This window comes from Nycticebus coucang, chromosome 19, assembly GCF_027406575.1.
Source record: "Nycticebus coucang isolate mNycCou1 chromosome 19, mNycCou1.pri, whole genome shotgun sequence".
In the NCBI taxonomy this organism is placed as follows: Eukaryota; Metazoa; Chordata; class Mammalia; order Primates; family Lorisidae; genus Nycticebus; species Nycticebus coucang.
Window position 1 is genome coordinate 41,931,601 of NC_069798.1, and position 121,896 is coordinate 42,053,496.

A 121,896-nucleotide genomic window follows, 5' to 3' on the forward strand; every position below is an offset into this window, starting at 1 on the left:
CCTATTTCATCTGTGAGTAGAATAGCAATGCTTGCTTTTTTCTGCTTTCTGTTTGCCTGGAGCATAGATGACCATCCCTTCACCTTGAGTCTATATTTGTCTTTTAATGTCAGGTGAGATTCTTGTATGCAGCAGATATCGGGCTTGAGTTTTTGTATCCAGTCAGTCAACCTGTGCCTCTTTAGAGGTCAGTTTAAACCATTCACATTAATTGAGAATATTGATAAGTCTTTCGAGGGTCCAGTGGACATTTTTAGTCCTTTTGTGACTGTGGAAGTTAGAATTTGATCAAAATTTCCTGGGTGGGTTTACTTTTGTGGTGGAGGATTATGCTGGTCTTTATGGAAGATAGGTCTGAGAATATCCTGGAGAGCTGATTTAGTTATGGCAAATTTCTTCAACATGTGAATGTCGTTAAAGTATTTAATTTTGCTGCCATAAATGGAACTCCGTTTAGCTGGATACAGGATCCTGTGTTGAAAGTTATTTGGTTTTAGGAGATTAAAAGTCGAGGATCATCCTCTTCTAGCTTGAAAGGTTTCAGCAGAGAGATCTGCAGTTATTCTAATATGCTTCCCCTTGTAGGTGATGGTTTTCTTATGTCTGGTTGCTTTCAGAATATTCTCCTTCATAATAACTTTAGTGAAATTGATTATGATATGTTTTGGGGATGTCTTATTTGGGTTGAGTCGTGCTGGAGTTTTGAAACTGTCTGCTATCTGAATTTCAGAATCTCTTGGTATGTCTGGAAAGTTCTCCATCATAATATCATGAAGAAGAGACTCTGTGCCTTGTGAAGCTACTTCGTCACTTTCAGGGATCCCTATCAGATGAATATGTGTTTTCTTCGAATTATCCCAGAGCTCTCTGAGAGAGTGTTCTCTTTTTGCCCTCCATTTGTCTTCCTCTTTGAGAGTTTGGGAGCATTCGAAAGCTTTGTCTTCAATGTCAGAAATCCTTTCTTCTGCTTGCTCCATTCTGTTACTGAGGGATTCTACTGTGTTTCTCAGATCTCTGAGGGCTGCAACTTCTTGTCTCAATGTTTCAAAATCTTTGGTCATTTGGTTTTTGAATTCATTGAATTCTGAGATATCTTTTGGGTTACTGCTTGGAATTCTAATTTGATCTTATTTGCTATCCAGATTCTGAATTTGATTTCTGACTTCTCAGCTATTTCTTTGTGCATGGGATCTTGTGCTGTGTCTGCCCCATTGATCCTTGGGGGAGTTGATCTACTCTGATTATTCATATTGCCAGAGTTTATCTGTTGATTTTGCCTCATGATCATTTTTTCATCATTGCCTCTAGCTGTCCTCAGAGTTGGGGAGGTGCCTCCAAGATTAGACCCCAGCAGTATCACTCTGTTGTTGCTGGATCTTTGTATGGAGTGACCCTGTTTAGCTCCTCTGGGGCTGCCCCAGCCAGGGAGTTCTGTTTGTGGGAGCAGCTCCAGAGTGTGACACACCCAGATCCAGCAACAGGGCAAGGGAGGAGGGGGTGCACACGGTTCTGGGAGTGCCTGTCAACCATTGACTTTGGCTCAGAGAGCCCAAGGCTCCAGCAGTCTCTGGCAAGGAGAAGGGCTCTGCACAGAGGCAGGAGGGCTCCGGAGGGCACGTGGCTATCAGAGTCCCTGGCCAGATGAGCAGGCCGGTGTGGTGGCAGGGAGGGTACAGGAGGGAGGCTGTGGGGTTGCACGGTTTGCGGAGTTCCTGGTCAGGGCGTGCATAGGTCCAGCTGGCTCAGCTCTTACCAGGGTCTGAGCAGGGGCAGATCATTGATCGTGGCACAGCTTTTATGGAGGTCTGGGCACCGATAGCTGATCGTGCGCAGCTCTTATGGAGGTCCGGGTGCCGATAGCTGATCGGGCGCAGCACTTACAGAGGTCCGGGCGCCTGAAGTGACCATCTTATCCTTCCTTACCTTTGTTGGTTTAAAGCCTATTGTATCTGCAAATAGCATTGCAACACCTGCTTTTTTCTGATTTCCATTTGCCTGAAATATGGACTACCATCCTTACACCCTGAGTCTATATTTATCTTTTAAGGTAAGATGAGATTCTTGTGTGTAGCAAATATCTTGCCTGAGTTTTTGTATCCAGTCAGCCAATCTGCACCTCTTTAGGGGACAGTTTAAGCCATTCACATCAATGGAGAACATTGATAAATCTAGTAAAATTTGGGGTATTGAGTTTTTCAAAAGTCCAGTGGACAGTTTTAATCCTTTCGCCACTGTGGAAGTTGGAGTTTGATCAAAAGTTTCTGAGTGAGTTTACTTTCGTGGTAGAAGATTGGGCTTGTCATTATGGAGGATAGGTCTGAGAATATCCTGAAGAGCTTGTTTGGTTATGACAAATTTCTTCAACATGTGAATGTCATTAAAGTATTTAATTTCTCCTTCATAAATGCAACTCAGTTTAGCTGGATACAGGATCTGGGGTTGAAAGTTATTTTGATTTAGGAGATTAAAAGTCGATGACCACCCTCTTCTGGCTTGAAAGGTTTCAGCAGAGAGATCTTCAGTCATTCTAATATTCTTCCCTTTGTAGGTTATAGTTTTCTTATGTTGGGCTGCTTTCAAAATTTTCTCCTTCATATTAACGTAAGTGAAGTTAATTATGATGTGCCTATTATTCAGGTTGAGTCATGCTGGGGTTCTGAAACTGTCTGCTATCTGAATTTGAGAATCTCTTGGCATGTCTGGAAAATTCTCTTTCATAATTTCACAAAGAAGAGCCTCTGTGCCTTGTGAAGCCACTTCAGTGCTTTCAGGGATTACAATGAGGTGGATGTTAGCCTTCTTCGAATTATCCCAGAGGTCTCTGAGAGAATCATCCCTTTTTGTTTTCCATTTCTCTTCCTCTTTGAGAGTTTTGGAGCGTTCAAAAGCTTTGTCTTCAATTTCAGAAATCCTTTCTTTTGCTTGCTCCACTCTGTTACTGAGGGATTCCACTGTACTTTTCAGATCTTTGAGGGCTGCAAATTTGTGCTTCAGTGCATCAAAATCTTTGGTGGTTTTGTCTTTAAATTCATTAAATTCTTGAGACAACTTTTGAATTGCTCCTCAAATTTCTAATTCTAACTTTTCTTTCATTCTATTAATCTTGTTTGTAATCTAAATTGTGAATTCGATTTTTGACATCTCGGCCACCTGTTTATGAATGGGATCTTCAGTTACATCTGTCATATCTTTCTGGCGGGTGGATTGATCTACTCTGGTTATTCATGTTACCAGAATTTTTCCACTGATTCTGCCCCAGGATTATTTTACACCATTTTACTAGATGAGTGGATAAAGAAAAGTTTGGTTTGGAGCTCCAGGGGCAACTAGCAAAGGGCTAGTGATTAACCAGCCCTTTGCCCAAAAGCTGGGACTGGTGTCTGTACCTTTTCCCCTGGAGCTTTGCTGAGGACCTGTACAGTACTACAGCCTGAGAAACTTGGGACCTGCTTGATGTGGAGGGGTTAAGCGGGTCTGTCTTGTTTTTACCCTGTCTCTGTCCGACCCTAGTGAAACAGTTACTCTGGGTTGAAGTATCAGCTGTGGAGAAATACCAGCAATTACGTCACCCCGCCCCCCATGGGCAACAATTGGAAAAGGAAAATCAAACCTTCCTACAGCAACACACCCCGGGCACCACTTGGATAGTCCTCGGGCAATTGGCTGAGTTCAAAAGGTCCAAATCAGTTGTCTCAGTCAGTACCTGTCTTAGGTTGGAGAGTTTAAAAGGTCTCTGGCAACTAGATCGCAGGGGTCTGCTGACAACTCAAATATGACTTGCTCCTGTGAGGTCAGGAGGAACCACCCAGCAAATAGATTAGTCTGGGAAGGTTGATGCCTCCTTCCTCACCTTGCACCTCTGTCACACCCAGTCACTGATAACCCCACAGGGCTGTGACCCAGTTGCCTCCAATGAGCAGATACTCTAGGGGGTTGCACCTGCCTGAATCACAAGGAAATCTACGTCTCCTCAGCCAGGCCACTGCTCTCTGACACTATCTGGCAGGGGGAGATGAGGCCTGACAACCTTGGGTGTTTATTGGAGGCTGGACTGTTCACTCAGTTCCAGCCCTGCCCCTGAGTGATGTTACTGACAGAACAGAACAACTTTGCGTAATTTGTTTCTGTCCCTGCTAAATTCCCCCATGGAAGAGAAGCTGTTTTGAGTTCACAGAACCTGTGCCCCAGGCCCTGTCTGTGCCGCTGTCCGGACTCAGCTGTAGTTGTATTCGCAGCACGGTTACCTGTCAGTTCCAGCCTCTGCCTGCCCTCCTTTGTTTAGGCTGATGATCCCCTGGGGGCCAGGTGTGTCTTAGGCTCAGTAAAGCAGTCCTCTGGGTCAGCCCTGCCCTGGGAATCAGCCAGCTCTGTGCATGCATTTTCTAGTCCCCATGGTCCACCCAGGCTGGTACCGCCTCAGGCAAACCCTTTACTCACAGGGCCTGCGTTTCTGTCCCAGATCTGTTCCACCAGTGGTTGTCATCTGAGAAGATGCCCAGCCTCCTCTGCTTGACCAGAGAGACAAGGGGTATGACTCTGGAATATCCAGGGATGAGCCCTATTATTGCCAAAAACGGCTGCTGCTCTGTGCCTCAGGGCACTGCCGCTCCTGTGTGTTTCCCTCTCAGCCAACTGTCTGCTCCTCACTTTCATGCCACAGAATCAGCACTGACCAGCAGCAGTCCAGGCCCTGTCCACACCTCTCGAGAAAACACCCAAGAATCTGGACTCCTGGGTGACAGGCCTCCAGACCTTAGAGTGAAAGTAGAGGGGAGTGCTGGGAGCTCAGAATTGCAGGTAGAGAATATATACATTTTTACACAGTTTTATACCTGGCAGGAGAGTGCCATGGCACCCTAGTAGGGGAAGTAGGTCCAGTTTTTAGAGGGTCTCTCCCATGGAGTATAATGGGAGGATTTTTGAACTCTCCTCATTTGTTTATGGGGTACTCTGAGCTGTTCTCATGGGAAAAGGGACTCCCGTCTGCTTGGTGATGGATTTTGTACCTTTTGTTTGTATCCTTGGGGTTGCAACTCATCTCAGCAGGGTTGATGTGCGTTCTTCAACCTTGTCCCTTAGCGCAGCTCTAATCTGCCAGGTTACTTGCTAAATTTCTGTCCTTTAACTCTACTTCTGGATGGAAGCCTCTGTGGAAAGCTGGCTTCAGTCAGCCATCTTGTCTCTGCCCCCCAATTCTTTTCTTGTTCTAATACTTTTCCAGTTGATTCTCTAGGTCACATGCAATAATGATAACCTTACTGCCTCCTTACCAATTTAAGTTCTGCTTAAATTCAGACAGTACTATCATGGAATGAATGAGAATCACAGAATACTCTGCACATAATAACTCTTTCTAAGGTCTGCACTAACAGACTACTAAACTACCATGACTTCTAGCAGCATAAACCCGTGACCTTGGGATGACCCTGCCCACCCATTGAAATGTCTGCCTAAGAAAATTCAGTGTTTTCAGGAGAATTGACTGCTTGTTTCAGCCAAAATCTCAAGCTGTCACCCTGGGTAGAGTACTGTGGCATCATAGCTCATGGCAACCTCCAACTCTTGGGCTCAAGTGATCCTTTTGCTTCAGTTTTTCTATTTTTAGTAGAGATAGGGTCTCACTCTTGCTCAGACTTGTCTTGAACTGGTGAGCTCAAGCAATCCACCCGCCTCGGCCTCCCATAGTGCTAGTATTAAAGGCATGAGCCACCATGCCCAGCTGGTCCTGACTGCTTTTTTAGAGCATTTATGAATACTTCGTTTGTCCCCTTGAGGAATATATGAGGTCAGAGAATTAAGTTCACAAACTTGCTACCCTTAACAGCACTATACAAACAGCTTAGTAAGGTTTTGTAATCTTGATATATCTGTCTCACAGCTGTGTTCCTGTCAACTTGTGGCAGTGTCTTGCTGAGTGGTTTTCATTGTTGTTGTTTGTTTTTGTGTGCCATCACAAAAATGTCAGAGCTTGAATTGTAACAATGAACAAACATTAAACTTCTTATTAAATATGGCAAGAGTGGGAATGAAATCAGGGATATGTTAGTTCAAGTTTATGGGTGATAATGCCATGAAGAAAACAACAGGGTACAAGTGGAATAAATGTTTTTCTCAAGGTAGAGAAAAGAGGTCAGGGTGACTAGTAACCAGTAGACCTGATGAAAACATTGCAAAAATTCGTCAAATTAAGCCTCAAAATCATCTGCTGACTGTGAGAAGCATAGCAGACCAAGTAACCATTTATAAGGAAACAGGAATTTTTTTTTTTTTTTTTTGTAGAGACAGAGTTTCACTTTATGGCCCTAGGTAGAGTGCCATGGCATCACACAGCTCACAGCAACCTCCAACTCCTGGGCTTAAGCGTTTCTCTTGCCTTAGCCTCCCGAGTAGCTGGGACTACAGGCACCCGCCACAACACCCGGCTATTTTTTTGTTGTTGCAGTTCGGCCAGGGTCAGGTTTGAACCTGCCACCCTCGGTATATGGGGCCAGCGCTTTACTGACTAAGCCTCAGGTGCTGCCCTGAAACAGGAAAATTTTAACTGAAAATTTTGGCATAAGAAAACTGTGGCTCTTGTGTCACAAAAAATGCACCAGCTCACCGGGCACCGTCTGTGAGAGAGTTTTTAGCCAGTAGACCAACAAAAGTATTGCAACACCCTCCCTATTCACCTCATCTGACCCTCAGTGACTTTTTTCTTTATCAGAAGATAAAGGAAATATTGAAAGGAAGACATTTTGAAGACATTCAGAACATCAAGGATAATACAACAACAGTGTTGGTGGTCATTCCAGTAAATTTTCCAGTAAATTTTTTTTTTTTTTTTTGAGACAGAGTCTCATGTCAGGACCACTAAGGCTCTGGTCTCAGTTGCCACAGGAAGGAACCAGGCGTGACATGGATTAGAAATACAAACTTGCAGGAGGCGGGCTAACCTTAAGTACAGGGTAGCCCAGAGCCCCCTCCGCTATAGCTATTTATTAAGTTTATACACAACAGGTGTGAAGTTAAGGTAATTACATATGAGGGCTGCATGCATAAGGATTGCCATGTGTTCTTTCCCCACAATCCTCATGAAGAAGTACTAAGCATCAATGTTTAACACATGCTTACTAGTGAGGGAACGATCTTATCTCATTCTGCCCCCAAGTCACAAAATGTCTCTAGGCTTGCGAGGAGACTATCCTGTTCTGAGCATTTCCTTTTAATGTGATAAGAATCAGTAGCTGCCCTTTGCAAGCATGGTGTCCATTCCTCTACATATCCCCCGTTTTAAGACATTTGGGGTTAGGATAAGGAAAAAAATAGCCATTGTTCCTTTCGATAGTTCTTCTCGTTGTGCAGCTCCTCTTCTTGCTAGGCAAAAGAACAAGAGGGCAAATATAATAATTAACAGAATTATACCAGTGGTGCCAGTGAGGGCCTTCACAGAAGAAAAAAAGAGAAATTAGTAACACTATTGGAAATGCTTTTTAATTTCAGTTCCTATGACAGATTGCAATTATTTAATAAAGGTTTCAGGTATATGTTGTTGTAAATCTATCCAAAAATGATGTTATGTTGTTCCAGACTGGCTACGCACAGGGGGAGACATGCCTCCTCCATGCCGAACAATAGGAGAATGGTTGGCTATGTTAGTTGTTCTTACAAAAACCAATGCATTTCTCCACCTACCTGTTTGTCTCAGGCAAACCGTGGGGTCTCCAATCAATGATGCTTCCATAGGAAGTGGAATTAACTAATGCCCGAGGTTTCTTGCCTCTGCCCATTATCCATTGCACCCATTATAAATGGGTAGCAACAGGCATAGTGTAGGTTGGAATGTTAGGTGGGGGAAGGGTAGTGTTATACCCTTTCCAAGTTGAAGTCTGGAGGAGCGGCATGGTTTTTATTTGTTTGTTTTTAACACTATTATGTATAAGAGAAAATCATGCAGTGGGAATGGGTTGAAGGTAACAACTATCAGGACTTAAATAGAAATGGTAGGATTAGGCTCAATAAAAATGAGAAAAAGTTGGCTCAGCGCCTGTGGCTAAGGTGCCAGCCACATACACCTGAGCTGGCAGGTTCAAATCCAGCCTGGTCCTGCCAAACAACAATGATGGCTGCAACCAAAAAAATAGCCAGGTGTTGTGGCAGGCGCCTGTAATCCTAGCTACTTGGGAGGTGGAGGCAGGAGAATCTCTTGAGCCCAGGAGTTGGAGGTTGCTGTGAGCTGTGATGCCACAGCACTCTACCCAGGGTGACAGCTTGAGGCTCTGTCTCAAAAAAAAAAAAAAAAGAAAAAGTATCAGGTGGTGTCCATGGCTCAAAGGAGTAGGGTGCCAGACCCTTATATCGGAGGTGGCGGGTTCAAACCCGGCCCCAGCCAAAAACTGCCAAAAAAAAAAAAAAGTATCTATGGAATGATGAACATATTTACCAAAGGATGGGATGATAGTCACATCCATTTGCCATATTTGGTTTGCCATTTCTTCTCTAGGGTCGGTACCTTCATGAAAGGAGGGAATATGTATTTTTTTTTATTAAATCATAGCTGTGTACATTGATATATTCATGGGGCATCATTCACTAGCTTCACAGACCGTTTACCAAGTTTCGGAATATGTATTTTTGAGCAAGAAGGGCAGCTAGAATGAATTTGCTGTGACTGAGTTTTTGTAAGATGAAATTTCTCACGAAGCATCTTTGCATTAGCATGTGTGTAGGAATGAAAAGTAGATGCTCCTTGAACAGTACCAACAAGGGCTTGATCTATCTGTGAATTTAGTGAAGTCATAGGACCAGGTAGAATGGTGTGTGCTCTAATATGAGTAATGTATATAGGATGAATACAGTGTCTAAGGAGTCTCTGGATAGATAAAAAAGAGAAGAAATTTCATCAGTGGAAGTAATAGTTGTTTCTAGGTGGTTGGTTAACAACAAAGCATGTATATTGAGAATCTGTTACCACATTCATAGGACAATGAAAGTCTTGGAGTAGAATAAGAATAGCAAACATTTCATTCTTTTGGACAGAATTATAAGGACTTTGAACAACTTTTGAGTTATTACCATCAGTGTATCCAGCCTTGCCATGCTTGTTGGCATCTGTGTAAAAAGTGATAGCACCTGCAATTGGTGAGTCTCTGACAATATGAGGAAGGATCCCGGAAGTAAGTTTTAGAAATCAAAATCTTTTATCATGAGGATATTCACTGGTAATTAAGCCTACATAAGATGCAAGAGCGATTTGCCAAGGCAAAGATAATTGAAAATTGAGTTGAATTTGCTTTTCTGTAAAAGGAACAATGATAGAACAAGAGTCATAGCCTATAAGTTGGCGAATTCTGTTTCTGCCTTTAGTAATTAACTCACAAATTTTGTCTAAATATTGTAATTTTTGTGCAGTTTTATTTTGGGAAGGAATAGCCACTCTAAAAGAGTGTTCTCTTGATAAATAACTCCAGTTGGCGAGTGAGAAGTGGGTATAATTATCAGTCGAATCAGTAATCTAATGTCAACTTGATCTAATTCTTTTGAGGCAAACTCTTTTTCAGTTACTTGCAGTTCCTTCTTTGCCTCTGGAGTAAGTGAACAAGGACTATATAAGTCCGAAGGTCCTTCCAGAATTTTAAAAAGATTAGTTAAGGTGGCCCGGTGTCTATGGCTCAAATGGCTAAGGCACCAGCCACATATACCTGAGCTGGCAGGTTCAAATCCAACCTGGGCCTGCCAAACAACAATGATGGCTGCAACCAAAAAAAAAAAAAATAGCCAGGCATTGTGGTGAGGGCCTGTAGTCCCAGCTACTTGGGAGGCAAAGGCAGAAGAATCACTTGAGCCCAGGAGTTGGAGGTTGCTGTCAGCTGTGATGCCACGGCACTCTACCCAGGGCCACAGCTTGAGGCTTTGTCTCAAAAAAAATAAGATTAGTTAAGGCGTAGGTTGGTATTCCTAAAGTTGAACATAACCAATATGACCTAACACTTTTTAGAAATCATTTAAGGTAGATAAGGAATCTAACCTAAGATTAACGTGTTGTGGGAGAATTTGCATTTGAGTCAATTTGTATCCCAAATAATTATAGGGAGATGTAGTTTGAATTTTTTTCTGGAGCAATTTGAAGACATAAGATTTTAGGGTAAGTACAGCTTATTTAAATATGTCATGCAGGATGGCACCTGCAGCTCACAGAGTAGTGCGCCAGCCCCATATTCCAGGGGTGGCGGGTTCAAACCCATCCCTGGCCAAAAACTGTAAATAATAATAATAATAATAAAATAAATAAATATGTCTTTTTTTTTTTCTTTTTGCAGTTTTTGGCTGGGCCTGGGATTGAACCTGCCTCCTCCGGCATATGGGGCCAGGGCCCTACTCCTTTGAGCCACAGGCGCCACCTAAATAGGTCTTGCAAAACAGCTAAACTTTGGTGTGCAAATAAAATATCCCCATATAATGAATGACATAGGCTGTGGGATGTTTTTTCCTAACGTGCTGTAATGACTGATCAACAAAATGCTGACACAATGTAGGACTATTTAACATACCTTGTGGCAGAACTTTCCACTGAAAACGCTGATAGGGTCTTTGTTGATTACAGGAAGATAAAGAAAAGGCAAAACGTGGTCGGTCTTCAGGATACAGGTATATACTGAAAAAACAATCTTTTAAGTCAATGACCAATTGGAAGGGATCATGGAGGGTAAATGAAGTCCTGGTTGCAGGTGATCCATAGGAAAAATTGTTTTCATTAACTTTGCAAAGATCAGTGAGCATTCTCCATTTGCCTGATTTCTTTTTTACAACAAAGACAGAATTCCAAGGGCTGATAGAGGGCCCAATATGTCCTTGCTCTAACTGTTCTGAAATAAAAATTGTAAGGCATACAGTTTTTCTTTAGTTAATGGACACTGTTCCACCCACACTATATTATTGCTCTTCCAAGATAGCTTAAGAGCATATTTTGGGGTAATGACCTCTATGCTAAATTTGACATTTGAAAGGAATTCGTGTGCGAGAAAGGTATAGTTATTGCAGTTTTCCATTACTGAAGTAAATCTTGACCCCACAAGTTAATAGCAATATCAGCTATGTATGGTTGAATTTGAGCATTTTGATTATCTGGTCCCAAACAAGGTAAAGATAATGTACTTTGAAAGACTGAATTTAAGGTGGCGCCTGTGGCTCAAGGAATAGAGCGCTGGTCCCATATGCCAGAGGTGGTGGGTTCAAACCCAGCCCCGGCCAAAAAAAAATAAGTAAAAATAAAAATAAAATGCTGAGATCTCATATAAATTTCTTTAAAAAAAAAAAAGAAAGACTGAATTTAAAGTTCCTCTGCCTGTAAAAGTAACATCGACTATCTGTTTCAGTCACTCCTTGGGCCACAAATTTAAAGCCATGACTGAAACATCTGCACCAGTATCTAACAGGCCAGTAAAGGATTTATCATTCAAAGTGAGTGTTAATTGAGGCCTATTCTTATCAATAGATGTTTGCCAAAATATGCTGTTTGTACTGCCTAGACCACCAGTGTGTTTTTTACCAGTACTTTGTAATTTAACGTGAGGCAGGAGCGAGCAATCTTTTGTCCGGCTAAAATTTGAGTTGGTTGGTTACCAAAATCATGATCTATTTTTCCCCTAAGAAGTCACGATCAATAACACTTGTGTGGACAAACACTCCATAAGATGTTAAGCTACTTTTTGCTAACAATAACCCAAAGTATCTGGGGCAATAGGACCACATATTTCTGTTTTTAATTTCTTTACTCCCATGTTGGAAAGCAAAAGAACATTATCACTTGCTAGGTCTCCAGACCCGTATTCTTTGCCTGCAGGCCCCATTGAGGGTACTCTGGACTAGAAGGGATATTAGTAACTGTGACTGGGAAAAGCCCTATAGTATCTTCAAAAGTAAAGTCACTGGTTTTTCACCCCTCTAATAAAGCCTTTGTAATAGAAGTCACAGGTGGATCATCTAAATAGGGAGGCACTGAGGGCAATGTTGAATGATCTATGTTAACATTTTTAACTATTTTTTTTTCTACTTTTTTGAGACAGAGCCTCTAGCTGTCACCCTGGGTAGAATGCCATGGAATCACAGCTCATAGCAACCTCCAACTCTGGGCTCAAGCGATTCTCCTGCCTCAGCCTCCCAAGTAGCTGGGACTATAGGTGCCTGCCACAAAGCCTGGCTATTTTTTGGTTGCAAACATCATTGTTGTTTGGCAGGCCCAGGCTGGATTCGAACCCGCCAGCTCAGGTGTATGTGGCTGGTGCCTTAGCCACTTGAGCCACAGGCGCCAAGCCTTTTTACTTATTTTTTATTTATTTTATTTTATTTTTTGGAGAATGGGGTGCATGCCACCCTGCTGAGGTTGGCACTCTCTGACCTGCCTGGATGGCCCCCGCTGCATCCGCAATAGCACCACCCCGGGACAAGGGGTGGCAGCAGACCCAGCCACTTGGTAGACGTTGCCACTGGCCTCCTGGCTGTGGCACAAGGAGGAAAAGGCGGGTCCTTAAGCTTGGGGAAGGCAGGTGGGGAGAGGGTGGCACCGCATGGCGTTACCCACCCTGTCCCGGGTTCACACTCCACCCCTGCCGCCCCACACCCGTGCTTCCTGCCGACTATGGGCGGGAGAGAGGAGGCTGGCCGAAGGTCAGTCGGACAGCTGAACCTGACCCAAGGTGCTCCAGGTGCCGGGCATGAGCCTGCCTGCGGCTGGAACAAACCCTTGTGTCATTTTTAACTGTGAGACTATTCAAATGATCTTCAAACTGTTTAATCTGAGCTGCCATAATGGACATTGGGGAATTTTCTTGCTTATTCGTGTCTGTATCACAATTTCCTACCCTGAGGAAGGGCTAGAAAAACCTTCATATGCTCCTGGTTCCCAATTCTCCTCAGGTCCAGGTTCCCACTGAAGCTCACTATTCTCCTCAGTTTCAAACTCTGCTTGAACATACTCTTCTTCCTCAGTTTCTAATTCTCGTGGCTCCCCAAACATTAAGTTACCCATTATTTTCTCTAAATATCTTTGCTTATTCTTTACCAAAGGCCCCACTTATTCCGAGTGGAGTTCCTTTGTTTCTAATATGGCCAAAAGTCCCACTTTCTCTGAGCGGAGTTTCCCTTTGGGACTTCCTTCTGCTGTCTACCAAAGGCTTCGCTTACTTCCAAGTGTCCTTTGTCCCCTTCAGTCCGCGTCTCTGGTGTCCTGTTGTATCCTGCAGTATCCTGTTGTCTGCGCCAGATGTCGCAACCCCTAAGGCCCTGGTCTCTGTTGCTGCAGGAAGGAACCAGGTGTGACATGGATTAGAAGTACAAGCTTGCGGAAGGCGGGCTAACCTTAAGTGCAGGGTAGTCCAGAGCCCCCTCTGCGAGGGCCATTTAGTAAGTTATACACAACAGGTGTGAAGAGTTAAGGTGATTACATATGAGGGCTGCATGTGTAAGGACTGCCACGTGCTCTTCCCCCACGTGCTCTTCCCCCACGTGTTCTTTCCCCACAGCCCTCATGAAGAAGTACTAAGCATCAACGTTTAGCACATGCTTACTAGTGGGTGACCCATCTTATCTTATTCTGGAACACTGGGTTACTTGGAGGATTGCCCCCAAGTCACAAAACGTCTCTAGGCTTGCCAGGAGACTGTCCTCTTCTCAGTGTTTCCTTTTAATGTGATAAGAATTGGCAACTGTCCTTTGCAAGCATGGTGTCCATTCCTATATAGTATCAAGCCGTTGCCCCGGACTCCAACTTTTGTGCTTAAGCGATTCTCTTGCCTCAGCCTCCCAAGTAGCTGGGACTACAGGAGCCCGCCACAATGCCCGGCTATTTTTCTATTGCAGTTGTCATTGTTGTTTAGCTCGCCTGGACTGGGTTTGAACCCGCCAGCCTCAGTGTATGTGGCTGGCACCATAACCACTGTGCTACAGGTGCTGAGCCTCCAAAATTGTTCTGAAGCACGGAGGAGGCACTGGAGTCCATGCATAAGCTTCCCCAGGGGAGTACTTCAAAGATGTCAGTACTGACAATCAGCAATGAGGTATGCACAGCTTTTTCTAGGATGAGTCCGTAAATTTAATTGTTTGTATCTCCTACAATTCAGAATTGTCTTTCTCAAGTACATGAGAGCCACGTAATCACCAGGAAGAACAGGGATCTGTCTCCCGGTTTCTATAGAAGGCATTCCTATATTATAGAATGCCTTTACCCTGGCCAACCCTTTGCCGCTTCTCACTTTCCTGATTTTACTGAGCCCTTCTCATTTTTGTCTCTTCCTCAAGCACCTAGTCACCTCCACATAAATCAGAATGGGGCTTTAGCTCACTGCCTGACTACCAGTAGTTACTGAATAAAGTCGTTTTCACCACTCTACTACTGTGCAGCTACGTTTATCTGTGACTGGCAACACCAGTGTGGTGATGGCGGAAATAGCAAATGTTTTAGTCACTGCTGCTGTGTGACGGACTATTCCAAAACTACCATAAAATGATCATGGATTCTGTGGTGAGAAATCTGGACAGGGTACAGTGGACATGGCTTATCTTTGCTCCTTATTTTCTGGGGCCTCACATGGGGAATATTTAAAGACTGGAGATGCTCCAGTAGCTAAGGGGTAGAGTCATCTGCAGATGTCTTCACTCACATACCTGAAAGTGTTTTCTGGTTATTGTCTGGGATCTCAATTGGGCTGTCAGCCTCTGGCTACAACACTTACACATGACCTCTCTGAGTGGCTTCTCTATGAGATTTCTTCCAACATAATGGCTGGATTTTAAGACAGAAGTTCTCAATAGAGCAAGGCAGAAATGTGTGGCATTAACCTGCCTGGAGAGTAACAAAGCACCACTCCCACCATTTGATATCAATTGAGGCAGTCATAAACGTTCAACCAGAATCAAGGGAAGGGGACAAATATCTTCCACCCAATGGGTGGATTGTTAGAATTACATCATAAGAAAAGCATGTGACTAGGTGGCTCCTGTAGCTCAAGGAGTAGGGCGCTGGCCCCATATACTGGGGGTGGTGGGTTCAAGCCTGGCCCTGGCTCAAAACTACAAAATAAATAAATAAGAAAGAAAGAAAAGAAAAGAAAAGTATATGACCACCTTTGGTTCAGACCTGTTTACTTTTTTCTTTTTAAGACAGAGTTTCATTATGTCACCCTTGGTAGAGTGCTGTGACATCACAGCTCACAGCAACTTCAAACTCTTGGGCTTAAATGATTCTCTTGCCTCAGCCTCCCAAGTAGCTGGGACTACAGGTGCCCGACACAATACCCGGCTATTTTTTTTGTAGTTGTCGTTGTTTGGCAGGCCCCAGTGGAGTTTGAACCTGCAGCTCTGGTGTATGTGGCCAGCGCTCTAGCCATTGAGATACAGGCACCAAGCCCAGATTTGCTTACTTTTTTAAGTTTCACTCTGTTGCCTGGGCTGGAGTGTGTGGCATCAGCCTAGCTCTAGACAACCTCAAACTCCTGGTTCAAGCAGTCCTCTTGCCTCAGCCTCCCAAGTAGCTGGGACTATAGTTGCCTGCCACAACACCAGACTGGTTTTTCTATTTTTGGTAGTGACGGGTCTCACTCTTGCTCAGGCTCCTGAGCTCAAGCAATCCTCCCACCTCGGCCTCCCAGAGTGCTAGGATTATAGGCATGAGGTACCTCACCCAGTCCAAAAGGTGAGCAAGTTCAGATTTCTCTATTTATCATGTTAAAGAAGTCCATCTATTCCAATTTTATTGGATATTTATTTATTTATTCTGATGAGATCTCACTATGTTGCCCAGGTTGGCCTTGACCTCCTGGCCTCAGGCAATTTTCCCACCTCTGCCTCCTGGGACTACAGGCACATGTCACCTTACCAGGCTTGGGTTTTCAAAAAATCAATAACGGGTGGTGAATTTTTTCAAATGCCTTTTTAGTGTCAATGAAGCATCTATGAAGAGGCAGGAAAATGAGGTAAAAATGAATGAGATTGTGTTTGCTCCCTTTGAGGAAGCAGTTCATTCATTCATTCATTCAACAAACATTTTGGTGCACACTTACTGTATGCCAGGCACTATGTCAGGCACCAGGATAAAACACTGGGCCAAGCAGAAGTAGTTCCCTGCCCTTGTGAAGTTCATAGAGGAAATTATCTAGATCCATTTAACTACCTGAAGTCACGTTTTTACACCAGCAAACACAGAGAGAAGTATTACCACCCATTCTCTTACCCCTGATCCCAAACAAACGCAGTAACCTAACCCACAGCTCTCTCGTTCCCTTGATGCTGGGTCATGTGTGAAGGGCGTGGGATATTAACATACGCGTACATAATTTTAGCCACCAGAGGGCAGTCATATCTTTAAGATACTTTCAAAGGAACAGGAAAAAAAGACCTTCCCACTCACTGATAAAGCTATTCCTGGGGCTCTGGAGCCAAAGTCAAATCCCATAGTAAGACTCATTCCCAAATGGACACAAGCTCAGCACCTAAACCACTCTCCTCTTTGAAGCCTGCGGATTACAACAGTTCATCACAAGGCTCTGGTCCCTTTGGTGCAGGAGGATGTTGTGAGATCTGATACAGACCATGATGAAATAGATCAGAGGGTTCCCTAACTAAAGGAAACACTTCAGAGGAAGTTAACTGCACAAGAACCCCAGGGAGAGGGGACCCAAGACCTGCCACCTTTCAAGTACTCACTGAAGAGTCTGTCAATGAAGACTTATTGAGCAATAAGTACTCTATTCATCAACCTCCATAGACTTGCTCTGGCACAAAGAAAACTCTAGCTTCCATATTATGAGAAAGCAAGAAGGACAGTCTGGAGCCTAGCAGTGTCAAGATAAGATGTCCCTCCCTCCATTCGAGGGGAAGCACTCAGAGAGGCACTGAGACTCCCCTTATTTGGACACAGTGTGTAGCCCTTACCCTTGGGGTCATGCAGCTTAGGAATGCTTCCAGAAGCCCCCAGCCCTTCTTTCTTCCTCTAGCCTGGTGTAGAGCATCCATTTCCAGTTTTTGATTTTTATTTATGTTTTGTTTTTGCTTGTCTGAAGTATTTTATCAAAGCCCTACATTTTTTCCTCAATCTGGGGCAGCTTTGGGCAAAAACCTAAGTAAGAGAGAGAGTTCAGGCCCTCCCCAATCTCTTTCCACCCACATTAATGAGTGCAGAGCCTGCTTAAACGAGAAGATGGGAAGGGGAGGAGATGTAAGGAGAAAAATGGTTAATATCTCAAAAATCTTATCCTTCAGCTTGGCACCTGTAGCTCAGGGGCTAGGGCGCCAGCCACATACACTGGAGCTGGTGGGTTTGAATCCAGCCCGGGCCTGCCAATCAACAATGACAACCACAACAAAAAAATAGCCGGGTGTTGTGGCAGGCACCTATAGTCCCAGCTACTTGAGAGGCTGACGCAAGAGAATCGCTTAAGCCTAGGAGTTGGAGGTTGCTGTGAGCTGTCATGTCATTGCACTCAACTGGAGGGCAACATAGTGAGACTCTGTCTCAAAAAAAAAAAAATCTTATCCTTCTACAGGACTGTGAAAATGTGTGTCTTTAGCACAAGTCTGGCACATGGTCAGAACTCAATGAGTTATTGTAGGTTCATAATCTCTTACTGGAATTTCCAAAGCCCCCAAAGCCCCCCCCCCGACCAAAAAAAAAACAACAAAGGTTTTTCATAATTCATTTGGTAAAATCTGATCTGACCTGGCATCATCTGGCAGCAATACCTCACCTGAACCACCGTTTTAGTCTACTACAGGAATCTAAAGCATGTGATTACTGGCTGCTGTCCAGACTCCACTGGGGCTATTGTGGGTATATAGTGTACACCCCTGATTACCTTTCTAAAATCCATAACATTTTGAAACATAACTGGTCCTGGGGACTTGTTTCTATATGAAATCTTGTCTCTGCAGTTTTCCAGCTATGTGACATTAGATGTGGTAAACAGACCCTAGGGTGGCCCTAAGATTCCAATCTCCTGCTGTTTATGCCCACTACAACCCCTTCTCTTTGGTAGGGGGGACCTGTGACTTGTGGGGGGGATCTGTGAATTACTTCTAACCAACAGAATAGAGCAAAGATGACAAGATTTGGAAGGTGTAATTAAGGTATCAAATCAGTTGATTTTCTTTAATCAAAAGGGAGATTATCTTGGGTGGGCCTGACTCAATCAGGTAAAGGCCTTTAAAAGAGGATCGGAGCCCTCATGAGGCCAGAGACTCTCTCTCATTTGTTGGCTTTGAAGAAGTTGCCCTGCTGTGAGAAGACCTATGGAGAGGGCCAATTGCCAAGGAACCATGCCTTTAGTTGTAAGTGCCTCTGGCTGACCACCAGCAAGAAAATGGGGTTTCCATGCTGTGTGTAGAAACGTGAAAAAAAAAATGAAAAAGAAAACAGGAACCTCAGAACTGCAAGACGATGAATTTTTCCAACTATCTGAGGGAGCCTTTTCCCCACTTGAAAAAAGCAAATCTTTGGCTGCGCCTGTGGCTCAGTGAGTAGGGTGCCGGCCCCATATGCTGAGGGTGGTGGGTTCAAACCCAGCCCCGGCCAAACTGCAACAAAAAAATAGCCAGGCATTGTGGCGGGTGCCTGTAGTCCCAGCTGCTCGGGAGGCTGAGGCAAGAGAATCGTGTAAACCCAAGAGTTGGGGGTTGCTATAAGCCGTGAGACACCACGGCACTCTACCCAAGGGTGGTACAGTGAGACTCTGTCTCTACAAAAAAAAAGAAAAAAGCAAATCTTTCCTCACTTGAGCCTCTGATGAGACTGCAGCCCCAGTTAACACGTTAATTTTGACCTGGTGAAATCCTACAGCAGAGGAGCCAGCTAAGCTGAGCTCAGACCCTGACCCATAGACCCAAGTTTATAAGTGTACAGTTTTAATCTTCGAGGCAGTGGAATGGTATGTAGCACAGAAAACTAGTATACTAAGGACATCCTTAACTTCTCTGGGTTGCTCATTTCAGTTGCTCATCTGTAATTAGGGAGATGCTTCTACCAGGTCATATCTAGGAGCCTTTTAGGCTCTGGCTTTTGGAGACTTTGTATGAGGCAGATGCTGAGTGCTGCAGAATTTTTTTATTATTATTAAATCATAGCTGTGTACATTAATGCCACCATGGGGCACCATACACTGGTTTTATAGACCATTTGAAATATTTTCATCACACTGGTTAACATAGCCTTCCTGGCATTTTCTTAGTTATTGTGTTAAGACATTTATATTCTACATTTACTAAGTTTCACATATACCCTTGTAAGATGCACCACAGGTGTAATCCCACCAATCACCCTCCCTCCGCCTATCCTCCCCCCTCCCTCCCCTCCCTCTCCCTCTTCCCCATATTCTTAGGTTATGACTGGGTTATAGCTTTCATATGAAAGCCATAAATTAGTTTTGTAGTAGGGCTGAGTACATTGGATACTTTTTCTTCCATTCTTTACTAAGAAGATATTCTTTACTAAGAGATACTTTACTAAGAAGAATATGTTCCAGCTCCATCCACGTAAACATGAAAGAGGTAAAGTCTCCATCTTTATGGCTGCATAATATTCCATGGTGTCATATACCACAATTTACTAATCCATTTGTGGATCGATGCGCACTTGGGCTTTTTCCATGACTTAGCAGTTATGGATTGGGCTGCAATAAACATTCTGGTACAAATATCTTTGTTATAATGTGATTTTTGGTCTTCTGGGTATATAGCTAGTAGAGGAATTATAGGATTGAATGGCATATCTATTTTTAGATCTCTAAGTGTTCTCCAAGTGCTGCACTATTTGGAGAGGAAAGAATGATCCCCTAACAGGGGCTGTGGGTGCCAAGGTGAGCTGTTGAGGTGGTTGGTGCACAGGCAGAGAAAAATGCAGACAGCTGAGGATTCACCTTGAGTCCCCAATGACCCATCTGCCAGGCTGGACACTGACCACAGTTGGCACCACTCCTGGCTGCAGAGACGATCAGTTTTCAAGAGCAGAAAAAACAAACATCTTTTCTGCTCTGTAAGAGAAGCTCCACCATACTGGGCAGTCATCCCCATCTCTGTTAGTATAGGAGGGGGCAAAGGGCCCACTCTTAGCAATCTTCATCTTGAGACACCTAAACCTCTTGGGCTTGTGACCTCTAGAACTTGACTTGGAGAACTAACAGGAAGCTGAGTCAGGGAAGGCATCAGGTTTCCTGCTAGCTCTCACCAAATTTCTAAAGTAGGTGAGCTTGTAAGTTATGTGTTCTCCCACCCAGCTGATCTGCCAACCTCCCTACTTCCCACAACCCCTGCTGCCTGTCCCAGGGGTCCTGGACCACCAAAAACCCCCAGAGTGGGAGCATTGACCCTCTGCCTTCCCTTCCTCCTACACAGCTGACACTCTCATCTGACTAGCTAAAGGGATTGTCCCTTATTAAATTCCTTGGAAGATGATCTCATTAAGCCTTGTTATGGGTCACGTCTATTTCAGGGAGAATAAATTTGTGACAATCTATGGACAGCTAGTTAATTGAAACCTGAGGAAGGAGGAGGGGGAGGATAGTGAGGTGACAGAAGGGATAGACTGTGGACTATCTGGCCCATGAGGTTGCTGGGCAATGGTTGGAAGGAGGCTGGGGGCACATATGAGGGGAGCTGATAAAAAGGAAGACACAGGCTGTGGAGGGGGAGGGGAGACATAGCCAAGTGTCAACTGCAGCCTGATCTACTGAGATAGCCTCCCCATTGCCTCCCAGGCCTGTGTTCAGCCCTGCCCTGACACATGAGTCCAGACCAGCGTGAAGTGATAAGGACCTAGGCCAGGATGTGGCAACAGAGATGGAAAAGAAGGAGATATGAGAGGACTTGGAAACAAATTTGATATAGGGATGAAGAAGAGGAAAGAGCCAGAGATGACCTTTAAAGATCCCTGAAGAGTGAGGAGAAATGCCAGAGCCCAAGCCCAGCAGAGGCTTCAGAGCAATGCCAAGTTCACTGCTCTGTTGTTTGAAGAATCCCTCTTCACCCATTTCTGAAAAAACTTGTTCTGTCTCCAGTCTTCTGGCTCTTCCACCATTTACTCAGGCCAGGCTGCACTCAGTCCCCAGAAACTGAGACCTGCTGTGGTCTCTCTTAATCGGACCCTCTGCTGAACACTAGCAATGCAAATACAAACACACATGTTTCTTAGGCCAAGCAACTTGAATCCTTCCAGAGCAGTTACCTGCTCTCGGAAGCTCTTTTATGTCAAGTCTCTCTTTTATCTTTATTTTTATTTTTATTTTTTATTTTTCTTTGAGGCAGACTTTCAAGCTGTCACCCTGGGTAGAATGTCATGGTGTCATAGCTCACAGCAACCTCCAACTCTTGGGTTCAAGCGATCTTCTTGCCTCAATTTTTCTATTTTTAGTAGAGACGGGGCCTTGATCTTGCTTAGGCTGGTCTCGAACTCATGAGCTCAAGCAATCTACCCACCTGGCCTTCCCAGTGTGCTGGGATTACAGGCGTGAGCCACCGGCCTGGCCAAGTCCCTCTTTTCAAACCCTTGTGCTGATTATCAGGAGAGCTGCTAAAGAGAAGAGAATGCAAAGATGGAGGAAAGTTTTGTGTTGGGGACCTAAAGTCAAAGGAACTTGTGACTTTCAGTAGTGCAGGGAGACAGGTGACCACTTACCTGTGACAGGTACTTGACAGGTGACAGGAACTTGTGTGGCCTTTGGCTGGTCATGTAATGCTTTAGGCCTGGGTTGTATCATCTATAAGGGGAAAGAGTAGGCTTAGGTGACTTCTGAAAACTCTTCAACTTTCTGTGTTCTATGGACCTGAAATTGCTTTGAAAAATTGGATTTCTAGGGCGGTGCCTGTGGCTCAGTGAGTAGGGCACTGGCCCTATATACCAACGGTGGTAAAGGGGCCGGTGGTTCAAACCCGGCCCCTGCCAAATTGCGACAAAAAATAGCCGGGTGTTGTGGCGGTGCCTGTGGTCCCATCTACTCAGGAGGCTGCGGCAAGAGAATTGCCTAAGCCCAGGAGTTGGAGGTTGCTGTGAGCTGTGACACTATGGTACTCTATCAAGGGTGACAAAGGGTCTCAAAAATTCAGAAAAATTGGATTTCTATGCAAACATAAGGTAATCCTTCATTTCAGAAAGCAATAGTATGTGAGTACTTACAGAATGGATGTGGGTCGTGACATGGAAACTTCATCCTCTGCTTTTTGTGTTTCTGTGTGTAGGGGCTCCATTTGAGCCATATTCCTGGAGTCTCTTTGGCCTCTCTTGATAAGAGTAGGCCAGGTGTGGTGGCTTGTTCCTATAATCCTAACACTCTTGGAGGCAAAGGGAGGAGGATCACTTGAGCTCAAGAGTGTGAGACCAGCCTGACCAAAGCAAAGTGCCAACTCTACTAAAAATAGAAAAATTAGCCTGGAGTGGAGGGTCATGCCTGTAGTCCCAGCTACCCAGGACTAAGGCATGAGGATTGCTTGAGCCCAAGAATTTGAGGTTGCTGTGAGCAAGGGTGAGGCTGTGGCACTCTAGCCCAGGCATCAGAGTGATACTCTGTCTCAAAAAACAAACACAAAGAACAAAAAAAGAAGACTGACATACCTGATTACCTGACTGGAAAGATTTAGGAAAGAAACTGAGCCCATACATGGGGCTCAATGTGCTGATTTTTATTTTATACAATCTTGAATGTATTCATGATCTATGTGTATTTGATTTAATAATAAAAAAACTTTAAGTGTTACGGTGTTGGGGATGAATAACTTAATTATCGATGAAATTGGACAATTTGTATAATGTCTGTGCACTATATATAATATTCTTAGATGACAATGAAATAATTCACAATTCAAAAAAAAAAGAAACTGAGCCCAATGCTTGGCTCAGCCTTGCTGGGTAGGACATACCTGATGCTCAACCACTACAGCAAACCTGGTTTGTTTGTTTGTTTCTTTTTTTAGAGACAGAGTCTTACTTTATTGTCCTCAGTAGAGCGCTATGACATCACAGCTCACAGCAACCTCCAATTCCTGGGCTTAGGCAATTCTCTTGCCTCAGCCTCTTGAGTAGCTGGGACCACAGACGCCTGCCACAACGCCCGGCTATATTTTTGTTGCAGTTTGGTTGGGGCCAGATTCGAACCCACCACCCTCGGTATATGGGGCTGGCGCCCTATTCACTGAGCCACAGGTGCCGTCCCAGCAAACCTGCTTTTGTGGGAAGGGCTGGGATTGTTTGGCACCCCCTGCAAGTGATGGAAGGTCCTCGACTTTAGTTGTGACAGATTAGGAGGTCCTGGGGGCTGCACATTTGTACTATGTCCTCCATTTAAGCTTTATCTTCCATAAAGTTGACATTTAAATGTTTGCCTGATTCCTGTGTCTTATTTCTCAATTGGTTCTCAGCTTCAATAGGATAAAAGATGGGTTATGTATTATACACACAACACCCCCCTTCAGCAAGAAGAAAAAAAATACAACTCACAGTTATGAATAAGTCTTCCTTATGGGTGTTGTTCTTTTTTTCTAAGCTCCTCTCTCACCACTGCTTTTACCACTCCCCAGTGCATACCTGCCTCCAGGCACACTCATTTCCAGAAAGACCTGGTTCATATTCCACAGTGACATCTTTGAGAATGCTTTTCCTCTTCTCTGTGCTACAAAATTCTCTTCATTCTTGGAGTCATGGCTCAGCATTCTTCAAGGTGGGCCCTCCCTAAGAAGGCCAGGCTCATTTCAACTTCCTGGTCTTGGTTCCTAGGATCCAGGTATGTATTTCTGTTACGTTGTCATATAGTCCTAATGTCAGGTGACCTAACGTCTGTTTTCACACTAGAGCAGACCAGGTTGAGGCTGGAGCTGGAAGCACTTCCCTGGGTGTATCTGTGTTCCCAGAGCCTAGCATGATGACTGACTCCAAAGCAGGTGCCCATGAAGTTCTGGTTGAATAAATGAATGGCAGCATGACATTTTGACATATTTTCATGTTGTTATAGTATTCTACCCTGCCCCTTCCATTTCAAATAGACTGACAGGTTGGTAATTCCTGTGTTAAGAATGTGTGCTTGATGTAAAGCAGAAGGAACTTGAGGCCAATGACTCTTTTGTCTCTTGAAAACAAAGGTCCAAACAGAGCTTCTTCAGTGTTTGTTGGGGGTAGGGGGAAATGAATGGAGAAGATGGCCTTAGACAGAGAAACAATCATGAGAGCCAGAAAGGGAGAGAGGTGTCAGTGTCCTCACCTTTATGGACTGGGGACTTTTGAGGAGCCCAGCCTTAGCAAAGATTTCTGTTTCCCACACATGAACAGAGAGCCCAGCTGCAGTACACCACTGGGCTTCAGCAGAGAAGGAGCCTGTGTGAATGGAAGAGCAGAGCCCTCCTAACCTTCTGGGTACTTGGACTCTGGGGTGACAGGACAGAGAAGGGAAATGAGGTTCAGCAATGACTGAGACCCACTCTCCTGCCAGCTGGGGGCCGTAGAGTGGAAATTAAATGGATTTGTAGAAAATCAAGAAAATGATGTTTTTGGCATACTGGACTGGAGGACTACTAGATCATCATTACACATGAATTCCAAATCCCTTTTTATTTCCTGAAATGTTGCTTTCTCTCCCTGTATTCTACCCTAGAAATTTTGCTGAGGCCTGAATGGATCCAGAATTTATTGTTTTTGTTTTGTTTTGTTTTTTAGACAGTCTCACTCTGTCACCCTGGGTAAAGTGCTGTGGCATCATAACTCACAGCATCCTAAAGCTCTTGGACTTGAACAATCCTCATGTCTCGGCCTCCTGAGTAGCTGGGACTATAGGCATGTGTCACTACACTTGGCTAATTTTTCTATTTTTAGTGGAGACAGTGTCCCACTCTTACTCAGGTTGGTCTCAAACTCCTGAGCTCAAGTGATCACTTATTTTGGCCTCCCAGAGTGCTGGGGTTGTAGGTATAAGCCACCTCACCAGGCCCTGATTGAGACTTTACTCTGTTATTCCTTCACCTCTTGCCTGGTATGGGTCAGTTTGGGAAGTGTTTTTCTTTCCTTTTTTTTTTTTTAATTATCTTTCCATTTTGCTTGGTGCATGTGGTACAATGGTTACAGCCCCAGCCACATACACTGAGGGTGTCGGATTTGAACACAGCCCAGGCCAGCTAAACAACAATGACAACTGCAACAAAAAAATAGCCAGGCCTTGTGGCAGACACCTGTAGTCCCAGCTACTTGGGAGGCTGAAACAAGAGAATTGCTTAAGTTGAAGAGTTTGAGGTTGCTGTGAGCTGTGATGCCTCGGTACTTGACAAAGGGTAACACAGTGAAACTCTGTCTCAAAAAAATTATCTTTCTTTTTTTTTGTAGAGACAGAGTCTCACTGTACCGCCCTCAGGTAGAGTGCCATGACGTCACACGGCTCACAGCAACCTCCAACTCCTGGGCTTACACGATTCTCTTGCCTCAGCCTCCCGAGCAGCTGGGACTACAGGCGCCCGCCACAATGCCCGGCTATTTTTTTGTTGCAGTTTGGCCAGGGCTGGGTTTGAACCCGCCACCTTCAGCATATGGGGCCGGTGCCCTACTCACTGAGCCACAGGGGTAGTGTTTGGTTTTTGTTTTGTTTTGTTTTGAGACAGAGTGCCACTTTGTAGCCCTCAGCATAGTTCCGTAGCGTCACACCTCAAACTCTTGGGCTCAAGTGATTCTCTTGCCTCAACCTTCCAAGTAGCTGGGACTACAGGTGCCTGCCACAACACCCGGCTAGTTTTTCTTAGAGACAAGGTCTCACTCTGGCTCAGGCTGGTCTTGAACTCATGTAAAGGGGTTGTATAAAAGGGTCATGATCTTGTCAAAATGAAAGCAAGCTTCCTGCAGTCCTTATGGCCATAGGCCCTCCAGTTTGGGTTATGGTTGCCCCAAAGTGCACAGGTGTTTGCTCTCTGGGGTTTCAGGGATGGGGCCAGCTTTGCAGTCTTCCTGCGGGACTTTGCTGGCATCCTGTGGGCCTGGCTTCACTCAGCAAGGCCTGCCTCCCTGTTACTCAGGGAGGGATTTGGGGATGCCTCCCTGAGGAGCTGGACTTCCAGCCTTCTGGGGACTTGAGGGACTAGTGAAAGAAACCACAGCAGTACTGTTAAGTCTAGAGCAGCTGTACTAAGCACTTTAGGAACACATTTCCCCCAAAAAGTGAAGTTAGGGAAAAAATACCATTATTTGGGGCCTTTGTGCCCACTTCTGCAAAATAAGACAGTGATCTTTAGGCCTGGTGCTTACTCCTGGTTACCAAACATGACAGCTACTTATTTTTATTTTTTCAAGACAGAGTCTCAAGCTGTAGCCCTGGGTAGTGTGCCTTTGTGTCACAGCCTGTAGCACCTCCAACTCTCGGGCTTAAGTGATTCTCTTGCCTCAGCATCCCAAGTAGCTGGGACTACAAGTGTCTGCCACAACGCCCGGCTATCTTGTTGTTGTAGTTGTCATTGTCGTTTGGCAGGCCCGGGCTGGATTCAAACCCGCCAGCTCCAGTGCATGTGGCTGGCGCCCTAGCCGCTGAGCTACAGGCGCCTAGCCGACAGCTACTTATGAATTGAGGAGGACTTAGGAAGCTGTCAGTATCCTGTGGTCTTGGGGGCTTGCTTGCCTGCCTGGCTAAAGGTCCCCCACGTTCTTATCTGGGGGACCCTGTCTGTCTCCCCAAGGCCTGATGAGTTTTCACTGACTCCCCAGGAGAAGAGTCACATGAGGTGCACTGCTTCATTTAATTTTAGGTTTTTGTTGTTGCTGTCAGTCTACTGAAGTACTTTAATGAATGCTTATATTGTTCTCATGCCCAGAGCCTTTTCAAATGATCAGCACATTATAAAACACAAAAATGAGCCTAATTCCCCACCCTCCAATACACACACACAATAGCATTGCTAATTCCCCCAAATAAGTACGGTTGTAAACAGGGTTTGGGATTTGGAGACAGCAAAACAGGGTTTGGTCCCAGTTCTCCATTTAGTGCCAGTGACCTTGGGCAAATCATTCATTCATTCAGTAAACATTTATTCAGAATCTCCTGTTGTCAGTTAGATAATCTCTGCACAATGGTAGCAATAACCACTCTAACTAGCTTTCTAGGCTATTTAGAGGCGCTAATGAAATCCTAGTTATGGGGTGGCATCTGTGGCTCAAGGAGTAGGGCACTGGTCCCATATGCTGGAGGTGGTGGGTTCAAACCCATCCCTGGCCAAAACAAAAAAAAAAAGAAATCCTAGTTATGAAGTTAAGCTTGTGTACTAAGATAATATTTTAGTTGACTGAATGGGCCCCCTTTTGGCCAATGGGCCCCCAGAAATACCCTAAAGCTGAGTTGTTGGCCTTAAGAAGGAAGATTGGACTGCCTCATCATGCTCCCTCCCTTCTTGGAGATACCCTTTATAACTCATTAACAGGCCAGGGTCAGTGCGGCGGCTCACGTCTGTAATCCTAGCATTCTGGGAGGCCAAGGTGGATGGGTTGCTGAAGGTCAGGAGTTCAAGACTAGCCTGAGCAAGGATGAGACCCTGTTGCTATTGAAAAACAGAAAAACTAGCCAGGAGTGATAGTGAGTAGGTTCCTGTAGTCTCAGATACTTAGGAGGCTGAGGCAGGAGGATCACTTGAGCCCAAGAGTTTAAGGTTGCTGTGAGCTATGATGATGCCTGGGCACTCTACCCAGAGCAACAGAGTGAGACTGTGTCTCAAAATAAATAAATAAATGAATAACTCAATAATAGGCCTAAGGCTATGCAAGAAAAAGCTTAAACCACACCTGCAGGTCCTCAATTTACCCAACAGATCTCAGGAGTCTATGATCTCTAATTTTTTTTTTTTGAGACAGAGCCTCAAGCTGTTGCCCTGGGTAGAGTGCTATGGCATCACAGCTCACAGCAACCTCCAACTCCTAGGCTCAAGCGAGTCTCCTGCCTCCGCCTCCCAAGTAGTTGGGACTACAGGTGAAGCCATAATGCCCAGCTATTTTTTGGTTGCAGCCGGCATTGTTGTTTGGCAGGCCCAGGCTGGATTCGAACCCACCAGCTCAGGCGTATGTGACTGGTGCCTTAGCCGCTTGAGCCAGAGGCGCCGAGCCTATGATCTCTGATTAACAGAGGTCCTTACTTGTTTTTTTTTTTTTTAGGCAGAGTCACACTGTGTTGCTCCGGGTAGAAAGCCCTGACATCATAGCTCACAGCAGCCTCAAACTCCTAGGCTCAAGCACTCTGGCTTGCCACAGCCTCCTCAGTAGCTAGAACTACAGGCCCCCACCACAACACCCAGACAGCTTTTCTATTTTTAGTGAAGATGGAATCTCACTCTTGCTTAGGCTGGTCTATGAACTCCTGAGCTCCAGAAATCCACCTGCCTCAGCCTCCCAGAGTGCTCAGATTACAGGCATGAGCAACTGGACCCAGCTACATAGAAGTGCTCTTTTTTTTTTCTTTTTTAAGACAGAGTCTTACTTTGTCAACCTCTGTAGAGTGCAGTGGCATCACAGCTCACAGCAACCTCCAGCTCTTGGGCTTAGGCAATTCTCTTGCCTCAGCCTCCCAAGTAGCTGATGACTACAGGCACCCGCCACAAAACCTGGCTATTTTTTTGTTGCTGTTTGGCCGGGGCCGGATTCAAACCCGCCACCCTTGGCATATGGGGCTGGCACCCTACTCTCTGAGCCACAAGTGCTACCCCGCAGAAGTATTCTTGAGGGAGATGACCATGTTCTTTTCCAGGAATTCTGACTTCACCTGGATGACCTTGTTCAGATGTATTGTTCCTCCTCTGTTAAACCCACCTACCCTTGCCAGTTGTGATGATTGCCTGCCAAAGGCCTGACTTTGCCTTGTGGTTAGTCTGGGGCTTCCAGTAAATATCTTTTGAATAAAACTGAACTTCATGCATCATTTGTTGGGCTCTCCTAACACACACATAAAGGAGGTGACTACTTAAGAATATATGTACATGTGGCCAGGCATGGTGGCTCATGCCTGTAATTCCAGCATTCTGGGAGACTGAGGTGGATGGACTGCCTGAGCTCACAGGTTCAAGACCAGCCTGAGCCAGAGCGAGACCCCATCTCTAAAAATAGTCGGGTGTTGTAGCAGGAGCCTATAGTCCCAGCAACTTGGGATGCTGAGGCAAGAGAATCACTTGAGCCCAAGAGTTTGAGCTTGCTCTGAGCTATGACACCCAAGCACTCTACCAAGGGCAACAAAGTGAGACTCTATCTCAAAAAAAGAAATAATAATATATGCACACGAGGAATGTTGGAGTGATCCCAACCCAGTAATATTTTCCCCACCCAGAATTTGGTACCTGAAAATGTCACCAGGAAAGAAAATTCCTGTGGATTTGTCCTCAGAAGCTCCCCTTTACATTTCAATACCAGAGCATAAAACCAATTCGCCTTTTGGTGTCTGGGTACTCATAGCTCTGACTGCCACATAAAAGGTGAACAGGGTCACATGGAAGGCAGTTGAGGTGTCCTGACCAGGGATTGGACCGTGGACTGGTCTTGTTTAATGTAATGTACTTAGTTTAAATCAAATATAACATTTATTTTAAGTCAAAGTTTAGAATTCCGTGTGATTTTTCTTGGCACAAGTTCTTCAAATCTCTAACATCAATTAAGTAATCAACAATTCTTTTTTTTTTTTTGAGTAATAGAGAGTCTTGCTAGAGTGCAGTGGCATCATCCAAGCTCACTGCAACCTCAAACTCTTGGGCTTAAGTGATCCAGCTGCCTCAGCTTCTAGAGTAGCTGTTCTCAACCTGTGGGTCGTGACCCCTTTGTAACAATGAAAATACATCCTACATATCAGATATTACATTACGATTCATAACAGTAGCAAAATTACAGTTATGAAGTAGCAACGAAAATAATTTTATGGTTGGGGGTCACTACAATATGAGGAACTGTATTAAATGGTGGCCACATTAGGAGGCATTAGGAAGGTTGAGAACCACTGTTTAGAGTATGCTGGGACTACAGGCATGTGCTGCCACTTCCAGCCAATTGTTTCTATTCTTGGTAGAGAGATGGGATCTTGCTCTTGTTTTTGTTTTTGAGATAGAGTCTTACTATGTAACCCAAGGTAGAGTTCTGCGGCATCGCAGCAACTTCAAACACTTGGGCTTAAGCGATTCTCTTGTCTCAGCCTCCCAATAGTTGAGACTACATGCACCTGCCACAATGCCTATTTATTTATGTATTTATTTATTGAGACAGAGCCCCAAGCTATCGCCCTGGGTAGAATGCTATGGCATCACAGTTCACAGCAACCTCAAACTCAAGGGCTCAAGCAATTCTCTTGCCTCAGCCTCCTGAGTAGCTGGGACTACAGGCACCCGCCACAACACCTGGCTATATTTTGGTTGTAGTTGTCATTGATTGGCAGGCCTGGGTTGGATTCGAACCTGCCAGCTCTGGTATATGTAGCTGGCACCTTAGCTGCTTGAGCTACAGGCGCCTCCTATTATTATTATTTTTTTTCATAGTTGTCATTGTTGTTTAGCAGGCCCCAGGCCAGATTCGAACCTGCCAGCCCTGGTGTATGTGTTCGGCGCCCTAACCACTGAGCTACAGGTGCCAAGGTTGGGATCTTGATCTTGTTCAGGCTGATCTCAAACTCCTGAACTCAAGGGATCTTCTCACCTTGGCTTCCTAGAGCACTAGCATTACAGGCCTGAGCCACTGTACCTGTCCAGAGTGTTCAACATTTCAATCTAGTTCTGACATTGACTACCCAGAGTTGTCTTGAGCCCCCCAGGATTCAGTTCCACAAGACTGCCCCCACTTCAGACACCAGCCCCAAGTAACGTCTCCCCAATCTGTCTGGCAGATCGTAAATTTAGGGGTTCCCATGACCACCCCTCTTAAATTTAATAATTTGCTAGAATGACTCACAGAACTCAGGAAAGTATTTTACTCACTATTATCAGTTTATTGGATACAACCCATGAACCTCTTTCATTTGGAGGAGACACATAAGGCTAGGAAGAGGGATGGAGGTTAGCTGGAAGCTTCCTGAAGAGCCCCCCTCTTCAGGTACACCACCCTCCCAATACCAACAGGAAGCTCCTTCAATACTGTAGTTTTGGAGATTTTATTGACGTTTCCTTACACAGATGTGGTTGACTAAACCATGAGGCTAGAAGTTGTAGGTGGGGGTGAAGGTTCAATCTCCCTAATCACTTGGTTGGTTCCAGTATCTAAGGGTCACCTTGTTAGCATAACCTCAGGTGTAGTGCTAAGGGGTCCATTTGAATAATAAAACACACTCCTATGTCTCAGGAAATTCCAAGGGTTTTAGAACCTCTGCTCCACGTACAGGGCAAAAACTAAATGCAATCATTTCTTGTTCTACTACAGATTCCTTGATATTGCTCTGACTTAAATACTATAGTTTTCAGAGCTATGGAGGGGTTCTTCATACAGCAAGTGTTTCAAGGGCTTTGAAGTTTTTTCAGGATCCTTTCTCCCAAAATAGTATCCTTAGGGCCATCCACATGGAAGGTTTCTAGGGCTGGAGGGTCTTCCCTCCCTTCCTAATGTCACTGGATGAAGAGGGTCTGGCTGCCTTCACTGTCAGCCAATGTGCAGACAGGGATAGATCCACCCAATTTTGTCAGAAGGCCAGTGATTCTGGAGAACAGAGAGAGTAGCCTCTCTGAGATTGTTCTGTTCTTCCATTTCCAAAACCACAGTTTTATTCATAAACGTTCAAATCTAAGACCACATTAACTCTTATTTTAAATAATAATCAGCACAACTCAGTGACCTGTTACTACATTTCTACTTCAAAACTTAATTTCCTAAATCAATCCTCCTAGATGGGCCCCCCAAGATGGTCCTCTCTAGGGTGTGAGCTAAATTAGAAACCAGTAAGTATGGGACACAGGTGGTAAAGGTCACTAGGACCTAAACAGACCAGCCCAGCTGTGCCATGTTTGGCCCTAGCCTGACTTACTCCATCTTATTTATTTATTTATTTATTTATTTATTTATTTTTGGAGACAGAGTCTAACTATGTTGCCCTCAGTAGAGTGCTGTGGCATCACAGCTCACAGCAACCTCAAACTCTTGGGCTTAAGTGATTCTCTTGTCTCAGCCTCCCACGTAACTGGTACTACAGGAGCCCGCCACAACGCCTGGCTAATTTTCTGTTGCAGTTGTCATTGTTGCTTAGCTGGTCCAGGCTGAGTTCGAACCTGTCAGCCTTTGTATATGTGGCTGGCGCTGCAACCACTATGCTATGGGCGCCAAGCCTACTCCATCTTATTTTCACCACATGTGCTCTTACTAATGTTTTTCCTTTCTCTTTCTGTACACCTTAGTTTTAGACTTTTCTTCTCCTAGAGTCCTACTGGCCTCCTGATGTGGTCAGCATGGAGTCTTCCTTCCCCTCCAAGTTGTCAGTGTGCCAGGACAGGAGAGGTCTAGGTGAGCACATCACACCCTGCTGCTTACCCATTGGTGCTGAAAAAATAAAGCCCAGAGACTTGCACTCCATTCAGGCCCCACCTTCCCTCCCAGCCTTTCCTACCCTCACTCTCCTGCTGTCCTGCCACAGGCAGCCTGGTCCCTGGGTTGCTGTCCTCCAAAAATACCAGGAGCTTTTCCACCTATTTCTCCTGCCCCAAATTCAGCTTCAGTGCACACTTGTGCCTTCAGGCACAAAGACTTATTGAATGTGTTCTGTTAGCCAGGCCCTGAGTAGGTACTCAGGGGGATTGGAGGGGGGAGGACCTTAGAGAGCTCTGCCTTCAAGTCACTTCCTTCCTCCCTTTTAACCCCTGTAGGAAGCTTCCAGACCCTCCCCAGGCCTTCCCCAGTGCCCTGAATCAGGCCACCCTCCCTTTTCTCAGCCTTTTACCCACTTGGCACCTGGCATCACTTCCTTATTTTGACATCCTTGCAGGTTTCTGAATCTCAGCTCTACTTCCTCCATTTACACTACACATGTGCTGATGTGTGTGAGGCACTGGCCCTGCCCCCTTGAGGCTCTACCCTCTGATGTGTCAGATGGATGAGAAAGGAAATGCATAGCAGGAATACACCAGGCAGATGTCACGAAGTAAACAGGCCGCTGGGCAGAAGTGGCTCACGCCTGTGATCCAGGCCTCCTGGAGGCCAAGGCTGGTGGATTGCTTGAGCTCAGGAGTTCAAGACCAGCCTGACCCCGTCTCTACTAAGATAGAAAAACCAGCCAGTGTTGTGGCAGGTGCTTGTGGTTCCAGCTACTCAGGAGGCTGAGGCAAGAGGATCCCTTGAACCCAGGAGTTTGAGGTTGCTGTGAGCTATGATGATGCCAAGGCACTCAACCTGAGGGTGATGGAGTAAGACTTTGTCTTAACACACACACTCTCAACATACACACACACACCAACCTGGGCTAGACGGAAAGGAAAAGGAAGAAAGAGTTAGCTGTGTATGGTAGTGCCCTCCTGTAATCCTAGTTATTCAGGAGGCTGGAATCATTTGAGCCCAGGAGTCTGAGAATGCAGTGAACTATGATAGTACCAGTGCACTCCAGCCTGTGTGATGCAGTTAGACCCTGTCACAAAATAAAATAAAATAAAATAAAATAAAATAAAATAAAATAAAATAAAATAAAGACCAGGTGAGGTAGCTCACACCTGTCTGTAATCCTAGCACACTGGAGGCCCAGGCAGGGATTGCTTGAGGCCAGGAGTTCAAAACCAACCAGGGCAACATAGCAAGAGCTCATCTAATTAAAACTATCTTTTGCCTTTGTTTCCACGTTATTTTAGAAGTTACAGACTTTACATATAAAGTATCAGGGGAATCATCTGATTGGAATGAGGAACTTGGAGGTGGGTCTCAGAGCACTTTATCCAAGGCAGAGGAGCCTCAATTAATCATCCAGCTCAGGGTACAGAGGGGCTGCTAAGGGAGATGCCACTCCCACCACCGTGGGCTCCACTTTCCTGACATCCTTCTACACTGTTCCAAAAATGAGTCCACTGAGATAGAAATGTCACTGTGTTTGACCACTGTGTGTGGCCTAGGAGGTGCTGCCTGGAGTGTTGTCCTAAGAGCTTCAGCCCCATTCTCAGCCAATCATGGGAGGCTTCAGAGCTCTGCATATGTGACTCATTTCATTCTCACCCTCATGACAGCCTGTGAGGGGAGGTTAGGGGTCACCCATATATGACAGGCAAGGACACTGAAGCCCAGTGAGGTTGCATGATTGCCTTAGGGTCACCATCTTGGAGCCCAAAGTCAGACCTATCAAACCCCAGAGCCCCTGGTCTCCACCTTCCACTTTTTGGAATGCTTCCAGATGGCCTTCCTCATAGAGGGTGGGTTTTGTTTGTTTTTTGGAGAGAGAGACTCACTCTGTGACCCTGGGCAGAGTACTGAGGCATCATAGCTCACACCAACCTGAAACTCTTTGGTTTGAGTGATCCTCCTGCCTCAGTCTCCTGAGTAGCTGGGCCTACAGGTGCCTGCCACAATGCCCAGCTAGTTTGTCTATTTGTAGTAAATATAGGGTCTCACTCTTGCTCAGGCTGGTTTTGTACTCCTGAGCTCAGGCAATCCACCTGCCTTGGCCTCCCAGAGTGCTAGAATTACAGGCGTGAGCCACCATCCCTAGTCATGGAGGGTGTGATTAAATACCACTGTAAAGCAGAGCACTGCTGCCAGAGAGACTTGTCGGAGGTTCCAGGGTCATCATAGTGCAGAGGGCAGGCATTTCCCCAGATATCATTGCCTTATGGTGGGTGCTGGTTATGCTGGGGGAGTTCATATTGCTCAGTTCTTACCAATCTGAGAAGGAAAGGAGAGGGTGGCCCAGAGTGCAGAGATGATGGTTCTCTCTTTTCCCTCTGGTATCCCCACACATCCATTATCTAAAGAGTAGTTTTAATAACAACCCATCTTACAGGGCAAATGGTGGGAGTAACCAGCTCAGTCAGGTGGTCTGATGCTACTATTTAGGTCATCATGCCTAGTAGGCACCTGCTGCAGGCCCAACTCCAATTCAGGCAACACATCAGGTACAAAAAATGATGCTGAAGTCCAGACTCAGTGGCTCATGCTTGTAATCCTAGCACTCTGGGAGGCTGAGGTGGTGGAGTTTGAGCTTGAGCTCAGGAGTTCAAGACCAGCTTGAGCAACAGTGAGACTCTCTCCTTACTAAAAATACAAAAAAAAAAACTAGCCAGGCATGGTGGCACACGCCTGTAGTCTCACCTCCTCAGGAGGCTGAGGCAAGAGATTGCTCAAGCCCAGGAGTTTGAAGTTGCTGTGAGCTATGACACTATGGCACTCTAGCCTGGGCACTATTCTCTAGTCTCTAGTGAGACTTGTCTCAAATAAATAAATAAATAAATAAAAAGGGCTCGGTGCCCATAGCTCAGTAAGTAGGGCACCAGCCACATACACTGAGATTGGCAGGTTCAAGCCCTGGCTGGGCCTGCTAAACAGCAATGACAACTGCAACAACAACAACAACAAAATAGCCAGGCATTGTGGTGGGCACCTGTAGTCCCAGCTACTTGGGACGCTGAGGCAAGAGAATTGCTTAAGCCCAAGAGTTGGACGTTGCTGTGAGCTGTGATGCCATGACACTCTACCCAGGGTGACATACTGAGACTCTGTCTCAAACAAACAAACAAAAAGTGTAATTCAGTGGTAATTAGGATATCAAATGCCCTAGCCTCTAAAACTACGTACAGGCCACTTGCTTGTAGGGAATTGACTTGTTAGCATTAAATAGGAGGCAAGATGGTATTTCAGTAGTCAGGGTCCTATTTCAGTATTTCTTTTTTTTTTTTTTGTAGAGACAGAGTCTCACTGTACCGCCCTCGGGTAGAGTGCCGTGGCGTCACACGGCTCACAGCAACCTCTAACTCTTGGGCTTATGAGATTCTCTTGCCTCAGCCTCCCAAGTAGCTGGGACTACAGGCACCTGCCACAACGCCCGGCAATTTTTTTGTTGCAGTTTGGCCAGGGCTGGGTTTGAACCTGCCACCCTCGGCATATGGGGCTGGTGCCCTACTCACTGAGCCACAGGCGCCTCCCCTATTTCAGTATTTCTGTAGCATTTACATGCTGAGATTATCAAGGATACCTTTTATAATAAAATAGAATGCATTAGTCCACATTCATTCACTTACTTCAAAACTGACAGCTCTGATTTTAGTTATTTTCTTTTTGGGCTGAAGAGAATCTTTTTTTTTTTTTTTTGAGACTGAGTCTCACTATGTTACCCCGGGTAGAGTGCTATGGTGTCACAGCTCACAGCAACTTCCAACTCTTGGACTTAAGTGATTCTCTTGCGTCAGCTTCCCCAGTAGCTGGGACTACAGGCGCCTGCCACAATGCCTGGCTATTTTTTGTTGCAGTTGTCATTGTTGTTTAGCTGGCGTGGGCAGGGTTCGAACCCATCACCCTTGGTGTATGTGGCTGATGCTGTAACCACTGTGCTACGTGGGCGCTGAGCCTGAAAAGAATCTTTTTTTTTTGGCTAGGGCTGGGTTTGAACCTGCCACCTCCGGCATATGGGGCCGGTGCCCTACCCCTTTGAGCCACAGGCGCCGCCCCTGAAGAGAATCTTTTATTGAACAAATTTATTCTGTAAAATTTGGATTCAGTCAAAATGCCACACATAAGGATCCAAAAGGCCACATGCAGCCCCAAGATCTCAGGTTCCCCCTCTTGTCAATACACCACAACCTCTTAAATTCTTTGAGGACTAAGGTAGCAGGAATTAAATGAATAAATGAACAAGTGAGTGAAACAACATATGTAGATAAAATAATTAGCAGGCACACAGTATGTTCTCTGTGAATCTCCAGGAGGCAGTTGGTGGCTGCGGTTCCGGTATTGGACTGTGTTGGAATCTAATACAGCCACTTATTGAAGTGTCAGCTTGGGCAGGTTACTCGGCCTGTTTCTCCCTTTGTAAACCGGGGCTAGTAATACCGTCTAACACATAGGATTGTTACTGAGGATTAAGTGAATGAAGCCATTTAAATGCATAGTGGCACTTAGTACGAATTCAGTAAGTCAACTACTGTTGTATTATTATATTATTATTATTGTAATTTTGAAGTAGAGTACACTCTCTTGCCCCAGGCTGGAGTGCAATGGCATCATCATAGTTCACAGAGGCCTTAAATTCCTCAGCTCAAGCGATACTCCTGCCTTGGCCACCCAGGTGTGAGTCACCGAGCTAGGCTACTATTATCTTATTGATTTATTCATTTAGTCAGGGATGGAGAACTACCCCGTCTGTAGGCAGTTAGCAAAAATGAATGAAGTTGAGAAACTGAAGACCTGGTCTAAAAGGGTGGCTGATGGTAAGGGGATTGTGTACCTAGTGCTGTCAGATTTTCAGAATTTCCTCTTGAGTTTCACCCAAGGTTCCAGCACAGCTCTTTAAAACGTAAACATTTTTCTCCTTAAGCCTACTTCCCTCCCCCCTTTTCTCCCCAAATCCTGCCCTGCCTTTAGGGAGTGTGGGCCCTTTGCCAGATCTTCTTTGTCCTCAGCATCTCCTCTTCCTCCTTGGTTATCCCTCTCCTTTCCAAGTGGCTTGTGCCCACCTTATCTGTCTCTAGGTCCCGCGTCCACCACGTTTTCCCCATCCCTCGAACTGATCTCGAGTAAGGGCCTCAGAAACTCGGAGCGCGCCAGTGCGTCACCCTTCCCAGAGCGAACCGCAAATCCGAGGAGTGACTCTGCAGACTGGGAATTCCGGGCGTTCGGAGGGCGCGCAGGGGCCCGGCAGGGTCTCCCCGGACCAACCCTCCCCCTCCATCTCTCTCCAGCAGGTGGCGATCTATTTGCAAGGCCTGCAAGGTGCCGGTCCAGAAACTTGAACAAGATTTTGGTGCCGCTGCACGAGAAGAGCGCAGCCGAACTGTTGGCATCTGGGAGGAAGTGGGGCCAGAAAGGAGAGGGGTCCTTGCTGGAGTGACTGACTCAAGGATTCTCACCCCGCGAGCTTCGTTTGGGAAGGCTTCTGGAGGGAGTACTGGGAAGCGCACGAAGGAGGGAGCTCCATCCTTTTCTTAAGGCATTGTCCGTGGCTTTTATTGACTGGCTTCCCCACTTTCTGGGAAAGACATTTCTGGAAGGGAAACAACCTGAACCAAAGGAGAGCGCAGGAAAGAAGCCAGGGAAGCCGGCGTCTGCACGCCCGGCGACCGAGCGCCTGTTCCTCTCCGCCAGGTGGCGGTGTTTGGTTTCCCCCACCCGGCCTCGGGATCGGGTCCCCAGAGGCCCCCGCCGCAGAGGCCGCTCTAGCCGACCAGCTCGGGCTCTGTGGTTCCGGGCGGAAGTGAGGCGCAGAGCAGAACGGCCTCTGGTGACATTTTCTTGGGGCGGCGCGGACGACTGAAGGGACTTGGTAGTGGAGGCTGCAGACGCGGCGAGGTTCACTTTAGTCCCGGCAAGTGCTGTGGCCACGACTCTCTGCTTGCCACTGGGGTTTGTGCCGAGGAGGAGAAGGCGGCAGTGGCCGCAGCGTCCCGAGTCACCGCGGCCGGGAGAGTCCCGGCCGTGGGGTCGGTGCGTGCCCCGTCGGGGCTCGCGGAGCGGGTGAGGTGCGGAGCCTCTGCGGAGCACAGGTGAGGCAGGAAGGGGCGCAGGGCCGCGGCCTGGCCACTGGTCGAGCTGCAGGCCCCGGTCTGTCTCCAGGGAGGGGTCCGGGCGAGTCGGAGGGGTGCGGGCCGCACGTGAAGGATCTGCGGCGTCTAGTCGCTGGGGTCCTAACCCGCCCGGCTGTTGGGCGCCGGGGGTTCGCATCCAGAGTTGGCAGGAGGCGCGGCCCTGGTGGGAGCTGACAGCTGAACAGCTCCGACCTCCTTTTCGCCCGCTGCCGCTGGTGACCCTCGCGTCCTCCCGGTCCAGCTGAGTTGGCGCCCCCCTTCACCCTCTAGTTGCTGGGCCTCCTCGAAACGAGTCTTTTTCTGCCGGGACTAAGCGGAGGCAGGGGGTGCCGCAGCTCCCGGGGCGCACGGAGAGCGGCTTCGTGATCCTGGAGTTATCTTCCAGGGACTTTACGGCACCCTCGTCCCGCGAGGGAAGCAGTGGCTGCAACTCTGGGAGCCGGGGTGGTGGTGGTGATGCTGGGGTCTGGCGCCTACACTTGCCCCCACGGCTGCTGCCTTGGCCTTGGAGGAGGTAGAACAGGCTTTCTTAGGCTTAGCGCCGGTTGCATCTAGACGCTTCCACCTTCGGTCCTCCAACGCCTCAGGTCAAGGGGAGCGATGTTGTCAGTCTCTGGAATTGACCTCTTTAGGAGAGTTTGTTAACTTTATTTAAAAACCGGCGAGTATGTGTATTGACGAGCCCTGGATTAAAGACTATTTCCTTCCCTGAATCTTCCCTGAGAGTTATATTTCCCAGGAGCACTTCGTACTTTTTTTTTTTGTAGCACGAACCTTAGTGTATCATGCTAGCAGCCCCTATCGGAACTGCTTGTCATTCACTTTTAAATTGTCCTGCTTTGTCACAAAAGAGATGCTCACTGGTTGAAGGAAAGAACGTCTGTACTAGTCCTCCCACAATCTGGATCCCAGATTCTTCACCGCTTGGGCAGTTTGTGCTTGGATGGGTTTTTCAGTTTCTTTCTTTCTTTCTTTCTTTTTTTTTTTTTTTTGCGGGAGCTCTTGCTTTCTGAATCCTTCCACCCAACAGAATGGAAATTCCACTGATGATGCTTTGTCCATGTAGGGCCTCTTAATTACAAATACATCTTGCAGTTTTGCTTAGATTATTATTATGTAGTATCATTGGCACATGCTAACAGTTTGAATCACTCCCTTTCTTCTCTTGGGATATTTTAAGAATGGAGGCTATTAACGTTCTAATGTGGTTTTGCTGACCCTGGCAATCCGGATTCCTTCAGTAATCAGAGCATTGCCTTTTGGTTTAACAAGCATTTTTAGAGGGCTGCAATTGATACATACTACCTGATATCCTGAGGAATCACGTCACTAACCATTTTTTAAATAGGAAGTAAAATATTTTTGTTTAATGATATGCTCAGTACAATGCCTAGTTGAGTGCTTTGGTGCAACTGTAGGTACCCAGTTAATATAAAATTATGAATTAAATTAAAAATCAGGAAACCAAAATGGAATTGATTGCAATGTTTGCTGCTTTAAAAATAACCATAATGGGTCCGGTGCCTGTGGAGTGGCTAAGGCGCCAGCCACATACACCTGAGCTGGCAGGTTCAAGTCCAGCCTGGGCTGCCAAACAACAATGAGGGCTGCAACCAAAAAATAGATGGGCATTGTGGCTGGTGACTGTAATCCCAGCTACTCGGGAGGCAGGCAGGAGAATTGCTTGAGCCCAGGAGTTGGAGGTTGCTGTGAGCTGTAATGCCATGGCACTCTACCTAGGGTGACAGCTTGAGGCTCTGTCTCAAAAAAAAAACAAACCAAACAAACCAACCTTTATGGAATTTTATGCACTTCCATTAAATGTGAAATAAAAATATTTCTTAGACACTTCTAAATTGATTTCCTTTAGAATGCTGTTGGGGCCAGGTGTGGTGGTTCACGCCTGGAATCCTAGCACTCTGTGAGGCTGAGGGTTGGTGGAGACAAAGAGCCCTGCGTTGTGGTGGGAGCCTGTAGTCCCAGCTACTGGGGAGGCTGAGCTAAGAGAATTGCTTGAGCCCAAGAGTTTGAGGTTGCTATGAGCTATGACACCATGGCACTCTACTAAGGGAGGCAAAGTGAAACTCTGTCTCAAAAAAAAGCGGTTCGGTTTTTTAAAAACATTTTTAAAACTTCAAACCACATCTTTTTCGTAATGTTTACATGTTACAGATTTAAACTTAAATATAATCTGAAAGGCAGGGAAAAATGTCAAGGTAAACACTTAAAGAACCAGCTAAATGAGATTTTTTTTTCCTTTTTTTTTTTTTTTTTTTGAGACAGAGTCTTAATATGTCATCCTCAGTAGAGTGCTGTAGCGTCACAGCTCACAGCAACCTCAAATTCTTGGGCTTAAACAATTCTCTTGCCTCAGCCTTCCAAGTAGCTGGGACTACAGGTGCCCGCCACAATGCCTGGCTATTTTTTTTTTTTTTTTTTAATAGAGTGGTCTGGCTCTAGAACCTACTCTCTTTTTTTTTTTTTTTTGTGGTTTTTGGCCGGGGCTGGGTTTGAACCCGCCACCTCCGGCATATGGGACCGGCGCCCTACTCCTTGAGCCACAGGCGCCGCCCATTGCCTGGCTATTTTTCTGTTGCAGTTGTCATTGTTGCTTAGCTGGACCAGGCTGGGTTCAAACCCACCATCCTTGGTGTATGTGGCTGGCGCAGTAACCACTGTGCTATGGGCACCTAGCCTAAATGAGATTTTTTTTTTCTTTTGCAGACAAGCCTCAAGCTTTTGCCGTAGATAGAGTGCAGTGGCATCACAGCTCACAGCAACCCCCAGCTTCTGGGCTTAAGCGATTCTCTTGCCTCAGCCTTCCAAGTAGCTGGGACTATAGGCACCCACCACAAGGCCTGGCTATTGTTTGGTTGTAGTTGTCATTGTTGTTTTGCAGGCCCCGGGCTGGATTTGAACCCGCCAGCTTTGGTGTATGTGGCTGGTGCCTTAGCCACTTGAACTACAGGTGCCGAGCCTAAATGAGATTTTTTTCTTAGGAAAAAAATTTTTTTCTGACACTTTTTTTAGTGGAAAATGAGGTGGACTGGATTTTGGACCTGGAAATTTTTCCCATTGTTAGCTGCTTGTTAAATTCACAGGATAGTTTTTACTAATTCAGTTTATTTTACTCTTACATGCATTTACGTGGGAATAGCTGTCATAATGCTCCTGTTTTATAGTCTTCATGATTAATTCAAAACTCAAATATTAAAGACAAATTCAGCTTTACGTTCTTTGCCCAATTCAGTCTTGGCTGCCAAAGTCAGAAAGCAGGAGGTTGCTTTTTTCTTGGGTCTGTAGCGGGATTTAGGTTCTAATTTAATTCAATTCTATTAGAACTGAATGCTCAATGTATATCCTGCAGAGGTTTCTTGCTCCTAATACTTACAGTAGCATTGGTATTTAAAATCTCTCTCTCTTTTTTTTTTTGGTTTTTGGCCGGGGCTAGGTTTGAACCCGCCACCTCTGGCATATGGGACCAGCGCCCTACTCCTTGAGCCACAGGTGCCGCCCAGTATTTAAAATCTCTTTACTGCTTGACTAGTGACTTCTGTGAGCTTGTATAGTTACTACTTGTGTAGTTGCTAGGATTCCCAGTCTTGTGGTTTTGTTTTGTTATGTGCACGAGTAGACTCGATATGTAGCCAATTTGAGTAATTTTTTCCCCATCTCTTTAAAGTTTGGAATTGGTATATGCTAGAGAACTAAACTTTACATTCCGTAGCTTTGGAAAATCATCTTAGATCTTTCTGATTTTCCTGCATGTAACCAAGGATATAAAAATTATGTAATCAAGGGCAGCGCCTGTGGCTCAGTGGGTAGGGCGCCAGCCCCATATACTGAGGGTGGTGGGTTCAAACTCAGACCCTGCCAAACCGCAACAAAAAAATAGCTGGGTGTTGTGGCGGGCGCCTGTAGTCCCAGCTACTTGGGAGGCTGAGGCAAGAGAATCACCTAAGCTCAGGAGTTGGAGGTTGCTGTGAGATGTGACTTTACGGCACTCTACTGAGGGTGACAAAGTGAGACTCTGTCTCTAAAAAAAAAAGAAGAAAATAATGTAGTCAAGTTTGCTGAATTGATAGTACTTGAGGAAACCTACAGAAGATGAAAAATGTTTTTTTTTTTTGCAGTTTTGGCCGGGGCAGGGCTTGAACCTGCCAACTCCGGTATATGGGGCTGGTGCCCTACTCCTTGAGCCGCAGGCGCCGCCTGAAAAATGTTTTTTCTTTTTTTCAAGCGTACTGATTTCACTATTTTATATTAGGAAAGAGTTTGGGAGCAAATAATTTCTTATGTAGCTGTAATTATGTAGGCAAAATGAAATGGACATATAATTTGAATAAAAAGTTGTGAGGGAAAAAAAGCTATTGAGAAAACTCAGATGACAAAATATTCATGTGGAGCCTCTTTATTCTCATAACACGATTTTACTATTTATTGTGTGCCAGCAGTGCTGAATAAGACCAAAAAGGTCTAGCCGGGCGTTGTGGCAGGCGCCTGTAGTCCCAGCTACTTGGGAGGCTGAGGCAAGAGAATCGCTTAAGCCCAGGAGTTGGAGGTTGCTGTGAGCTGTGTGAGGCCATGGCACTCTACCGAGGGCCATAAAGTGAGACTCTTGTCTCTACAAAAAAAAAAAAAAGACCAAAAAGGTCTCCTGGTGCTCCAGGAACTTAACATTTCAGGTTTGAGATGGATTTCCAGGTGAGCATTCACAGAGTTTTCACAGGGGTGGATAGGGTGGATGGAGGCAGGGCCAAATTGTGAGGGTACCTTAATCTGCTGATGGTTTATGAATTTTTCTTCTTTTGGGGAAGAAAAAAACTCAGGTAGATGTAAAGGTAGATATATAGATATGCATTCCTTGTTTCTTCTTTATCCATCCTTTTAAGTGAGCAGAAATTGTATTGGTTTTATTTATTTGGGTTTGGTTTATTTATTTTATTTCCTCGGTCATCAGATTAAATTCGATAGCCCTTTCCTTTTCCTTTTCTTTCCTTTAGAGTAAATTTGATAGTCCTTGTCCTTTTCCTTTTTTTTTTTTTTTTGAGACAGAGTCTCACTTCATTGCCCCAGGGTAGAGTGCTCCGGTCTTAGCTCACAGCAGCCTCAAAACTCCTAAATTCAGGTGATTCTTCTGCCTCAGCCTCCTGAGGGATTACAGGTGCCAGCCATGACACCCAGCTAATTTTTTTTTTTTTTTAGTAGAAACGGGGTCTTGCTCTTGATCAGGTTGGTCTGGAACTTCTTTTTTTTTTTTTTTTGTAGAGACAGAGTCTCACTTTATGGCCCTCGGTAGAGTGCCGTGGCCTCACACAGCTCACAGCAACCTCCAACTCCTGGGCTTAAGCGATTCTCTTGCCTCAGCCTCCCGAGTAGCTGAGACTACAGGTGCCCGCCACAGCACCCGGCTATTTTTTTGTTGCAGTTTTGCCGGGGCTGGGTTTGAACCCGCCACCCTCGGCATATGGGGCCAGAGCCCTACTCACTGAGCCACAGGGGCCGCCCATTGGTCTGGAATTTCTGAGCTTAAGTGGTCCATCCACCTGGGCCTCCCAGAGTGGTAGAATTACAGCCCCCTGGTGGGCTTCTTTTTCCTTTTCTTTCCTTTCCTGTCTCTGGCCTATGCGTGAATGCCATGGCAATCTCAGACTTGGGGGCTCCAGATCCTTCTGCCATAGCCTACAAGTAGCTAGGACTATAGGTGCCTGCCACAATGCTTGGCTAATTTTTTTTTTTTTTTTTTTAGTAGTGATGGAGTTTCACGCTTGCTCACTCAAACTTCTGAGCTCAATTCATCCTCCTGCCTTGGCCTCCAAAACTGCTAGGATTACAGATGTGAGCCGCTGCACCTGGAGGATAACTATTTTTCTTTAGTTGTCAAGTTATAGTCTTGAATTTAAATTCAACTGTTGTCACGAAACTTTTCTCTGAGTCCTTTTGGTCTTTATCTTTATTTGTACCTCCTCTCCTTACTCTTTCAGAATTTGTATGTGATTCAACTTAAGGGAAAGAAACATTGTTTTTGCTTCTGTGTGGGCAGCTTCTCAGCAGAACTGGGATTGATGTTCAGTCAGTCAGTTTTCACACTCAGCCTACAGGACCTTGTGGTAAGAAAGGAGCAGGGTGAAACTAAAAATTATTTTGCTTGTTTTTGTTCGCTTCTATATTTCTGAACTGCTGGGAGAGGAAGTGTGTGTTGTATATATTAGGCAAATTTGTCAGAACATAGTAGTAGCAGCTGATAATAGAAAATATTATTTAAAAATATATAAATATTATTTAAAAATAACCAATATGACTTAGATTTGATTATTTGTCTTTTTTTTTTTGAGACAAGCTGTTGCCCCAGGCTTTAGTGCCTTTGTCTTAGCTCACAGCAACCTCAAGTGATCCTGTCTCGCCCTCCCAAGTAGGTGAAACTATAGGCACCCACCACAATGCTCAGCTAATTTTTGTTTTCTTTTCCTTTCTTTTCTTTCTTTCCTTTTTTTAGTCTCACTTTGTTGCCCTTAGTAGAGTGCCATGGCGTCAACCTAGTGGGTTGAGGCCACTAGGCAAGAGGCTAAAGTATTCCTCTTGCCTCAGTCTCCCAAGTAACTGAGACTACAGGTGCTGGCCACAACACCCAGCTGTTTTTATTTTATTTTATTTATTTATTTTGAGACAGAGCCTCAAGCTGTCGCCCTGGGTAGAGTGCTATGGCATCACAGCTCACAGCTCCTGGGCTCAAACGATTCTCTTGCCTTTTGCCTCCCAAGTAGCTGGGACTACAGGCGCCTGCCACAACGCCTGGCTATTTTTTGGTGGCAGCCATCGTTGTTTGGAGGGCCTGGGCTGGATTCGAACCTGTCAGCTCAGCTGTATGTGGCTGGCGCCTTAGCCACTTGAGCCACAGGTGCTGAGCCACCCAGCTGTTTTTAGAGATGGGGTTTCACTCTTATGCATACTGGTCTCAAATTCCTGAGCTCAAGCAATCCACCCCCCTCAGCCTCTCAGACTGCTAGTGTTACAGGCCTGATCCTTGCACCCAGTCTCTTTTTTCCTTTGAGGCAGAGTCTCACTGTGTCGCCCTCCGTACAGTGCTGTGGTGTCACAGCTCACAGCAACCTCCAGCTGTCGGGCTTTAAGCGATTCTCTTGCCTCATCTTCCCAAGTAGTTGGGACTACAGGAGACCACCACACCACCAGCTGTTTTTTTTTTTTTTTTTTTTTAGAGACAGTGTCTCACTTTATGGCCCTCGGTAGAGTGCTATGGCCTCACCCAGCTCACAGCAACCTCCAACTCCTGGGCTTAAGCGATTCTCTTGCCTCAGCCTCCCGAGTAGCTGGGACTACAGGCGCCCGCCACAACACCTGGCTATTTTTTGGTTGCAGTTTGGCCGGGGCCGGGTTTGAACCCGCCACCCTCGGCATATGGGGCCGGTGCCCTACACCAGCTGTTTTTTTATTGCAGTTGTCACTGTTGATTTTAGCTGGCCCGGCCCGGGTTTGAGCCCATCAGCTGTGGTGTATGTGGCCGGCGCCCTACCCACTGAGATACCGGGTGCCGCTATCAGGCAGGTCTTGAACTCAAGAGATCCACCTGCCAGCTTCCCGAGTGCTAGGATTACAGGTATGAGCCACCATGCCCTGCCTGATTGGTTGTCTTATTCAGGATTTGTGGCTTTAATTATACAGTATTTATTTGAAGTTTCTTTTTTCTTTCATGTCTTTATTCAAAACAAGGTCTCTCATTTTTCTTGCTCAGACTCTGTCACTTAATAGGTAGAGGGGGTAAATCCTTAAGTTATTAACTTACCTGTAGTAAAACTTACTCAGATGAGTAATTTCTCGTTCTGTGAAGATTAATCAAAAATGGAAATCTGTCAGTAGACTGCGTGCATGTATATGGGTGGTATTTATACTTGGTTAAATTAAAAACCCATTCACTGAGCACTTATACTCAGATTGGTATGAGTACGTAGATAAAAGAAACTGTTTCTGTCCAAGGAACTCATCCTAATGAACCAGATGATTCCTAAGTTTCCTTCTTGCTCTAAAATGTGGAGAAGAGAAAGTAGGTTATAGAAAGGAAAAGTACTGTATAGCAAAACAACTGTAGTATGGAGCTAAGTCTTTTCCTGTATAAAATTGTATGTAAATAACTGGTTGGAAAACAGCATTTTCCATAAATGGGTCTCTAAGCTTAAAATGACTGGAGAATTGAATTTCCTTTTTGTACTGCCAGTTCGTTTGCAAAATACTTTTTTTCTCTGCTTGTAATTCCAGTCCATGTGTTAATTTCTGATTGTTCAAAAAGCAACAAAATTAAATCTGTTACAATGTATTCATACCAGCCATTTCTAAGTTTCTGTACAAACTAGGATTGTGTTTAGGTAGTGTAGGAATTAAGTTTTCATTAGCATAGTTAATATTAGGGAAATAAGATAGTGACCAAAGGAATCTGTGGAAGTTATTTTTTTTTACTGAGTTGTCTGGTTTAAAAAAATGCCTTTTATGATATTTGGAGTCAACATTTTGTTAGGTGCTTTATAATTAGAGAAAGGTATTGTTTGGGATAGGGAAGTTGGGTGTGGACTAAAAGTTTAGGAAAACAGGATTGTTTTCCTTTCTGTATTAAGAACAAAAACCTCATGTGGTTAAGATTTTAAGCAGTATCCTGTCTGCCTTAGCTTTAACCTATTATAGAAAGCATAATTTTTTCTTGAGTCAACAATTTATCATCAAGGGTTTCCCATTATTTTTCTCCTATTGAAATCAACTAAACAAACTTATCTGAGAGTATGTATAGCAGATAGATTTTTGGCAGTGTTTATCTTGAAGACCTCAGGATCCAGCATATGGTGATCCATGTTCCTGTGAGCTGTCTTCTGAGTGAAGTAGAAAATGGCCAGAGTAGAAATCTTATGGAAAATTTAGAACCTGTGTTTTAAATTATTCTTTTCTTTTCTTTTTTTTTTGAGACAGAGTCTAACTTTCTTGCTCCAGGTAGAGTGCTGTGGTGTCATAGCTCACAACAAACTCTTGGGCTCAAGTGATCCTCTTGCCTTAGCCTCCTGTGTAGCTGGGACTATAGGCGCCTGCCACAACTCCAGCAATTTTTTAGAGATAGGGTCTTGCTCCTGCTCAGGCTGGTCTGGAATTCATGAGCTCACACAGTCCACTGGCCTTGGCCTCCCAGAGTGCTGATATTACAGGCATGAGATAGTCTCACTTTGTTGTCCTGGGTAAGTGATGTGGTGTCATAGCTCATACCTCAAACTCTTGGGCTTGAGTGATCCCCTTGCCTCAGACTCCTAAGTAGCTGGGACTGCAAGTGCCTGCCACAAGGCCCAGCTAGTTTTTCTATTTTTAGTAAAGATGGGGTCTCACTTTTGCTCATGCTGGTCTTGAACTCCTGAGCTCACGCAATCCACCTGCCTCGGTGCAGAGTACTAGCGTTACAGGTGTGAGCTTTAAATTATTCTCGATTTACCTGTACTTTTGTCCTATTTATAAAGCTTGTATCAGTAGAGAAAAGGTTGTTTCATAATCAAGCAAAGCTGCTCCTTTCTCATGTTGCAGTCTTACAATTTATTTATTCTTTTCTGTTTTTGAGACAAAGTCTCACTTCGTTGCCCCTGGTTCTAGTGTTGTGGCATCATAGCTCACAGCAACCTCAAACTCCTGGTCTCAAGTGATCCTCTTATGTCAGCCTCCCAAGTAGCTGGGACTACAGGTGTGTGCCACCATGCCTGGCTAGTTTTTCTATTTTGAGTGGACATGGAGTCTCAACTCTTGCTCAAGCTGGTCGTGTACTCCTCTTGAGCTCAAGCAGTCCACCTGCCGTAGCCTTTGGGAGGGCTAGGATTACAAAGGTTAGCCACCATGCCCAGGTACAAAAATCACAATTTATATTTCAGTTCTAGGTAGGCCAAGTTCAGAACATTATGGATAAATCTATGCAGCCATATTAATTTTAGTGTTCCCTTTTCTGTATTCAGACTCCTTAACACTCTAGTTTTTCAGTCAACTTCAAAAAAAAAAAAAAATCTTTTTTTAAAAGAGGCAAGGTCTTGGCTCAGCGCCTGTAGCTAGCAGGTAAGATGTCAGGCACATACACCAGAGCTGGCGTGTTTGAACCCAACTGGGCCTGCCAAACAATGACAACTACAACAAAAAAATAGCCGGCACCCACCACAAAGCTCCTAATGCTAATTCACGATGCCTGGATATTTTTAGAGATGGGGGGGTCTCGCTCTGGCTCAGGCTGGTCTCGAACTGTGAACTCAGGCAGTCCACCTGCTTTGGCCTCCCAGAGTGCTAGGATTACAGGTGTGAGCCACTGCGTCCGGCTTTGCCTGGCTATTGTTAGAGATGGGATTTTGTTCTTGCTTAAGCTGGTCTGGAACTCCTGAGCTGAAGCAGTCCACCCATGTCAGCCTTCCTGCATACTAGGATTACAGGTGTGCGCCACTGCGCCTCCCTGATGCGTAGGATTTTAAAATGGCCCCTTAAATTTTAAAATATAAAGTCAGGCTCCGTGGCTCTCACCTGTAATCCTAACACGTTGGGAGGGTTGAGGTGGAGTGTATTGCTTGAGTTCAGGATTTGATGATCAGCTTGAGCAAAAGCAAGACTCCATTTCTACTAAAAATAGAAAAGGAGTGTCGGGGCTTGGTGCCTGTAGCACAGTGGTTACAGTGCCACCCACATGCACTGGGTTCGAGCCTGGCCCAGGCCAGCTAAGGAACAACAACTGCAACAAGAAAATAGCTGGGCGTTGTGGCTGGTGCCTGTAGTCCCAGCTACTTGGGAGGCTGAGGCAAGAGAATCATTTGAGCCCAAGAGTTTGAGGTTGCTGTGAGCTGTGATGCCCCAGCATTTTACCGAGGGCAACATAGTGAGATTGTCTCGAAAAAGAAAGAGTGTTGGGAATCCAAGGCATGAGCCACTGTGCCCAGCTTCTATTTTTTAAAAAGTTTCTATAATTACTTTATTTGTTTATTTTCTACCTTATAAAACATAAAGGGCAGGGACTTTGTCTCCTTGGTTGCTATATCTGCAGCACCTAGAATAAAACACATAGTAGGCATTTGATATTTGTTGAACAACATATAAATTTGTAGACAACCAAATTTTAAATATCAACCTTCAGATACTTTAGAAAACTTGTTAAAAGAGACTGTATTATAACTTTATCATTTTTTGTTTGTTTGATTTTGAGACAGTCTTACTTTGTTGCCTTGGTAGAGTGCTGTGGTGTCATAGCTCGCAGCAACCTCAAACTCTTGGGCTCAAGTGATTCTCTTGTTTCAGCCTCCCAAGTAGCTGGGGCTACAGGTGCCCCACACAACATCTGGCTGTTTTTTAGAGATGGGGTCTCTCTCTTCATCAGGCTGGTCTTGAACCTGTGAGCTCAGGCACTCCACCCACTTCCACCTCCCAGAGTGCTAGGATTAAGGTGTGAGCCACTGCACCCAGCCCATTTTTTTGGGGGGGGGGGTGTCTTGCAATGTGCTTTAGGTTGGCCCCCAACTCCTGGGCTGCTCTGCCTCCCAAGTAGCTGGGACTACAGGCACATGCCATCATGTCTGGCTAAAACCTTATCTTTTAAGTGTATAACCTAATTTATCTTTTGTGAAGATCCAAATGTTCAGGACTTTTATGTTTGGTTAAAAGAGGCTTCTAGTGTAGCATGATCTAGTCTTAAGCTAAGAAGCAGGTTAGAAGTTCAGAAACTGTTCTAAATATATCTGTCTAAATCTATCTAAATATATCTTGGCCATTGACCTACATATTCTTTTTTTAGAAATGAGGATTATCCATTTTAGGTTAGCTATGAGCAATAATTAATAAAAATAATTAAATGTTCTGAAAACCTAAATAGAATTGTTTAGAGGTAGTTATCAGCATGGGCCTTTTATCCTTTGCAATGTTTTAAAATTACAATTTTTTTTAAAAGCCTACAAATAAACAATAGGCATTCATCAATTAAAAAAGTTGTTAGGGACTAAAGTACTCTTTTGATGGGTTTTTGAAATGAGGTTGCCTATTTTTTTTGATTTTTAAATGTTCCTCGAAACTTTTTGAAAATGGTAAGATTCTTTTATGCTGTGTCTAAAATTTACCAACAGCACCCGTGCGCCATTGACACCCTGTAGTGTAGCTTTGAGGTACTGGTTTTCAGTGCTGAGAAGCAAAGGCCAGGGTGGTACAGATTGTTTCCATGTTGCCTTATCCATGAAGTCTAGAGTCTAGTAGTTGAGAACTAACTGCCCTGATTTTCTTTATGTTATGCACCTAGGTCCTATGAAGATGGCTAGGGTGTGAATGCATCATCTATACTTTGTTAAAGAAAAAATGAGATTTAATGGGTTGGTTTAACTGTGATAAGTTCAATGTGCAATTGGTCACTGGCCCACTTGGATCTGGGGGGGGTCATTTAATGTTATTTAGGCATTGTTTTTCTCTCTTTGTGTACTGGCTCTGCATACTGCTTTGGGGCTTAGTTTTCAGTTTCCTCTAATGTAGGCAAAGCTGGTCTCATCAGCTCTAAACTAATAAGTTTCCTCAGCATTAAAAAATAATGATAATACTTTATTTTTTAGAACAGTTTTAGGTTTATAGAAAAATTTAGCATAAAGTTTCTATATACTTCCCCATCACCAGCAGAATTTGTACTAGTTATAACTTCTTTTTTTTTTTGAGACAGAGTCTCAAGCTGTTACCCTGGGTAGAGTGCTGTGGCATCATTGCTCATAACAACCTCCAACTCTTTGGGCTCAAGCGATTCTCTTGCCTTAGTTTTTCTATTAGGGTCTCGCTTTTGCTCAGGCTGGTCTTGAACTCATGAGCTCAAGCTGTCCACCTGCCTCGGCCTCCCAGAGTAGCTAGGATTATAAGCGTGAGCCACCTTGCCAGGCTTCCATTGATAACTTCTTGCCATTAGTTTGGTGCATTTGTTACAATTGGTGAGCCAATATTGCTATATCAGTAATCTTAGTTTATATCAGTGTTCACTCTTTTTTGTGTTGCGTGACAGTGAATAACAGTTTTATGGGTTTGAACACATGTCTAATGTGAAGTATCAATATTCCCCCACTGGAATGGTCTATTTGTTACAATTGATGGACCTACATTAACTTGTCAGTGTCACCCAAAATCCATAGTTTGTTTATACAAGTATTAGGACTCACCTTTGGTATTATACATTTTAGGGATTTAGGCAAATTTATAATAGCGTGTATTCACTTTTATAGTATCATGCAGAGTAATTTTACTGACCTAAAGAAACCGCTCTGCCTCTTCATTCCTTCCTCTCCCCTAACCCCTGGCAACCACTGATCTGTTTGCTTCCTCTGCAGTTTTGCCTTTTCCAGTATGTCACAGTGTTGGAATGATGCAGAGTGTGGCTTTTTCAGATAGGTTTATTTCACTTAGTAATATACATTTAAGTTTCTTCCATGTCCTTTCATGCCTTGATGTTTGGGTCAGTACCAACATTTAGAGACAAATAAAAATCAAGAAACCTAAAATCTGTGTAGGTGGAAACAAATGAAACCTTTCTAGCAATACCAATAAGCCAACTAAGTTGAAATCTGCATGGGTGAATCAGAAAGAACACTGCCTACTGTGTTTCTTAGAAGTGAAGTAATAGACCATAACACACTCTTTCTCAAATCTTTCATGGTGACCTACACATCACAGTTTGTTTTTTTCTTTTTTTGAGAGAGAATATTGTTTTGTCACCTTTGGTAGAGTGCTATGGTGTCATAGCTCACAGCAACTTCAAATGCTTGGGCTCAAGTAATTCTCTTGCTTCAGCCTCCCGAGTAGCTGAGACTAGGTGGCCACCACAACGCCCAGGTGGTATTTTTTTAGAGGCAGGGTCTCACTCTTGCTCAGGATAGTCTTGAACCTGTGAGCTCAGGCAGTCTACCTGTCTCAGCCTCCCAGAGTGCACATCTCATTTCTTATCACTGAATAATATTCTTTTGTCTGGATATGCCACAGTTTGTTTATCTATTCATCTACTTCGAGACATCTTGGTTGCTTCCTTTTTTTTTTTTTTTGAGACAGAGTCTTGTTTTGTCGCCCTTGGTAGAGTGCTGTGGTATCATAGCTCATAGTGACCTCAAAGGCTTGGGTTCAAGTGATTCTCTTGCTTTAGCCTCCCAAGTAGATGAGTCTAGGTGGCCACCACAATGCTCAGGTCTTTTTTAGAGACAGGTCTCACTCTTGCTCAGGCTTGTCTTGAACTTGTGAGATCAGGCATTCCACCCGCGTCGGCCTCCCAGAGATTACAGGTATGAGCTTCCATGCCCTGCCTTGCTTCCAATTTTTGGCAATAAGTTTCCACCATTTTGATTGAACATCACAATATTAACAGAATTATTATAGAAGCACCCTTTCTCTTGATTACCATTCGTAGCAAATATTTATTGAATAGCTCATTACTATAGGGTGTAGTGCTGGGAGGTATTCTGTAGGGTGGGGAATGGTTAGGAATGTGGGCTCTGGAATGACTTCAGTTAAAATCCTGACTCTTAGCCTGGCTCAGTGGCTGGCTCACACCTGTAATCCTAGCATTCTGGGAAGCTAAGAGGTGAGTGGATTGCTTGATCTCAGGAGTTTGAGACCAGCTTGAAGAAGAGGGAGGACCTGTCTCTAAAATTAGCTGGACTGGCCAGGAATAGTGGCTCATGCCTGTAGTCTCGGTCTCAAATAAAAATAAATAAAATAAAATTAGCCAGGTGTTGTGGCAGGTGACTATAGACTCAGCTGCTCAGGAGGCTGAAGCAACAGGATCCTTGAGCCCAAGGGTTTGAGGTTGTACTGGGCTATGATGCTCTAATACTCTACCCAGGACCACTGAGTGAGACTCTGTCTCAAAACAAATAAACAAAAAATACTGACTCTTCAGTATTGGCTCTGTGAGTTTGTAAATTCTGTATCCTTGCATCTTAGTTAATACTAAACTTCAGGGGTTTGAGTCTAGTGTCTCTCATATTTCTTGTTTATTTTGATTTTTTTCTCATGTCTTTTTATGGAATAGAGGTTTAAGATTCTCTTGTAGTCCTTTTACTCTTACTTTTATTTATTGAAATGACTCTTTTTTTTTTTTTTTTAGATAGAGTCTTTGTTGCTCAGGATAGAGTGCCATGACATCAACCTAGATCACAGCAACCTTGAACTCTTGGGTTCAAGCAATTCTCCTGCCCTGTCTTCCCGAGTAGCTGGGACAACAGATGCCTGACAATGTGTGGCTAATTTTTCTATTTTTAGTAGAGACAGGGGTCTTGCTTTTGCTCAGGCTAATCTCAAACTCCTGAACTCAAGGGATCCTCTCGCCTCAGCCTCCCAGAGTGCTAGGATTACAGGTGTGAGGCACCACAATTAGCTGTCTGCTATGTGGTTTTTAAGCTGCAGCATTAGACCTAGATACTAAGGTAACAACCTTATAGAAACTTATTCATCAGTCTCATAATTGTATCAGGGCAGATCTCTATATTGTGTGTCAAACCTAGTGGCTCTGTTTTTCTGATCCAACCCTGATTTACTCATTTTCTAAAGACTACCATGTGACTGCTTTCTAATCATTCTTATAAGCATAAATGGAAACTGGCGGTCATTTAGATTCAGTTCAAGATTTGCCAGGGACAAGATGTCAGGACCTGGATTTGCAGAATACAGTTTTCTTTTCTGTTTTCTCTCCTCTCCCTCTCCTTTTCCTCTCCTCTCCCCTCCTTTCCTCTTTCCCTCAGTAAAGTGCCATGGCAACTTCATACGTAGCTCACAGCAACCTTAAACTCTTGGGCTCAAGTGATTCTCTTGCCTCAGCCTTCCAAGTAGCTGGGACTACAGGTACCCACCATAACCCCTGACTATTTCTTTTTTTTTTTTTAGAGAAGGGATTTCGCTCTTGCTAAGGCTGGTCTTGAACCTGTGAGCTCAGGCAATCCACCCACTTTGGCCTCCCAGAGTGCTAGGATTACAAGAGTGAGCCATAGCACCTGGCCCCAGATTTTTCTTAGAAAAAAATTAGAGTCTGATTTGATTTAATTTAAAGTTAGTAGCAGATAACTCAGCCCCTGATTCTTTTAGTGGTTTGACATCTATTTACTACTTTTGAAAATTAATGGGTGTAGAGTTTTAGGAGAGAGGGAGTAGGTAAAGAATTTGCATACTGGACAGCTTTGATGGCTCAGGCCTGTAATCCTTGCACTCTTGGAGGCTGAGGCAAGAGGATCCCTTGAGTTTGGGAGTTGATAGAGCAAGACTAACCAGAATGACAGAGTGAGATTTTTGTCTCAAAAGAACAACAACAACAAAAAAGAACTTACATATTGAAAGTAAGGGTGGGCTTGTATGAAAGGTTGATTTGTAGTGTTTTTTACAGATTTTTTTTTTGGGGGTCACAGGTTTATGTAGTTTTTAGTATCAATTAAGTAAAAAAAGACTGAGGTAATCCTGGAAAAAAGTGTCAAATTCTATTCAAAACACAAGAGTTCTCTTTATAAGCCTTATCACTTACTTGGTCACTTGGTATTTGAAGCTAGATTAGGTAAGTAAAATTTTCATGTTTGGATCAATTTTTTATTATGAGGGGATAGGCAGGATCACTTCTGACTTTTCTTTTCTTTCTTTTTTTTAAATTTTGTTTAAATTTAAATGGTTAAATTTCTGCACCAGGGAAAATGTAGCCTCTACCTCTAGTAGGCAGAGGCTTTCCTGTTTTATTAGCAAAACATTGATCCTCTTTAAATTTGCTTTTTTAAAATTAGCCAGGTGTTGTGTTGGGCACCTGTGTCCCAGCTACTCAGGAGGCTGAGGGGAGAGGATTGGGAGGTTGAGCGGGAGGATCGCTGAGCCCAGGAGTTGGAGGCTGTGAGTTCGGCCAACTCCACTGTACTCTAGCCTGGGCAACAAAGTGAGACTCTGTCTCAAAAAAAAAAATTGCCCTTTTTGGGAGTATAAGTGAAAGCCACTTTTAGTTTAAGCAGGGTATTGTTTTGTGCAAGAGAGCAGAGATAGAATTAGTGAATTATCTAATACATGTGCATATGAAATAGCAGTATAAGTAAACTGATTCACATAGGTCATATTTCAGGCATTAGCTTCATGTATTTCTTACAGTTCTAGGGTGGTGATATAAAATAAATAAATGCAAGAGTGCTAGCAATTAGAATTCTCTATTTTACGTGACTATAGAGCAAAATTTTTTTCTAGAAACTATCATTTAATGGGGTGTGCTTTTGCCAGCCTACATGTCAGCTTGTGGTTTCAACGGAAAAGTGCCTGTGGAAATAGTAAATTTGTAACAGCAGAGAACTTCAGTTTGCATTCCTTACATCTGGAAGGACAAAACACTTTTACTTTATTCATTTATTTTAATGGAAATGTTGCATCATTATAGTGGTAGTAAAGGATGTTTAATGATGATGGTTGTTCACAAGGGGATAAAATTGAAAGGAGTAAAAGGCAAGCCTTTCTACCACTGTATTAAGTCCTTAGTGATTTTATGCATTGCTATGTCAGGACCCTCAGAGGATTTCCTGTAGTGGTTGGTTTTAGGCAAGACTTCATTAATCACGGTCCTTTCTCATAATTCTAAGTTCATAGGAAGTTGTTAACTGTCAAAAAGAGCATTTCAAGGAGGAAAGATTCTCTCTGTGTTTTATGGATATCGTTGTCTTTTTTTTCCTCCTTGAAAAGATAATTCTTTGCCTACTACTTTATACACGAAAGCAATGGGTTCACATCTTTTTTACTTTAATGTTTGTTAACGTCTCTTCTTTGCTCACTCTATGCTTTCTCCCTGGATGAGCTGATGTATTCAACGACCAGCTATCCTTATATCACTGGATGTCCAAATCTTTTATTTGAGACCAGTGTTCTTATGAGGATTATTCAGTCCAAACCCAAGGTGATTATTTCTCTACCACCTACCTTTTTACTCACCCGCAGCCAACATGTAAGCACTCAAAAAGTGGTCTTGTTTGTTATACTTAGAAATAAGACTCAGAATTTTTTCTGAGTCTTGTTTTTGGAATTCTCTTAGTGATTATGACATGGATTGTATCTGTGTCTTCACAGACTTCTTCAGATTAATAAATTCCAATAAAATTTATATAATCATTGCTCTAGTGGAGCTCCATTTCTTACCTATTTTTATGCTATTATTTCCACATGTTTTATCTATGTATAAGTCTAACAATACAGTGTTATCATTATTACTTTGCGTGGTCATCTTTTATAAAAGAAGAAATAGGTTGTAAACTCTTTTAAGTTAAGCGTATGTTTACTACTTTATGTCATCATTATTCCTTTTTGTGGATTCAAGTCGTTGTGTGGTGTTCCCTTCTTTTAGCCTAAAGATATTCTTTTGTATTTCTTGTAAAGCAGATTTGCTACCAAGAAAATCTCTTGCACTTGTTTATCTGGTAATTTTTTTTCCCTTGGTCTTCATTTGGAAAGAATGGTTTTGCTGGATATAAAGTTCTTCATTAATAGTCTTTCCCACATACAAAACCCATTTTAACACTTTGTTCCATTACCTTCTGGTCGCCAGGGTTTCAGATAAGATATCAACTGAATTAGGGTTCTTTTATGGATGTTGTGTTATTTTTCTTTTGCTGCTTTCAAGATTTTTCCTTTTTTTGTCTTTTACTTGTTGACTGAGGCAGGGGGAAAAGCAGATGTGTGGACTCTGCCCCAGTAATACTGTGCAGGCATTATCCCGGCAGTCTGTGATAAGTATGAAGCTACTAATTACAACCCCCACTGCAGCAGATGTTTCTGTTATCTAAATGCCCAGAGGATGCATGTTGAACCTATAACTTCCTTGACCTTATGTTGTCTTTGAGGACAGGCGGCCATGCACCAAGGGCATATGCTGGCCTGACCCTCCCTAAATCACAAGATTTTCACATGCACACAAGCCCAAAGACTGTATAAAAAGAAGGCCAGAAATTGAGTCAGTAGGCTTGGTTTTTGGGACACTAGTCCATCGAGTCTCCTGGCAGGCAAATAAAGCCACTTTTTCTTCCAGCTGATGCCTGAGTCTTTTTGTCTGCGTCAGCTCCTGTGATGTGATTTTGATGTGTCTATGTGAATTTCTGTGATTATTACATTTGAGATTTGTTAAGCGTTTTGTGGATTATTATCATTTTAATCAAATTTAGAGAAAGTTTTGGACTAGTATTTTTTCAAAATTTTTTTTGTCTTGGTGTCACGACTGTAATCCTAGCACTCTGGGAGGCTGAAGTGGGTAGAGTGCTTGAACCCCATCTCTAAAAACAGCTGGATGCTGTGGTGAGCTCCTATAATCCTGTAATCCCAGCTACTTGGGAGGCTGAGGCAGGAGAATCACTTGAGCCCAAGAGTTTGAGGTTACTGTTGAGCTATGATGTCAGGGCACTCTACCCAGGGTGACAAAAATAAACTGTTTCAAAAAAATTTTTTTTTTGTTTTTCCTGCCTCTTAATTTTTTGGGGTTTCCATTGAATATACCGCGTTGGCATTCTTCATATTGTCCCAGAGGATCTGTTCATTTATTTATCTTTCATCTTTTTTCCTTTTGCTCTTCAGATTGATCAAGTTCTTTTGATCCCTCTTCAATTTGCTGTTGAGTGCTTTTTAGAGAGGTTTTCATTTTTCTTTTCAGGTTTTTTTTTTTTTTTTTTGAGACAGAGTCGTACTTTGTTGCCCTCTGTAGAGTGCTTTGGCATCACAGCTCACATTCACACCTGTGGGCCCCCACTCCTGGCCTAGGCAGTCTTAATCTTAATAGCTTGGAGTACCCTGGTGCACTCTTCTGGTCATAGCTCACTGTAGCCTTGAACTCCTGGGCTCCAGACGTCTTCTTATTTCAGCTTCCCAAGTAGTTGAGACTAAAAAGCACATGACATCATGCCTGGCTAATTTTTAAATTTTTTGCAGAGTTCCAGTCTTGCTGTGTTGCTCAGGCTGGTCTTAAACTCCTAGGCTCAAGAGATCCACCCTCCTTTTTCAGCGTCCTGAAGTGCTGGTTTTATAGGCATGAACCACCATGTCTGGCTCCTTCTTTCTTGATAATTGTGCATTAAGGTCTGTTTTACTTGTTGCAGATAGAGATAAATTGGCTGGAGTGGTAGTTGGTTATACAATTTTCTGTTCTTTTCCTCAAATCCTTTATATGTCCCTATATATGGAGAATAGATACCCAACAATGACAGTATACATTTAACTTACCTGCATTGTACAGAGTGCTGTAAAGGAAGATAGTGTGAGTAACATACGTTTAGCAGCGGTAATAGTACTGTGTAATACTGCTCAAAGTTAACCAAAGAAGTGGTTATTCTAATTTCTGTGAAGAGCAGCAAGCAAGAAGATGGCCCAAAATGAGTGTGAAAAGCAGGAGATCTGAAACAGCTGTTTATGTGACATTGATTGTAGCTGGAGAGAGCTGGAGGTATGAATGGTCCAACATAAAACTGGAGAGAAGTGTAGCGGTATTGTAACTGATATTGAACAGGGGAGAGCAATTATAGTTTTCCTTTTAAGTTTGTGTTAATGGTCTTTGTGTTTAGAAATTCTATAAATTGTTGCACTTAACAGTTTTTGCAAACCCCCAAGCCTACCTTCTTTTTTGGCTTGTATTAAGCTTTACCCACTAAGGTCTGACCTGAAATGAATTCCCTGAACTTTTATGCATTTTTAATAGTACCCTCATTCAGCTTTAAACTTTTCACTTCCTGTCTTGTCTGTGGGCGTATGATGTTTTCATTTCTTTTTTTTTTTGTAGAGACAGAGTTTCACTTTATTGCCCTTCGTAGAGTGCCGTGGCGTCACACAGCTCACAGCAACCTCCAACTCCTGGGCTTAGGCAATTCTCCTGCCTCAGCCTCCCGAGTAGCTGGGACTACAGGTGCCTGCCACAACGCCCGGCTATTTTTTTGTTGCAGTTTGGCCGGGGCTGGGCTTGAACCGCCACCCTTGGTATGTGGGGCCGGCGCCCTGCTTACTGAGCCACAGGCGCCGCCTGATGTTTTCATTTCTTGATCTGTGTATTCAACTTCTGTTATTTTAGTTTCTTGAAGAGCATAAGATTAACGTATATTTTCATTGTCCAGAATTAGTCTAGTTTTTTAGATTATTGTATATACTCCCTTTTTTAACGGGAGAGATAACATAAGATAAATCTCAGATGATCCTTAACTGCCCCCTCCCTTTTTTTTTTTTGAGACTTAGTCTCATTTTGTAGACCCAGGTAGAGTGCCTTGGCATCATCGTAACTCACAGCAACCCCAAACTTTTAGGCTTGAACAGTTGTCTTGCCTCAGCCTCTCAAGTAGCTGGGATTACAAGTGCCACTTCAATGACTGGCTAGTTATCATTATTATTATTATTATTATTATTATTATTATTATTTTTTAAGAGATTGGGGTCTCCCTCTCCCTCTCTTAGGTTAGGAACTTCTGAGCTTAAGCATTACACCCACCTCAGCTTCCCAAAGTGTTGGGATTATAGGCACGAGACACAGCACCCAGCCATCTCTCACTTACTTAGAATGTAAAAGTAAAAGTTTATATTAGAGACAGGGGAAGGAGTGGAGGAAGAAATGAGAAAGAGAGAAGAGAGCAGAGAACTGGAGTAAGAGAAAGGAAGATGGGGGTGGAAAGAGAAAAGTAGCAAATGGCCTGGCATCCCAAAGAAAGAAAGGCAGAATGCATGCCCTGAGGTCCAGTGGGTAACTGAATTTAAGGGCAGGAAAGTAATTGGAGCCAAATTCACAAGGTATTGTGAGTGTGAATGCTGTGTTAATCTTTTCCTCAGGCAGGTTTGCAGACAAACATTTTTTCCAGCTGTTTTCCAATAGTTCATCCATCAGGGACACTCAAGAATCACTTGAGGCTTAAAGGAACAAATTCTAAAATACAAAAGGAACTGGGGAATGTAAAGAGCATTTATATTTTGTTTTTGTCTGTTGTTCCTCAGTGAACTGAAACCTACAAGAACTACCATTTTGTTGGATCTTCTTATCCCAACCTGGGGCTTTGAAAAATACCTTTTTAGCTGAGTGTGGTGGTGTGCACCTGTAGTCTCAGCTACTTGGGAGAATAAGTCCGGAGGATCACTTGAGCCTAGGAGTTTGAAACTGCAGTGAGTGATGATCATGCCATAGCACCTCAGCCTGGGCAACAGAACCAGACTTCATCTCAGACAAAGTTGTCACACTTGCCTTGTAAAAATATTGTTTTGCCTGCTGTTTTGCTGCTGATAGAGAGCAGGTTGGTGAATTCTGAGCAAGATTAAATATGGAGAAAGACAGGTTATGATTGTGAATATGTCTATTGAGAAATAAATGATGGAGGTTGTGTCTATCATCAGATATGGTGAATAGTGGCCAGGCTAGAAAACTGTTAAGCAGATAGGATTAATAGGAATTAGTGAATGATGACATGGAGTAAAGAGAAGGATATCATCAAGGATAAGTCTTAGGTTTTTAGTGTAGCACATGGGATAATGGCAGTAGTAGTGCTATTTTCTGAGCTACATAAAGAAAGCCAGAAAAGGAGCCAACTGGGTAGATTGCAAATGACTAATTTGGTTTTGAATACGACGAGATTATGGTATTGCAGGAAGACGAGGCCCAATAGAGAGAAAGAGCACCCAAACATCATGTTTATAAGAGGAAGGGTTTATAAGAGGAAGCCATTGAGTGAGGCACAGGAGAATTCAAAGTGGTCATGCTTCCCATCTGACTCAGTCTCCTTTTTTATCCCCAGTCAGAAAGTTCCAGCCCACAGGTACCTTTCTCATGGGTCAGTTTGAACCAAGCTGGAGAAGGGGGCTCTGGCTTTTACAGAATCAGGGCTTTCGTAGAAGCCGAAGCAAGTGATGGCCTCCAAGTCCCAGGAAGTTAAGTTTTTACAAATTCCTGAGAGCTGAGTCAGCGCGGGGAGGACCTTACACGTATGTCCTTGGGGTATCCTTGAGAAGACCTCTATTCTCTTAGACTTTACTTTTTCTGGATATCCTCTCTCAATGGTACCTTTGCAAAATCTAAATGTAAATGTCAACTGGGTATTTGGGTAGACTGGTATAGAGCTCAGAGAAGATCTGAGCTGTTGAAACAAAATTATTAGTGTAGGGATGGTACTGAGCAATTGAGTTTAGAAGAGTTCACTTTTGTGGTTGGGAAAGGACCTATCCCTTGGACCAAATCCTTTGGTTTGGTAGAAAAAGTTAAACTTGCTAAGCAGACTGAGAAGGAGCAGCCAGAAGAATAGGGAAGCCTTGAAGTGAAAGAAGGGCATTAGTTTAGGGAGTGGAGAGGGTGGCCAGGCATACAATGCTGTCTGGACGTTAAAATGAGGGCCAGAATATGTTGGATTTAGAGATTGGGGGATCATTAATGACCATGGGAAGAACTATTCCACTGGTTTGATAGAAGCAGATGTCAGATTGGATTTGATTATGAGATAACTCTCATAATGAAATTGGCTGTGAAAGAAAAGAGTGATCCCTGGAGAGGGAGATATGAGATTGAGGTAGTAGGTAGAAGTATTTTAAAATTGAACAAATGAATGGCCCAGTCAAGTGTAAGAAGTTGATGGAATCAGAGGAATAATCAATAATATAAGGTTCTAGGGAAAAAAGAAGGGAATGAACTTTATTTATTTATTTTTGCAGTTTTTGGCCAGGACTGGGTTTGAACCCACCACCTCTGGCATATAGGGCGGTGCCTTACTCCTTTGAGCCACAGGCACCACTGGGAATGAACTCTTAATACTCAAGCCATGTGTTTGGGTGGGGGGGTGTCCCTGTAGAATGGAGTGAAGGAACGGCATGGGAAGAATGCTGTTCTGATAGGTAAAATGTTCTGTTTAGTACTTGATTGTATATTTACTGTCAGCCGTAATCCAGAGGGTTGAGACCCTATTATCCCATTTAAATGATGCAATTCTCATTTGACAGTTTATCATTTTCTACTGCCACCTACATGATTCCCCCTTCCAGAAAAATCTACTTTTTCCTTTTCTGGCCCAAAACAATACATGTAGTAAATTATCTGGTTGCTCAGAAAGATTAATCTTTAACATAGACATCTTTCTCCCCTGTGTTTAGAACACTTCATTCTTGGGCAGTGCCTGTGGCTCAAGGAGTAGGGCACCGGCCCCATATATTGGAGGTGACAGGTTCAAACCTGGCTCTGGCCAAAAACTGCAAAAATAAATAAATAAAATAAAAAAAAGATTAACAAAAAAAAAAGAACACTTCATTCTTCACTGCAGGGAATTATTAGACTTTGTATTTCCACTTCCTGTGACCTTCCCCCATATATATTATAATTTAATTAATTATAACAAAATTACACGAGGAGAAAGCTAGTAGAATTTTCACTGAGCAAATTTAACCTTAAAAGTGATCTGACATCCTGGTCATAAAAAGCACAACTCCTTTTTCTTTAGAAGACTTTTCAGAAGACTTTAATGTCGGAGTGGTATATGTTACAAAGATCAAGAGGTACAAAGCTGCATAGTGTCTTTTATTTATTTATTTATTTATTTTGAGACAGAGTCTCAAGCTGTTGCCCTGGGTAGAGTGCCATGACATCACAGCTCACAGCAACCTTAAACTGTTGGGCTTAAGCGATTCTCTTGCTTCAGCCTCCCAAGTAGCTGGGACTACAGGCACCTGCCACAACACCTGCCTATTTTTTTTCTGTTGTTGCAGTTGTCGTTGTTTAGCTGGCCCGGGCAGGGTTCAAACCCGCCACCCTCAGTGTATGTGGCTGGCACCTGCCGACTGAACTACAGGTTCCGCCAGTGTGTCTTTTACTTCTTTTCCCTCATTTTCCCTCTTCCCTCTTTCCTTCCCAAGGCAGCTGGTATTTTCATTTTCTTAAGTATCCTTCCAGATATTCTGGGCATCTACAAACTCATATCCATATGATTTTGTTTTTTATTTACACAAATGGTGCCATGTACCTTTTTTGTTCATTTAAAATTTTTTTTGTGAGTATTGTTCCATATCACTATATAAAGCGCTTTCTGGGTGGCACCTGTGGCTCAGTGAGTGGGGCCCCATATACTGAGGGTGGTGGGTTCAAACCCAGCCCCAGCCAAACTGCAACAAAAAAATAGCCAGGCATTGTGGTGGGTGCCTGTGGTCCCAGCTTCTCAGGAGGCTGAGGCAAGAGAATAGCCTGAGCCTAAGAGCTGGAGGTTGCTGTGAGCTGTGACGTCGCTGCACTCTACCAAGGGCAACGGGGTGAGACTCCGTCTCTAAAAAACAAAACAAACAAAATAAAGTGCTTTCTAATTTTTTAGGGTCATGTCGTGTGGCCATACCTTGAGGAGCTAACTGGGGTCATATTTATGATTGATGTCAGTCTTTTGGGACTTACGGTTTTTTCCATAATACTGGTTACTAATTTAGGCAGAAGATATTAAATCCCAGTTAATACTTAATTTGAGGAACTTGAAATGAAAGATAGTCATTTGATTGATGTGCCATATTGAAAGCCATTGATGTCATGTTTTCTTACAAGGAAAATCAATCTAGATTTATTTTTGCTACTCATGCATCTTATTTCCAGAAAAAACAAGAGTTTTATGGTCATTTTTAACAAATTTGCTTTTGAGGTTTGTCCTTCATGGTGGACATTAATTTCATTTGAGTATATTTTTCAGATGCTTTAACTCAGTGGTTCTCAACCTTCCTTGATGCCTTGGTCCTTTAATACAGTTCCTGTGGGTCACGACCGACAGGTTGAGAACCACTGCTTTAAGAAGAGTTTTAATTTTAGAATATATAACTTAATTCCCTATAGCATCAACTCTCAGAAAATCTTGGGTTTATTTCTTGTACCTGGGAGTTTTTTATGTCTGTAAATATTTTATGTTTATATGGACAGCAGGCTTCATTTATGACAATCGTTTGTTGATTTAACTTTTACTCCCTCTGTTGGCTTTCAGAGGTGTTACCTTTTTTTTTTGATATCGATGTTAGGAAAAATATGCTTATTTCCACTTAACTCCAGAATTAATGATATAGATATGGTTACGAAGTAGGCTACACAGTAATGTTTTAAATTGAATGTTCCAGTACCATGGAACATTTGAGTGCATTAGTACTTCACTGTATATTTATTATTGTCAGCTGTAATCCAGAGGGTTGAGATCCTATTAGCTCATTTACAAATTTGCCAGGCACATTCTGGTTTTCATAAATACGTTAAGGAAACTATCAGAATGCCTATTTTATCAGCAGATGATAACAAGGCTATGAAAAATAAAAACAGATGTGTTGTGTGCCTGTAGCTCAGTGGTTAGGGAGCCAGTCACATACACCGGGCAGGTGGGTTCCAACCTGGCGCAGGCCTGCTAAGAAAAAACGACAACTACAACAAAAAAATAGGCATTGTGGTGGGCGCCTGTAGTCCCAGCTACTTGGGAGACCGAGGCAAGAGAATCACTTAAGCCCAAGAGTTTGTTTGAGGTTGCTGTGAGCTGTGACGCTACGGCACTCTACCAAGGGTGACATAGTGAGACTCTGTCTCAAAAAAGAAAAAAACAGTTGTATAGAATATTTGTGTTTTTTTTTTTTTTTTGTAGAGACAGAGTCTCACTGTACTGCCCTCGGGTAGAGTGCCCTGGTGTCACACGACTCACAGCAACCTCTAACTCTTGGGCTTATGCAGTTCTCTTGCCTCAGCCTCCCGAGCACCTGGGACTACAGGAGCCCACCACAACGCCCGGCTATTTTTTTGTTAGTTTGGCTGGGGCTGGGTTTGAACCTGCCACCCTCGGCATATGGGGCCGGCGCCCTACTCACTGAGCCACAGGCGCCGCCCAGAATATTTGTGTTTTTAATTAAGCAAAAAGTAGACTTGTCATGTTAGATCAATAAAAGAATTTTTCAAGCATTTCTAGGTTTCTCTTCCATATAGTGTTGGAGATGCCATATTGCACCTAACATACCATCTAGATCAGTGATTTTCAACTACTGTGCCTTGGCACACTGGTGCGCCACTAAAATTTTTAAAGATCATTAATTAAATTATTTTCAAAAGAAGTTCAAAGTACAATAAGTATATTCTTTTTTTTACTCTGTTTAATTTTTTGATCAACATAATTTAAGTGTGCTGCAGAAGTTTAACTATAGGTTCAAGTGTGCCATAAGATTAAAAAAAGGTTGAAAAACACTGATTTAGAGTAATGTTTTTCCCTGTGACCAATGAGTGGTCATGATAATTGCCTTCTATAATATCACTTGTAGTGAGCAAAGTGTATTCTTGCCTTGCACATTCTTAGCATCCTCAAAACCTACCAGTTAATGAAGTTTGCACTGCACAGTAAATCCTCACTTAATGTCATTGATAGGTTCTTGGAAACTGCAACTTTAAGTGAAATGAAGTATAGCAGGTCCTGGAATAACATTCTTGACAAGAAAAAAAATTCGTTTTGTTTGAAGTCATGTCTCGGTTTCTGTGGCTCAAGCGGCTAAGGCACCAACCACATACACCTGAGCTGGCGGGTTCAAATCCATCCTAGGCCTGCCAAACAACAATGACAACTGTAACCAAAAAAATAGCCAGGCATTGTGGTGGGTGCCTGTAGTCCCAGCTACTTGGGAGGCAGGGGCAAGAGAATCGCTTGAGCCCAGAAGTTGAGGGTTGCTGTGAGCTGTGATGCCACGGCATTCTACCCAGGGTGACAGCTTGAGGCTCTGTCTCCAAAAAAAAAAAAGTCATTTTGCTTAAAGTCACAGTTTCTAATGACCTATTGGTCTCGTTTGAGTCTTACATACACATAATTAGGTCACAACCTCTTGTGGTTGAAAATGATGTCTTGTACCTCTGTGATTAATTGGAGTTATATCATCACTCACGGTGGTGGGTGTATTAGGTTCTAAATTTAGCATACAAAGTGTAAAATGTGTGTAGGGTGTTTTCTCTTAAATGTCTTAAATGTTCATAAATACAGTAATTGAACTGTATTCAGTGGTCATTCTTTGTGAAAAAAACATCTGTTTCAACCCTAGACTCACATTCAGCATGATGAGAGGTATGTGGGAAGTAGGAAGGACTGAGGGAGAAGCAAATTCTGGCTTTTCAACTAAATAAATGCTCCTCTAGAGCAACTCTGTTGAAGGAAATGCAGACAGGTTTGATGCATGTAATTGGGTTGTTAATGTGCCAAGTGCATGTAGTTGAAGTTTTTTCTTTGCTTTTGTTTCTTTTTTCTCCCCCCCACCCCCTTTTTTAGAAATGGGATCTTGCTCTGTCACCCAGGCTGGAGTGCACTGGGAGTGCAGTAGCTCGCTGCAGCCTTGAACTGCTGGGCTCAAGCAGTCCTTCTGAGTACCTGGGACTAGAGGTGCGTGCCACCATACCTAGCTAATTTTTTTCATTATTTTTAAGAGATGTGGAGTGGTGGAATGTCTCACCATGTTGCCCAGGCTGGTCTCAAACTCTCAGCCTCAAGTGATCCTTCCAATTCACAGAGATTGACCCATTGCTCTTGGCACAATTTTTTTTTTTTTTCAACATAAGTATACATTTGATGTTTCTCCACTGTAAACCACCCCCGTCCCACCTCCAGAAAAGAAGATTTGAGAATAAAAGAAATTGAGGATTTGAGTATAAAAGTACTTAATTATTATAGTTAACTCACTGTTATCTGGATTAGTTTTTTGTTAAACATTCTTATTTATATTAAATGAAACATACATATTAACTGTGTGTGTATACTTTTTTTTTGAGATGGAGTCTCACTTTGTCATCCAGGGTAGAGTGCTGAGGCATCATAGCTCGTAGTAACCTCAAGTTAGGCTCTAGTGATCCTTTTGCCTCAGCCTCCCTAGTGGCTGAGACTATAGGTGACTACCACGACAACTGGCTGCTTTTTCTACTTTTAGTAGAGACAGGGTCTTGGTTTTGCTCAAGCTGGTCTCGAACTCCTGAGCTCAAGTGATCTACCCACCTCAGCCTCCCAGAGTGCTAGGATTGTAGGCATGAACCACTGCACCAGACCTGTGTATATATTTGAAGTTCCCTCTCTTGAACACTTTGAATAAAGCTGTAAATTTGTAAGTTCTTGTTTGATTATTTTTTGGCCTTGCAAGTTCAGTAATAGAGGATTCATATTATGCCATTTTCAGTAGCTGAGTTTGCTAGTCCTTTTACTGTCTGTTGATCAAGCAAACAGATTATATATATGTGTATATACACACACATATATACATTGTAAAACATTTATAACATTTTATGTACATATTAAAGCCTGTGTAATAATAACTTTTGCCACTCAGAAAGGTAGGCATGTTGTGTTAATTAAATAATTTGTCATTTCTGTTTATTGATTTTTGTGTGTTTTTGTACAGGTTGCTTTCCTGTTGCTTCTTTGATATCGTTTCCTAGACCCTGCTCCATGATCTAACTCAAAATTTTGAAATGAAGATGGAGGAGGCAGTAGGAAAAGTCGAAGAACTCATTGAGTCCGAAGTCCCACCAAAAACATCTGAACAAGAGACAGCCAAGGAGGAAGATGGCTCTGTAGAGCTGGAATCTCAAGTTCAGAAAGATGGTGTTGCAGATTCTACCGTTCTTTCTTCAATGCCCTGCTTGTTGATGGAACTGAGAAGGGACTCTTCTGAGTCTCAGTTAGCATCCACGGAGAGTGACAAGCCGACAGCTGGCCGAGTTTATGAGAGTGACTCCTCTAATCACTGCTTGCTTTCCCCTTCCTCTAGTGGTCACCTGGCTGATTCAGATACGTTGTCTTCTGCAGAAGAGAATGAACCCTCTCAGGCAGAAACAGCTGTAGAAGGAGACCCTGCAGGAGTGTCTGGTGCCATAGTTGGGCGCAAATCTAGGCGGTCCCGATCTGAAAGTGAAACATCAACTATGGCTGCCAAGAAAAACCGGCAATCTAGTGATAAACAGAATGGCCGTGTTGTCAAGGTCAAAGGTCATCGGAGCCAAAAGCACAAGGAGAGGATCAGACTACTGAGGCAGAAACGGGAGGCTGCTGCGAGGAAGAAATACAACCTGCTGCAGGACAGTAGTACCAGTGATAGTGACCTGACTTGTGACTCAAGCACAAGCTCATCAGATGATGATGAAGAGGTTTCAGGGAGCAGCAAGACAATCACTGCCGAGATACCAGGTAGAGGATGTTTTTTAAACTGACTGTAAAGCACCTGATGGCATTTCTCAGCTGTAAGGCTCAGTTAGATGAGTGACACTTGAAAAAAATCCCGGAGATCTGCAGCTCTGTAAATTTGAAGACTGCAGTCTATTAACAAGACCTGGCCAGTTTAAAAAACCTATTCTGAGGTTTCTAGTGCACTTTAGCACGTGAGCAAAAAAATAAATAAATGGTTAATGATAGGGACAAGATTATTTTTAAGTAACGGAATTTCTCACAAGTCTCTTTCTCTGTAACACATGACCTGAACTCCCATCATTGCCTTTTTAGTACTGCTTAGATTTAATACTCACTGTTCAGCGTAATTATTAAGTACATTTTCCTCAGGAATAGGCACCTTGCTTTATTATGTATCCACTGCACTCAAGCTTACAGTGTCTGAAATAACACTTTTTTTGTTAAAGTTTTTAAACAACTGTTCCTCCTGAAATGGTAGCTATATGTGTTTCCCCCAGATGCAGTGCATGATGAGCTCGTTATCTTTGGTGCACATCTTTCTTATCTTCCATTTTGCGTAACTCCCCCAAATCCCCCAAGCTTTATAAGGTTTGTTAGAAATCTGCTTGTTTCAGCTATCGTTGGTATAAGAGTCTGTAACTTATTACATGTTTAACAGATCCGCTTTCCCCCTGTTATCATATCTGGTATTGTATACTACAAAGGCAGTCTTGAGATTTCATAGTGGAAGAAAGATGATTACTGAATGGTTCTTCAGTGGTGAATTCTCATTATTAAAGAGACTTAAAATCAGGAACATTTTGTAAACTACATGGCATTTATTAATAGATCATAATAGCATTATTTATTGCTATATTAAAGAAGGGGAAGTTTTGGTTTTAAAAGTATCCTGAGTGCCTATGTTTTTTCTCCCTAGTTTTCTGACTCTACATGTGAAGACAGCATATTGCTGATATACAAAGAATATTTCAAGAAAAATCATATTGGTTAATTAAACCTATAGCTAACCAAACTTATTTGAATGCAATAACTAGATTGACTGGTTTTAAAGTATTTTATAGTTGTTCAACTGGAAATGATAAAAGTGTCATTCATATACATCTATAGATTAAATATGAGTTTTAAAGTATTTAGAATTGCTTTTTACTGTTTCAATATCTTTATTGAGTTCCTTTGCTATAGTTCTTTGCATTAAAACTACTGGGAAGGGGATTTAAGTAACGCTCTTAGTTAAATGCAGGAGAAAAATAGACTTCAGAGTTGTAAGACTGAGGTACTTAGAACCAGACGAAGGCGGGTTTTAGGTATATTTCAGTTTCATTTCTTTTTGTTTGTTTGTTTTTTTCTGAGACAGAGTCTCATTCTGCAACTTTAAACTCATGGAATCAAGCAATCTTATTGCCTCAGCCTTTGGAGTACCTGGGACTACAGACATGTGCCACCATGCCTACCTAATTTTTCTATTTTTTTGTAGAGATGGTCTTGCTGTGTTGCTCAGAATGATCTCAAACTCCTGGGCTGAAGGGGTCCTCTTGCCTCAGCCTTCCAAAGTGCAAACGATTACAGGCATGAGTCACCCACCCTGCCTGGCCCAGCTTTACATTTAACAATATTTTAAAGAAAGTCTTATTAGTACCTGTAAGATTGTTTATGCATTCTTATATCCTGTTCTACTCTATTAATCAAGATCATGATGGATCTCTTAATGTAGTACTTAATACAGTACAGATTTTAAAAAATGTAACCACCCCAGTATTTTGCGTTTTTATGAAAAGGGTGAAGGGAAGTGAACAAAATTCTTTTTGAAGATAGAATCCCATTGTGGAGGTGGCATGAGAAGTGTCTTCACAGGCACTTTTCCTCTTTGGTTTATGTAGATCATGTGTGCTTTGTTAATATTTTCCTAACCTCTTTGCTAATTGACTATCTTGATCAGTGTTTAAAACTTAGAATACCGTTGGTCTGTTTTTTGTCTATTCTGAATTATATACTAACCAAATACCAAAGTAATTTGAATTTATAATTTGGTTTCTATTGTCATACCATTTAGCAAGTTGGTAGCTTTTGAAAATATGCAGAATTTTCTAAGGTAATCCTGGAGAATCAAATGGTAGGTTCAGGTGCAGGTCACTCTGACTGCCTGTGCCCAGTTACGGGAGGTGCCATGACCTCGCCTGGCATTGCACCAAGCAACAACGATGGAGTAGCCTAGAGCTTAAATAGTAAGAATTTCAGTTTAGGGCGGCGCCTGTGGCTCAAGGATTAGGGTGCCAGTCCCATATGCCGGAGGTGGCGGGTTCAAACCCAGCCCCGGCCAAAAACCACAAAAGAAAAAGAATTTCAGTTTAGCTCTCCACATTACTGTCTCTAAAACATTGTGACATTGTATTTTTAATGTAACAGTTATGCATCCTTCAGTTTCTTGAGTCATATTATGATGTAAGGGATGAGAGGTGGCACACTCAACCTTACAGCAAGAGCAGTTGTTGAAAAGTTGTATGAATTGTAATGGTAGGATAAATTATGGACTGACGTGAGTGCAACAACATGGACATTCAGGTGAACTTAAATTGGATGGGCCTAACCAGAGCCTCCTGAATGGGCGGGGCATGGTGGCTCACGCCTGTAATCCTAGCATTCTGGGAGGCTGAGGCAGGTGGATCACTTGAGTTCACTAGTTGAGACCAGTCTGAACTAGAGCCAGACCCAGTTTCTAAAAATAACCAGGCATTGTGGTGGGCGCCTGTAGTCCCAGCTGCTTGGGAGGCTGAGGCAAGAGAATCATTTAAGCCCAAGAATTTCTGGTTGCTGTGAGCTATGAGGCCACAGCACTCTACTGAGGGTGACAAAGTGAGACTCTGTCTCAAAAAAAAAAAAAAAAATCCCTTGGATGGTGAAATTTGAATCAGCTGTTCACACAGAATGGAAACCAAATGGAAAAGTAAAAACTAAGATTCTTCCATCTCTTTCATCAAGGTACAACTAATTTAATAATTCAGAAAATGCTTTATAAGCTTTTGTTTGGCATCAGCTTAAGTGTAGGAATTATACTAAATGTTCTTTTATGCCAAATAATTAAACAGTTAATGCATTTTCTTTTTTTTTTTGGTTTTTGGCCGGGGCTAGGTTTTAACCTGCCACCTCCGGCATATGGGACTGGCGCCCTACTCCTTGAGCCACAGGCGCCGCCCTGCATTTTCTTTTAAAAGAGTGCAAATAATGATGGAGACTAGTATAGTACGTGATCATATTTAATAATTGAGATAACTGGGCAACAAATGTTTATGAAGTTTTTTTTTTTTTTTTTGTGGTTTTTGGCCGGGGCTGGGTTTGAACCCGCCACCTCCGGTATATGGGACCAGCGCCCTATTCCTTGAGCCACAGGCGCCGCCCTGATGTTTTCTAAAATTAGCAATTAGGGTGGCACGGCACCAGCTCCATATACCAGGGGTGGCAGGTTCAAGCCTGGCCCCAGCTCAAACTGAAAAATAAAATTAGCAATTAACTAACTGGCAGCCCCCCCCTTTTTTTTTTTTTTTTGCCGTTGTCGGCTGGGGCCAGGTTTCAACCTGCCACCTCTGGTATATGGGGCCAGCACCCTACTCATTGAGTCATAGGCACCGCCCATGACTGGCAGCTTTTACTGTTGGCACTAGATCATTCTGTCCTTGACATTTTTGGAAATATATTGATGTTTTGAGAATCCCTTTGGAGTTATGGTAACAAAACAATTCTGGCAGTACTTTCATTTGGGGGCAGTAGAGATGAGTAAGGTTAGATTATTTTATAGTATTTCATAATAAATTAATGCAAAAATACTATGTGGTAGTTATATTGAATAATCAAGACTTTTGTCAAGTGTCCTATCTTTATAGATTATCTTGTGCTTTGATCATTCTTTGCAGTTTTATGACTAGAGCATTATTTTTTAATCAAGGGAATAGTTTACTCTGTAAAACAATCACTTTTGAGACTAGCTCTGTAAAGGCTGCCATTGGGGGATTTTGATTTAGTTAATATGGATAATGGACATTAGACTTCATTCACTTCAAGAAATTCTCTAAACTAACATGTGTGCATCAGTGTACTTGGGTAGTGGAGAAAAATAGTTTTTCATAAATATTTAGCATAGCGTAGACCTTTCTACAGGGTAGCTTTAGCTTGTCTTGGCTATAATGACCTGCTTTTGTTTAGTTTAATAGTCTACCATATAAGTACCTATGTAGACTGAGGTCCCCAAAATAATATCCACCATAATAGGAAAAAGTCAGTTATCTTGGCTGGTTTGCCTTTAGAAAATTTAATTGGTCTCTTTTGTAGAACATCAGGGAGGCTAAGATCACCTAAATTCTCAATCTATGTGGCCAGGCCAGGCCAGACCAGCTCAGTCCCACTTCAAGCCAGGATCTCACCACCCATTACTCACCAAGCATAATGACAAGCTATCATCTTATCTGACAGTTATTTTCTGTAATAGAGATTATCCTATTGATATTTAATCAATTAACTCTTGTTTTTTTTTTTTTTTGAGACAAGAGTCTCATTCTGTCACCTTTGATTGAGTGCTGTGGTGTCATAGCTTGCAGCAACCTCAGACTGTTGGGCTCAAGCCATTTTCTTGCCTCAGCTTCCCAAGAACTTGGGACTACACCTGGCTACTTTTAGAGGCGGGGGTGGGTGTGTCTCGCTCTTGCTCAGGCTGGTCTTGAACTTGTGAACTCAGGCAGTCAACCTGCCTGGGCCTCCCAGAGTGCTAGGATTACAGGCGTGAGCCACCTCGCCTGGCCTGATCAATTAAGTCTTGCTTGAAAACTAAAATAATTTTATTAAGTGGTAAATTCTTTGTAGACATTTTTAAAAGTAGAAAAATATGAAGTAGAAGCTTCAAATCACCCATACTTCTACTTATGTTAACATTTGGGAATGTTACCTCCTTTGCATGATATGTAACAAAATTTTTCATACTAGATAATTGCTTCTATCTTCCTTTCTGTCTTCACATTGAATTTTGAGCATTTTATCAAAACACTCTCTCTAGAATGTAGGGATTTTGAATAATTTTGCTCAGTATAAAAATAACTTCTGTAATGTTGGTGCTTCAGACTGTTTTTAGTTTTTGCTATTGTGAGTTAAGGGTATGAATGTTTACGGCTATTGCCTACATACTGTCATTCTGTTTCTTAAAAAATAAGCTTATTCTCGCCTGTAGTCCCAGCTACTTGGGAGACTGAGGCAGGAGAATCGCCTAAGCCCAGGAGCTGGAGGTTGCTGTGAGCTGTGTGACGCCACGGCACTCTACCGAGGGCAATAAAGTGAAACTCTGTCTCTACAAAAAAAAATAAAATAAAAATAAGCTTATTCCATTCAGGAGTTTGAATGTTCATACATCATATTCTTACTATTGATTTTTTCTTTTTCTTTTTGAGACAGAGTCTCACTATGTCGCCCTGGGTAGAGTGCCGTGCTGTCATAGCTCACAGTAACCTCAAACTCTTGGGCTTAAATGATTCTCTTGCTTCAGCCTCCCAACTAGCTGGGACTACAGACGCCTGCCACATGCCTGGCTATATTTTTGTTGTAGATGTCATTGTTCGGCAGGTCTGGGCTGGATTCAAACCCATCTGCTACAGTGTATGTAGCTGCTGATCTACAGGCCCTGAGCCCTTACAATTGATTTTTTTTTTTTTAATCTTACCTATTTGATGAAAGAATTGTATTTTAGTGTTGATTTGTATTTCTTTGATCATTTGTGAAATTAAAATTATGTTTGGCCATTTGTATTCTTTTGGTAAATAGTCTATTCATGATTTTTGCGCATTTTCCTCCTGACACGTGTTTTTCTTACTATTAATAATTTGTGAAGCTTCTTATCCTACTGGAGATTTAATTGCTTGGAAAACTTTTAATATTAATTTAGGCAATAGGGGCTAATGGTAGAAGATGACAAATCCACATGGGGAATTCCACGAAATTCAAATAATTAGCTTTTTTTCTAGGTTGAATATAAAATGGTTCAGTGGCTAAAAGCCTGATGTCTGTATTTTAAGCTTTTGTAATCTGGTTGCATTTTGGTAGCTATTTAGGAGACACACTATATACATTGATAACAAAACAGGTAATAACTGTTTTTTTTCAGCTTATAAATGCAAATCCAGCAGGTAAACATTCATTCAGCAAATATTTGAGTGCTTCAGCCCAATTAGATCAGAATCTTTGGGGTCTGACTCCTGGCATCAGTTTTAAAAATGATGATATTTTAAAGTGATCAGCTTTAAAAGGTGAAGACAGTGAGCACCTAGAGCTAAGTTAAGCATTGATTTGTAGTGAAAAATTATTGTGAAACTGGTAGTTTGGTTCAGTTAAGTTCCTTTAAGTGCTGACGGGTATCAAGTTCTAAAACAGTGGCATCTATAGTTTTCTTTTGAAATCATATTAGCTATAATCAAATAGCACAGTGCTATATTAATAAGCATAAGCTTCTTTTACTTCATGTAAGTGATTTGTTTTTGAAAATCGCACATTGTTAAATGTGAATTTCTATATATTATAATGTCTGGATAACGTAAATTTAAATTTTACAAGCTTTCAGGTCATAATTGGTGGGTATCCTTTGGTAATCTATTAAAGCACTAGATACTATTTTTAGCCTGTTTTTACTAACTTATTAAAGTAAGTGCCTAAATTCACTTTATATATGCAAAATATAGCTTTGCTTTTGATATGTCTTTTTCTCAAAATAGTATGTATCTTAGTGTTAATAAAAGGACTTGTGTATTTAAGGTGAGAATATGTCTCTGGTTTTGTCTCTTTAAAATAGATTTCATTTTTTTTTTTTTTTTTTTATTTTTTTGTTGTTTTTTTTTTTTTTTGTAGAGACAGAGTCTCACTTTATGGCCCTCGGTAGAGTGCCGTGGCCTCACACAGCTCACAGCAACCTCCAACTCCTGGACTTAAGCGATTCTCTTGCCTCAGCCTCCCGAGTAGCTGGGACTACAGGCGCCCGCCACAACGCCCAGCTATTTTTTTGGTTGCAGTTTGGCCGGGGCCGGGTTTGAACCCGCCACCCTCGGTATATGGGGCCGGCACCTTACCGACTGAGCCACAGGCGCCGCCCTAAAATAGATTTCATTTTTTAGAGTAGTTTTATGTTTACGGGGAAATTGAGCAGAAGGTGCAGAGTTCCCACATGCCCCCTTTCCCCACATACCCACAGCCCTCCCCACTGTCAAGATCTTGCTGTAGAGTGGACATTTATTATGTTGATGAATCTACATTGACACATCATTATTATCCAGAGTCCATAGTTTACTTTTAGGGTTCACTCTTAGTATTGTAAATTCTGTGGGTTTTGACAAATGTAAAGGAGTATAATTGGTCCCTGTTTTAAAAGCCTTCAGAATATCTTGCTTATCAGTGTTTATTGCTGGTAATCAGTCATCTTTCTGAGGCTGCAGTTTAACCTCACTGCCCCCAGTATAAAAAGCCTTCTTACACCATGCTCTGAGTTTAGCTTTTAATTGCCCATTCTCAATATACCTTGAGGAAATAGGTAATAATAGAATCTAAAGCAGATCAGAGTACCACCTGATTTCCTGTCCTACACTTAAGTTTACCCAATACTTACAATGGAGCTTAAGGGAAATTTGATATGCTTTAAATTCCGTTTGGTCTGTCCCTCCCCCAAGCTGAATATACAGTATTTAGGGCATATCCTTTTTGAGGAAGACTTTTTTTGTAGAGACAGAGTCTTATTTTATCGCCCTCGGTAGAGTGCCGTGGCCTCACACAGCTCACAGCAACCTCCAACTCCTGGGCTTAGGCAATTCTCCTGCCTCAGCCTCCCGAGTAGCTGGGACTACAGGCGCCCGCCACAATGCCGGGCTATTTTTTGGTTGCAGTTCAGCTGGGGCCGGGTTGAACCCGTCACCCTCGGTATATGGGGCCGACGCCTTACTGACTGAGCCACAGGCGCTGCCCAAGGAAGACTTTTTTTTTAAAAATGAAGACAGCATAGAGGATCTTGTAATCAGAGGAAAAAGAAATGTTAGAGGTATGGCTGATAATAGGCGTCATGAAGTTTTTATCTGCTATGTTGAATTGGGCTAAAAATTTGTCCCATACCCTCCTAGGCAGTGAAAATAGGTGGTACGACGGACTAAAAAATTCTTTTTGCCTAGAAGAAAGAGTTATTCTTGATACTGAGACATGGGAAATTTTTCTTTGTAATCATTATAAAAAGCCACTATGTGATAAAGTGACCATGTTTTTAGAAATACCATGGGGTAAATTCACTAAGCTATTTCATGAGAGTGTTCATTATGAGACTTGATGTAGGTAAATATATAAGGCCAAGATTGATTGATTCCATCAATCATTCATTTATTCAGTGGATATTTGAGCACCTAGTATATGGCATTGGGAGCACAATAGTGATTGAAGTCTCTGCTCTCATGGAACTTAATCTTCCTTGAGGAGATAGTTAATAAATGAATTCATCATATGCTACCAGGAAGGGATATGTGCTATGAATGATAATAAAGCAGGATGCAAGAGATAAAGATTGACTAGGAATGGGATAGAAAAGCTATTTTAGATGGTATAGGCAAGAATGGTCTAAAGAGGTAATATTTGTAATAGGTCCCTAAGTGGCTTTATTAGAGACCTAAACTATAGAGGATTCAAACCACAGATGATCTAAGCGAGTTTAAGTATAAAACAGTATATATATAGGACCATATCCTAAACTGGAATTCTATAACCAGTATTCTACAGGAAATAATAGCTATACATATGTTCACATACTTGGAAAGTACGAGATTATATGTTAATAGGCTTTTTGGTTGTTGGGTTTTTTTGTTTGTTTGTTTCTACTATGGGACAGTTCAGCCATTAATTTACTTTCCAGAGGGGAAGGATATGATTTGTTGCATATTCCAAACTTCACCACCAAACTCTCTGTGTGTGTATGCATACATTGTAACACTGTGCGTAGATAAGGGTTTGCAAAAAGTTAACCCAGGTATATGCATGAATCATGTACATCCTCTATATGGTTTTCCATAAGAATTTTTAAAAACAGAGCTTATTATAAGAGTCAATCAGTCAGTGAAGATTATTGTATAATAGTTTATTGTGAGCCACCTGCCACAATTCTTTTTAGAATTTCTTTTTTTTTTTTTTTCGCAGTTTTTGGCTGGGGCTGGGTTTGAACCCGCCACCTCTGGCATATGGGGCCGGTGTCCTACTCCTTTGAGCTACAGGCGCCGCCCCTTTTTAGAATATTTGTTTGTTTGAGACAGAATCTCACTATGTCGTCTTCAGTAGAGTGTTAGGGCATCACAACTCACAGCAACCTTAAACTCTTGGATTTAAGTGATTCTCTTGCCTCAGCCTCCCTAGTAGCTGGGACTATAGGTGCCCACTCAATGCCTGGCTATTTTTTCTGTTATAATTGTCGTTGTTTAGCAGGCCCGGGCCACCAGCCCCTGGTGTATGTGGCCAGCGCCCTAGCTGCTGAGCTACAGGCACTGAGCCAACTTTTTAGAATTTGAAAGCCAAAGTTAAAACACTCGGTGGCTCAAACCTGGGCACCACCAATCAAGTCTGTAATCTTAGCAGTTTGGTAGACTGATACAGGAGGATTGCTTGAGGCTGGGAGTTCCAGACTGGCCTGAGCAAGAGCAAGACACTGTCTCTACAGAAAATAGAAAAATCTGCTGAGTGTAGTGGTACACACCTGTAGTCCCAGCATCTCAGGAGGTTGAGCCAGGGGGATTCCTTGAGCAGGAGTTTGAGGTTGTACTGAGCTATGATCATGCCAGTGTACTCTAGCCTGGGCAACAGAGGGATACCTTTTATGAAAAATAGATAAATAAACTCACCTTCAAAGATACTGTGATTGTCAAGCCAAAGTTATGCATTAAAATCACCTGGGGAGCTTAAAACGAACCTCAACTACCTTGGAACCACCCTAGGCTTTGGTATTTCTTAAACCATTTCAGATTCTTGCCTTCACCAAAAGTTGGAAACCACTATTACAGATTAAGGCAGTTGTATAGTAGCAGAATACATGCTTCTAGGCAGATATATTGAAGCTATGAAAAGTGGTAATGTTATTCATTTTATTATTTTTCTTGGAATCAGTGATTCTAGTTAATGAATTTAAATGCTGCTTTTGAATGCTGTATCAAGACTATTTTTAGCAATGCTTATGTCATTTTCCTGAGTAAGCGTGTCTTAATAAATATGAATTTTCTGAATTAATAATGTTTTATCAAATGGCCTCAATGTCTTTAAAGCTGACTTCAGTCATGCTGGGGGTTCTGAAGGAGTGCCCAGGGAAGTTTCAGGATTATTTGACAGAAGTGCTGTGTGTGTGATGTGATGGGAACTGCATAGGCAGTGTCCTAGAAGAGGCCGTGACTGTCTTTGCAGGATGCAGAGGCAGACAGAGAAGTTCCACGTGTGGATGGAAACACTCACCTTGATAATGGTGAAGAGAACAAGCAGCTGCTGGAACCTAGGGTACCTAAAATGCAACTAGGTTAGCCAAAGACTTGCCCGTATCACCAGTCAGGTGCTGCACTCAGAGGCCTGATTCTCAAGTACTGCCCCAGCAGCCCTTTGGCTCTTAGGTGACTTGTCTAAATGTTGACAGTATGTTAAAATTCCCAAAGACTTATAATAACAGTTTTCCAATTAATGTTGCTGAAAATGGGAATATCATAGAAGAACCTTTGAATCTTTACTAATGCTGAAAATGGGGATATTATAGATCAACCTTTGAATCTGTCACAAAATTGTGTTGACTGCTTTTTTGGATTTTGTAAGAATATGCTTTTGCCCATTGTTAGTTTTTTCAGTGATGTTTTGGGAACTAGTAGTAAACAATTTCTTTTTTAAAAATTAGTTATTAAAACAGAAATCAGAATTTGGTAAATTTTGGTTTGAGCTGTGTTATGTGTGGTTGGAACATAGACCCACATTTATACATAATAGTAGTAATCCTTTTTATATATATATATTTTTTTTTTTTTTTTTTTTGTGGTTTTTGGCCGGGGCTGGGTTTGAACCCACCACCTCCGGCATATGGGACCAGCGCCCAACTCCTTGAGCCACAGGCGCCGCCCTCCTTTTTATATTTTTAATATGAAAATAAATTGAGAATGTTAGTGAACCCAAATAGGTAAGTAATTTCTTGAGAATTTCTTAGCATTTCTTCTTCTTCTTCTTCTTTTTTTTGAGACAGAGTCTCAAGCTGTCACCCTGGGTAGAGTGCCATGGCATCGTAGCTTACAGTGACCTCCAACTCTTGGGCTCAAGTGATCCTCCTGCCTTGGTTTTAATTTTTAGTACGGATGGGGTCTTGTTTTTTGCTCAGGCTGGTCTTGAACTGGGTAACTCAAGCAATCTACGCGCCTGGGCCTCCCAGAGTGCTAGGATTACAGGCATGAGCCACCATGCCCGGCTTCTTACCATTTATTCTTTTGAGACTCTGTTGATTCCCTTTTGATTCTAACTGAAGAATCACATAATTAATCCCACTATGAAGATCAATGAATGAATGTACTGCATGAATATTTTTATATCATTCCTTGTAATTTAATGAACTAATAATTTGTTGCTAGTCTTTCATGAATTATAGTAATACCGTTTGTATGCAGGAAAAATACATTACTTTTTTTGAGTAAATATTTGTTCTGTGCCTGCTATGGAAGTTACCATAGGGAAGGCAAGATTAGACTGCAGTTTGATTTCATGCACGAGAAAAATGCATTTTTCTCTGCTATATAAATGTATTTTTCTCTGCTATATAAATGGATTTTTATCTTGAGCTTTAATTAAAGCTCAAGGCCCAAGGTAATAACCTGGTAGGCATCATCCTGTGGAATTCTGGCAACCTGATGTAAAGAATACTCTAGAGGACAGAGATAAAATGGTCACACTATCAAGGGTATGTATCAAATGGGTTTTTAATTTGCTAGTGACTACGTTTATTAGCTAATGTGCTATCAGTTTGATTTGTTTTCAGTCTCTGAACTGAAAATAAATGGCCCTTTGTTATGTTAAAATGTGCAGGGAGTATGTCAAAGGGAAGAAAATATCACAGGGTCTTGCAACGTGGTAGACGTTTTTATGTGTGGCCTGGGTTTGGGAAAAACTGGTATTTTATCTTTTGGGGTTTATAGGAATATTGTAAGAAACAGCTAAATTATGATGGAAAACTTCAATGGAAATATGTAACTTTGCCCACATAGGTGGTTTTGTAAAATAGTTTTTTAAAATGCTGGTAAAATGGATTTACTTTAAGAGAAATTTCGTCTTCGCATTTATAATTTAATAATTATCAATATGGAAAGGTTAATTTTATTTAATGAAGTGCAACTTTGGAAAAAATCTAACTCTGTTGTATAAGTGGAAGAATAGGCATATGGTATATTTGGAGTTTTGTTATATAAATAGTCAAGACCTTTAAAAAATTGTTTTTATTGGTAACTTTCCTCAGAAAAACCACCGCTCCTTTAAAAAAACCAGTTTTATGTTCACATACTCAGTTTGTTAACAGTAATAGATTGACTCAAGTTTTTTTCCTTTTCTGGTTTTGAATTGAATAATGGCCATCAGATTTTTCTTTTATTTCTTTTTAGAACTTGATGTCTGAAATCAGTAGTTAACTTTGGGAAATGCTTGTTTGTGCTCAGTTTTTGTTTAAGAATATGTATATAAATTGATGAAAAATATTAGTGGTCTCTAATTCAATTGTATAATGACTGCCAGATTTCCTGAACTTAAATATTTAATCATTAGAGGTAAGGTTTAAACACTAAGCTCTTTGCAATAAATAATGTTAGTATGATTTTTTTTTTGGCAGTTTTTGGCCGGGGCTGGGTTTGAACCCGCCACCTCCGGCATATGGGACCTGCACCCTACTCCTTTGAGCCACAGGTACTGTCCAACTTAGCACATTTTTAAAAAAAGGTTCACAGCAACAGGAAGAGCATACTGGTTTTGGATGACTGAATTTAAACTAATATACAATTTTTACTTGAAGTTAAGATGTTTTCAGGAAAGTTCTGTCTTCAAATTCCATGAATCACGGATTACTAGGCATGGATTTTTAGATAGAAGAAAATACTAATTTAATTTCACTATGTTAATGGATATTTTTCTATGTAAGTATAAACTGGTTCAAGTACTTAATAGGCTTCTTTTTTGTTTTATGATATAAAATCTAATATGTTAAGCATGTCCTGAAGTACTTTTTATTTCTAAATCAGAAAAACATCTTTTTTTTTTTTTTTCCTGTAGAGACAGAGTCTCACTTTATGGCCCTCGGTAGAGTGCCGTGGCCTCACACAGCTCACAGCAACCTCCAACTCCTGGGCTTAAGCGATTCTCTTGCCTCAGCCTCCCAAGTAGCTGGGACTACAGGCACCCGCCACAATGCCCAGCTATTTTTTGGTTGCAGTTTGGCCGGGGCCGGGTTTGAACCCGCCACCCTCGGTATATGGGGCCAGCGCCTTACCGACTGAGCCACAGGCGTCGCCCAGAAAAACATCTTTTAAGAATAACATATGGACTGGTTGTTGTTATTGTATTGGCTGTATATATTCCAATTTTTGTTTGGATGATTGGCAAGAGCTTTGTAGATTATTTTGCCTTTTTTTTTTTTTTTTTGAGGCAGAGTCATATGTCGCCCTCAGTAGAGTGCTGTGGCGTCACAGCTCACAGCAACCTCAAACTCTCTGGCCTAAGTGATTCTGTTGCCTCAGCCTCCCAAGCAGCTGGGAGTACAGGCGCCCGCCACAATGCCTGGCTATTTTTTTTTGGTTGCAGTTGTCATTGTTGTTTAGCAGTCTCTGGGCTAGACTTGAACCCACCAGCTTTGGTGTATGTGGCTGGTGCCCTTACGCACTGAGCTACGGACGCCGAGTCAGATTCTTTTGCCTTTAAGAAAATGAAAAACAGTTTGGTGCAATAGAATTATCAAATGTGAGTTTTAATAATTATTCAAGGTAAGAATAACATTTTGAATATTTGAAAAGGTATTGAAAATTAATAATTGTGAGAAGCCTTTCTTCAAAATTTTGTATAAAATTGTGGAGAGGTTTTGGAGAGAAAGAATGCTAGAGTACACTGATTTAATTCATAGAACATTAAGAACGTATTCCAAAGCAAAGTTTGACATTCTGTGGTTTGAAGACTTTAAGAATAATTTTGTAGTGGAAACACATAAAAAAGTTTTTTTATCCTGATTTTCAGTTTTCCCCGTACCTTGAAGATGTTTTGTCTTAAGGAGTATTGATTTGAAAATCAATAGGTTTTGCTTTAAAATAATTATACCTTTTCCAGATTGCACAATTTAAAAATATATCTTTCGAAATAATTTGCTTTTGATTATGGACATTTAAATGAACATTAAGTATTTGAAGTAGTTTTCTTTTTTTTTGAGATAGAGTTTCACTCTCTTGCCCCTGGTAGTGTGCAGCAGCTTCATCTTAGCTTGCTGTAACTTCATACTCCTGGGCTCAAGCTTGCTTCTTGCCCCAGACTTCCTAGTAGGTGGGATTGCAGTCTCGTACCACAGCACCTAATTTTTTCTACGTTTGGTAAGAGTGGGCTCTTACCAGACTTCTGAGAGTGCTAGGATTATAGGCATAAGCCACCAAGCAGGGCTTGAAGTAGTAGTTTTAATACCTTTTAAACATTTTACATAACTACTATTGTAAGTTTTTTTTTTTTTTTTAAAGACAAAGTCTCACTGTGTCACCTTCAGTAGATTGCTGTGCCATCACAGCTCACAGCAACCTCAAATTCTTGGGCTTAGGCAATTCTCTTGCCTCAGCCTTCCAAGCAGCTGTGACTACAGGCACCTGCCACAATACCCAGCTATTTTTTTGTTGCAGTTGTCATTGCTCTAGCTGACCCAGGCCAGGTTCGAACCCACCAGCCTCAGTGTATGTGACCTGTGCCCTACCCACTGAGCTACGGGCACTGCCACTACTGTTGTAAGGTATTGAGCTCTTTCCCTGAGGCAGAGTCTTTTTTTTGAGACAAGAATTTCATTTGGTCACCCTCAATAGAGTGCGCTGGCGTCATAGCTCACAGCAACCTCAGACTCTTAGGCTCAAGCGATTCTCTTGTCTCAGCCTCCAGAGTAGCTGGGACTATAGGCCCCTGACACAAAGAAAGCCTGGCTATTTTTTTTTTTGGAGACAGAGCCTCAAGCTGTTGGCCTGGGTAGAGTGCTGTGGCATTACTGCTCATAGCAACCCCCAACTCTTGGGCTTAAGTGATTCTTTTGCCTCAGCCTCCCAAGTAGCTGGGACTACAGGTGCCCGCATCAGCGCCTGGTTATTTTTGGTTGTAGTTGTTACTGTTGTTTGGCAGGCCCCGGCTGGATTTGAACCCGCCAACTATGGTGTATGTGGCTGGCACTTAGCCGCTTGAGCTACAGGCACCACCAAGCCTGGCTATTTTTTAGAGATAGGGTCTCACTCTTGCTCAGGCTTGTCTTGAACCTTTGAGCTCAGGCAGTCCACCTACTTCAACCTTCCACTTATGGCTTGTTTTCAGGTAATAGAGAAGCTGCAGACTTAAAAGAAATAGTTATTCTATTTAAAAATTACTGAACATTGTAAAAAAGAAAACTTTGGAGGGCAGCGTCTGTGGCTCTAAGGAGTAGGGTGCCAGCCCCATATATGTTTGGTTCAAACCCAGCCCTGGCCAAAAACTGCAAAAAAGAAAAAAAGAAAACTTTGGAAATGTTAGATAAGAAATTACAGTCATAGCTGCATTATTGGTTATTATATGTTGATTTTTTCTCATAGTATTTCTCTTTAGTTGGGGGCGTTTGAGAGGGCATTATCTGCTCACTAAATGTAAATGTGTTTTCTGATTATCTGCTGCCTGCTTTCTGCTCAGTTTGTACCAGTGCATTGTCCTAGGACATTATAGATACCTAATTATCTTAACTGAATTTAATCAGCAGATTAGAATGATCTGGTTGTTGTGAGCCATTTACCAGACAATAATAACTTTTAAAAATCTTATATACTTTTGGTACATAATTAAAACTGAGTATAATTTTTAAATGCCTAAGTAATTTTAATTTAGAGAAGGTAAAATCATTAACGTGTAATATTTTTCATCACGTTTTTTGTTTTAATTAGAAGCAGCATAAAGGATTTGGGGCTCCTTCCTTTGAGGTGGCTCATTCCTGCAATCTTAGCTCTATGGGAAGCCAAGGCTGGAAGAATGCTTGGGTTCAGGAGTTCTAGACCAACCTGAACAAGAGAAAGACTCCATCTCTACTAAAAATAGAAAAATTAGCCCTACTCAGGAGACTGAGGCAGAAGGATTAGTTTGAGGGTGCTCTGTGAGCTAGGCTGAGACCATGGTACTGTAGCCTGTGCAACACAGTGAGAGTCTGTCTTAAAAAAAAAAAAAAAAAATTATGTTGTGGGGCTTCAAGAGAATTGCTTCTCTCTTTCTTTTTAGTAAATCAGAGAAATGAGCCTAGTCTCAGGGATATGTATGTATGTGTATGTGTGTGCAGTGCATACCCATCTTAAAAATGCTGAAATAACCCTGAGTTTCATTAAGGTTCTATTTGATGAATGTCTGGGAGCAAATAACTGCAGTAGTCAGAAGTGATTCTAATGGGTTCAGGTCCTTAATATAATATCCACTCATTGTTTCCTAAAGGTATGTAAGAAAAGTACATTGCCTACAGATGGATCTAGTAATGGTAATTAAACCAGAGAAGAAGGCTTTTCAACCAATTAACTAGAGGTTTTGGTGATTTTTCTTTTGTAATCTCACTAGCAGGCTGAAAAAAATAATTTGAAAGAATGTATCTATTTTGCGTATTGCTTTTGTCATTGTCTACTGTTGTGTAGATTTAACAACAAAGGTCTCTAGGTATATATTACATAATATTTATTACTTGAAAGTTTTAGGCAAAATTATTTAAAGTATATTAAATCACTTGTTAATGAAAAAATTATATGTTCTCTTATTTTGTTGAGTACAGCACCTTAAATTGATAATACTGATAATTTTCCTTTTACATACACAGCTGACTTTGCCTGAAGATACAATTATTTAAGAGTTGTAGGAGGGGCGGCACCTGTGACTCAGTCGGTAAGGCGCCGGCCCCATGTACCGAGGGTGGCGGGTTCAAACCCGGCCCTGGCTGAACTGCAATCAAAAAAATAGCTGGGCGTTGTGGCGGGCGCCTGTAGTCCCAGCTACTCGGGAGGCTGAGGCAGGAGAATCGCTTAAGCCCAGGAGTCGGAGGTTGCTGTGAGCCGTGTGATGCCACAGCACTCTACCGAGGGCCATAATGTGAGACTCTGTCTCTACAAAAAAAAAAAAAAAAAAAAAAAGAGTTGTAGGAAAGATTGAAAATGGGCTATATATTTGTTTAGAATAACAGATTTATGGACAAGTTATCTTACAAAAGGTGACCTTTTTGTAAGGGAATTTTACCTTTTAATCCTTTTTAGCTTGTTGATTTCCTTTCTCTATTTTTTATTATTTAAATAATATAATGAGGGTACAATGAAAAAGAGTTTATGAAGTGCCATGTCAGAAAATAGGGTATCACTGCTCGGGAGGCTGAGGCAAGAGAATCGCGTAAGCCCCAAGAGTTGGAGGTTGTGGTGAGCCGTGTGACGCCACGGCAGTCTACCGAGGGCGGTACAGTGAGACTCTGTCTCTACAAAAAAAAAAGAAAATAGGGTATCAAGACAATTCCAACAAAATTTTTTCTCAAAATCCTCTTCAAAAATGGTGTATATGCCCTCAATCATCGAACAGATAAGACATTTTAATTCAGTTAGGAGTTTAGGAATTATCAATAACTTGTGAGTTTTAGTATTTTCTGTTTGTTTTTTTTTTTTATTTCTGTTTTTATTTCATATGAACCTTAGGGAAGTTAGTAGGAATTGGAATGAAACTGGTCGTGTGCTAGTATTTAGTAGGTATTTTTGTATTGTATTAAATCTCCACAGTGTAAAATAGAAAACATCATAAAAAATAGAGGAATAATCTGCAAAGTGTGGTCTTTGGTGATAAAGTTTTATTCACTTTGAGTTTCAGATTTGAGAAAATGTTGTCAAATTTTTATTTTATAACATTTGCTTTATCTCATTGTGCATCTGAAGTGTAAGTAACCTAGATAAATAAAAATTTTGAAAAATAAATGTTTCTCTTGAGGATGTTATTATATTAGTGATTCCCTGCCAGTTAATTCACATGAGGTGTTTTTGAATCAAGAAACTTGCTTTTCTGTAATGAAATAAATGGTAGTAGTTTATAGTTAGTGTAATTAATAATAGACTTTACATGTATTTTGAGATAATTTTTACTTTTTTTGTAATTGGTATTTTGAAAAAGGAGTTAAAATACCACTGTGAACATAAAAAAAGTCACTTCTTTTTCTTTAAACTGTATGTCCTCTTAAGCTATCTTATTACAAATTAAGGAATATTTGGAAAATAGCAAAATTTAGACTACTTCAAGGAGAAATTAAAAGGAATGTGTGAATCTAGCCAGGCGTTGTGGCGGGCGCCTGTAGTCCCAGCTACTCGGGAGGCTGAGGCAAGAGAATCACTTAAGCCCAGGAGTTGGAGGTTGCTGTGAGCTGTGTGATGCCACGGCACTCTACCAAGGGCCATAAAGTGAGACTCTGTCTCTACAAAAAAAAAACAAACAAAAAAAAACCCAGCCCCTGCCAAAAGGAATGTGTGAATCTTTAGCAGAGTATACAGACATAGGGAGGTGATTAATATCTAAGTTTTGTGCTAGATTAATAATAATTATAATTAAGATATTTTAGTTTTGTTCTCTATAGATCTGAATCTTCAAACTAATAGTTCATGAATTTGTCTCTGAAATAGAAAGATGAATTGAAGGATGATGACCTTTCAGGTGCACCATTTCTGTATTTATAGGTTCCCTTAAGTAACCAGGTAAATGACCTGAGTTATCTTTTGAAAACCTCATTTGATTCAGAGTTTTCTCAACTTTGTAGTTAGTGGTGAAATATTAAGTTGTATTTTTCTTTTGATCAACTTTTCAGTTACTCTGATAAGCTTGAATCTTTGCTTTTACCTCTTTGATCCTTTCAAAATGGCAAATGAGCTCTTCATCAATATTATAAATAGCTTTTCTGGGTGGTCAAAATGACCTGACATTTACTAGCATAAGGACAAATGTAATCCATAAAATTTTATTTCCATGTTAGATACTTTATAAAGTTTTTTAATGATTGAGATGAGTCTAATGGCAGAGGTACAGAACAGACATTAATTCAGTTTTATTTATCTTTTTGAGACAGAGCCTCACTTTGTCACCTTGGTGGAGTGCCATGGTGTCATCATAGCTCACAGCAACCTCAAACTCTTGGGCTCAAGCCATTCTCATACATCAGCCTCCTGAGTAGCTGGGACTACAGGTGCCCACCACAGCATTGGGCTGTTTTTAGAGACAGAGTCTTGCTCTTGGTCAGACTGGGCTCAAGCAGTCTGCCTGTTTCGCCCTCCTGGAGTGCTAGGATTATAGGTGTGAGCCACCATACCTGGCTGATACAGTTTTGTTTGTTTTTTTTTTTGAGACAGAGTCTTACTATGTCGCCCTTGGTAGAGTGCCTTGGCATCACAGCTCACAGCAACATCAAACTCTTGGGCTTAAGTGATTCTCTTGCCTTAGCCTCCCAAGTAGCTGGGACTATGCCCACCATAATGCCCAGGTATTTTTTTGTTGCAGTTGTCATTGTTGTTTAGCAGGCCCGGGCTGGGCTCAAACCCTCCAGCTTCAGTGTATGTGGCTGGTGCCCTACTCACTGAGCTACGGGCCCCGAGCCAATACAGTTTTAAAATAATGACAACTCCTAAACAAAGTTTTAGTGCATATTACTGCATTTCATTTCCATTTAGCCCTGTTGTCTTAGACATTTTTCTTTTTACTAAAATAGTTTTGTGATAGTTTACGTAAAATATGCACATGCAGTTTTTTGGCAGTTAAGGCTGTTTTTTCTGAGATGGCACTTTCTATATAGATTTTTGTCTTTTGTTGATATAATTATTTTTGTTTTCTAAGATATTTTGAAAGTGACTGCTTTCTATTCAAATTGTTCTGCATATATTTCCTATTTTTTTATTGATAGTAATAAAAATACAGCATATTTGTAAATATAAATTATCATCTTGGTAAATATTCTCCCATCTAATGAAACTGTTCTTTTTTCTTGAGCAGGTTCTGATAAAATGCAGATTCCCTTCTGCAACTATTGAGATTTACATCTGTCAGTTTCTCATGCCCACACCCTATTCCCCTTATATTTTTTAGCTAGATATTTCTAAGATTGCGTCTTTCAGGTGTAACATTTTCTGAATCTCACTATCTGGATAGAGGCTAAATGTGTAATGTTTAGACTCATGTTGTGTAGATAATGGACACCAGGCCTAGGTCCTTTCATAACTGGGCAGAAAGAGCCTGTATGGGTCCTTTGATAGCGACAGACAGATATTTTTCTTTTAGTTTGAAGGGAGTAGAGAGATCGGATATGGAAGGTAGGAAAGAAAGAATTTTCTGTGGACTTTATTGTATATTACAATGACTATGTTAATCTAGCCATAGACATGGAAGTTAAAGGGGCAAATCAGGTATTGGTCCATTGCCCCACAATTCTTTGGGCCTAAGACTTGGTGACAGGGAAGGAGAAATGATGTTTCCAGGTGTCTCTGGGATTCAAGAGGAATTCCTGTTTCCTAGATTTAATTAGTTTCATGCTCTGTAGGCTGGAATGATGCTAAGTGTAAATTAATCCAAAGTGATTTCTGTTTGGCTTTGAAATACTTTTGTTTATTATTTCTTTTCTTTTCTTTTTTTTTTTTTTGAGAAAAAGTCTCACTATGTCACCCTTGGTAGAGTGCAATGGCATCACAGCTCACAGCAACCTCAAACTCTTGGGCTTAAGTGATTCTTTTGCCTTAGCCACCCAAGTACCTGTGACTACAGGCACCTGCCACAACGTCCGGCTATTTTTTTGTTGCAGTTTGGCCGGGGCCAGGCCCGAACACGCCACCCTCGGTGTATGTGGCTGGCACTGTAACCATTGTGCACAGGCACCAAGCCACTGTTTGTTATTGTTATTTTTTTAAAGACAGGATCTTGCTCTGCCACCTTGCACTTGTAGCTCACTGCAGCCTTAAACTCGTGGGCTTAAGCAGTCCTTCTGCCTCAGCCTCTTGAGTAGTTGGGATTACAGGTGTGACCTAGTGCACCCAGCTGAAACACTTTTATATGCATACATACAAGATGACATTTCACATCAAACAAAAATATAAAATTCACATTTGTGATGATCTCATTCAATTATTAATCCTAGCAAGACATTTACATGACAAGTTTGGTTCATCTGTGAACAACACAGACAACAGCCCAGGCACTGATGTTTCCTTAAAGTTTCTTGCATGCGTGCTGCTTATAGAAGAGTGTACATGTAAAGGTAGGCAAACAGTGAAGTGGGGCAGGCACTAATTATACTGGAAAAGAGGACCTGTGTATGAATTCTTATTGCGTTCTGTGTTATGTCTACTTTAACCCTCACATAATCTCTCAAGAGACAGAGGAATGGAACATTTACCAGAGTCATAACAGCTAGGAGGTAGTAGGCAGGGCTTCAACCAGTGTATCTGCTGCCAAAAATTTGTACTCCTATTCTGCTCCTAATCTCATATATTCCTTTTCCCCCTGCAATGAGCACAACTATAGTCTGTTCTGGTTTTACCTAATTAGGACTCAAATTTCTCATCTGTAAAATGAGAGTAGTGAATTATAGGATTACCTTGTATTTGTGTGCTTCTGGTTGTCAAATTTGAAAAGAGGAATTTGTCATGATTAAACACAGTAAAGGAAAAGTTAAGTTTTGTTTTGTGATTCAGACTTTTTTTCCATGGGATTTAGAATGTATTTGAAAAGGAAACTAATTCATAAAAGTAAGTTTTTGATAGCAATTATGCAGAAGATTTAAGATCATAAAAGGGGCAAAACTCACTATCACTAATTAATGTTGACAATATAGGTACATCTATATTTTGGTATTTGAAAAGTTAGAACCTATTTAATATGGGATAGGAGAATAGTAAGGGTACAAACCTATTTATAGACTAAATTGATGCGTTTAAATAAAAAGTAATTGGTGAATTATTCAACCTTCAATTTTTCTTGTTATGTAACAAACTGCAAACATTTTGAAAGATTACAATCAAAAGAAGTAGCAACTGAACCATAAATAATTATTAACTAATTATGTGAAATTTACCTTTATAAAGAGATGGTTTTAATGACTGTAGGAAAACTAATAAATTCATTGTTAAAAATTTATGTTTTAACACTCTGACAGATCAAAGTTGGCAGATGGGAGGAATGTACAGTTTGGATAATTTTAAATGCCATAAGCATGAAATGTGCTTTTGTTAATGACTAAATCTTAAATTGGAATTGTTTCCATGTATAACTTTACTTGAAGTGATTATTTTGATGTTCTTAAAAGTCAAAATAAGGTCTTAGTAACAATGCAATTGTTTTAATAGCTGATAGGGATAATTAAGTGAGAGCAAGTATATTTTCCCCATGTTTATTCTGTCCTATAATGAGTTGATAGTCAAATAGCTGCTCCTGTTATTAATGTGCCGAGTCTTCCTAGTTCCTCCTCAGGGTCTAATTTTTTTTTTTTCTTCAAGAGATACTTCTTTTAGAAAGCAAATAAAATAACTACAGAATCTTGCCTGTTGCATAATTCTATATAGTAAGAATCATGTTTTAAAAGAATATCACAAATTGTCACAATCAGCTAATATTCATGAAGTAGTTCAGAGTACAAGTTTTGAAACAAAGTGCTTTAAACATATCTTATTTAATATTCGTTTGCTAACGATAGGGGTAAGATGACTTTAGAACATAAAATCCTTAATTATGATTTCTTATTGGAAACCAAAGTTGGAAAGACAACCATTTCATTATTTTATTGAAGTATGTGTAGTATTGACTTGTCATTGTTTGAATATGTGCAATATGAAAAATAACAATGGCCATAATCTGTTAAGTAGAATTAAAATATGAAAATATTGCTGTCTTTGTTTATGATGAATACTAAATTTAAGCTAAGTTATAAGGTATGCTGTTTGGAAATATGGAAGAAACAAGAATGAAGCCAGATAACAAGTTTATGCTTGTATTTCCTACTGATGAAGACTTTCAGACAAGTTATTTCCATGGGTAGGTGATGTCACTCTGCATGTATATATACACTTATACTTTTGCATGATTATACATGTAGGAGTGGTACAATTTTGACTTGACTGTTGACCTGTTGGCTCACTTTGGAGGCAGAGGTGGGGAATGTAAGGGCAAGAGACTCTGAATGGTTTTAGTCATATGAATTTTAAAATAACTCACTAACAAAATTCGTTGTAAATACCATAATAAAAGAGCTTTCAAAATTAGAACATATGGTCAAATAGTCAATATTGTACTTGGCCCTCATATTTCCTGCACCCAAGTATTTGGACATCACACAGTATCTTGACTTCATAATAATCATTTTGAACTCGGACAAGAACTCCTATAATGATGTAGCTTTCTTTTAGAAAAGGAAAAAACCTCAACCTCAAAACATGAATTATTTTTTTGCTTTTGACCTAAAATTTATTACCAAGTGATACCAAGGGGCACCCTGTTGATTTTATGGTAATTGATAAACTTTATTTGCCTTTTTTGGGGAACTAGAAATTATGTTCAAGTAGTCAACTAAAATTGTGATGATCAGAATTTCATATTGTGACATGTCTTTTTTATACAGTGGCACCTCACAATTCATTTGCTTTTATGTTTGGTGTTTGGTCATTTTTGGTCATTTTCAAAATGTTTGGTGATTTGGTCATTTTTTTATTTTCAAAATGTTTCTACATAAACCTACGGTTTGGGAGTTTAGTTTTAAAGCATCAATACCCCAAGTGTGTTTTTATTCAGTGACAGTTTACACAATGGATGTTTGTATTAAAACAGTAATCCTTCATTGTGTTATGTTTTTATGATTCACTGGTGTATGTATTCCTTCATGATTAAGACTTTCATAAAATACATGTGTTTAATATTCATTTGTTGGGTGATAGTTAAAAATCTTTAAGAAAAAAATAGTTTGCTTGCACTTCATAAATAGCTGTAGAGAAACAGCATTCCTTTATTTCTGCTTTATTTTAAAATGGGGGTAGTTAGAGGTATTTCTAGAATGAAAACATTATTTTTGCTTTTTACTGTATGTTAAAAAAGATCAGCATTAGCATTTTAAAGCATGCATCTATTCTGCAAGCATGAATATTGAATTACTTTAGCATGAACTGCTATAGTGTAATTATTTGAAAGTAGTTGCCTCTTTCAGCTACTTAGGGTGGAGGGGGTTAGAGGAGAAGGGCCTCTTATTTTTCTAGTAAGAATTTTAATATCTTCCTGTAAAATCACCTGTAAGGTTGCATATTGTTTATTTGGAGTGTGTGCTGGGTATTTTCCTTTGGAAATGAAAATACAAATACCCCTCATGAGACATCCAAAGCAAAATCCTGAAAATGGATTTTGTGAGTACTTTCTTTTTGTAGAATATTGTAAAGCATATAACATCCCTGTTATTACAAAAGACTTTAGGAAATATTACAGATAAGTTAGTCAAATAGAGCTCGAGTGTTAACCGATTTCTTTAGGAAGTAGAAAAATACTATATATTTGATTTTCTTCTCTGAATCTGCTAGTAACTTTTAGTATCAGCTCCTAAGAGAAGGACTTAGAATCAGTCTCTTAAAACATATAAGTTGGGGTTTAATAGTTTACATCAGTTTTTTCTTTAAGAAATCAGTTTCAGGCGGTGCCTGTGGCTCAAAGGAGTAGGGCACTAGCCCCATATGCCGGAGGTGGCGGGTTCAAACCCAGCCCCGGCCAAAAACTGCAAAAAAAAAAAAAAAAAGAAATCAGTTTCACTTTCTCTGGGGTCATCCCTTTTTTCTTCATCTGTTGCTCTTTAGGAGTATCACAGGAATTCATTGTAACATTGTTCAATATAGTCTTGTCTTCTCTGTTCTTCATAATAACTAACACTCCTTTCCTCCCTCCAAAATGTGTCCATCATCTTTGTAAAGCTTGGGTTATCTTTTCTACTTTCACATTGTGTAAAAATATTAGATGTATAAAGTGCAGCTTTTCTGATCAGTTAAAATAATAAAGGCAACTGGCATTTAGAGGGCTCTTACATAGTTTCAGAAGTATTTTTTTACCCCACAAGTTAGATACAAGTATACATTTTCTTTCCTCCCTAGATGGACCTCCAGTTGTAGCTCATTATGATATGTCTGACACCAGCTCTGACCCAGAAGTGGTAAATGTGGACAATTTATTGGCGGCTGCAGTAGTTCAAGAGCACAGTAATTCTGTAGGCGGCCAGGACACAGGAGCTACCTGGAGGACCAGCGGGCTTCTAGAGGAGCTGGATGCGGAGGCAGGTTGGTCTCCCCTCTCCCCCTTCTCTACTGGTGTAATGTGCATGTGTCCTGGCAGCTATTTTCCTTATAATGGGCCTTGCTGAGGAACAGGCCATACCAGAGACATTTGGCATTGAATGATTATGACTGTCCAGGCTACCACCTGAAACGGAAACATTTTGGTTAGGTTGTCATTTATCTTTTAGAAAGAAGCAAAAACAAAAGTATATATATAAGACATTAATCATAGACATTGGTAGATTTCAGCAGGCAAAAAGCCCAGCCTATGCAGAAACAATCCAGATATTCTCATGTTCTTTAACCAGTTCTTTTCCTCACTTAACTCTGCATAGTGACCTTGCAGCTTGGATAGGTAACTGTTGAATCTCTCCCTGTGGGGTCTTTTATGCACATCTCCGCCACGGTTTCTTGTGCCTCTTGCTGTGGAGTGTCCGTCCCTGTTAATTCCTCTTTAGAAAGTTCTCATTCGTCCTTTCTAACCCCTTTTCAGTTTCTGCCTCTCTTATCTTGGGGACAATCTCTCCTTGTATTATTTATCTCAGTTCTGTGATTATTCTTGAGTGATATATATTCACTAAGAAATCCACTGCTATTACCTTTGAAAAACTTGTCATAGTACCTCCTCTTTCAGTAGTTTCCTCCAAATTCTTTCAACATTCTAGTTTAAACCTTATTTAAAAAAGTACTTAGGTAAGAAAAGAGGGGGAAGGGATTGAGAGAGACAGACTCCTTACTTTAGTATTATTGAAGGATTGTATGTAGTTTTCTAGTTAATATAAAACCAAATGCATTGGTTTTATGAGCTAATAAAGTAGTTTAATCACTACCTAAAATATTTTTATGAGAAATGAGTTTTAAAGGGTTATGGTTAAGAACTTTTTATGTTTATATTGAGACAGAACTCCTCTGATTATTGTCCTGAATTCTTTCTTGCATAATCTTTGACTGGAACTAAAGAAAACAACTTATTTGTTGACCTTCTGATTAATTTTATTGTGGCTAATTTTGGATCCGGGCCTAGATTTAGTTTTGACTTTGACTACTAACTGCCTATTTGAGTTTGGACCTGCTATTTCTCCTCTGGACTTGTGTTTTTATTTTTTAATTTTTTCCTAACCACAAGACTGTGTGGGATGGACTTGAGTTTTCATATGTACAAATACATGTTTTGCTCAATAAGGACCCTATAAGTACCTTGAAAAGAAGTAATACTTTATATCAAAGGGGAGTACTTTGACCATATTCTGTGCAATATGCGAAAAACCACAGGGGCAGCGCCTGTGGTTTAGTGAGTAGGGCGCCGGCCCCATATGCCGAGGGTGGTGGGTTCAAACCTGGCCCCGGCCAAACTGCAACAACAAAAAAAAAAAAAAAGAAAAGAATAAAAATAAAATAAAATACCTTTAAAAAAAAAAAACACACATACTATGTAATTTGTATACTAGATGGTTTACCTTTGTGTTCCATTCTTTGATGATTAAGTGATCCATTCCACTTCAGTTTTATTCCCATTTCTTTAATCTTACCATTAAATTTGGAGCACTTAATAGTAAATTCTTGGTGGGGGGGAGAATGAATGATTACCATCATTTGCTCTTCATGTAAAGAATTTTTAATATTAGGATGAAACCTGTGGAATTGTTATTATATGGCTTTTTGCCTTACAAGAAGGCAATTTCATACGATTCCACCTAATGGGCACATTTTTAGATTTAAGTGATTGTTACCGTGATTATTTAAAAATCACACTCAGGTCCCTATCACCATACTTCTTAAGAAATCAAGGATGGCAAAAGTATGACAGGAGGGAACAACTGTGGCTTCAACTCTGTTCCCCTTGCTTTCCCCCTTCTTACCCTAAAGGTATCCTAAATTTGGTGTTTAAGGTTTGGTATTCCTATTTTTTTGTATATTTTTACTGCATTTGTCATGTTAGCTGTTTTATTATTATTATTATTATTTTTGTCATGTAGCTGTTTTAAAACTAATTGGTATCACATTAAAGGTAATCATTTGCACCTCGCTTTCTTAATTCAGCAGTTTGTGAGCTTTATTTTTATGTGTGACTCTGGTTCACTCATTATCCACTGCTGTTTATTTTAGTGTTCCACTGTATGAATATATCACACTTTGCCCATTCTTTTTTTTTTTTGAGACAGAGCCTCAAGCTGTCGCACTGGGTAGAGTGCCATGGCATCACAACTCACAGCAGCCTTCAACTCCTGGGCTCAAGCGATTCTCCTGCCTCCGCCTCCCAAGTAGCTGGGACTATAGGTGCCCCCCACAACACCAGGCTACTTTTTTGGTTGCAGCCGTCATTGTTGTTTGGCAGGCCCGGGCTGGATTCAAACCTGACACTCAGGTGTATGTGGCTGGCGCCTTAGCCACTTGAGCCACAGGCCCCAAGCCATTACCCATTCTTTTGGTAGATATTTAGGGTGCTATTCTAAATGATGCTGCTATTAATATTTCTTTTATGTGACTCTGGGTATATGTGTGTGATAATTTCTCTGGGATGTAATTAACGTATAGAGATAGATAGCAAATGTATGTATTGGGCCGTAAATTATTTGTAAGGTTTTTGTGTATCACAAGATAGAGTAACATTTGTTGACCAGAACCCCATGACATTTTCTTGTGAAGCCATTTATTGGCACTTCCAAAGTAATTTTTACCGCACTCTGGCAATACTAGTATGCAAGTAATAAATAATATTATACTCCAGGCAGTGCCTGTGGCTCAGTGGGTAGGGCGCCGGTCCCATATACTGAGGGTAGGGGTTACAAACCTGGCCCCAGCCAAACTGCAACAAAAAATAGGTGGGCATTGTGGCGGGTGCCTGTAGTCCCAGCTACTCAGGAGCCTGAGGCAAGAAAATTGCCTAAGCCCAAGAGCTGGAGGTTGCTGTGAGATGTGAGGCCACAGCACTCTGCCGAGGGTGACAAAGTAAGACTCTGTCTCTTTTAAAAAAAATAAATAAATAATAGTAATATTATACTCTAATCTTGATGCAGTTATAGTGGGAATCTATCTTGTGAATTTGAATATGCTTACAGTATCTCAATAATAGAATTTGTGCTGTCAGTTTACAGTTTTGAGATATAGACTACTAGATGGTTATTTGTATGGTTTGAGTGTAAGTTAAATGTTTGAATGGTTAATAAGGATTGTCCCTTTCCCCATCACAGCGGTGCCTGTGGCTCAGTGAGTAGGGCGCCGGCCCCATATGCCGAGGGTGGCGGGTTCGGACCCAGCCCCGGCCAAACTGCAACAAAAAAATAGTTGGGCGTTGTGGCGGGCGCCTGTAGTCCCAGCTGCTCGGGAGGCTGAGGCAAGAGAATCGCTTAAGCCCACGAGTTGGAGGTTGCTGTGAGCTGTGTGATGCCATGGCACTCTACCGAGGGCGGTACAGTGAGACTCTGTCTCTACAAAAAAGAAAAAAAAAAAGCCTAGTCACTTTTAATTAGACAAAGTAAGTATTAGCTTGTTTTTAAAGCTAAATGAATGGGTTGGGCGAGGTGACTCAGGCCCATAATCCTAACACTCTGGGCGATTTATGCAGAAGGATTACTTGAAGCCAGGAGACCAGCCTGAGCAAGAGCAAGACCCTGTCTACACGAAAAATAGAAAAAATTAGCTGGGTGTGGTGACATTTCCTGTAGTCCTGGTTAATAGGGAGGCTGAGGCAGGAGAATTACTTGATCCTGGGAATTGAGGTTGTGGTGAGTTGTGATGATACCACTGTACTCTAACCCGGGTGACACAGACTCTGTCTCACCCCCCCCAAACCCCCCCCCCCACATAAAAGCTGTTAATAAATGAATGACCATGTATGGTGGCTCACACCTGTAATTCCAGCACTTCAGAGGCCAAGGCAGGAGGATTGCTTGAGCGTAACATAGTGACACCCAATCTCTTTAAAAAAAAAAAAAAAAAAAAAAAGGTAAAATGAATAGTAACTTTAGATAGTATTTTTTTTTTTTTTTTTTAATACCTAAGCTTGTGGCTGTCATCCAGTGTGTGATACTTTCCTTTAATGTTCTACAAATAGGCTCAGGCCTAGTTCTTACCCAGTAGATTTACAATTTAAAGTAGTTTTTTTTTTTTTTTTTTTTAAAGAAGACAAAAATGAAACTGTTTGCCAAGATAAATTTAGTTGCTACTTTTTCTGCTTTTTATTGCCTTATCTTGGCAACTGTTTCTGTTTCTGACTTATTTATGTGTTGAAAAGGTCTGTAGAAGGAAGACAAAAAGTTAGAATTTACTCACAGAGTGAAAGAAGTTATCCTTCCAAAGATCTCCACAGGCAAAGACCTACATAGAGACAGCCAGCTGCTACAGTAGCTAAATATATGTGCTCTGCTTTATTTTCAGTTTAATATATGGTAATTATGGTATTTACATTTTTTTCTCTACAGGGCTTGTTCTTGTCTTAGACCTGCTAAAGATTACAGCCACTGACAGTATTTAAAGAACCTCATGGCATCTTTGGCTTAGTTTTGTGTATACTTTGGGGAATCCCCTGAGGTCATGGAGTAGGTGAGGTGGGAGCAGACAAGGCCCAAAGGCCAAAGAAGGTCAGGCTGTGCCCAGGAGCCCTTGTTGAAGGAATGTGTGGCATGCTAAAGAGGGTTGCATTAGGAAAAAAGGACAAATTGTCCTGACTCTGAAATAGAAGGAAGAGGGGAGGCATCCCAGAATGTCTTTGGTGTCTCTGGTAGAGCATGGCATCTCACACAGCCTTAGTATTTGTCTCAACTGACTTGTATCTGCATAGCACATTTTATCCAATGGCTGTGACTGGAAATCACTAGTCTAGGAGATCTTAACGTGTGCCAGAAAGTTTGTATTTAGTTCCCCCATCACTTCCTTATAGCCCTTACATTAGCTTATACTGGTTTTTTGTTTAAGTAATACAGATATTGGCTATGTAAGAGCAAACTCTGATTTTAAGTGATCAGTTTTAGAGCTTCACACAGGTTCTATAACAATGCTAAATTCTGGCAAGGTTGGGAACTTGCAATTTTTATGGCCAAAATTGTACTGCCAAATTTCTTTGGATTAATCTAATAATATGAAAGCAGCACATAAATGATTAGTTTCTGGGTCCATAATGGATGAATAAAGTTAAAAGAATCTGAAATACTGATAATGGGTACCTTGTTTTTCTTAAAGACGGTATAAGATGGGGGGAGGGGAAGATGGTATAAAATTAACAAAAGTAGCATAGTAACTTTTAATTTCTTCCTCCTTCTCTTGTTATTTTGTTTTTGTTCATTTTTTTGAAGAAAAAAGAGTTATGATATTTCTAGTTTAAAATAAGGCTATCAGGGGTGGTAAGATCAGGATGGAGGTGAGATACTAAATGAAGACTGGCTATTCAGAAATATTGGTGACTCAGACATTTCACAAATCATTCCTACCAAAAAAGGTAGAATTATAAATTAGAACTGTGGTGATAGAACTGGGCACAGAGATACTGAAAATTGACTAATTCTGTTATATTCTTAATTACTATTGTTTAAAGGCATTGAGTAATGAAAGAGGAAATGTTGGTTGTAGCAACTTCTTTTTTAATTTGGTCAAATTCATTTCACTTATTTATATTTAGGACCATAACAGGCTGAACCCCTTGCTGTGAGTCTACCACAAGAGGCTTTAAGTGCCTCTTAGAGCTCAGCCCCTTGCTTCTTAGTGAGTAGACATAGATAGTTTTTAGGTGGTTATTCACATAAATAATGAATATTCATGATAGCAGGACTTGAAAGTGGAGAGAATGACACAAAGCCAGGTGCCAGGAACGTTTCATGAACGAGCGAAAATGTCATGGAGTTAGTATATGACAACGGAAGGGCAATCTTCTGGAAGGCACAGTCTGCTGCTATTGGTACAGAAGGATGGAGACCAGTAATTTATAACTGATTCTGACCCCAAGACTGGGAGTCAGGAGCAGCTTCCTCTTCACAGGAGTTTGGGAGATCATGTTTCCATGAGGAAGTGAAGAGGAAGTTCAGTTTACCATGAAGCTGGTATTCCAGAGGGCATTGGAAAAGTTGTAGGAAGGTGAGTGAAGCAAAGGAGAAGAACACAGAGTGAGAGATGAGACAGGAGAAAACATGTGATCCAGGGGCTTGTACTTCATGGGTTGCTGAGAGGCTAGAAGGTACGGTGTTTTACTTCACAACCACAAGTTATCCTCTTACCTCCTTTAACTGATTTCTCCTTTTTCACTGAGGGCTTTTCTGTATTCATAATGTTATTTCCACCACACTGTTCTACCTCATTGACCTTTATCATTCTTATCCCAGCTTCACTACTTCGCCTAGCAAGCCTGTATAGGCCCAGCTCTTCTTTGACAATATCCCTTGAGGCGTAGAGTTGACTTTCCCATTGTACATGCTTGGCCAAGTCTGATCCCTGGATGTACTTTAAGCCTATATCCATGTTGCCAAGCATACCTGGAGAAAAACTGCATAGTTGCAGAGCTGAAGTTGCCTCGATTTCCTAGTTGGCAGCTCTATCCAGTCTCTCAGCATTGCCCAGCAATTCCCCCTTTTTCTTAGTAGCATTCTTGTTTCATGGTGGCTTCTTTGTTTTTTTAAATCCCTTCTCTGCTACCCTGACTACACCTGTGCTCTACAGATGAGCTTGCCACATTTTTCACAGAGCAAGATTACCTCAGCTTTCTGCCATGAAACCTGTTTGTTTGTTCCTTGCCTTTTTTCTTATTATGACCAGGTCTCTCCCATTTTAAAATCTATCCATCCAGTGCCTGTAATCCCACAAGAGGCTTGAGGCAAAAGGATCACTTGAGTTCAAGAGTTTGAGGTTACTGTGAGTTGTGACGCCACAGTACTCTGCCCTAGGCCACAGAATGAGACTCTGTCTCAAACAACTATTCACCCATACACATACCCTTCCCTCAAGCTCATAATTCCTCACTCTTTAGTATCCCATCTCCTTCCCTTCTGTTAGTCTTGGTTTGGTTTGCTACATTGGCTTCAGCCCTGTTATCCCCTTGATGCTCTCCTTGTCAAGACCAACTATGATAATCATATAGCTGATTTATTTTTATTTAATTTTATTTAATTTTTTATTTTTTTTATTTTTATTAAACCATAGCTGTGTACATTAGTATGATCGTGGGGCACCATACACTTGGTTCATAGATCGTTTGACACATTTTCATCACATTAGTTAACATAGCTTTTGTAGCATTTTCTTAGTTATTTTGCTAAGACCTTTACATTCCACATTTACTAGGATTCACATATACCCTTGTAAGATGCACTGCAGGTGTAATCCCATTAATCCCCCTCCTTCCCCCTTCCTCACCCCTCCCTCCCCTCCCTTTCCCCTTTCTCCCTATTCTTAGGTTATAACTGGGATATAGCTTTCATGTGAAGGTCCTACATTAGTTTCATAATAAGGGTGAGTACATTGGGTACTTTTTCTTCCATTCTCATATAGCTGATTTAGTGTTTCATACTTAGTCAATCTTTTTTTTTTGAGACATAGTCTTACTTTGTCGCCCTCAGTAGAGTGCCATGGCATCATACTCTTGACCTCAAACTCATGGGCTCAAGTGATTCTCTTGTCTCAGCCTACCAGGTAGCTGGGACTATAGGCTGCCACAATGCCCGACTACTTTTTTAGAGATTAGGTCTCCCTCTGGCTCAGGCTGGTCGCGAACTCATGAGCTCAAGCAATCCACCCGCCTTGGCCTCCCAGAGTGCTGGGATTATAGGGTCAATGTTTTTAATTGATTTCTCAGTTGAGCATTTTTAAGCACTTCATAGAAATACATGCTGTCCATGGCCTCATGTCTTTGGATTTTATTTCTGCCTCTCACTTCCCTTTGTTCTCCCCTGACCACACCCAGCCCTACTCCCACCCCGCCGTCTCTTAATTACTGGTATTCGTTAAGAGTTTTGTTCTAGGTCCCCTACATTCTTCTGGATGGCTTTTATTCTCTGCTGATTGCTGAGGACTTACTATACTTCTAGACCTCTGACCCGAGCTTTAGAGTACCTCCCACTATCTGTTGGACATCTCAAAGACACATTATCATCAAGTGATATCATCCCCCCCCCCAGCTTTCAGTAATGCACTGAATGGCACTGTAACTCTCCTTCCAGTTACCTAAATCAGAAACCTAAGCATCATTTTTGACTTCTGTTCTCTTTCATTTGCCTGATTCTTTTTTATTTTTTTTTATTGTTGGGGATTCATTGAGGGTACAATAAGCCAGGTTACACTGATTGCAATTGTTAGGTAAAGTCCCTCTTGCAATCATGTCTTGACCCCATAAAGTGTGACACACACCAAGGCCCCACCCCCCTCCCTCTGTCCCTCTTTCTGCTTCCCCCCTCATAACCTTAATTGTCCTCATATCAAAATTGAGTACATAGGATTCATCCTTCTCCATTCTTGTGCTTTACTAAGAATAATGTCTTCCACTTCCATCCAGGTTAATACGAAGGATGTAAAGTCTCCATTTTTTCATTTGCCTGATTCTTAACATTACTAATCCTCTGTATGCGCATGTACACAGAATATTCCTCATTTTGTCTTTCCATGGTTCAGCCACAGTCATTTCTTACACAGGAACTACAACAGTCTAACTGGTTTCCTTGTTCCAATATTTCCTGTCCTATCAATTTCAGCTCCAAAAGGAAATTCTTTAAAATGCAAAACCAGATCATGTCACTCATTCCTCTGAATAAATCTTTTCAATGGCTTCCTGCTTCTCAAGGTCAAGTCCAGACTCCTTACCATGATCTGACCTTTGCTGATTTTGCCCACTTTGTTTTTCATTACTTCTAATGCTAGTACTCCAAATCTCACCAAACTTTTGTATTCTAAGGAACAATCTTTTATGCTATTTTCCCTTACCTGTGTCTACTTTTCCCTGAGAACTCAGATTCCTCTGTCACCCTTAAGTCTAGAGATGTTTCTTCTCTGTCAGGAGTTTTCAGGCCATAATGCAATGGATTACTTTTTATTATCCCTGAGTATATTCGTTGAGGGTGCCTGTCTTGTTGCTGTAGTATTCCCTTGCACCTGGCACAGTGCATAGCATGTTACAGACAACTATCCTAGGTACAAATGTGAAATAAATAGTATAGATTCTTGAATTTTTGAATATGGAGAAGTTGAAGGCTTTAAAAAAGAGATTTATCAATTTGTATTCTTCCCTAGCAATACAGCTGGAACAGCATGAGTGATGATAGCCATGAACTAAATCACTGAAGTAGATATCAGATAAAAGACTTAGCCATAAACAAGGTATTGAGAGTCAGAGCAAAAATCTAGGTTTACCAAAGCTAGACTTCACCAAGTTCCTTAAGCAAATTCCCTAGATTTAACAAAACTGGGTTTTGTCTGGTCAGTGTCACCTTTTGTGTGCTTGTAGAGTTCAAAGATGCCTAACTGCCATTGCCACATGGGATCCTATCTAGGTTACAAATGCATGCAGACTGCAACACTAGCTGTAGCCGGAAGCTGTTAGAAGCTTTTAAATCTTTTGTTTTCTCATATGTGCATCATTTTCAGTTGAAGAAAAAGTGAAAATAATGTTAAAGAATTGTGAAAAAGACTCACAATTATAGTCAAACTTGATACTTTTAATGGTTTTACTCAGCACCTACATATTTTCATAGCATTATATGTGCTACTTTTTATGTTAATGTATACATTTCCCCAAGTTTTTGCATAGCACTGCAGTGAATTCTTTGGATATCATAACATTTTGCTTGTTTAATTTTCCCTTAAATTCTGAAGTCAGAGGATGTAAAAATTGTAAGGTTTGCTTTGAGACTGTCTAGCTTTCCAAAAGGGTCCTACTAAAAGTTAACAGGAGTATGAAAGTACAGTATTTCTCAGTGACCTCAAAACATTGGATTGAGCAAAGGGAGCAGAAAAAAAGGCTGTGTGTTTGAGGTTTTATTTTCTTTACATTCGCTTAGTTTATATTAGGTGTCATGAAGAATTTTTTTAATACAGAAAAAGAATTTTCTATCTGATGATCATCTATATGAATAATATTTAAATAAAAATATCCCTTAGAGTTAATGCAAATTTGTACCTGTGGCAACTTCATTTATTTGGTGTTAATTCCTAGGTATTCTAAAATTCATTCTTTTAAGTCAGAACATTCAGGAACTGGGTACACAGGTCGATTTGTTTTAACTCTTGCTAGGATTGTTTTTAGAGCTATATACTTAGATGCTATGCCTTTATTGAAAGAGTTCTGTGAAGCCTATGTTTTGTGTGATGTTGGAAAATGTGTTGTATCATGTTATGTAATATATGCTTTATGAAGACTCTTATGAAAAAGCCTTTACATGCCCCTGTGCCACCAACTACTGTGATTTTTCCGGAGTATGTGGTTTGTTTCTGTCTCAGGAGAACTCTCAGCAGTGTACACTGATACATCAGTTGCTCAGAGCTAAAACCATGATTTACCTCTAACCTTCCCTTTTAGATACAGTTTTGGATCGAATTTTATCAAGTCTTTAAAGAGATAAATGTTAAGTCTTTAATGTAGCATCCCGGTATGCATATGGTATTATTGATTACTTCTATTATTCCATTTTTGTCTTTGAGCTTTTTTGGTTTAGAATTTCATTCTATTAAAATGGTAAGCAGTAAAGAACCCCATTGGCCCCTTATGTGGTTATGTAAGTCATTTAAAACCTGACTGGTGTTAACTGCAAAAAGCATTTACAGAATAAAATATGGAATACTATTACATTTCATATATGTATATGTAAAATATAGTATATACACTGTTACTTACGCTCATGTCTGTGTAGTAAATATAGAGACAGTAAGAGACTTTGAGTTCATACTTTTATGTACTGCCATGTTGTTTGAATACATGCCATATGTATTTTTAAAAAATCAATTTAAAAAAAGAACACTGCCCCAGCTTATTTAATGTAGGTAATGGTTTTGCTGTGGAAGCTTTCTATTCTGTTTCTGTAATTGAACCTGGATGATAAATCTGTGTGTGAATTGTTTCTGCTGTTTGTAAGACATCAAAGCTTGTTTTTTCTCCCCTTCTCTCTTAGGTAACTTGGATCCAGGATTCCTAGCAAGTGACAAAACATCTGCTGGCAATGCACCACTTAATGAAGAAATTAATATCGCCTCTTCAGACAGCGAAGTAGAGATTGTAGGAGTTCAGGAGCATGCAAGGTAGGATATTCATTGGGATATTCATAGATTTTACTTTATTTTTATTTTACTCATTATTGTGCTAACAAGAATCTGTTATTTTAAATTGTAAATCTTATTTTAACCAGAAAACAAACTATAAGAAAATGGTAGACTTCATTAATGGTTGGCACGAATGGTCAGAGAGCTAGCTATCTCTCAGCTTCCTTTGGCTAAAGAAACATTTTTTTTTTTTTTTTTTAGTTTAGACATGATACCAGCTTCAGAATGTGTTGTATTTTGTCTTATATCAAGAACATCTCAACCATACATGTATGTGAAGTAGAGATTAAGTTTTCCTCTTTTATTTTAAGCAGATGTCTAGATAGCTTGACTAACTTTTAAGGCAGCAATATCATAGTATCTTCCCCCATCTTACTAATAGTTTTTTGCCTTTCACTTTACCTTCGAGTATACCTGTAGCAAACTTTTGGGAAAGATTCACCTGATATCATACCCCTTTGTATGGTTTCCTAGATTACCTCTCCTTGTCTTTTCTTTTCTTTTTTTTTTTTTTGAGACAGAGCCTCAAGCTATTGCCCTGGGTAGAGTGCTCTGGCATCACAGTTCACAGCAACCTCCAACTCCTGGGCTCAAGCAATTCTCCTGACTCTGCCTCCCAAGTAGCTGGGACTACAGGCGCCTGCCACAATGCCCAGCTATTTTTTTTTTTTTGTTGCATCCATTTTTGTTTGGCGAGTCCGGGCTGGATTTGAACCCACCGGCTCAGCTGTTATGTGGCTGGCATCTTAGCCGCTTGAGCCACAGGCGCTGAGCCTCCTTGTCTTTTCTTAAAAGCAAATTTGCAAGTTATTTTGATTTCTTCTTACAGATTGTATTTCTATGACTATGGGAGTCCTATTTCTTAATATTAAAAAGAAAGTTACAGGCAGCGCCTATGGCTCAGTGAGTAGGGCACCGGCCCCGCTGAGGGTGGTAGGTTCAAACCCAGCCCCGGCCAACCTGCAACAAAAAAATAGCCGGGCATTGTGGCGGGTGCCTGTAAGTCCCAGCTACTCGGGAGGCTGAGGCAAGAGAATCACCTAAGCCCAAGAGCTGGAGGTTGCTGTGAGCTGTGACACAATGGCACTCTACTGAGGATGACAAAGTGAGACTTTGTCTCAAAAAAAAGAAAGTTACAAGACATCAAATTAGTATGCAGTATTATGAAAATAATTTATGAAGTTTGGTATTCTTCAAGGTAGAGGTCAGCAAACTGTGGCCCATAGCCCAGTCTGGCCTGTTGTATGTTTTGTATGAACCATAAGCTAACGATGGTTTGCTTTTAGATTTTTAAATGGTTGGGTGAAAAAAATCAAATGAAGAATGATAATTTGTGACATATGAGAATTATATGAATTAAATTTCAGTGTAAGTAATTTTTTTTTTTTTGGTAATTGAATCATACTTACTAATTTTATATATCATCAATGGCTGTTCATGCACTCCATGGGCAAAGTTGAATAGTTTCAACAGAGACTGTATGGCACCCCCCCCTCCAAAAAAAAGCCTAATATATTTACTATTTGAAAAGTAAATACCTTTGCAGAAAAGTTTGCTGACTCTTGCTTTAAAGTATTGTTTATAACAATTGGTTACAACCCTCTCAGAGATAGTCTTCTGTAACATTTCTTATCCCCATCCCAAGATTTAGAACTTTTGTAATCTGTATAGCAAACAGTTTTTCTCTCTTGCCACAAGGGTTCACTTGTGATTTTCTGATAATAGCTGCATAATGCTGTATTCATTACCTTGCTCTTTGATCCGATTTTACTCTTTTGTTGGACAAGTAATAAAACACATTCACCAGCTTTTCTTTCTTTTTTTTTTTTTTTGTATATTAAAAGATAGATCTTGAAGTATAAAGTAGGGGTGAAAAACAGAGGCATATAAATTGAGGGTACTTGTATTCTAGTGAGAGCCAGTTATACTTTCTGAGAGCATTTTTCAGTTAAACAATTGGAACTTTAAGAATGTTCAGTTAACTTATATCTCAGTGTGCTGTGTCCCCCAAAATGGGAGATTCTGTCTTTGTCAGAACTAATACAATCCTAGTACTTCATCCTCTACCCTCTGTTTATGCCCTAACTATGCCTGCATGGCTTCTTCCTTCTTTTCTTTCTTTTTTTTTTCCAATGGTTATTTTCTCTCTTCCGGTGGGAAATATTTTTTCTTCAATCTTTTCCTTTATCTTACTCGTTTTGTTCTTCCTTAATCAAAACCTTTTTTCCTATTGGATTTGTTTTCATTTTTCTATCCTTTTCAAGCTGACTTATTCATCACAGGAGGAAGCTGGAACCACTGATTTCTTTCTTTACTTCAACATTTCCTTGCCTTCATTTTAATTCACCATTGTTCCTTATAATGTAGAAGACATTACCCTTTTAAGTCCCATGTCAGTATCTTTCTAAAATATATATATATTTTTTTAATAATACCCACTCATTGGCAGATTGATGTGGGTCAGTTATCTTCAGTTGTGCCAGGAGCACAACTATTTATTCACATACGTTACAAATGTGAGTTACATACATTTCAAATTTTTTTTATTATTATTTTTTATTTATTTACTTTTGTTTTTGAGATAGTCTCACTATGTTGCCCTCGGTAGAGTGCTGTTGTGTCACAGCTCACAGCAACCTCAAACAAACTCTTGGGCTTAAGTGATTCTCTTGCCTCAGCCTCCCAAGTAGCTGGGACTACAGGCTCCCATCACACCGCCTGGGTATTTTTTGGTTGCAGTTGTCATTGTTGTTTAGCAGGCCCAGGCCAGGCTTGAACCCACCAGCTTTGGTGTATATGGCTGGCGCTACTCACTGAGCCATAGGCACCAAGACCATTTCAAATTTTAATTCATTATATTCAGGTGTTTCCACTTAAGTAGGAAGGAGAAGGTAAAAACCTGTATTCTGTAATTTTTTTGTTCTAAGACATACTATTTGGTCCACTTCTCTAATAACTTCTCCCATCTCTCACTTTTTTTGTTTGTTTGATTGTTTTAATTGATACAGAACCTCACTTTGTTGCCCTCTGTAGAGTGCTATAGTGTCATAGCTCACAGCAACCTCAAACTCTTGGGCTGAAGTGATTCTCTTTCCTCAGCCTCCTGAGGGACTACAGGCGCCCGCCGCAACTCTCGGAGAGGTTTTGCTCTGGCTCAGGCTGGTCTTGAACCTGTAAGCTCAGGTGATTCACCTAACTTGGTCTCCTAAGTGCTAGGATTACAGGTGTTAGCCACTGTGCCCAGCCCTGTTTGGGTTTTTAAACGCCTAGTTATTACAGCCCGAGCCATACTTCTTCTTCTTTTTTTTTTTTCCAACATATTTTTTTTATGAAGTCATATACACATAGATCATGAATACATTTATGCATACGCAGGGTACAATGTGTTGATTTTTTTATACAATCTGACATGCTTACATCAAACCAATCAACATAGCTATAGATTATAGTGTTAAGACATTTATGTTCTACACTTGACAGATTTGACTTGTACCTTTGCAATATGCTCCATAGGTGTGGTCCCGCCTTTTACCCTTCCTCTATCAAATATCCCACCTCCCCTCCCTTCCCACTCCATTTCTCTCCTTCATCCTGGGCTATAGTTGTGTTCTATCTTTCATAAGAAAGTGTGAGTAAATATAAGTTGGTTTCATAGAAGTACTGAGTACACTGGATCCTTTTTTCTGCATTCTCGAGATACTTTACTCAGGAGATTATGTTCCAGGTCCCTCCATGTAAACATAAAAGAGGTAAAGTCTCCATCTTTTTTTAAGGCTGCATAGGATTCCATGGTATACTTAAACCACAATTTATTAATCCATTCATGGGTCGATGGGCACTTGGGCTTTTTCCATGACTTGGCTATTATGAATTGAGCTGCAATGAATAATCTGGTGCAAATATCTTTTTTGCAAAGTGATTTTTGGTCTTTTGGATATACTCCTAGTAAAGGAACTGCAGGATCTAATGGCAGGTTGATTTTTAGATCCCTGAGTGTTCTCCAAACGTCACACTTCTTTTTACCTTCTTTGTTCAACTTTTCTTTCATCATGATATTGTTAGGTTCCTCCTTTTTTTTTTAACCAAGTTTTTGGTAGTTGGAGTTAAAATGATCACTTTTATCTATTAAAACTTAGAAGTTTAAATTCTCAATCCTCCTCACCCCAAACACACACTCTGTCTCCTATGTCCTTCTCCGAACTTGATAGGTCTTTTATAGCTAGATTGTCATTTTATTCATTTGACATTTATTCCATGCTTTAAAAAGTTAAGTGACTTTTTCATATAGACTCTGAAGCATTAAGCTGTGGTTTACTCTAATCCATTGGTTTGAATCCTCGGGGAATCATCTCTTGTAGGTGACGACCATTGGAAACTTCATTGGTGATTAATATAGGGTGTCCCAAAAGTAACCATACATACATAGGGAAAATGGGAAATTGTACCTAAATGTACCTTTATTTACAAAATATTCATGTTGATAAAAAAATATAAAGTCTAAAATGTGTGAATTTTCTTATGTATGGCAATCTTTGGGACATATGTACTGTCTTGACAATGGAATATGTAGAATTTATAGATTCTGTTCAGTATTTTTGACTGAATCCTTTATCATTTTAAAGCTTCTTTTATTTTGGTCTTGGGTCTAAGATGGAGTCTCACTTCACTGTTCCTTTCTGAACATTTTTTCCAACTGTTTCTGTAGAAGTAACCTGAAAATCTTGCCAACATTGAAATTAGAAATCTGAGAGGGGTAAAGACTTTCTTGTTGGTTGCTTCAGAATTACCCCTTTGGCTGTCTATATCTCATTTGGACTTTATTTTCTTTTACAGGTCTAGGGTTGCAGCTACGAAGTATTGATGTGCTTCTGGTAGGGTTATTGCTTGGAAAAAGGTTTTAGGTTTTGATCCACATTTTTTTGTTCTAATTTGATTTGCATGTATACTGTAAAGGTTTGGTTTGGATTTCTGTTGGGTTTAGCTGTCCTGTTCTTATTTATTTTAAAAAATAATTCTACATTGTTATGGGCTTTCTGAGAGTTTCTAAACTCAGATTTGATCCTCTAGTTGTTTTCTTTGGGGCTGTAGTTGCTCTGGTTTGTGTTGGGTGCCATTTTTTCAGATCAGAAGCATTTTGTTTGGCCTTTGCACTCAGTAATTATGGTTGTGATGCCTCCCCCAATAAGATTTTTTTCTTGCATGTTAATATCTTTGTTCTATTTTAGATGTTGATGTTTTCATTTAGCTTTTGTGTTTCTCCTGTTCCTAGCCTAGAAAGCATGCCTACTAAACTAATGGTTGGATGCATCTTTTATGGCTGCCTTGTATTGCTGTGGTGAATTGCTAATAAAACCTAAATGTTATTTCCAAATGTTAATTTTTAGACAGTCCAATTTCACAAATGTTCTTTGCTAGTGAGACAGAGCCTTTCCCAACATCTCTAGTTTTTTTGTTCCCACTTAATTTTGCCAGAAGTTTTAAATTTAATTTGTTCTTGATCCTTTATTTTTCTCTTCCTCCTAGCCTGGTTAGTAATTGCTCTAAGAACATGAAATGTATGTACTGCATAACTTTCCCTTATGGAAGTGTGTTGGGGCAATTCCTTGGTACCTATTCTGAGCCTTTTGTGAATAATCAGACTCTAGCTTATTTTAGTCTGTATCTTGTCATTAGTTTTAATATTGGCAAAAAATATAATTCCCCCAAAAATAATATTCCTCAGCAAAAAAATTGATGCAGGAAGAATTTGCATTTAAGACTAATTGTTTTGGGCGGCGCCTGTGGCTCAATGGGTAGGGCACTGGCCCCATATATTGAGAGTGACGGGTTCAAACCCAGCCTTGGCCAAACTACAACAAAAAAAATAGCTGTGTGTTGTGGCAGGCGCCTGTAGTCCCAGCTACTCGGGAGGCTGAGGCAAAAGAATCTCTTAAGCCCAGGAGTTGGAGGTTGCCATGAGCTGTGATGCTACGGCACTCTACTAAGGGCAATAAAATGAGACTCTGTCTCTACAGGAAAAAAAAAAAAAAACAGGACTAATTGTTTCATAGAACCAGTTGCTAGCATTAACCCTAAAAATCTAGGGAGGAAAATAAGGATTTCCCTAAGATCACAAGGATTCATTTCATCTTCAGTTAGGAAAAATAAGTAGCAATGTTATCTTAGAGGTCACCTTCAGGCTCTGTAAATGAGAGCAAAAATGATTAATTTTTAATGTTGTTTTCTTAGAATAGTAAAGTAACTATATCAAAAGCTGGCCATTAGAGCTTGCCTGCTCTCTTTCTGTGTTTTTTCCCTCATTTTCACTGTAAAATCTCTCCTTTATTCATTTCAGTATATGTAGAACAGGAGATTATTCTATCAAGGCTTACTGTTTATAAAAGGTTTTTCCTGTCTGATAAAAGTTATTATGTAGTGTGCATCACCTTATAAAACAGTTGAAACGTTTTTTCAGTGCCTTTCTATTTACTCGATTGACTCCCACCCCCACTTAAAAAATATGTTAAAAGCCTTTGTTCTGTTCTCATCTATCTCCCAGCTATTATTGTATTCAATGTGGTTGAGGTCATTAAACTTAAAAAAATTGAGGGGGGAGAGTGTTTTATTGACCCGTAACACATACCAGCCCTCAGATCCCAATAAGAATGGAAGTCCTATTGTGCCGTTTTCCAGTTCATACCCTCTCTCTTGTCTTTCCCCTGCAACTATCCTGGCTTCTAAGAATACTTTTTATATTTCTAGAAATCTTTCTTTTGTGTGTGTGTGGTTTTTTAGCTGGCGCTGAGTTTGAACCCACCACCTCTGGCATATGGGACCTGCGCCCTACCCCTTTGAGTCACAGGTGCCACCCTATTTCTATAAATCTTAAAGTCACTGATGACCTCATAGGTCTTCTTAGAATCTTATTAACATTCGTGATAGATGCTGCAGCAATTACTTGAACATTTAAAAGGCAATTTATTCCATTTTGCAGTGTCTGTGATTGTTCAGTAATGATCATCCAAAACTTGCCCTCCAGAAGCTAATTCATGGGGTTCCTACTGTACTCTCAAGATCTTTGTCCAAGGTGTGAAATAGCATCATTCATGGTGGCTACCCAGTTCATAGTGACTCTCCTTCCTTCTTTGGAAAGTGTCCTTCCATCTACAACTAATTAGAACCAGGAAAGCTTTTGGCCAAAGATAGGTTCATCACATTTTGCAGAGAATCTAAAATTTTAAAGCGAGAAAAATTGACTGAGAGGGTTTAGGCTTGTTGTAAAATTCTTTGAGGCGTTTCACTATCCTAATAAGTTCCCCTTTTTGCTCAAAGTGGCCTAACTTGGTTTCTGAATTATTGGTAACATAACTGCAGTAGTAATCTATTTTTGATAGTTGTAGTGTCTCAATTTCCTTATTCTCTCTCCTTTAGCCTTTCCTTAGTAGTAAATATGGCCTCTAAAATTGTCATTCTCCTATTTCCCTTTCTATACCAAATACTTTCTAGAATCTGCTTTGCTGTTTATTGAATGTTCCTGGGAACTAGACAGTGTTCCTCTCAAATCAAACATAGTATAGTACTTCAGGTATAGTGCGAGGAGTTATATAGTTATTTAATGGAAAATAAACCTGTGAGTTGAGATGTGATTTTGTTCTGGTTCTGTGTTTAATTTGCTTAAGACCCTGGGTGGTTGTCTTTTGGCCTCCGTTTTTTCCTTCTGTAAAGTGAACAGATGAGATCAGATATTTTTTAAAACCAGCGGCTTGTATGTTACATTGTATGGTTACTTAGAGAGTAGTGCAGAGGAACAATTGGGATGATAAACCTCTTTTATTTCAGATATATTTCTAGGAATTCCACCAAAGACTATATTGACTTTCTTTGTAGACACTCGTTGCCTGAATTCTTAGTAAAAAATGCCAGCTTTACTTCAATTAGTGCTTATACAGATGAACTTTTGAACTGTTCGAGAACTTTATTTTTGTTTTTACAATATAAAATCTGTAAAGCAACAACATGATATGGCCATGGTATCAGAGTTGTCTTAAAGTTCTTGACTACTACTTTCAAGCAAATCATGTAACCTGTTTAAGTCTGTCCCTCTCTCTCAATAAAATGTGGATAATAACTTCCATGCCTTCCTCAAAGGTCTATTAGAATTGTCAAATGAAATGTATGTGCAACTCCTCAGTGAACATAGTATATTGGCCATCAGCCATATAACTGTTAACTGGGCTCCTTGGGCTGACATTCTTCTATGACCACATGGTCACATAATCTGAGTTTACTTAATGGGTTGGACAGATACGCATTAGACATTGGGCTTTAGGGCCCTTATTTTAATGCTTTTTACTCGCTAATCTTTGAAAATGTAGTAGTCTTTGGGTTAGTGGCTACTTAGCTCATTTCTGAACAGATGACATGTCTCTGGTACTGTAATAAATATGCATTGTGTCCCCTGCTTTGATCCTGAGGATCTGTTCTTCAGCATGTCTCATTAAGGGAGTAGTTCTCAGGTAGGTAGCCTTTGTTGGACAGAGCATCTTTCTTGGACTTAAGGGTCTTTGAGGCAGTTTTACAATTGCGTCTTGTCCATTGTGACCCTAATGTTCTTTTGAACCAGGTTGTAGGGGTAACATTACATCAAAGCTAGAATTCTCAAGTGACCCAGCGTCACTCTTTGTATGTAGATTGTCAGAACAGCTGCTCGGGAGCCACTGTGGTAATTGGTGGTACTAAATTGGCGACACTTGTTGCTTCTCACTAATTTAGGTTTGAGGACATAGGTAGCAGTGATAGCTGCCTGCCTTCCTCTGATTTGAGTGAAAACTTAGTGCTTTATCCATCAGCCTCAGAATTCTGTCATTTGACTGGAAAGTGGAAGTCAAGCCATCAATTCAATGCGTGTTTCTGAAACAATTTTCTTCCAATGAAGTTTTAGTGTGATTCATCAGCAAGGCAGTTCTTCCTTCTGATAGGACTCTTTTAAGGAGCCTAAATTGAGTACTTCAACTTTGTTATTTTCACTGAACCAAATTATAAGTGGTTCTGAACAATGAGCCAAGTGTTTCTATTGTGACCTCTAGGACAAGGGAAATTGATCCTTTATACATGACCTAGTACTTACAGACTTTAAGAAATCTAATCTGTAAAGAGGTATTACTGTCACTGTCATTGTATATTCAGACTAAGATGGTTTGGGCATCTTAATTTTGTTCTGGATTTATATGTTGCCCTGCCTTGAAGATCTCAGAGGTTTAAATGAATTAAGAAGAACATCGTCTTACCCGTGGTCAGTGACTTATCTGGACACAACTTTGGAGTTTCTAACCGAGATGAGTCTTTTGGCCTTTTTAAGGCTAAACTGAGGGGTTTGAAAGCGGAAGACAAACAGACATGGAAAGGGTATTAATTGTGGATTTTGTGCACTTGCATAGTAGGCTTATCTTGGTAAAAATATCGATCAGTACAATTGAAGTTATAATGACTTCTACTTTTCCTGTGCTGGGATTAACCATGCTCTTGTTTGTCATCTCAATTGCAGGTGTGTTCATCCTCGAGGAGGTGTGATTCAGAGTGTTTCTTCATGGAAGCACGGCCCAGGCACGCAGTATGTTAGCACCCGGCAAACACAGTCATGGACTGCGGTGACTCCCCAGCAAACGTGGGCTTCACCAGCAGAAGTTGTTGACCTTACCTTGGATGAGGATAGCAGACGTAAATACCTACTGTAATACAATGTCACTGTATTTCCTCTGCACTGTTCCCTTCTACTTCCTCTCCTATTTGTGACATGGAAGTTCATTGTCATAGCTTCAGCTTCAGAAGCTGTTTGTGGCGTTTGTAGAATTGAAACTCATGGAAAATCCCACCTGACCACCCCTCTGCCCCCTTAATTAAAAGAAGTCACTTAGGAACATAACTTACCACAGAGAAAAGAATTTCTTCTTTCCCTCAGTAGGAATATAAGAATGATGAATTTCATTAGACAATTTTATTTTACTTGGTAATTTTTAGCCTTAGGAAACTCTGCTTTCCTTTTAGAATCATATTTTAGTTACCAGGTAAAATGGATTTTCAGTTTTTGAATTTTGTATTTATTTTCTGTATAATGAAATTAATACCTAGACTTGACCACTATCTGCCCACTGCATAGGCACTCCCATCTTAGGGCATTCACACACGTATCATTCAGGTCCTTATTGGTACCTAGTAGGGCATGTGCATTTAAAAACCTGTCAAAAATAGACAAAAGTATGTAAAATATTTTTTCTTTTAGCTTATGTCTTTTGCCTTCTTTTCCTTCTTCCTGGTTGACTTCCCACAACACAAATAATTGACATGTCCTTTTGTGTTTGTAAATACTACTAAGGTGACTTAGTTGGTCTCCTTGTTGCAATAATTCTTAGCTCTTTGGAAAATATCTCTTTTGGGACAGAGGCATTTTGGATAGATACCTACCATGAGGTTTTCCGGCATCTGAAGAGAGTATTGAGAGATCAGCGGGGAAATCTCTCTCCCTCAACTTTTGTTCTCAAATAATGGGAACACAGTAACCTTTTACCTAGGAAGAATAGAGAAAGATGTGTGGCTTCTGAGGCCTCAGGCACTTGCAGATCTGAGAGAAAAGTGCCTTTTTTTCATAGCTGGTCTCTCTATAAAGGGTATATATAACAACTATATTTAACACTTGAGCTGAATTGGACCTGATGCTGTATTTGGGTAGTTTTCTTCTATCCTTCTAAAAAAATACTATAATAAAAGTAAACCATAAGAAATCTGATAATTAAGGAATAGCAAAATGTAGTAGGAGCTTCAGGGAATTCAGGAAATGCCAGCATTAGAGTTTTGTGGCATTAGTTACTACTTTTCTTATAACATGTTGTAGTTACTAGTGAATTATTTTAAAAGCAATACCTAGAGTTAGAACACTATGTATTGTACACGGGGGAGTGAAGTAATTTTGGCTTAGAAGGCCTCCCTTTTTGTTTGCTTTTTTTGTTTTTATTTCCATTGTTACTGTTGCTATGGTCCTTGTCACCCTCTCCAAATGCCTTAGTGGCTCTTATGAGAATACGAGAGCTACCATTGGCAGTTTTCATTTAGCAAACACGCATTTACCAAGTGCCTGCTCTGCGTAAGGCGCTGGGAAGGGGGGCTGCTGAGATGAATGAGACACAGCCTGCATGCGCATGCATCAGAGTCTGCCTGGCTCTGCCTGTCTGGCCTTTTTTTGAGGGAGTAAAAGACTAATTTATTCCTTTACCCTTCTTCCTGTTGTGGTAGTTCTCCTGTACACCCTTTCTTCTATGGGAATGTATTTGAGCATGTGTTCTTTGACCTTCTCTGATAGCATCTCATTTGATCTGGCCTCTGTTCTTCAACTTTTTATTTTTCTTCCAATCTATTTTTAATAGATCAGGTTTTTAAGATCATGAATTTCCAGTTTTAGCACCTTGTATAGCGGTATCTCACATGGCCAGAATTTTAGACAAAAACCAAAGACCCAGAGGCCAGAGCAAAAATAGGATCTTCTGGAAACTCACTACTGGTGTATCCTTGGACCTTCACATTTTACTTTAGGATTAATTTATTGAATTTTACTGTTACACATCATTTTTGACTTGAATTAAAATACTAGACAAAGCAGAAATGTACAATTTCTGGTCTGTGTTTTCCAGGAAAATCATTGGGAGAAGAATAGAGTGGATTCTATGACTTGAAGTTTTTGCAGCTTAGTTTTTCCTCACGATATTAGGGCGCCTGAAAGAATTTTAAAGAATGTTTTAAAGAATTTTAAAGAATGTTTTAAAGAATGTTTTTACATTACATATTCTTGTGTTAAATAGTATATTTTCCCCAATTTCACAAAGCAGATGATTTCCCATGACATTTTTTCTTTAGGTCCTAACAGTCATCCTCAAAAGAGAGGAATCTTTTAGTGTGCTGTGTGCACTGTGGATTGGGAATAGAGAGTAGAGTTGTAACCAAGCCCTTTTTTGGCCCTTTACATTATATCATGTTATACTTTCCCCTCACTTGTTCTTATTGATGTACCTGACTTGATGTAGCAGAACAGAAATTTGGATATTAAATACAAAAAGGGGAGGGAGAAGAATGGTAAAGGCAGTCGACTCTCTTTCCTACTAGGTTGGGGCTTTTCTACCTAATAACTAACTAGAGAGAGACTGTTGCAACTCTTCTTTCACTGCTACATCCAGAAGAATGGGGATGTGATTGCAGGCAAATTATTATTATTATTATTATTATTTTTGAGACAGAGTCTCAAGCTGTTGCCCTGGGTAGAGTGCTGTGGCGTCATAGCTCACAGCAACCTCAAACTCTTGGGCTTAAGCGATTCTCTTGCCTCAGCCTCCCAAGTAACTGGGATTACAGGCACCTGCCACAACACCTGGCTATTTTTTGGTTGTAATTGTCATTGTTGTTTGGCGGGCCCAGGCTGGATTCAAACCCGCCTGCTGCCGTGTATGTGGCTGGCGCCTTAGCTGCTTGAGCTACAGGCACCAAGCCTCAGGCAAAATATTAATCATAAGATTCTGTGATATACAACTCCTGTAACATTTGAAATTTCTCCTAAAAGGATTTTTTTTAAATGAAAGTTTTGCATTTGGTGGCTTAAATAGTATTTTATGCTTCACGGGACGTTGTTCGAAGTAATGTCTCTGTTAAAATGGTACAGGCAGGTCATAGTTTGGTTTATACTTCTGACTTAGTTAAGTTTATCTCCCTAACAATTAGAAAAAAATCAGAGCAGTGACCTAGCTTTTGCATCAGCATGACTGCCCTGCAACTTACAATTGCTGCTCTCTAGTTGTCTTTTTATTTTGATGGTAGGGGCCAGACTGAATGGACTCCATTATTCTTTACAATTGTGCAACCCATAAACTGTTTTTATTGTTATTGATTGTCAATATGAACCATCTGATTTGCTAATCTAGTCATTTGTTCATCATTACTTTTAGCAGATTAAGCACCATAGGTAACAAAAATAAATTTGTTGCCTGCTTTTTATGCTGTCACAATGTGTTTGAAAAAGCTGGGGATACAATTTTGTCTCTGTTTTAACCTTTTTTTTAAAGGCGAAGAGCCCTTAATCCCTATTGTCCAACATGTGTACGATGTGACTTCCATGTATATATAAAAATGATTGTGCCCTAACCAAACTTCCTCAGATTGTGCACTGTTTAAAATAATCACGTATTTTAGTCCAATGCTGTTGTATTTTTTCATTTTATTTAAAACACTACTTATTCTTTTAACAAATTTTAAAAGGTAGTGATCTTAAAAAAAATCACTGGATAACTAGGAAATATATTTGTTGTTGTTTTTTAAAGGTCATTGAAGCCTTTTGCTCCTCATACCGTGAAAATGAAATGTTAGCCATTGTATGGCTAGGAACAATGCACTTGGCGGTTAACAGATATGCTGTTGCTGGAGTGTGAGTGTGGACTTGATGCAGTGATGACAAATCATTGCTTAGAATTAATGTTTTCAAATGTGCAACTCTAGTTTTTAAAACAAAATTTGGTTCTTTACACTCATTATTTAGTTTTTGTTTCCATTTAGTATTTAATGGTCTTTGGGAAAAAATAATAAAACAGAGTGTTATATATATATTTTTTGGTGCAAGATAAGATTTTGTTTTTTGAAATAAGTCTGTAGCATAAAGGTTAAACTATTTTAAGACAAAATAAAATAGAGTGTATTTAAACAATGACATTTTCTGAGGACTTTTTTTCCCCACTCTGCTTCAGTTAATTAGGTGATGCCTGGAACCATTCTCCGTTTATCTTTTGGATGTGAAAGTGGATTATATTTGCTAACAAATCTTATTATAAAATGCTAAATTTTTCTAAGCATTAGCTGTATCCTGTTCCCAAGATGTTTTGCAAGTAACCCTTGGTGTGTTGGATCTTGACTGAAGACGATTGAATGAATTTTCCTATTGTCCTACCTCATTTTCCAGCTGGGATCAGTGAGATTTCAAAGAGAGTCAAAAGCTTCTAGTTCTAGGCACTATTCTCCTGGGGAAAAAAACTCAGCTTCTGGTCACATTCCAGAACCCAGTACATGAGGGTAAGATCTTGGGACTGCATGGACTTTATACTTGGCTGAACATTGAAGCAAGTATAGGATGTTTGAAAAATATCCCAAAGAACCTTTCCCTTGGCTGGTTCTTCTTTTATTTATTTAATTTCAATTTTATTTTTCGAGACAGAGTCTTACTTTGTCACCCTTGGTAGAGTGCCTTGGCATCATAGCTTACAGCAACCTCAAACTCTTGGGCTCAAGTAATCCTCTTGCCTCAGCCTCCTAGTAGCTGGGACTACAGGTGCCTGCTACAACACCTGGCTATTTTTTTATAGATGCAGTTTGCTGTTGCTCAGGCTGGTCTCCAATTCCTGAGCTCAAGCAGTATACCCGCCCCAGCCTCCCAGAGTGCTGGGATTATAGACATGAGCCACTGTGTCCAGGTTTTTTTTTTTTTTGTTGTTGTTGTTGTTTTTAAAAGACATGAAGTCCCGCTCTATTGCCCAGGCTGGAGTTGTAGTGGCATGATCATAGCCCACTAACTGTAGCCTCAAATTCCTGGACTCATGTGATTCTTCCACCTCAAACTCCCAAGTAGCTGAGATTACAGGTTTTGGCCGCCATACCCAGCCCTAGTTTGGTTCTATTTTCAGGGGTTTTTTTTTCTTATTTGGTTATCAAAATGACAGAAGCTACCATATTAATCTCTCATGACTTATATAACTTACCTTCATAAAAAGGTGAATGGGGTGGCTTGGAGCCTGTAGCTCAGCAGCTAGGGCACCAGCCACATACACCAGAGCTGGCGAGTTTGAATCCAGTCCAGGCCTGCCAAACCACAATGACAACTACAACCAAATAATAGCTGAGCATTGTAGGAGGAGCCTGTAATCCCAGCTACTTGGGAAGCTGAGGCAAGAGAATTGCTTAAGCCCAAGAGTTTGAGGTTGCTGTGGCACTCTACTAGAGGAAGACAGCTTGAGACTCTGTCTCAAAAAAAAAAAAAAAGGTGAGTGCTTGCTTTGGCAGCACACATACTAAAATTGGAATGATACAGAGAAGATAGCGTGGCCCCTGTGCACGGATGATATGCAAATTTGTGAAACGTTTCATATTTTAAAATCAGATGGAAAATTGATTTAAAAAAAAAAAAGGTGAATGGGGAGCCAGGGAGAGTGAGACCTGTCTTTATTAAAATACCCAACTGCTGAATCTCTTATTTTTCTCAAGGATTTTTAGTTCTGCTTATACTGGAAGGTGGTCTGTTAACAATTAGGAAATACACTGTCAACCAAGAGAAAATGTTTTCAGTTTTTTGAAATGGTTCTTTTACACTGCTTTGTATATGAGCTCTAGACATATTAGTGTGTATGAGAAACTTTTCGTTGACTATGGAAGAAAATTGTTTACCCAGGACATTACTTTTGAACCCTTTTGCCCTTGCATTCTACTTTTGAAGAATAGACTAGGCATTAAGTAAATTAAATAATCTGTGTCTAGTACTTTATCTCTTTTGGGCTTCTTCCTTGTGTTTTTTTTGTTCGCTTTTGGCCTTCCTTGTTCTAAGTGATTAACATTTCACAGTAGATGCCAATTTATAACTTTAGTCCAAACAGAAAAATTACAGATAAATCTCTGCCAAACATATAAATATCCCTTTAGTTCTGTTCTTGAGAACAAAAGGCGAATTTCCTTCAGGTTTTGTTTTACTGCTGTGTAAAGGAGTAATCCTCCTAAATCATTGGCAGGTATGATTTTCTTTACTTCCTTGACTTGATGTTAGAGAGCACTGATTCACAGAATTAGAGAAGTTCTGGGCTACCGTGGAACTTTGGCTGGAAGAATCTGCCTGAAGCAGTAAGGCAGCAGTAAGTAGTGGTAGGAGCAGTGAGGTCAGAAGAAGATTCAAATGATAATCATGGACGTCACAGAGGAAGAGCACCTGTTCATCCAGAAGAGTGCCATACTGTTTGTTGGTGGCAAGATGTACGCTTTACTCAGGGAATCCTTTTATGTAATAAGGGTTCACTGTTGATTCTTCTAGCCAATCCTTGAGGGCCCATTTAGTAGGGTGGATGTATGTACTGGCAGTGAAGTCAGCCCTCAGAAGGGAAAGGTGGCAGCTGCAGCTACATGATCTGTGCAGATGTCCTGCTCTGCTGATTGGGAACACCCCTTGGTTGTAAATTATATCTGTTTAGCTTTCTACTGAAGGAAGCTGTTTGGTACCAGCTTTTCCCTTTGTGCTTTGCTAATTGACACCTCAGAGGAGTCAGGTCAGTTCCCCTGCTGTGGTTACTCCGTCTTGAGAGTGGGAAGGTGCA

General features: G+C 41.2%; 1 protein-coding gene and 1 non-coding gene across 9 annotated transcripts; both read left to right on the forward strand.

Annotated features, from left to right (window-relative positions):
- Positions 1-38,273: 38,273 nt before the first annotated feature.
- On the forward strand, positions 38,274-119,255 carry ARK2N (arkadia (RNF111) N-terminal like PKA signaling regulator 2N). Of its 8 annotated transcripts, XM_053571696.1 has the most exons (7): positions 38,296-38,574; positions 44,601-44,726; positions 66,858-66,968; positions 67,975-68,759; positions 94,136-94,318; positions 105,394-105,520; positions 115,065-119,255. In XM_053571696.1, the coding sequence occupies exons 4-7, from the start codon at positions 68,045-68,047 to the stop codon at positions 115,252-115,254; spliced, it is 1,215 nt and encodes a 404-aa protein (XP_053427671.1). In that variant the 5' UTR covers positions 38,296-38,574; positions 44,601-44,726; positions 66,858-66,968; positions 67,975-68,044; the 3' UTR covers positions 115,255-119,255. The 8 variants fall into 8 exon arrangements, with proteins under 8 accessions (XP_053427673.1, XP_053427674.1, XP_053427675.1 ...); XM_053571698.1 differs by lacking the exons at positions 44,601-44,726; positions 66,858-66,968 and adding an exon at positions 110,375-110,412 and having other exon boundaries at positions 38,274-38,574; positions 115,065-115,189; XM_053571699.1 differs by lacking the exons at positions 44,601-44,726; positions 66,858-66,968 and adding an exon at positions 110,375-110,435 and having other exon boundaries at positions 38,274-38,574; positions 115,065-115,148.
- A 1,330-nt stretch (positions 119,256-120,585) lies between these two features.
- Positions 120,586-120,691, forward strand: LOC128572162 (U6 spliceosomal RNA). The gene has a single exon (XR_008376074.1). It is a non-coding gene; the product is annotated as a U6 spliceosomal RNA (small nuclear RNA).
- Positions 120,692-121,896: the final 1,205 nt, after the last annotated feature.

What these genes read in the sequence shown, in the direction of transcription:
- ARK2N (XM_053571694.1), top strand. Translation starts at nt 68,045, where the DNA reads ATGAAGATGGAGGAGGCAGTAGGAAAAGTCGAAGAACTCATTGAGTCC. An exon ending in AATCACTGCCGAGATACCAG is followed by an intron (nt 68,760 to 94,135) that starts GTAGAGGATGTT and finishes TTTCCTCCCTAG; the next exon opens with ATGGACCTCCAGTTGTAGCT. An exon ending in GGAGTTCAGGAGCATGCAAG is followed by an intron (nt 105,521 to 115,064) that starts GTAGGATATTCA and finishes TCTCAATTGCAG; the next exon opens with GTGTGTTCATCCTCGAGGAG.